General features: G+C 35.5%; 7 protein-coding genes and 1 long non-coding RNA gene across 13 annotated transcripts; 5 read left to right on the forward strand and 3 right to left on the reverse strand.

The window, feature by feature from the left end:
* Nucleotides 1-4193: 4193 nt before the first annotated feature.
* LOC140746183 (luciferin 4-monooxygenase-like) lies at nucleotides 4194-15953 on the reverse strand. Of its 5 annotated transcripts, XM_073078227.1 has the most exons (13): nucleotides 15854-15953; nucleotides 15106-15248; nucleotides 12771-12933; nucleotides 11355-11562; nucleotides 10029-10224; nucleotides 9282-9404; nucleotides 8478-8652; nucleotides 8043-8183; nucleotides 7525-7650; nucleotides 6701-6784; nucleotides 5647-5793; nucleotides 4905-5070; nucleotides 4194-4539 (listed from the first exon to the last, which is right to left on the reverse strand). In XM_073078227.1, the coding sequence occupies exons 3-13, from the start codon at nucleotides 12924-12926 to the stop codon at nucleotides 4412-4414; spliced, it is 1650 nt and encodes a 549-aa protein (XP_072934328.1). In that variant the 5' UTR covers nucleotides 12927-12933; nucleotides 15106-15248; nucleotides 15854-15953; the 3' UTR covers nucleotides 4194-4411. The 5 variants fall into 5 exon arrangements, with proteins under 5 accessions (XP_072934328.1, XP_072934330.1, XP_072934327.1 ...); XM_073078229.1 differs by lacking the exon at nucleotides 15106-15248 and having other exon boundaries at nucleotides 15854-15873; XM_073078226.1 differs by lacking the exon at nucleotides 15854-15953 and having other exon boundaries at nucleotides 15106-15448.
* A 2068-nt stretch (nucleotides 15954-18021) lies between these two features.
* LOC140746185 (fatty acid-binding protein-like) lies at nucleotides 18022-29225 on the forward strand. Its single transcript, XM_073078230.1, has 4 exons — nucleotides 18022-18205; nucleotides 27140-27309; nucleotides 28493-28603; nucleotides 29125-29225. Exons 1-4 carry the CDS (start codon nucleotides 18133-18135, stop codon nucleotides 29182-29184), a joined length of 414 nt encoding a protein of 137 aa, XP_072934331.1. The 5' UTR covers nucleotides 18022-18132; the 3' UTR covers nucleotides 29185-29225.
* Nucleotides 29226-31880: 2655 nt separating this feature from the next.
* LOC140746186 (uncharacterized) lies at nucleotides 31881-33352 on the reverse strand. Its single transcript, XR_012102754.1, has 2 exons — nucleotides 32975-33352; nucleotides 31881-32828 (listed from the first exon to the last, which is right to left on the reverse strand). It is a non-coding gene; the product is annotated as an uncharacterized LOC140746186 (long non-coding RNA).
* An 11093-nt stretch (nucleotides 33353-44445) lies between these two features.
* LOC140746473 (uncharacterized) lies at nucleotides 44446-57853 on the forward strand. Its single transcript, XM_073078626.1, has 11 exons — nucleotides 44446-45185; nucleotides 47773-47936; nucleotides 48794-48904; nucleotides 49258-49313; nucleotides 51870-51919; nucleotides 53683-53846; nucleotides 54252-54362; nucleotides 54689-54701; nucleotides 56798-56961; nucleotides 57290-57406; nucleotides 57710-57853. Exons 1-11 carry the CDS (start codon nucleotides 45116-45118, stop codon nucleotides 57761-57763), a joined length of 1074 nt encoding a protein of 357 aa, XP_072934727.1. The 5' UTR covers nucleotides 44446-45115; the 3' UTR covers nucleotides 57764-57853.
* A 562-nt stretch (nucleotides 57854-58415) lies between these two features.
* On the reverse strand, nucleotides 58416-60480 carry LOC140746187 (uncharacterized). The gene has a single exon (XM_073078231.1). It carries the CDS (start codon nucleotides 60408-60410, stop codon nucleotides 58440-58442), a length of 1971 nt encoding a protein of 656 aa, XP_072934332.1. The 5' UTR covers nucleotides 60411-60480; the 3' UTR covers nucleotides 58416-58439.
* Nucleotides 60481-60726: 246 nt separating this feature from the next.
* On the forward strand, nucleotides 60727-76058 carry kz (putative ATP-dependent RNA helicase kurz). Its single transcript, XM_073078232.1, has 19 exons — nucleotides 60727-60892; nucleotides 61783-61965; nucleotides 62279-62453; nucleotides 62865-63335; nucleotides 63963-64178; nucleotides 64832-65073; nucleotides 66322-66468; nucleotides 66853-66999; nucleotides 67614-67779; nucleotides 68101-68320; nucleotides 68796-69024; nucleotides 69623-69748; nucleotides 70411-70551; nucleotides 71556-71711; nucleotides 72098-72293; nucleotides 72803-73027; nucleotides 74064-74205; nucleotides 74986-75188; nucleotides 75924-76058. Exons 1-19 carry the CDS (start codon nucleotides 60818-60820, stop codon nucleotides 75998-76000), a joined length of 3537 nt encoding a protein of 1178 aa, XP_072934333.1. The 5' UTR covers nucleotides 60727-60817; the 3' UTR covers nucleotides 76001-76058.
* A 4961-nt stretch (nucleotides 76059-81019) lies between these two features.
* Nucleotides 81020-99135, forward strand: LOC140746190 (apyrase-like). 2 transcript variants are annotated; one of them, XM_073078233.1, is made up of 11 exons: nucleotides 81020-81215; nucleotides 84217-84439; nucleotides 85274-85471; nucleotides 89457-89587; nucleotides 91497-91647; nucleotides 95582-95708; nucleotides 96376-96533; nucleotides 97043-97124; nucleotides 97512-97670; nucleotides 98166-98314; nucleotides 98917-99135. In XM_073078233.1, exons 1-11 carry the CDS (start codon nucleotides 81085-81087, stop codon nucleotides 99040-99042), a joined length of 1635 nt encoding a protein of 544 aa, XP_072934334.1. In that variant the 5' UTR covers nucleotides 81020-81084; the 3' UTR covers nucleotides 99043-99135. The 2 variants fall into 2 exon arrangements, with proteins under 2 accessions (XP_072934334.1, XP_072934335.1); XM_073078234.1 differs by lacking the exon at nucleotides 81020-81215 and adding an exon at nucleotides 82245-82485.
* Nucleotides 99136-101443: 2308 nt separating this feature from the next.
* LOC140746192 (apyrase-like) lies at nucleotides 101444-111820 on the forward strand. Its single transcript, XM_073078238.1, has 11 exons — nucleotides 101444-101587; nucleotides 104863-105085; nucleotides 105747-105944; nucleotides 106549-106679; nucleotides 107220-107343; nucleotides 107712-107838; nucleotides 108295-108452; nucleotides 109544-109625; nucleotides 109917-110069; nucleotides 110693-110847; nucleotides 111292-111820. The coding sequence occupies exons 1-11, from the start codon at nucleotides 101466-101468 to the stop codon at nucleotides 111415-111417; spliced, it is 1599 nt and encodes a 532-aa protein (XP_072934339.1). The 5' UTR covers nucleotides 101444-101465; the 3' UTR covers nucleotides 111418-111820.
* The last annotated feature ends 7329 nt before the right edge of the window (nucleotides 111821-119149 follow it).

Consider the following 119149-nt stretch of genomic DNA (forward strand, 5'->3'; position numbering starts at 1 on the left):
TTGAATTAAGTTATCTGAATTTACTTATTTTAACATGATTCCAACACATCTGCATTTAACTAACGTAAAAAAGACAATGATGCTTTTTGATGGATATTTCATATCCTCCAAATTGTACGTTTATAATCATTATACAATTAAATTATGTATATTATTATTATTATTAAGTATAAAATTATAAATGTTTTAATTAATTTCATCTTATGTTGTGGTTAAAGGTAGTTAGTACCAAAATGTACCCCTTGGCAGCATAAGCAAATTAAAAATATTGCATTTCCGTCAAGGTAGTCAATACTCACAAAAAATATATAACTACCTATGTATTAAATGTACCTATACATAACATACATAACTTGTATAGGCATTTTTTTTAATATGTGAGTATTAATAATTTCTTTTATGGTGACATCGATGGCCTATTTTACCACGATCAGCGATCGATCGAAGACTGAACCTTGATCGCTCGATGACTGAGTTTACCACGATTGACGATCGATCAATGATTGAACCATGATCAATTGATCAATTGAATTTTGGTAACTTCCCGCTACTCGCCAAGAGATGGCGCCACGAGTATTCTGAATCACGCTATCGAAGTTTTCTAATCATCTTGCATATATACAAGCTCCGAACTGGGGGGCTACCACCATCTTTTAAAAACCATCGTAGTTCAGGAAAGTTTTATTTTAGTATTGCATCAACATTATTTTGTTTCCTACCACGACCTCCTCAAAACAGTTTTGTTTTATTCCTACCGAGTGATGTAAAAGAATGAGTAATTTATTTATTCCTTATCCAAGAGGAAACGAGACATCGAAACTAGTGTTATCTCTTTCGCACCACGGTCTTGATTGTGTTCCATCATCCGCAATGGAACAAACTTAAACCCTTATTCCATCGATATACTTAAGTATAAAATGTCATTGCCTTATTCATTTTTCGATTATCAATTGTATAAAACCAACTGAAACTGTCATATTTTGCTTAAAAAGTTAAATTTCTTGCAAAGAAAAAAAAATAATGTATAATTGCGACCGACATAATACAAAACTGCTTATTGTAATATTATAAAAACAATGTTACTTTAACGAGCTCGTGGTACGAAATTTCAATGTATAATTAAAATAATATTGTTTTAAGAGATGGTAGTAACCCCCCTGATACTGCCCTAGCACGATCGCTCCCCGAGCATGACCACTTAGCCAGGCGGGAGAACTTTTAGCCTTACCTAACCTTAGCCAAAAAAAAATATTGCGATCGAATATCCATCGATCGTTGTGTGGGGCATACTTAAACGCCGTCTACGATATTTACCAGATAAACGTAATATTCGAGAAAGACGTATCGTATAGTATCTATTAAGATTATCAGTAGGTATATTCATTTGAACGATTGCGGAAAAGATTTGAGAATACGCAAGACTGACTTTATCCCGACATAATCTGACGTGCACGTGGTTTTTGCAACATAATTTAGATATAAAATATAATATAATAAATCTACAATCTACATATTAATGTACCCACATTGTTAAGGGTAATTGCGAATTGAGCGTTATGACACAAAAATAATTTTGTTCTTATGAAGACATTTCGGTATCTTTGTATAATATAGATAGGTTAAAAGAAAAACATATTTTTAAACAAGCTTTCATTTCAATGCTTGAAAAAGAAGAAAATAAACTTCAAATTTAATCGAACCCATAAATTGTTTACATTGCTTAATTTTACATTGCATACGTTTGCATGCATTTTAATTACAAAACTACATTACAAAAAGAATAACTTTAAGATTTAGATCCGTAACAACTGCTGTATTTTATAATTTTGTGTATGATCCTTAAATAAATAAAAAATGTGAGCCGTCACGGGACGCCTTGCAGATGTGAAACATCGACATTATTTTGTAAAAGTAATATGCAGAAAAGAACATATTGTGATAGGAACTAAATATGTCATAATGATAAAATAAAATATTACGATTTTTTTCCAGATAACGATGACTATTTATTGAATTCGATTGCGCATGGCGACGCGTCGCCACACCGTACACACTACTGCATATAGACTGTATATATATACCATCGTATATATATACAGTCGCCACGGCATTCGTCGCCACGCCAGAAATCGATTTTACGTGCGGCTATAGATGTTTCACATCAATAAATGATACAAAAGTTTGTCGAGACTTTACCTGTGAATAAAGCGAAAATCCCCGAAAAATTACGGTTTCTTGTATGGCGACCCATATTAATTTTCATAATTTTTATTTTTAGTATTCATTAGGCAATAGTTATACCTTATCTGTTAAAAAGTTTCAAGTGTATCTGTACTACTGGTATCGTATCCAAATTATTTCAAACAAACCACGTGCGCATCAGATTATGCCTTGATAACGTCGACCTTGTCTCTTAAAATTCAAGAGACAAGGTCAAATACGTACCCGTAATTTTACATAATCCTTGAGTGGTGGTACTGCCACATATTCTGCATCATGACAACACTTAGGAACTGCTATATTTTAACACAATTGCTATTTTTCTGACACATCGTCTCAAATAGTATATAGCTATATTTTAGTCTGAGGAGTGGTAGGTAAGGGAGAGTTTATATAAGACTCCAACGAAGTAGTCAGTGTAGCAGTATATAGGTAAGTGAACTTCAGGTAGGAATCCAGTTCTAAGTGGTATTGATTACATGTCCATAAGCAATCCGCGTGGCGGATCGGTCAACCTCGGTCGACACACAGTGGGTTCCGGGTTTGATCTCCGGCCAAACAGATATTTAACTTTATATTTAGAGACCTGGGTCTAGAGATGTTGATGTTGTCTGATTGCGTAAAGAAAAACATACGTAAAATCCTAATGTGGAGTACGACTGTAAAAAAGCATTATTTATAAGAGTGGTCATAATCGGCCACTTCCTTCCAGGTGCATTGTCGACTCGTTTATTACTTTTACAAAACTATAAAAATAAATTTTAAGAACTTTAGACTATTTAGCTCTAACCAATTCAAGGCCACTATGCCGTCGGCGTTCTTAAAAGATAAAATGTATATACATACATAATCTAAATGTATACATAATATTTATCTAATATAACATATATGTAGGATTCAGGTGTGCTGATTTGTGATAAAGCCAATCTTTTATTGATAATGTTGCTCGATTGACAAATTCTTTAACAATTGAAGTATCTATCAGTGTTTAATTCGGAAATCGTCGTCAACTATTACATCAACCCAGTGGCGGACGAAGATCGTCGGAGCCCCGGGGCGGATGTGTAAGATGAGGGCCCCAGTTTAAAAAGTTGATTGAGTTTGATTTTACAAAATTGTAAATGTGTCATAGACTTATTCCGATGATTTGATTACACCATCTTTTTTCACAGATTGTTTGGCTCTGACGATCTTTTATTACTTCTCTGTGAACATTTCCACTACTGTTTTTTAGTTCGGTTAGCAACTGTGTTTGGAGACCCTCAAAACTGGTCTCCCGGGGTGGACCTCCCCTTCCAAATTAGCCTTTTTTTCTCGAAGGGAAATCTTCAAAAGGTACTCGGTGCCGTGGGAGCGACACGGGGTTATATGGGACTTTTATCGCACTAAAACCCCCCCGGTGACCGTCCTCGGCGCTGCGTAGCGGACTCCGGAATCTCCAAAGGAACGCGATCGGAGTCCTCTCAGCGCACTGCCCCGTCGGGTGCTAGAGCATCAACCCACTGCTGGGGTTGGTTTTATTTCCAAACATAAATCAAATGGACACGTAGAATCAGATACATTATACATACGTGTTAATATTGTTAACATATGTAGTAGATCACCGTCAGTTTGGTGACTTTCTTATTATTTTAATACGTAAACGAAACTTCGAAAAAAAAGGTTTTGGATTCTAAAATTGATCATAGACCAGTAGAGCAAAAAGCCAAAATTAAAATTCATTATGTGTCGTTAAAATGTACTGTTATTTAACAAAAATCAAATGTTAAAAATGTGAAATTTAAATACATAGGTAATCCAAAAAAGCATTAGTAGCACGGAATAAACAAATGTACAATCCATGTAATGAAGCCTTTGCCACCCATGGACATCTACAATCTATAATCCATCCCAGTTTGTATTGGAGTACCTACTACTTGAGCTCGGCGTGAGGCAATCGTACTTCCGAGGACTTAGTAAAAAACACAAGTAAATTACAATACTAATTTATTTAAAGAATATTATTATAATTGCTACATATCACATTAATATCATATTTAAAAATCGATAATACATAATTGATTCTTATTACTGTAAGGGAACGCCCTAGCGTAACCACAGTTTCACAAAACGTAGCATATATGCTTCTCTTCTTCTCATGCCGCGCCTAATAAACTTTTATTTCAAAAATATTATTCGGCGTCTTTGTAAATCATTCTCTCGCCATCTCAATAACCATTGACGACAGTTTTGATCTGTTTACTTTGAAGGATGGTGTCATAGGCAACTTGTCCAGGAATAAAACGCCTCCTCGAAGTTGTTTCGAATCCGATAATGTATCTGTAAAGAAAGATAGATAAAGATATCAAGTAAGAAAATAAGTAGCAGACGAGCATGGAGTCCACTTAACGGTAAAGGGCTACAGCCGCTCATGAACATCTATAATCAATCCCAGATAAAGATTCCTGCCTGATGTCGACCATAAATGCATCGCTACCCCCGAGGACTAAGCTGGAATGTCTCTGGAAAAGTATGTCTCCCTTACCACACTCTTCAAACCAGAACACAGCAACGCTTAACACTGCTGTTATGAGGCAAATATAGGTGTGGCGGTGGTGCCGCCGGAGTCCATAAATAAAGGGTTATACCACTTTCTAAAGGTAGCTACAGTCGTCTTTGATCGCCTCGTATTTTAACTAACGTACCTTTAACTAAGTCTTTGATCTCCTGCGCTGTTACGTTAGAGCCTTCCTGACGTACGACGCAAGCCACCGGTAGATCGCCTCTTTCGGGATCCTTTATTCCCGTAACTGCCACATCGAATACACCTGGATGCTTGATTATGAGCCGTTCTATTTCGACTGGGGATATCTGGAGAATATTAACTTTGATCAGAGCAAGTCAATGTCTCCTCAACACAAATTATAAAGTTTACTATCAGGCGTTATTATGAGGATGATCATAATATGAAAAACTTTTCTATGCGTGTTGCAGGATGATCTTGGTGGTGCTAGATTGTCAAATCTACTAGTAAGTATTTTTTTTTACCAACTATATTATGAATCTCTATTAATAATGTTAAAAATTATTCCTTATATTGCAAAGACGAGTAAGATAAATTGTACTTTTTAAGATAATAATTCCTCCCAGTTTTATCATATAAACGCTTTAAACGCTTTCTACACTCACAGCCCCACACTAGGATTCCCTGTGTCGTGGATGCCATGGACACACACAAAGACAATACACAAACACCCAGACCCAGAACAGGTATCTAAATTCATCATTCAAATATCTGACTGGCCGGGGATCGAACCCGAAACCCTTTGCGCATCAGACCGGTATGGTTGCCGCTCCGCCACGCGCGTCTTCCGGTATAAGACTACACTTTAGGAAATAATTAATTTAATAGATTAGCATTTTTACCACCTATCTTATTGAACTAACCTGATGATTCATGTACTTCATCAACATTTTCAAGCGTTCCACGAAGAAGAAATTCCATCTATCATCCCTGTAGACCACGTCACCAGTCTTTAGCCACCCGTCTTTGGTTTTCACCTCTTCTGTCATCTTAGGATTATTATAATAGCCCTAAAATCATAAAAAACATAACAATCCTTAGTATTCTAATATATTTGTTGAACGGTAACAGTAATCAACAGTTTTATTGTTAAGCTTATGATAAGTCGGTTTGCTGATCCCTTTATAACTTGTTTTCGATGGAAAATACTATCTTTATTAGATTTATTATATGACAAATATTTGCCGAAGAATCATAGCAATGTGATTAGTACTTTCTTCTATCGGGAAAACCTGAGCGTAGCTGCTTATTTAACAAATACAACGTCGTAACTAGTTATTAGAGATATGATTATACCCTTACGCTTTTTGTCCACCAACCATCGATACCGAGCCGATACCGATAATTAATGACGGCGCCGAAGTAGCGTACATACATTTACTATAGCAGCTTGTCCACCGAACGTCCGTCACCCGAGCACCGTCATCCCATAGTAAATGTTTGTGTACGCTACTTCGGCGCCGTGATTAATTATCGGTATCGGCTCGGTGACGGTGCAGTGGACAAACAGCCTTAGTCGGAAGTGGATGGTAAGGCTGAAATTCATAGTGCTATTACTGCTACGAGGCAAGAATGTGAGTTATGCAACATAAAATTATAACCGTGGCAGTCTGTCTCGGGTGGTACTTTTGACAAAAGCTAAAATATTAGGTACATTTTGATATTATTTATATTGCATTTCCGCTAAGAAGATTATTTACATTTAACTTGTGCCTACGGACTACACTTGTTAGAGACAGGAAAAATTATAAACAGTACGACATTTTTTTGTATTTGCCGCCGTTTTGTCTTAGACTATTTTTTATACATTTTTTTGCCGAGATTCGTATTGGGGCGGCAAATTTGGCATCCATTGTGGGTTACTAGATGCCACGATACGCCAATAATATAAAATATTTATAAATCAGAAAATATTACCATAAAAACACCACGACCTTTCACCCTCAGTTCCCCGGGAACATTCGGTACGTTTATGTCTTCTTGAGTTTCGGGATTGACGATCTGAAATATAATTTATGGATTGGATTGCGGGAAAACTGTGTCTAAGGCCTCTGACGATGTTAAAACTGCAATGACAACGATCACTGAGGACCACTTAATGTGGGTGGATGGTGGAAGTAAGATACCGCGCAAAAAAAACCACTGGCTTTAGCTAACAAATTTAACGACATTAAGTTTTAAATCTTGTAGTCATAAAGAGCAAAGTTGTATATGTAGTCCTATGTATTATCACCAACCCATTATTGTCCCACTGCTGGGCATGGGTCTCCTTTCAGAATAAGAAGGATTATTCCAAAGTTTACCGTGTTGGCCTAGTGTAGTGGTAGACTTCACTTACCTTTGAGATTTTTTTATATCAATTTCTCAGGTGTGCAGGTTTCCACGCGATGTTTTCCTTCACCGTTTAAGCAAGTGATTTCTAATACGCATATAATTTTGACAAATCAGAGGTGCGTGCTTGGGGTTTGAACCTCGGTCCCCTCGATCGAGAGGCCGAGTTTCTTAACCACTAGGCTAGCACTACTTTTTTGTACTCTTACGTTACGGAGTATATGCTAACTAAACCAGCACGCAACAACTTCAAAGCGAACTAGAAGTGTGGCGCGGACTATACCTCGCAAGAAAAGCCACTGCCTTTACTTTAGTTAACAAATTTAACGACATTAATATTAAAGTCTTGTAGTCATAAAGATCATCGTAGTGTATGTAATCTTATTTATTTTATATAGTTAATTTGTTACCCTGTATTGTGTGGATCCGATTGGAGAGCCTATAGACCCAGGCACCATGTTGACACAATTCAGAATCATTCCTGTAGTTTCGCTTAAACCATAAGCTACATTTGGGTGTGTGTTCGGAGAAATTGCCTGAAAATTTGAAGGTATTGTTAAATGTTATAGAGACCCTTTGTGGTCCGACTTCGGTGGCACCATCGCTACACCTATTTCTGCCTAATAACAGGAGTAGCAAGTGCTGCTGTGTTCTGATTTGAAGAATGTGGAAAGGGAGACTACTTATTCTAGGCGTTCCAGCTTAGTCCTTAGGGGTAGCGGCGCATCTGTGGTAGGAGACTATCTTATCTGTGATTGATTATAGAAGTCCGAGCACGGCAGTTACCACTTACCATCAGGTGGACTGTACGCTCGTTTACTAAACCTACGAGTATCTATAAATATAAATATTATTTATTTATCAACATTTCCAATTTTTTTAATTTTTTGACATGACTGCCAATTTCGTTAGATTCTAGGAGACCAACCTTTATGTCGTCCAGAAGACTTGGTGGTACAAAACTGCCGCCAATAATTAACCGCTCGAAGCAAGTAAGATCACATTTTTCAAGAGCATCTGGTTTGTAAAATTGCATGTAAAAATTTGGGCTCGACAAAGAATATGAAGGCTGAAACCAAATAACATGTGAGGTTATTATTTATCAATTAGTTACCAAATTGAACAATGCACGCAGTACTGTATAGGTACGAGTACAACACGAAAGGTTTTAGCGTTATTTGAAAAATAGGTTAGGACAATATAAAAAGCAAAAAAAATGTGTAATAAGTATAATAATAAATACTGGACAGTGTCCTCCTAAAAACATTTTTTTACAACTACGCACCCTATCATGTTGTAATTTCACAAATATCTTACTTTCTTTCCATAAATAAAGAACAAAACCATTACATTAAAGTCTAACCTTATACTTATTGACCACTTCATAAAAATGTTCCCGTGTTATTGGTGCTGAAGTCTGTAGCCGTGTGAACCTTAGTATAGGGCTGAAGATGTACATCGCCGTCGCAGAAAGCCATTGGATTGGTGACACCATGAAGTGCATTTTGAATGGCGTAGGGAAGTTGTTGTGGTTGGACCTGCATGATACAATAAAATAGAAATAAATACCAGCTACGAAATCAAAATCAAATTATTTTTGTCAAAGTAGATCCTTTAGCAGAATTATTTTTGAAACTTAATAAATCCTTTACTACTTCGCAAGGTGTTCCATTGTGCGGCGAGTGAAGAAACTCGAGCAGAACCAAGAGAAGAAGCTGGAGTGGAAATATAGGCGGAAGCCGATATAGGAGCGGTAGCAGAAGTTTGAGCAGGAGAGGAAGCCGAAGAAAGAGCGACAGTGGGAGCAGAATAGAATGTAGAAACAGGAGCCAAACCAAGTGAAGAAATAGTAGTTGGAATATAGGTGGAAGTGGATAGAGGAGCGGGAGTATAAGTTTGACTAGAAGGACGATGGGAGCAGAACATAGTGCAGAAACAAGGTCAGAACAGAGTGAAGAAGAAGGAATGCGAACATAAGCAAAAGCGAGTATAAGAGCGGAAGCAGAAGTTTGAGCCGGAGAGAGAGGTACAGCGGGAGGAAAATAGATTGTATAAACAAGAGAAGAACCGTATGAAAGAGCAGGAGTGATAACAAAGGCGGAGGCGTGGAAAGATTCGGGAACTAAAATTATTTAAAAACTATTACCTACTAGTTACGTATACTCACCAAATATATGGCAAGTTTGCAAACCAGTTACAATGAGTTGTAACAGCTGATTTTGGTAAACCACTTGTGCCACTTGTTGCTATCAGCAGCGCAATCGTGGTCTCTGTATCGAAATCACTTGCCCTGAAGGAAAAACCGTGGGAAAATTGGGTAATTCGCACTTAATCAGAAACAAATCGCTTTTCTCTAAAATTGTTTGGCGAAATGAGAATGTTTAACCTATACGACTTTAAGCTATAGGTCATCTTGGTAGAAAGTACAAATTTTTGAGCATATGTTATTGATTTTTAACGGTACTCTTAACTTAACTCGGTAAGAAACTTAACAGAATTTTCTATACACCTCTAAATTAAGTCTAAAGTAGCTCTAGTAGTAAAGTAGTAATTAACCTCTAAAGTAGCAAAGGACCATAAGGTACACTTGATAGTACCGAAGTGGTCACTGACGCCTAAGGACATTTGTAACAAATTCTATAAAGATCAGTAGTTGAGAGGCTCCCTGAATCTGATCACAGAGGCATTGCCACTTGTGAAGACCGCATTTATTTTTATACACACTAATACGGTCGTCAACCTATTACTATCTCAAGGCGGGGCACGGCTCTCCTCTCTTTATTAGAGTTTAGTATAAAGTCCATTGTATTGGTTTAATTGAGTGATTCGGTAGACAATAAGCAGGTAGTTACTATGTTCCAGAATGACTCTTAAGTTCTTTACTACCAATATTTACTCCTTATGAAATACTCACTTGAAGTCTGCAACAGATACATCGTTTCCACTTTTTAAGAGATTAGAGAATGTCAGAAAATCATCGGATTGGTCATAAGTAATTATTAGAGCTTCGTGATTTATATTTCTTACCGCCTGTTGGACATCCTTTGCTTTTTCATTCTGACAAAATATAATTTTGGGCAAGATATTTTTGAAAGTGTCTGACAGTTCGGCTGAAAACAAAATCATTGAATAAATTAAGTAAAACAACTTTTTCTCGTAGCCTCTCGCTAGAATTTGTTCTGCGTTATGAATGCCATGGACACACAAAGAAACACACTAGCGTAGCGAAAAAATTCTAAGTCTATGCACAGACCCAACAGAACATAATCATCATTTAAATATGTCGGGATTGAAGTTGTCAGATAATTATGACAATCGCTCAGGCACGTGAGTTATCATACGATTAATAAACACGTAATAACATACTATTAATATAATTATACGAATATATTTGAATAACATACAAGAAGCAAACGAGTATGCACTTAATGATAAGAGGCTACTGCCGCTTATGAACACTGAACACCTATAGATAATCAAACCCAGACAGCATTAGAGTTCTACTTGAGATAATTAACAGATGCGTTACTACCTTGACGAAAGTCTGAAATGCCTCGTATGTTGCCTTACGTTAGGTAAGGCATCAAACTAAAATATATTTAATTACATCCACTCATATAGACCGTGTCGTATTCGCATTGTGGTCGATAAAAAGTTTTTCACCTGATGGTAAGTGGCTACTGCCGCCCATGAACATCAGTAGTCAACCTCGGATAGGATTAGATATTCCTACCTGAGGTTGGCCACAGATGCGCCGCTACCCCTGAGGACTAAGCTGGAACGCCTCGGAAAAGTATGTCTCCCTTACCACACCCTTTAAAACGGAACACAGCAGCTAACACTGCTGTTATTAGGCAGAAATAGGTGTGGCTGTGGTGCTGCCGCAGTCAAACCACAAAGGGTTCTACCACCTTCCAAAAGTATTCTCCTATAACCGTTACATCACCTTCGTACGCTTGCCAAACCAAAACAAATTCAAAAGTGTGGATAGAGCGTTTGACTTGGTTAGTTTAGGTTTGCAAGCGTTTGTAATGTAGCCTTTGATCAAACCAAACATTCGTAGAGGTTTGGAGTTTGCGGCAAATGTCAATCATGCAGTCGTGCTGACACTGGCCGCACCTGACACAATCTAATTTTGTCTGACACGTTCAATGCGGGGTTTAACGCTTGACACAGTATTTTAACCATGTCAGGATTTGACTAGTTTTAGAATAGTATTAGTCTAAACCTAAACCCTTACCAACTCCTAAAGTCATATCGACACCAGCGGTAATCGCTCCAATGAATAGTGTAGCGTATATTGGTACGCATTGGTGGATGTGGTTTGGAGCCATTATGACTATGACGTCACCGATATCAATACCAATCTTCCGGAATGCGTTGGCACATTGCACCGATCTCTTATGTCCCGATGCAAAAGTTTCTGTTTCTCCAGTCGCGCCATCTATCTGAAATATCAATGCAAGTGAAATGAAAGCTAAAACAAGTATGGTTCAACGGGGCGATACCATAAGTTATTGCTTTTCCATTTAATTACTTTTTTATGTGTACGTTTAATTTTCATTGCTTTATTCAAAAATATTTATATAAGTCACCGAGAAAATATTAGCAACCCACACATCATATCTGTTATCTTCAAGTACACAACCCTTAGTATCGATATTTGGAATACGGCTTCTTTACAGATACAGTACGGGACTGATTAGATATATACATATTTATTTATTGCGACATCATAGTAATAAAAATTGCGTATCCAAGGCTATATGTTATCTGCAATACGTTACCTAAAATATGTAATATGCGTATGTTTACCTAAAACAAATGATCATAAGTGTTTATATCTCGCGATATTATATAATTATATTACTTTATCCACAAAAAGCCTTATTACATCAAAAATATTAAGTTAAGCTATGTGATCTTCATTTATATATTTCGGTTGAATGTTTGCACCGACTACTGTATTTTTTAATATTTTATATTTTTCATTTTTAGTAAACTTTAGATTCCGTAAAGTAGCAGTTCACCTGGTGGTAGGTAGTCAATGCCAATGCAATTTCATTTGTTTATTAGGGATACCTTTTGAAGATTTCCTCTTGTTAACGAAAAAAAAAATCAATGAAGATGACTATCGCAGTAAGCGTTGTAGTTAGGGGCTGACACATTCTGAGAGGAGACCCGTGCCCAGCAGTGGAAGAATAATGGGTTGATGATGATAATGATGATGATGAGAGGCAGCTACCAGGATGGCAACGTTCAGGGGGGCGTATTTTACTGACACATAAGAGCAATAACCTAAGTATGTTATTTATATTACAAAGGTCTGGTATGCGAAAAAAATAGTCTTCGCTCTAGTATGATGACCTTTTTATCATAGTATATGACCTTTTGAGTGTATATTGTTTGAAATAAGTCGCTAAATAAAATTTAAACATTGCCAGAGGAGTTCCGTACCCTTAGTATAAGTTATGAACAGTTTTATAAAAATGACTACTTTTGTATTTGATTATGTATTTGCCCATACATTTCCAATCAGCGCCCCTAGCGGACTGATAGGAACTGTAAATATGTAAACAAATACAAAAAGTTAAAACTCATACTAAGGGTACAGGACAAAACTACGCTGATTACATTCGATCTTAAGATTACTTACCTGAAGAATAAAATCCGGTGCATCCTTAAAACTTTGCAGGATGATTTTGCCTAAGTGGAACCTGTCAGTTGGTCTGCCACTTTCAGCAACCACACGAGAAGCGATCTCATTCAAGTACCAATGTACTGCATCGCTGGCGTATTCTTGCATCGGCATATTGGTTCTGGAAGTAAGAAATTTATTAAGCGATTAAAGTTTTTTATATTTACTTTACATTGAACTTGTGAGGTCTGTAACGTGGTAGCCAAAACAAAAAAAATCTATACAATTTTTATGAACACTGCTTTAGGCAGAGGCACTGACGATTAGACACCGTCAGACAAATAATATAGGCCAATTGCTATTATTTTGTCTGACACTTTGGAACACACACAAGGAATCGGTTACACTTGAAATGAAAACCCGTAATAATTTACATTTTTAAACCAAATATAAATAACGAATACAAATATTAATTATTTATATAGCAGACTATTCCAAAAATACAAATTATCTCTATAAGGTAAGTGTATAAAACAGTAAACAATAGTTATTGTTTATGTAAGTACCTTTTACCTCTTCTTCTACGTTTTTTCTTTTTCGCAAATCCTCTTTCGGTGCGTCACATCAAAGTTATATCGAGCTCGTTTTGCTATAATTATCTACAACTATTATCACGTATCATATACACCGAGGCCCGTATTATACTGATAGCAAAGAAACATGTGTAATCTAGGAATCTATAATACGAATAACGTATCTACAGGGCTGTTACACATTTGCTTTCTTATTGAGGACGTTAGGAAAGTAACTATTTATAATTAATGTGCATGTTTGCCGTGTGGTGGCGTTCAAGACCTATTCTAATAATTTAATACCAGCACCATCATAATTACAAGAGTACGTTACGTATAATATGTTAAAGTTTACTTCAGACGAGCAACAGACTTTATTTCTACACTAATATTATAAAGAGGAAAACTTTGTTTGTTTGTTTGGTTGTAATGAATAGGCTCAGAAACTACTGAATCGATTTTAAAAATTCTTTCACCATTCGAAAGCTACATTATCCACGAAACATAGGCTATATTTTATATGAAGTATATTTGATAAATAGATTTTGAGGCGGTACAAAGTTTGCCGGGTCAGCCAGTGTACTATAAAAATAACCCTAGAGTCCTTGTACGACGCGATTAAGATAGGCCGAGTATTGAACCCTCTGCGAGCCAGACTGATACATAAGATCAGTGTGTAGCGTGGATCACGTTATTTTAAGCCAGGTTTTAAAGTCGGTTGAGTGGTTATATAAGCATGTAGATTCCGGCAGAGTAACATCGCATCTGTGATCACCTTCTGGTAGAAGTTGCTCTACATTTTTTTTTTTATAATATAGGAGTAGCAGATGAGCATTCAGTCCACCTGATGGTAAGTGGCTACTGCCGCCCATGGACATTTGTAATCAACCCCAGATAGGATTAGATATTCTTATCTGAGGTCGGCCACAGATGCGCCGCTACCCCTGAGGACTAAGCTGGAACGCCTCCGAAAAGTCTGTCTCCCTTACCACACCCTTCAAACCGGAACACAGCAGCGCCTAACACTGCTGTTATTAGGTAGAAATAGGTGTGGCGGTGGTGCCGCCGGAGTCGAACCGTAAAGGGTTCTACCACCTTTAAAATATATGGATGGTCCATCGCGGCTTTGACGATAAAAATACTTAAATACGTTAATGCACATTGTATAAGAGAATACTATATTGACTGCCACAGGACGCGCCTATCAAGTTTTACGTCTGTAGATATTAATAAACTTCAATTAGCCCTAGAACGCACCATGAGCGGAGGTCGTCTGCATCTGGACTGTGGACCGGCCGGTGTCTTTTTTTTTTTTATAATATAAGAGTAGCAGACGAGCATGCAGTCCACCTGATGGTAAATGGCTACTGCCGCCCATGGACATCTGTAATCAACCCCAGATAGGATTAGATATTCCTACCTGAGGTCAGCCACAGATGCGCCGCTACCCCTGAGGACTAAGCTGGAACGCCTCGGAAAAGTCTGTCTCCCTTACCACACCCTTCAAACCGGAACACAGCAGCGCTTAATACTGCTGTTATTAGGTAGAAATAGGTGTGGCGGTGGTGCCGCCGGAGTCGAACCACAAAGGGTTCTACCACCTTCAAACCTATATATACGTTTTAAGTATATAGTAAAACCAGTAAAACATAGAGGGATTTTGCAATAAACGATAATATAAGTTCTTCATACTACTTATTTCCTGAATGTTTTATTTAGTTTGCTAACGTGGTCCGCAGGAAAACTGAGTTATTTATCTTTATTAAATTATTTAAACGTACCTCAATTCGGTCACAGATTTGCTATTTCTTAGTACTGAGTTGGACGATGTTATGTAGGTGTTTCTTCCAGTCCACACTTACATCACCGTTATCTGTAGTGGTACCCCTTGAATCAAACCTGACAGATTCTGACGCTTTAAATCCTATGCATCAAAGACTTGGAATGTGATTTTATTATGACTTAAGAATGTACTCGTGCAAAATCAAATGGACATACCATCAAGCTTGCCACTTTTATAACAAAAGATTACGCGTAAAAATTATCTCTAGCACGAACGATTTGCAGTGAACTGTATATTACCGAGGTGTCCACACAATAAATAATGATAGTTAATTATGTTGTATTGAATAGTACAAGCGTTGGGAGTCAGAAGTCAGTATGTATAATATGAGGACCGCACTTTTTTAATAGGTATAAGTTCAAAATGGTAAAAAAGATAATGTCAGTCCTTTTTAATGTTCCCGTCTCCCCGACTCTCCCCTCCCTAAGTTGTAAAGGAAAAATATTGAATATATAATATTATTAAAATAAAAACATTTAATAGATACAGATAAGAGACCCAGATTCTCCATTTTTAGGCTATGCTGAACTGATATCAGTTAATAAAGTGTGGTCCTCAGATTGTTCATAGTCACTTCTATCCTACCCTCGGTCTATAACATCATAATGACTTTATTTTTCTTCAACTTATCTACTTATACTTATATGCAAGTATCTGAAGTATGTATTAAAATAAATAACTATCACCATCGGAAAGTTTCCAGCCTCTTCATTTGATAAAATATATTTAATCTTTCGATAATACGAATATTATCAGTCATGATGACATTAGAAAAAATTCGTGAGCCATACAAGATAATATAGATATATAAAAATAAAAAATGAAAGAAAATAGAACTTTTGGTATTTAAAATTATCTATTTAAAAAAAATATCGTATTTAAAAAAATCTCTATTTTTTATTTACGTAAGCAAATTGGGGGAAGTTGCGCTTACTTTTGTTAATGGGGGTTCCATTACCCCCAAAGGGGTTACAAAAATACTGCTTATGTAATATTTTATTGACACCTTAAAATAAAAATCTCCAATCAAAATCTGCACGGCCGTTCTACAGTAATACATAAGTACGCTTACCTTGCATTTTTATTGTTTATATAAAAGATAACATTAATTATCTATACTAGAAATTTCCGAGTATGCTGAGATAAAATACTGAATAGTCATGAGAAACAATTTTAAGCATGTGCAAATTGTGAGTTGTGACGGTTTTTGAGGTATCTTCTCAGGTTTTCCCTGATATTCAATGCCCGCAGACAATAAGGATGGGATTGGATTGCCGGGGACGAAATTTGAATTTGCCGCTCTTTAGAAATAAGTCGGCAAAAAAGGTTCTCTAAAATAAATTCTCCGTTACTGATCTGTTGCCCCTTAAAGTGTGCCTTCCAATAAAAGTCGGCAAAAAAAAAGTATATAATACGAAAAAGTGTTAGGCATGTACCATGTTCTATTTTACCTGTAGTTAAATACTTTCGCGGCTAGTGCAACTTTCCGACGCGATTTACTGACCGGGACCGGTCCGTGTCTGTATAGAAAATATTATTTTGTCTATCACGTGGTGCCTAACATGTTCAATATCGGTAGATAATTAGACGGAGTCTTATGACTTCTTCACGAAAAGTTACAATTTTATGCCAGTTAGAAGTTATCATGATAAATCCGATTAATTGCTAGTGAATAAATGTTAGGAGCTTCGTTAAAAAAACATGTAGAGGAATACAATCCCATTGTATGAAAAATGGGAAATTTGCAATGCATTATTCTGATATTTCTCCTTGAGCCACTTGTGAATAATGTATAACACAAGCCTGACCTACTCCTGTAGAAATTGATAACCCACACTACATGCGTATTTCAGATTTCAGAGAGGTTTGAACCCACAAAACATAATCTCTAACAACGGCTTGCTTCTTATCTTGGGGGTTTGAACTCCCCTCTCTTTGGCTACAATCATCACCACGACATTGCTTAATACTTTATATAATTAAACTCTCTATGTCAAAAAGCACGGAGTGCGTTGCCAAAGTTGTAATATATCGCTGTTTCGCAAGAATAATGGCACAACTCAAAATTCATTTTTCTGTAAAAGATACAATTTAATCCCAAATATTTCTGTGGTTACTGTGGTTATATAAACCGTACCGTTACTGTGGTTATATAAATAACTACTTATAATTGTATTTATCATTATTTTAATTATCATTTACATAAAAGATTTCGAAACAAAAACATTGTTTAATTTTAAACTGGCTCTCCTGGAAAATTACCTTTTTTATTTGTGCCATTATTCTTGCAAAGCAGCGATATGTATTTCGGGTAGACTCTACTATGTATTTAACCCTCATAAAATAATATGGTAAATTTGCCAATAATACGACGGAGCTAACGAGTAAGCGCCAGGCGTTTTGTAAAACGAAATAATGTACAGTAATTGAATTATTTACATAAATGTTGAGAGTTTTTAAGTTATTCAAAAATATGAGAATGGGATTTGATAGAATCACTTAATTTAACTTTATGTTTTTTGGAAAAGCTTAATTGAATATATCTTAGTACGTAGGTACCTATAACACATCCTTAGTAATCATTGCACAAAATTACTTGAAATGAGTTATAAAACAAATAATACAAAACGATATTTAACTACTTACTACATATTTAAAAGATCATCAAGTATTGTTTTTTTAATCTGACGATACTTTTAAATCTTCGCTTTTGATCTTGTTTATATTTCCCTCCTACATACCTTTCAACAAGTTAAGCAAATATTATTGTTCTATCCTTTTCATTCTCATACAGAATGAGGGCAACAGCTGACATTTTAAGGTATAAATAAAGAAATAATGTAGTGTATAATGAAATAATGTGTAGTGGAATACACACAACACACTAACAGCATTAAATGTTTACACGCCTTGACCTTCTGACGTGTTTACCGTTGACGAACAAGAGAAAAATAAAAACAAAACAATGGACTCATTTCTCGGTAAAAAATATAAATTAAAAGCGTCTGACAATTTCGAGGAATACCTGAAATTTATCGGTGAGTTTTCTTGCAATTCTTTGCGTATTTATAAAAAAAATTAAAACTTTACTCTTGTTTTTATATTCAAAATATAATATTATGTAACTATGTCAAGAAAAAAATATGTAATGAAAAATATTACTAGTTACCTATATAGGTACTTATTAAACTTGCTTTACATTTAAGGTTTTGTGACAAAAATGTTAAATATTTGCATGCCTTTACTACAACTTTACTACTACGAAAATTATAAATATTCAAACAAAAAACAAGCTACATAACTTATACATACTGATAACCTTAAAGAAAGTACTTGTAGTTTCGTAATTTTAACTTAATTATTTCAAATTAAATATTTTATTTTACAAAGTGCTTTCGTTAACAAAGCATATTATTTTTGTGTTTATCTTTTCTAAATTTTAATCAAAATTGAGAAAGGTCTTCGATTCAAATATTTTCGATAATTGCATTCGAGCAGCGTGGTAGAGTATGGACGAGGCCTCTGCCAGTTTTGGAGAGACACGTGCCCAAAAATAGGATTAAAAGGGTTGCATCCAAATAGAGGTTGTAGAGCTACCGTGGTTTGATCAAGGAGGTACTTCTACAACTTTTTCATGTGTGATACAGTTCTTGCTTTTGGTGGAAGGGTGTGGATATCGTCTGACTGACGCTTAAGGTGACCATTACCCCCTAAAAGTGGCAATGCATCTGTGATCGGCTTTAGAACCCGTTCTATCGAAGTCTATGAAGGTCTATGAATAGCAATGACCACTTACTATCAGGTGGACTGCAAGCTTGTTTGCTACTCCAATCTTATAAAAAACCCGAAGGGAAAGTTGTTCGAGACTTAAGTACGGAAATTTTATTAACTGCGAACATAATAAGATGGTAATTAAATTCACATTATCTAGTTAACTATTTTAAAACACTGGGTGTAAATTAAAGATTAGAAATTATCTTAATTTCTATCAAAATTTATCCCAGACCCCCTTTGCATTGATGGGAACCTTTTTCTTCGCCAAATTTCAGAAAATAGACAACCCTTTTTTAAGGGTTCAACCCTACACTACACCTCTGTTTTATATACCCCTTAACAAACTTAGTTAGAAAGAAAGAAATAAAGAAAGTTTTATTTAAAGAACAATTTAATACACATAAATAAATTGGAGACAAAAAAAAATTGCTAATATCAACATTTTTTATTCCAAACTTGGCGGCATATTTCAACATAAAAATGTGTATCTGACGATATTCTCGAGTTGCAAGCGCTCAAACAGACATACAATCACTGTTAATCATAGTAAAAACTAATGAAAACGATAACAGAAACATGCAATTAAGTACGCCATTTATTCCGCCACATAAAATGACGTTTCTAGAGATCACAACAGGATCCAAGTTGAATTGCCACAAAAAGTTGGAATATAGCCGTTTACTGTTGTAAAACTAGGTGTTATGGTACCTAATTGAGGGTTTTAAAGATCTTTATTTTTTTACTAGCTTTCACTCGTGGCTTCGCTTGCATACAGAGATTTTTAACTACCTACTTTTTTCGGGTAAATGGCATCCTATGTCTTTTTCTGAACCCCTGACGTGTGTGCAAAATTATATGACAATCGGTTATATAATTAAGGCGAGAAATAGTAGCAAACAAACAAACTAACAAACTCACATTTTCATTTAAATATTAGTCAGGATTTAGGATTTAAGATGTATACAAAACAAAAATAATTAGCTATTTTGTAATATTTAACAAGAGCTTTTGCCCGCGGCTTCGCCCGCGTTTAAAAGAAAATAATATGACATACTAACATACATAAAACTGAGAAAATTCGTAACTTCATTGGAATGGCAGTGGCGCCATCTGGCGAAAATTGATCCTTCGTGGGCTCACAACAACTTTGCCAAACTTAACTTTGCTAAAGATCATCACTTGATCAAATGCATAGTTGACGATTTAATTCTTACTAATATCGATTAAAATAATCGATTTTTTTGGTCCAAAAGATCGATTCTCCGATTAATCGATCTTAGATCGCCATCCCTACTTCTCGTGGGATTTCCGGGATAAAAACTATCCTATGTCCTTTCTCGGGTCTCAGACTAACTTTGTACAAAATGTCATTAAAATCGGTTCAGTGGTTTAGGCGTGAAGAAGAGACAACCAGACAGACAGACAGAGTTACTTTCGGATTTATAATATTAGTAAGGATAAGGATTAGTAAGGATAAGGATTCCCTGAATTTAGTGGACGTACAACCAAGTGTCTAGGTTTAGGCGTTAAGTGATTAACCTATATGAATATTTATATTGTAACAAAAACTTACATTGCTCTATGTACCTTTTTCCATAATAAGTAGATTTATGTTATAAAAACACCTAGTTACAAAGTAAAACCAGTTACCATACAAAAAGAGTAGGTAATTAGTTTTTTATAACAATAGAACAAGTTAAGCGGTTACCGACCATGGATATTAGCAATAAGTCAGTGAAGATTGCCAAGTTTTTGTACTTCTGTTATTCTGATTATATTATTTTTTATTGAATTCATATTACAGTGCAAAGGGAATTAATAGCCCTGAATATAGGTATTTCATAGCTGTTAGTTCTTAAACTAAACTGAGCTGAGACTCTAATTTATTAGTATTTATCTATGACTGAAACCAAGAATTTGGTCTAGGCATGGGTCTATCAACAGCTAGGTCTAACAGCAGTGTTGTACTCGAGGCCTCTGATAACACGCCCTATGCTAAAGAGAGAGAATGCAAAATAAATCGTCCCCTAAATTTTTCAACGTGAAAAAAGGTGTTTGATATTGTTTGGATTTCTCATTTATGCTAAAGATAGGACCCACTCAGAGTCTTACGCTTTATATGAGATCTTGTGGTTTGAAACTGTATGCTTTCGCGATCCCAGATACCGATCGACCCATTGGTAAATCAAATTATCCATTCAGAGGCAAATGTTTATAAATCAGTGAACATTTGTTATAAAGTGAAACAAATCGATTTAATAAAAAGCCATTTACCCTATGGGTGAAGGTCAGTCTCTTTGTGAAGTTATTTATATAATAGAGTAAACAACACCCAATGAAAACACGGGAAAAAAAGTCTATGGGATGCATGATTGGATGAACAGATGGATGAGTGGATTGATAGATAGGTTGATGGATAAACGCATCGAATATATAGAGAGATAGATAGATGCATTGCATGCCTGTACCCTTACCATGGGTTTTTATGTTTTGACAAATATGACTGTTTTGGCATTTGTTTACGTATTTGTCCATACAATTTCCAATCAGCGCCCCTAGCGGATTGTGTACTATAGTGTCAGTAACGTAACATTAAATGTCTAAATTGACAAAATGGCGCTTTATGTTTTGTCTCTGTTTTTTGCGAATATTTGAGGTAGACAAAAGACTTGAGCACTTACTTATAACAATAAGTAATGACGTTTACTCAGTCTACTGAAGCAAACGGAACAGAACGGATTGAGTAAACGTAACGTAAAATTGTGGGATGTTTTGAAAACTCATGGTAAGGGTACTGTTTAATCCACCATTCACCTTTTTGTAGTAGAGTATTTTCCTTATTTATCACGCGTACCTACTATGTATAATTATGTAGTACGTCGTTTAATCTTTAATCTTTAACAATATCAACTCGTGCACATATTGACGGCAAAATACATTGCAGTAACAAAATTATAACTTGTTATGAATAATAAATACTCAGTACTTAGAAATTTATATTTTATTACCGACACTTGTTGCTTAACTAGTTTTATGTAGTAAACAATGAGTAAAAGCCTTGATTCATGATTAATTTTAGATATATTTTTTTTTATAATATAAGAGTAGCAGACGAGCATGCAGTCCACCTGATGGTAAGTGGCTACTGCCGCCCATGGACATCTGTAATCAACCCCAGATAGGATTAGATATTCCTACCTGAGGTCGGCCACAGATGCGCCGTTACCCCTGAGGACTAAGTTGGAACGCCTCGGAAAAGTATGTCTCCCTTACCACACCCTTCAAACTGGAACACAACAGCGCCTAACGCTGCTGTTATTAGGTAGAAATAGGTGTGGCGGTGGTGCCGCCAGAGTCGAACTACAAAGGGTTCTACCACCTTCAAAATACCTTTATACAGACAATTAGAGAATTATTATAAGAAAAAATTGACTGCTTAAAAATATAGCTTATCACTGTGCTGTTACTTCTATAATTAAGACAAATTTGTGAGATCTCATATGCTAAAATCAATCAAGCCGTTTCAAATGCAGGAGAACCCAAATAATTCGCCAAGTACGAGTCGAACTCGCACATGGAGGCTTCCGTGCCACAATTCATTATTTTTTACTTGTTTTTATTCATTTTAATATTTTCAACAATACTAAGTTATATGAAACAACAATAGATGGCGTTGAGGTGATGATGAATGATACGTAAACAACGTATAATAAAATTTAAATAATTATATTAAAATATGTTTTATGGTTCTTATTTGTATTTATTATAATAGCAGTTACAGTAGTAAATGGATTGAAAAAATTTCAACCACCTTCATAGTACGGTTTAACAGTTAGATCGAAAAATGCCGAAAAAATCTGGTTTGTTGTATGGAGACATTCTTTAATATTTAACTTTATTTTATTTTTAGTATTTGTTGTTATAGCGGCCACGGTTATGCATCCTCTGTAAAAATTTCATGTGTCTATCTATTACGGTTCCGGAGATATAGCCCTGTGACAGACGGACAGACAGAGAAGTCTTAGTAATAGGGTTCCGTTTTTACCCTTTGGGTAAGGAACCCTAACAATGGGGCCTATATGCACGAAAAACATTACATCCGTAGTCGCCTAAAAAAATGATAGTCTCTCGTAAAAACTTATGAAGTATAGCAAATATTAACGATTTTCGCAACATTATTTTTGAAGGTGGTAGAACCCTTTGTGGTTCGACTCCGGCGGCACCACCGCCACACTTATTTCTACCTAATAACAGCAGTGCTAGGCGCTGCTGTGTTCCGGTTTGAAGGGTGTGGTAAGAGAGACACACTTTTTCGAGGCGTTCCAGCTTAGTCCTCAGGGGTAGCGGCGCATCTGTGGCCGACCTCAGGTAGGAATATCTAATCCTATCTGGGGTTGATTACAGATGTCCATGGGCGGCAGTAGCTACTTACCATCAGGTGGACTGCATGCTCGTCTGCTACTCTTATATTATAAAAAAAAAAAATAGTAGATACCAGAATTACATACTGCAAACTATAAATATACATTTCTATGCTACAATTAATCGTTATATATTGTATAATTATAAATGACTTTATATTAACTTACCTTAATAAAGGCGATAATAGGAAACAAACATTATCGTAATACATTTTATCGTTCATCGATCTTTTCCATTCATTTTTTTCATTATTTTTGCATTAAGTATTCTGATATTTAAATGTTATTGGAGACGGGTTCAAAATGTTAATTCTGATATAAAATTGGTTAAGGAAAGACTATACCATATCTGCACCGCCTTGACATTATATTTTCAAATTTGATGAATAAATTGTAATTCTTTGGATGACATTCGATAACCAATTTTAAAACTGAGTTTTTTATGACACGAAACAGGAAATTAATGCTAGAAGGCCATTTTTATAAATAGGCAACACCAAATATAGCGCTGACTCGTTATTTTAGATTTTTGTGCTATTTTTTATATAATGAGATATATCCTGACTGGCTTACATATAAGCCGGTCACCTTGGTCCTAAAATTGACAACTTTAGGTAGAGACCATGTTTCCTGTACCTACTTCAGGCAAGCAGTGATAGCCTATTGGTTAAGAAACTCAGCCTCTCGATCGAGTGAACTGAGGTTCAAATCCCAGGCACGCACTTCTGATTTTTCGAAGTTATGTGCGTATTAGAAATTAATTATCACTTGCTAAACGGTGAAAGAAAACATCGTGTGGAAACCTGCTTACCTAAGAGATTTATAAAAAAAAACTCAAAGGTATGTAAAGTCTACCAATACGCACTTGGCCAGCGCGGTGGACTATGGCCTAATCCTTCTCATTATGAGAGGAGATCCGTGCCCAGCAGTGGGACAGTAATGGGTTGTTGATGTAATGATGACTTCAGGCAGATTGTATATCGTTTGCCACTTCAATTTTATAAAATATATCTCAGTAATATTAACTTTATTATCTTATACACCGGCTACATAAGTTTCAATTTAACAATTTGGTTTTATGTTACTCAACTTGCAACATACTAACTTACCTTCTAATTATCAAATCGATTTGTAATTTAAATTTACTGTAATTAACATTCTATTATACAAACATTTCAAAACATTAAATTTATTTAAGTGCGTGACTTCATTCAAGTCTATTAACTTGTAACGTTAACAAATTCTTAAATCCATCATATATCAGCTCGAATGTACCAAATATTATATTGTCATCTATACTGCATATACGTATATACAAAGTTTTATATCGATATATTAGATAGACCTGCCTAAGTTAAAATTTTCTTAAAATTAAGATTTGTTTACGGAGGGTTTTGTTTTACCCTGTGAGTACGGAATCCTAAAAATCAACCTAATAACTTGCGATGAACTTTCTCTAAGGCGCTCGAACAATTTCACCTCGAAAATCGTGAATCCTGAGAATGTTGATAAGGACAATGTTACAAAATTATTAAAATCGTGTATTGTCATCGGTTTTTGATAATTCTTCAAAATTTTGAATTAAACTGAACGTTCAAAGTGAATAGAAATCGGGTTCAAAAATTCCGTTACATAGTTACATACATACATACAACCCAAGTTAATAAAAGCGTGTTAATGTAAAGCATGCAATAAACCTATATTCCCTAAATTCCTAATTACCGGGCTATCAAATTTGTTAAATACGTACTTTTAGTAAAAATATGCATTCCGTTAGAAGAAGATGTACTTAACAAGCAGATATTAACTACAAATTAACTACTACATAATAGAAAATTAAATTATTTCATTAAATAAAGAATAAAGGAGTATTCATCACCATTCCCTCTGCTGGGCACGGATCTCCTCTCAAAACGACACGCTATCCAAGTGCAGATTGGTATCACACCTTTGAAACATTAGGCTACACAACTGTTGTAAGGTAGAAATTGGTAAATTAGACCTCAGGAGTATCAACGCATATAGCTGTCTTCAGGTAGGACTAATCTTTTCTGGGGTTGTTTACAGATGTCCACGAATACAGTGGCCATTTACTGCATGCTCGCTACTTCCTTAGTATAAAATAAATAATTGAAAGACTAATTTACATTATTAAATATTTATGTCAAAAATAATGTATAAATTACCAAACTTCCTCACAATTAAAGAATCGGGTCCACGTCTGAGGACTTTGACCTTACAGCCGGCATTTGAGGTCAATTATAAAATAATGTGCATATTACGTACTAATGGAGCAATAATTGATTAATTAATTCTTAGAACGATTATCGTATCCATTGAAATATGCGTGGATTAAAAATTCTTTCCGCTTTTCCAGGAAGATTTTTTCTTTTGTTTATAATATGCCGCCCATGGACATGTGTAATCAACCCGAGATAGTTACATTCTTACCTGTCATCGGACAGATGCCGCTACCCTAGAGCACTAAGCTGAAATGCCTCGAAAAAGTATGGCTCCCTTACCACACTGTTGTTTCCAGGCAGAAATAGTTGAGCCAACGTTTAAAGATCTTTTACAATCTGTAAGGCTGACCGCTCATTGGCTTATATCGCTTGAGCAACTGGTAGCTTCAGCGATTAACGCTCGTCATTAATAATCAATCTACCTAATCTTTTGCCTACCACTGATCGACATTTAATCATTGTTTTCATTTGAAATTTCCACATCTCCCACATCTTTAATGCGCAAAAAAATTATAGAATGTTTTTTAGGGTTCCATACCCAAAGGGTGAAAACGGAACCCTATTACTAAGACTTCGCTGTCTGTCCGTCTTTCACAGGACTATATCTCCGGAACTGTAATAGATTGACACATGAATTTTTACAGAGGATGATTAACGGTGGCCGCTATAACAACAAACACTAAAAATAAAATAAAGTTGAATATTAAAGGGGGTCTCCATACAACAAACCGGCATTTTTCGCCATTTTTCGACTGTTAAACCGTACTAAGAACACGGTTGAAATTTTTACAATCCGATTACTACTATAACTGGTATTATAATAAATAAGAAAGTAATAAATAAGAACCATAAAACATATTGTAATACAGTTATTTTAATTTTTTATACGTTCTTTACGTATCACTCATCATCGCTCCAACGCCATCTATTGTTGTTTTATATAACTAAGTATTGTTGAAAAAATAAAATGAATAAAAATAATGAACATTTGGTGGTACGGAACCCTCCATGTGCAGTTCGACTCGTACCTGGCGAATTATTAATAATATCACGTGTTAACGGTTATGTGGTGATTGACGTAAAAGGTGCTCGACGATTATTTATTGTATCCACACGTAAACAATCATTCCACAGATTTATCGAAGTGAATCAAAAAAAATCCGCTCGTCACAAATAAACTGGATGCCCGAGCGCCAACGGATTAACCAACTTAAGATTGAGCATCTTAACTATCCAGCATAACTGTTTCCGTTACAATAATCGTATAAAAAATAAAAAAATCTTCATAATAAATGGGGGTCACCATACAAAAAACCGCTATTCTTCGGCTATTTTCGCTTTAATCTATAGAATCGTAATGGATAGCCATAATTCAATTTTTCACGATGTATTGCTTTTCTGAACACTTCACACTATGATACCAAATAAAAAACAAATTAAAATTTGGTGTTACGGATGCGAGTTCGATTCGTTCTTGGGCTTCCTCCTTGTGACTTACCTAAATAAGTTTAAAAAAACTACCTGTCTTTTTCAGAAATTGGCTATCTATCCCGCAAAACCGCTTTGGCGTTATCACCAACCAGTATTTTGATAAAGAATATAGATGGGTCTTATACGTTTACGATGAGCAATGGTTTTCGTAGCACCGTTAACACCTTCAGATTAGGCGAAGAGTTCACTGAGGAGAGAGCTGATGGTGTCTTGGTATGTGAATTCTTTTTTATAAAATATTGGTGTAATAAACTAGCACACTAAGCAATGATAGCCTGGTGGTTGTAACGCGGCCTCTTAGTCGAAGGGTCAGAGATTCAAATCTCAGGCACGCACTTCTGATTTTTCAAAGTTATGTGCATATTATAAAATAATTATCACTTGCTCTAACGATGAAGGAAAACATCGTGAGGAAACCTGCATATCCAAGATGTCTTCAAATAAAGTTTTCAAAGGAATGTGAGGTCTACCAATTCGCACTTAACTAGCGCGGAGGACTATGACCTAATCCTTCTCATTCTGAGAGGAGACTCGTGCGCCGCAGCGAGACAGTGAAGGGTTGATGATAATGAAACGAGCACGCATTCCACCAGATGGTAAGTGACTACTGCCACCCATAAACATCTGTCATTAATCCAGATGACTCTTAATTTTGCCTTCATGAGGTTTGCATACAGATGTGTTGCTACCCCTGAGGACTAAGTTGTAACGCCTCGGATAATTGGCACGACGACAGTAATAAAAAATCAAAGAATAAATGATTTAAGAAAACACATTATATTGAAAGGATTCTCAAAAATGACACAGTTTTAAAAAAACTTTAAGATTTATTATATTTTCAATTAAATAAAAGTTTAAAATACTGCAGTCGGCCATCCTGTCTATAAGGCTACAGGGGCACCGTACGTAGGTACGTACGTTACGTAGTAACTATTTATTAATCTGTGACCGTAGCGCAAATTACGTCATTTTTGGGTATGTCACTAAATTGCTTGAAATTTTGTATGGGATGTTCTAACGTCACCAACGGACGCCATGACACTCACGAGCGTTTTCGCGCTTAATTCAAAATGGCTATAAACAAATGCTATTATTTTCATTAATACTGAATTTATTACCGAAATAATACGACTTTTTGGAATCGGTAGACATGTACCTACGTTATAGAAGGGGTTTTCAAAATTTGTCATCATGCCTATTATGACTTCGGTATTAAACTATTCCGCTATACAACAGCGCTGAACACTGCTGTTATTAATCAGAAAAGAAGTGTGTCAGAAATGTAAAAAGTTGAACCATTCGAATGAATCGGAAATAAGTATAATTATAAATAAAAACTTTACTGTAATTTGTGAATGACATATTATAATGTACCAACATTTAAGCTTCATTTCAGGTTAAATCAATAATGACAATGGAAGGCAATAAACTAATTCAAGTTCAAATTGAGGATAACGGAAGGAAATCCACACACGTCAGAGAATATACAGAGAAAACGTTAACAGTGGTAAGAATTTACAACCTTTTACTTAACTTGCCTTGTTAAACTTAACTCCAACTGATCGCGCTGAAATTTTGCATACATGACATAATAATTCAGAATTTACATAAGATGTATTTATTTATTTATTCTGATGTAATATCAGAAAGTTGAATTTCATAAAATAACTAGCCGACCCGGCAAACGTCGTGTTGCCATATAAATAAAAAAATGTTAACGGTAACAACCCTTATCACTTAGAGGTATGAAAAATAGATAGTAGCCGATTCTCAGACCTACTGAATATGCATATAAAATTTGTATAAAATTGGTAAAGCCGTTTCGGAGGAGTACGGTAACTAACATTGTGACACGAGAATTTTATATATAAGATAAATGATACATATTATTAAATCTTAATGTATCTTACATTAAGATTTTGAATAAGCTCAAATGTATATTATAAAATGTGAAAGAATAATTTATAGATAAATATTTTCTTAGGAAATATATTATCAATTATATACATCAAAATATTTTTGTTGCAGACATCCACGGGTGAAGGATGGGAAGGGAAATCTATTAGAGTATATGTATTGGTTAAATAATTTACTGTAAATTCATTAAAATCCATAATATTAGTGGTAGAGCCCTTAGTTAGTTACTTACTTACTTAGTTCTACCTAATAACAACAGAGTTAAGTGCTGTTGTGTTCTGGTTTGAAGGGTGTAAGGGAGACATTCTTTCTCAGAGGGTAACGGCACATTATTGGCCGATCTCAGGTAGGAATTTGATCGTATCTGGGGTTGATTACAGATGACCAAGTTCGGTTGTAGCCACTTACCATCAGGTGGACTGCAAGCTCGTCTACTACTTTTATATTATAAAGAAAAGAAACAATACAAACCAAACACCATACCCAGAGGCTGACATAAGGGGCATCTGTTACGTCACATTTTGCCAATATACGTAGTCTGTCGACAATATAACGAAAAAAAATTATGTAGGTAATATGTATTACAACGAGATGTCGAAAAAACTTCAAACTTCGGTCGTCATACAAGGATTACGTCATACCGCGCATAAATAATAGTCGTCTTTGAAATAAGTCGCCAAAAAAAGGTAATCAAGGTCATTAAACTCCAGAGCGAAAAGTTTAAATCTTGCCATACGCTCTCACAACCTAGCTACCTTAGATGTGATTGAAAAACTGGTGCCTACGTCACTATTCCTCCATCGCACCACTTGCCGAAGGATGAAGTTCCATCCATACCAACTGGACTCGGGCCGTCCTCCACGGTGCGGTATGCACGGAAGTCCCGAGGTATTCCCGGAGCGCTACGACATGAGATTCTTCAAAAAAGGTGCAAAAAGAGCTCTCCTTCAAAGCCGGCGAAGCATTGGCGACTCCTCTGGTGCTGCAAATGTCCATAGGCGACGTTAACTACTTTCCATCAGATAGCACGTCTGCTTTATCGTCAGGTTCAAATATATAAAAAATAATGCCTTGGGGATTTCAGGGATAATCTTGCTGTTATAATATTATTTTTTTAAGACTTATAGCAATAAATTAAGATTAACCCTATACTTGGCAGAGAATTTTATCCTAAAAAAATTATACTTTTGCTACTTCCCTGCGTTTATTGGGTTACAAGGATATTAGGAAAAATAAAATAAAAAATCTCTGAATTTCAGTTTTCAGAATATAGTATGTGTCTTTAAGTGCACACTGCCAGGTTCACAAGAAAAAATATGTGTCTTTAAATGCACACCGCCAAGTACTCACTAAACTAAGAAATAATTAAAAAATATAAAAAATATCATACATTTTGAAAATACTAAAGATAAAAGTCTCGGAAGTTATGACATGTCAACAAGTTTTGAGATATTTTAGTTGAGTTGAGAGATTAGAAGACCTCCTCCCAAAAAAAGGCTGTTCTCACATAAAGCGACTTATAACTTTTTGAGTGGCAATAATTTTTGTTTACCGCTGTTCCCATGACGAAACAGCAACCAGGAATTGCAAACGAAGATGTCCAAGATCTGTGAAGACAATAGTAACGATGGCCTATCATATTTGTACGCTATAAAGCGACTTGTCTGTTTAGACCTTCATCTATGTTTTCGTTAGAATGTTGTATTAAATTTGAGCATGTGATTGGACTTTATTACACTTGTTTGAAGGATGTGGTAAGAAGATATACTTTTCCGGGGCATTCCAGCTTAGTCTTCAGGGCTAGTGGCGCATCTATGCCCGACCTCAAGTGGGAATTTGGTCTTATCTGGGATTGATATTGCAGATTTTCTGGAATCATCATTATTGGAGATGTTTACATTTTTGACAGAAGACGCTATTGATTGGACAGGACTTGAGTTCAGGGACGTCTTGATGAGCCCTAGACATCTGGAATTCATCTTTCTAAGATTTGCTGGATTCTACATCAGATTTAATTACGCAATTTAGATACCAAAGCTAGAATTTTTCGGCCTCCAGTCATCCGAAAAAAATATTGCAAGCTAAGGACTGGGAATTTAGTGGAAACGGGGAAATATTAATTTCATGAATTATAAAAAAAAAACTCTGTTTGAACTTTGTTCACGCTACCCCTACCTTGTGTGCAGAACCTTAGTATATAGTAGCAAAGTTGGCAGTGTGCATTTAAAGACACAATATTGACAAACAGTAATATTGTATGTCGTTGGCAGTGTGCATTTTAATGCACACATAACAAAAGTCATGAATTACTATATATTCAAAACATTATGTCCCAAAAAAATATCACTAAAACATTAAATAAAGCTTGCAGAAAGTAAGATTATATAAATTTTGTACATATAACTTAATTTCATTCAGATAACATAAGATACTTAGAGAGCGTTGTGCAGGCGCTGACCGACGGCTCGCTATTTTGTTTACCACTGACAATGTGTGAACGAGACAGATATAGATTTCATTTTCTGACATAAAGAAACGTTTGCTAAGTCGCTTTGAGTTATTATTAATAAGATACTATGTTGCATTTTCGAAAAAAAAATATCTGATTTGAATGTGCATTTAAGTGCACAATGTCAAGTATAGGGTTAAGAGAAGATCTCCTTCTTCCATTTGAATTTGTATCGTGTACCTACGGTTTTTGAGTCAAAATTGTGATAGATGTGTTTAGAAAGGTATATGAGTGCAGTGAATGATTAATTTATTTAGAAGTATAAAAATAAATACAATGTTTTGGCCAATTTACAAAAAGTGGTGATTTCACGTACGGTTGTACGGTGGGTGTTGTGGGTTAAGTGAGACGACCGGAGTTCAAATCAAGACTGTATTTGTTACACACAATAATCGATTATATAGGGAATAATATGAGTCATATATTAACACTCACTTATACTACTACACCATCCATCCAAAAGAAAAAAAAAAAATGATTACATAATATTATGAAAGTGACATTTTTTTTTTTTATATTTTCCATGTTTTCATGTTTAGGTAAAACTAAATCCACTAAATTAAAAATACATAAGATACATTTATTGAAATGAGATTAATAAGACAGTAAGTAAATAAATCAATTTTTTTTTTCAATATTAACCATAAAATCCTGGTCCTGTATTTTTTATTGTACATACAACTTTGTACGATTTTTATGTACTAAGTCCACCTTTCCATTTTTTAATATCTCCACATTTGGCGGTTTATCCTTAATTACTTTAAAGGGACCTGAGAATAATGAACACAATTTGTTACCAGTTTCATTTTTAACCAACACCATATCATTAGGGTGGTATGTAATTGCATTAGTATATTTATCATACCTTAATTTTCTATCCTGTTTACATTTTAATAAATTATTTCTCGCTTCCTTTTGAGTCATTTGTATACGATATTTAAGTTCACAAGGGTAGTCATCAAGGTTATACAATGGTTCTAGATGTGCAGTTAAATTACTAGGTAGCGAACATTTCTTTCCAAATACTAATTCATACGGGGTAAACTTAGTTTCTGAGTGAACCGTAGTGTTAAAAGCAAATGACCAGAATGGGAGCCAACTGCTCCATGTCTCTGGGTGATTATCAGTTTGGATTCTAAGAAATGAATTTAAGTTTTTATGAGACACTTCCAATGCACCTATTGATTGGTGATGATGTGCTGTAGAGTTTAACTGTTTTATTTGTAATAAACTACATACCTCTTTAAACGTAGCTGCGATAAACTCCTTGCCTCTGTCTGTAGCTATTTCTCTCGGTACTCCATACCTAAGGATGAAATTGTTAACAAAACTTTTCGCTACTTCCTCTGCTTTTTTAGTCACCAAGGGATACGCTTCAACATACTTAGTCAATTCACACTGAATAGTTAAAATGTATGAGAAACCATTGTTATCAACTTCAAGTGGACCTACCAAGTCGAGATATATCTTTTCAAATGCCGTATTAGCAGTTGTTGTTATATTCATGGGTTCCTTTATTGGTAAGGAATGTTTTTGACGTTGACATTTGTCACAACGTTTTACATAATTTCTAACTTCATTATCTAATCCAGGCCAATAATAATATCTTTTAATATTATTGATCATCCTTCTCATGCCAGCATGGCCACTGCTAGGCAGGAGATGGAAATCGTTCAAAATTACCTTCCTGTCGTCTTTGTTATAAATCGTTTTTACATTATTTATTATACAAACGCGTGGGCCTGACCTATTTTTCATACTCTTTATTTCTTTAATTAATTTCTTAATAAATTCTTCATTGCCGTCTTTCTTTATTATGCATACTTCATTTACTTTTTATATTAGCACAATATTTATCTAGTTCATTCACAAATTCGCGTCGCGTCATTTGTGAGTCTGAGCTAAGATACTTTATATAAATTATATTTTTCTTTGCATCATAACAAAAAGTTTTATTTTCATTACATATGTGTCCTAGCTTCCTCAATTTTCTTAAATCATTGGCGTTTACCATACACATTTCTACAGATTCTACCGGTTTGACATGAGCACTCACTACCTTTGGTTGCGCAGGCCTCAAGCAAGTGTGTGCCATATTCAACGGGAAAGGATCTGGAATATTAATTTTCCTGTATTGGGCTCGTGTTAATACATTAATGTCGTAACACATATCCTTCAGTTCTTTTGAAGTTAAACAGATTCTAGATAACGCATCTGCAGCTGCATTATCCGCACCTTTAACATACTCTACATCAAAATTATACTCTTCCAGTATTAACCGAAATTTCATTAGCCTGCTTGATGGATCTTTCATCCCAAATAAATAAATCAATGGTTTATGGTCCGTTCTTATTTTGAAATACTGACCATATAAGTAAGGGCGAAAATGCTTAACAGCCCAAACTATAGCTAATAGTTCTTTCTCTATGACTGGGTAATTTGATTCGGCTTTGTTCAGAGTTCTACTAGTGAAAGCTACGGGACGGTTATTTTTATTTGACAAAATAGCTCCTATTGCCTTATTTGAAGCATCTGTTTGTAATATAAAGTAATTTTCCTGTGAAAAATCTGGGTAATCTAAAATAGGAGGTGAAATAATACGTTGTTTGAGAGTTTCAAAAGCATCTTGACATTTTTTATCCCAAGTAAAGTTAATATTTTTCTTACAAAGATTATTCAGGGGATATGCAATTTCGGAAAAATTTGGTATAAACTTCCTGTAATAATTTGTGAATGCAACGAATCTTTTTACTTCGTCTACATTCTGGGGACAAGGGTAATTTTTTATAGTGACAACTTTCTCTGGATCGGGTAATATACCTTCATTTGATATTAAATGGCCTAAATACAGAATTTCCTTCTTCAGAAAAGTACATTTAGAAGGATTTAACTTTAACTTTACTTTTTGTAACCTTTCAAATACATCCTGTAAATTCCTATTATGACATTCCAAATTACGTCCAAAAACTATCAAATCATCCATGTAAATTAAGCATTTTTCATTATTCAAACCTGACATTGCCAAATTCATTAGTCTGGAGAATGAACTAGGGCTGGTTTTTAAACCCATAGGCATTCGACACATTTGATATTGACCTGAACAAAAAGCTGTATATTTTCTACTCGTTTTATCTAATTCAACATTATAGTAACCCTGATGTAAGTCTAAATGTGAAAAATAGACACTTCCAGACAATGATTCTAATATTTCCGTTATGTCAGGAAGCGGATATTTATCGTCTTCTATGCAATTATTCAGCTTTCGGTAATCCACCACTAAACGCCACTTTTTCTGCTTAGTTGAATCACATTTTTTAGGCACTAACAATACGGGACTCGACCAGTTGCTTCTACTTGGTTCAATAATACCTTCCTTTAACATTTCACTTAGTTGTCGCTTAATTTCATCTTTATGAATTTTAGGTAATCTGTAAGGTTTTGCAAAAACTGGACTAACATTCGGCTTCAGTGAAATATTATGTGTATAAATATCCGTAACAGTTAATGTATCACCCGGCAAGTAAAAAATGTTGGCATATTTGGCACAAATCCTTTTTATACTTTCGGACTCTTCAGTATTGAGATTGGTTAGTTTTATTAAAGAAAATAAAGTTTTTACTCTATCGGAACTATTATCTGATTTATCAAAAGAGCAAATACTATATTCACTGAGGTCGTGTACCACAGGACTAATATTCGACAGAGTAATATTTTCATCTGTGGTATTCAAAATTTTTACTGGAACCATACCATTTACCGGACTTGCAATAGAACTGGCAAGGTAAACACCATCTTGTAATTCTTCTGAACAAATAACACAGTCTGTTTTAAATTTAGTTTGAATAAAATGCACCGACTCACTGCGAGATGGTATATAAAAATCATTATATGTGCAAGTACTGTTTATAGGTAGACTTACATTCTGATTCAATCCAAAATTTAAAGACAATATATTTTTATTAAAATCTAAATGAGCCCTAAATTGTCTTAAAAAATCACGTCCTAAAATTCCATTCGACAAAATTGGTAACGAGTCGAACACAAAGAATTTATGATTAATAACTTGTCCTTTTAAGAGTAATGGAATGTAAACGTATCCGATAGTTTGTACTTTGCCTCCAAGTCCATTTATAGTGACGCTATCGTTATGAAATGGGAGGTTCAGATGACACACATGTTTATAAGTTATAGCCGATAATGAGGCACCTGTATCGACTAAGAATGAATAAGTTTTACTATACGAGGCTATAGATATATGAACATAACAATTGCTGTTACTAGCTAGAATAGAATGATATTGGTTATTCACGAAAAAACTGGTCTAATTTTGGTTCTAGTTCTGATGTAGTTTCCTGTTCATTAATAACATTAACGTAATTTTTATTCATAAATCTATTGCCTCGGTATGGTCTATTGTACGTACCTCGAGGGTAAGTTCCGCGCTGATCTTGGCCTCGCGATGCAGGCGGCGTAGGCGGGAGCCAACCGCGCTGCGATCTGCCCCGGAACGAGTGTCCTCTATGTGAAGACGTTTGGCGATGAGGTCTTCCACGGTTACACCGAAAACTATTATTAAAATGCTTAGTTGAATAATTTCGTTTATACATACCCATTACTTCACCCGAAGTAGAGGGGGACGAGGTTTCCTCATCTTTGGCTGCTTGAATCGCATCTTTTAGCGAGCCAAAATTTCTAGCCGCTATTAAAGTACTGAGCCTACGATTTCGTAAGCCATCGGAAAACTGTTTAATTGCTTGTTTTTCATTAATGGGCTTTAAAACATTGTAACTCTCTGATTTACCGTCGGCTTGCGCAATCGTGAGGTTCACAAACAACTCCGTAATTTCTTCTCCGAAATCTGAAATAGACATGTCATTTTGTTTGATATTATGTAATTTTTTTTGAATAGCTGTCGCGCCTTTAGTTGGCAATAATTGTTTTTTCATGTCAATAACTAACGTTTCAACATTGGAATAGTCATCTTGAAGACGTAACTTAGCAGATTGTGATAGTCTGCTTTTTAATACAAATTTTGTTAAGTTCTTTTTACAATCGGACGATTTAAGTAAGGAATCGTAGTACTGAATACTATCTATTAACTGTTTTATACTCATTTCGTCGTTAGTCATAACAGGCATCAAGGTCAAAGCCGTTTTTAAATCAAAGGTATCCATTTTGGTACAACTTTTGCTTTCAACACTACCGGAACACAGATATAAAATATCGTTATATAATAAATCAAACTTCCTACAAGAATTCTCATAAATTAATATGTCCTCACTCTTAATTTTTCCCTCACTTTTCTCTTTTTTAAAATTTACTAACCAACTCGAATATTCATTAAAAATAACGTTAGCTTCATTCAACTTAATTTGTAATATATTTCCTTGTCGTCTACTTGGTCCAATCTTAATTAAATATGATTTTACTTTCTTTAACTCTTCATATAATTGATTTAACAAAAGAGCCATAACTTACCACCAACATGTAGTTAATTAAAAGTAATTCGCACGTACATATTTTAAGAGTAAACATTTTAAGCGAGTAACCCAACTAAAACAAAATATCACTACCAATTGAAGTTACTATCATATAGCTAATTTACTTACTGTCCTTAGAGATATATTATTACGCGTCGCAACGTTATATATTTCGCACTACGCACTACGCACTACGCACTGCACGCACTCACACTCTCGCCTTGGAGAACACGGCCTGACCTGGCTGGTGGCCCTCGTCTGCTGCGGACATGGGAAGAACGGGCTGCCTGAACTGGCGGAATAAGGATCCCCGCAACGTATTCCGATTTATCTCCGTCGATATCCACCTTATGTGGCACCGCTTATACGCGCGATAAACACAATATATCGCACCCAATAGTATGACCAGCACAATCACACCTAGTAATATATTGATGGAGGAAAGATGCACTCTGAATTCGTGAAATTGCGAATTATTATCGCCGGCCGCCGCATTTTGCACAATTATGGTTTCCTCCTTTGACTGTTGTTTGCCCATTTTTTTTGAGATTTTAACACGTATTGTTGCTGGCGCGAATGAAAGTAATTTAACTTCATTATTACTGAGACAAAGAAACTAGGCACTCAATTAGACAAAGAAATTAGCCACGCAAGAATTCCACTCCAAAAATGGGAAGCGCATCGCGTTACGGAGCGTACTCTTTCGGCAGGGTCGCCATGTACGGTGGGTGTTGTGGGTTAAGTGAGACGACCGGAGTTCAAATCAAGACTGTATTTGTTACACACAATAATCGATTATATAGGGAATAATATGAGTCATATATTAACACTCACTTATACTACTACAGCAGTTTTTCAATTTATCTATTTAGCCATAATAAATAATAATAAGTTTTTTGTGTTGTTATTTTATCTAATAAAATATGATAACCACAATAGAAGGTACAATTATTATAATAATAAACATAGTACAATGCTTACATTAAGTTGAGCATAAGAAGATAATATCATAAATAAGTAATTATTATTCATCTTATTATTTCATTTACTTACCTGTTAGTTATGACTGTGAAATAAAAATATTCAATATTTTAATTTAGTATTATTACTTCAAATAGTTAACATTAAATCGTTATTTACGTTATCGTTGAAATTGTACCTAATATTAGAAAGAAGCAGTAGATATAGGTTCGACCGTCATCACTCCTATTTCTGGCATGAAGCAGTTCTAACGTTCCGGTGGAAGGATCTGGATGTTGCCTGATTTGCATACTGCGGCGACCATCTTAGACCTCGGGTGTGATAACATATCAGCAATCGGCCTCAGATCAGCATCAGCCTCTGTGGTCCACCGCTCCCTTAATTGGTGCGACTTCAACGGGTCCTGTGCCCTGAGTCGGTTTCCCGTCCTCTTCTTCAGTCGATTATGTTACCTTTTATTGGTGGACCTTCTTATTACAAAAAAAATAATTGGAGTTTACTCCTTAAGAGTTATAAGGCCCGGTACGGAAATTTTATGAGGAGTAAAATCAAGTGTAACACGAAAAGTTGAGGCGTAACGTAGAAAGAGACAAACATATATATCTGTAGGATTGAACGTGTAAAAGAATGAGATGGAATACATTACACAGCGTATCTCATTCTCGGGGTCTCCTCTTTACGCGATACTTCGTTGTCTCACTGTATAGTTCACTACCTCCAGTCTGAGAGTTGAATGTGTGCGTATGTTTGTACGTGTGTGTTGCGCGCCTGCGTATTACGAAGTTCTGCCACAACTTGTATACTGCTGCCGAGTACAGGGTATGCATGCTGTATAATAAATGCATATAGTAGCATCTATTGTATACATCTATATACAACGTACATAAACAGCAACCTAACCATCAAGTTTTAATGTTTTTATTATTATTATTATTTATATTATTTTGTAACATACTTTATGTAATACGCATTATTGAAGTAATATAAATAATCCGAATAATTACAGATATATGTTTGTTTCTCTTATCATTTTAGCAGATGCGTTCATTTACCCTTTTTTTCTATTCGATATATATCATAATTATCGTTCGTAAGGAGTAAACTCCAATCGTGCGTCGTAGCTGACACACACACACTTTTTTATTGTTATATTCTTGATTTCTATAATATGCAAAACATAAGAATATGTAAAAAAAAATCACCGATTCATGATAGCGTTCTCAAGGTATTTTTTCTAAATGTATATGCTCAAGGCAATCTTTGCTTTTAACCTTATACCTCTTTATTTTACGATTTTAAAAACAATAGTTACTCGTATATTTTCCGTATCTCAAAATTTGATCTTAAATTTACATAATTATAATTACTTGTACTAGTGTATTTTTTATTAAATCGTATAAGTGAATTAGCATACATGTAGTTCATCTAACAAACGCTTTCTACACTCACAGCCCCACACTAGGATTCCCTGTATCGTGGGTGCCATGGACACACACATAGACAAATACACAAACACCCAGACCCAGAAACAGAAATCTAAATTCATCATTCAGATATCTGTCTGGCCGGGGATCGAACCCGGGACCCTCTGCGCGTCAGACCGGTATGGTGACCGCTCCGCCACGCAAGTCGTCAAGCTCATTATTGCTTTTCGCATATATTTGTTTTTCTTTGTTTTTTGCTAAGTCTGAGAACTAAGTTGAAACGTCTCGTAGGTAAATTAAAAAGCAATCATAACCCTACGCCCTCAGGTGTAATTCTAAATTGAAAAGGGCAAATAATAATATTCAAATGTTAATGATACAATAATGACATCATTTTAGCGTATTATATAGCACAATATAACCATGAGATTATCCTATATTATATTGACAAAGATAACGCAATATGTATAATATACAAGTGGCAATTAAATTCTACAAATGTTAATGCTAACGAATATAATAAATACAAATGTGAGTTTGTTTGTTACACTTTCGCGCCTTAACTACATAACGGATCGTTATGAAATTTTGTACATACGTTGTAAGGGGTACAGAAAAGCTCATCTTTTCCATAAAAAGTGCCTGTCCTTTGGATCGATAAAATCCTCTGACTACGAGCCTGGCTGCGGGTAATAGAGTATATAACCTTATATGTAAAATTCTCGTGTCACAATGTTAGTTACCGTACGCCTTCGAAACGGCTTTACCGATTTTCACCAAATTTTATATGCTTATTCAGCAGGTCCGAGAATTGGCTACTATCTATTTTTCATACCCCTAAGTGATAAGGGTTGTTCACTCTTAACATTTTTTATTTATATGGCAACACAGCGTTTGCCGGGTCAGCTAGTTTAATTATAAATCTAGAACTGAAAACTGTATCGTTTGTCAACATTTGTCTAGAGAGGGACTTTGTACAGGAGGTCAAGAGGCTATAACCATTCTAATGAACGGGTTAACTTTTTAGGACTATCAAGACTTATTCAAACCGTGAGAGCAACGTAGGAGTTATATAGAAATAGAGTTGAAAGAATCGATATTTTTTTGCCTAATAATGATTAAATTGCATATTTTATTAACAAATTCCCGGAACCTTATTACACACCGCACGATAATAAATATATTATAATTAGGTATTATAGGCACACATTATCTATAACAAAACATCTTCATCATGCTGAGTAAAGTATTTCAAGAAACAGTTTTTAATTTTAAATTGGCACAAACAAAACATGATGTGAAAAATTGGTTGATCTAAAAAGTAGTACATTTTTTATTTCTTAAAAAAAAGGTGTGATAGAAAATATAATTTATTTTTCTCGTTGCTACATGCTCGATTGCTAACTTTATAAGTTAACTAGAGAATTATTAAAAAAAACCAACTGCTTAAAGTATAGCGGATGTCATTTTCATAATTAAGTCTTCAACGACAACCCATAATCCATCAACTCGTTTGGGCTGCAACGCGTGCCAAAGAATGCGGCATACATACCTACAGACATGCTCTAAAACATTACCTTGCACAGTCGGATAAAAAGAATTTGGGACTAATTGGCGCCTGCACCAGGCCCCTAGGCATCAAACCGGTCTGAGGACTTCTGTCAAACAGATCAACATAGGAAGTACCTAAGTATGTACTTATCAGGCTACGTTTAAAGGGCGATATATTTACCTACATGGCGACCTTACATCTTGAAAGTTTAAGTTGGCTTTAAATAAGCAAGAAAACTAGGTTTGAATGTCGTAGAATCCTTGCCATTCGACTAATAATGACAACACCGCCGGATCATTTTGGTGTAACAAGTGTTAAGCTGGTTTGTGGTTGTGGTTGGTCTTCATTGTGGTTGAAAACAGTTATCTAAGGGGTCGCATGCTTGATCGCTACTACATCACCATCATCATCAACCCATTAACTGTTCCACTGCTGGGCACGGGTCTCCCCTCTGAATGAGAAGGCCATAGTCCACGGCGCTGGCCAAGTGCGAATTGGTAGACTTCACATACCTTTGAAAAGATTTGTTATTTCTCAGGTATGCAGGTTTCCTCACGACGTTTTCCTGCACCGTTTAAGCAAGTGATAATTAATTTCTAATACGCACATAACTTTGAAAATTCCTTTGAATTTCACGCACCTTTGTGCGTGCCTGGGATTTGAACCTCGGACCCTTCGATGAAGAGGCCGAGTTTCTTAACCACTAGACTATCACTGCTTTGCTAATACATTTTCATTAAAAATACAGTGAACAATTAAGTGTCGCCATGCCATGCAGGTGAAAAGTCGGTGGTACACCGAAGCAGAAGTATCTACTATTCTGAAAAATCTTTTATGGTCTCTAAAGTATGGAATTGAAAATTCCGTAACCGAAATTATGGTTCCGGTATTTTTATACCAACAAACTTAAAGTTAACTACCTACTATTGTGGTGATAGCGTAGTAATTGTTAGTTACTGACTTACAGTAGCTGTAAGTAAAGCCATGAAACCATACTTCATAAAGTTGTTAAATAAACGTGGGCGAAACCCTTCAAATTAAGAAGACTTACCTAAGCTAAGCTACGTTTCAGGTAATACTTTTAGTTGCTGATGACAACATCGAAGCTAAGTATACTTTATTAACATTTAATTTCTAGCGTTTCTGTAAAATTATATAAAAAAGAACACTGTAGATGTCATAACTTAACTTTAACTACTTAACATAACTTTGTCCCTGTAGTTCCGGGACCAGAATAGGGCTACGGTATCCCCGGCCTGTCGTAAAAGGCGACTAAAAGGGGGCTTCTGGGGTTGCGGGTGGCATGAGTGGGAACTCGAACCGCCCGGCCAGCGGACCCGGTAAGGACGGCGGTATGTGTGGTCGCATACCGTCGTACGCACCAGACGTTATGGCGAACGCCAAGCTCTCCTGGGCGGAGCCCGACGGGGCAACGCGTTAAGAGGACTCCGGTTGCGTTCTTTTGGAGATCCCGAAGCCCTCTACTCAGCGCCGAGGACGGCCACCAGTGGGGTTTTAGTGCGGTAAGAATCCCACATAACCCTGCGTCGCTCCCACGGCACCGGGTACCTTCTGGACGTAAATAAAAAAAAAAAGATGTCATAACATAAATTATTTTTTATATCATAGGTATATCATAGCTTCGCATGTTATAATATCTTAAACATATCTGTTTGATTTGATAAGCAAAATTTACCAAAATTTCTTGAGTCAACATTGATAATGTTTTATTGACCTATTTTTATCATGTCACATGACACCATGGGAGTGTCCATTTCTTCGTTTTATGTCTCCGGCTCTAATCTGATACCAATGATATACAATTGCACCTGCATTTGGAAATTTTATATTTTTTATCAAAATTAAAATTTGTAATTACATGTAAGTTATTTTAAACGTAAACTCATGACAAGTCCCATCATCGTCATCAAGCCATTACTGTCCCACTGCTGGGCACGGGTCTCCTCTAAGAGTGAGAAGGATTAGGGTACAGTCCACCGCGCTGGCCAAATGCGTGTTGGTAGACTTCACACACCTTTGATTTTTTTAATAATCTCTTAGGTATGCAGGTTTCCTCACGAAGTTTTCCTTCAATGTTAAAGCAAATGATAATTAATTAATAATACGCACATAACTTTGAAAAATGAGAGGCGTGCCTGGGATTTGGACTTTGGACCCCTCGATCGAGACGCTGAGTTTCAACTACTGCTCATTAATACCGTACGTCCATGCAAACAAATACCATATTTCAAGTAGAATTGTTGATATTGTTACAAGAAAGTCTTTTATTCGCCGATTTTAGTGATGTTACAAAATAATTGATTCTAATACTAGGCTAAAACAAGCCGAAATGAACTTTGAGAACCTCTGTCTCAGTAGAACTTTTTGCTAGAGAACTTAGCTTATACTCTACCGCTTTCTAGATGTCATGTCAAAGTTACAGAAGCTATTATTATTAAGCCATAAAATATAATAAAAAGTAATATGCCATTTTTAAAATATGTTATTATATTTTATAAAAAGAATAAGAAGATAAACCTGTTGGGTATCTTACCGGATCTTGTTGCAATCCGGTACCAGTTGTAGATTATAAAGGCTATATGAGGCTGCTAGAACCAGAGTGGCCTAACTGCACTTTAGTGATTTTTCACCTATGTATTTTTATAATTTAAAAATGATGTATAGTCCGCGTAAAACTACTAGACCGCTCTGAATATACACATGAATCGTGTCACCATAGTGAATTGTATGACTACACCTCGCAACAACTTCAGAGCGGACTATACACTTTTACTTTTCTCCATATTGTAAATCATGTTTTTGTAGTTAAGCTACTCTGGTTCTAACAGCCTCAATACTGCTGGGTTTTACCTCTATAGATGTAGATAAATTAGGTAGCTCATATAGAATGCAATATTAGGGGTCCTTAAACATACAAAATAAAAAGATAAAGAATATTATGTCATTTTATTATTTTTAGGACATGCATGTCTTGTATTTCAACATTTCAGGATCAAGAAACCAAATGTGAAAAAGTTTATTTGTTTCAAATTTGTACAATTAGGTACTATGCTATTTAAATAATCTCTAAATAGTATATAATCGCAACTGACAGCTTTTCCTTTTTTATATTAACTATCCAAGGTTAAAATAAAGTAATGAGTATTCAACGGTAAACTTTAATTGTGTCTTCTTTCAACATACTTAATATACTCTATATCAAGTCGATCACAGATGCGTTGTAATTCCTAGGAATTTCTCATAATTATGTATTGTAGGTATTCCACTACCTTCATTAAAATTCAGCAAGGTTTACTGTTATAAGGCAGAACAGGTGTGGCGGCAGTTCCTTCGTAGAAGAGGTACAAAAATTAACGGTTTTTCGCTTTCTATATTCATATTCCCACTATTCTTTGAATTATATCAACATATATGCCCAAAAAATTGAACATATGCTGAAATAACACTTGATAACTATGAGCCGTTGTATAATAATTATGACCAAAAGTAAATAAAATGCCATCATGATAAAAATACGAGCTAGAGAACGGCGAAAATGGTTCAGTAGGGGTTTTTATTCACTCCTTAAACGAAACCAAGAAAAGACACATTTTAGAAGAAGCCTATGTATGAAAGTGCTTCCAAATAAATGAAACTATTTTAGTGAGTTTTTTCATAATGGAAAGTTGGATTATGGAAGCTTTTTAGACAAATTTTATGAGAATGTGTGTGGCCGTTAAGATATCCTTTAACGGCTACACTACGATTCTTTTTTTGACCTCATAAGAAACTCAGCTAAGTCCAGTGTAAGGAGTTATATATGTATTAAGTTGGAAAAAGCTAAAGGTTTCATGTTCATTAATTTGCTTGGCAATAACGGTTCATTCGTTCGATGTTGCAGCAAGTTTGTTTTAATAAATTAACTAAATAATCTTAGGTAATCTTCAAACCTGGCATTTCAAAGTACGTATTGGTACAGTTAAGCAGATATAAACGCAAAAAACTAAAAATAAGCCACAGGAAACCCTAATTGCGGATTTGCGAGTCGCTTATCAATATTTGCTATCACCGGCGAATATAAAGATTAACGTGTGGTATATTTATTGATTCGTGCCGCTCCTCCTAACAGTTTAGCAGCTTTTGTCCAGCACTCAAAATGGCGTACACAGGCAAGACCTACAAATTCGACAGGGAAGAGAACTTTGAAGAATTCGTCGATACCCTTGGTAAGCCATTTTGGAAAATTATTTTTTACAAGAAGCATTCATGTTACCGTCTGATTTGAAGGTTGTGGTAAATGGGGCGTTCTTATTTAGTCTTCAGAAGTAGTATCGCATTCCTGATCAAGTAAGGTAAGTGGCTTATTGTATTTATAGTTAGTTACAGGTGTCTATGGGCGATAGTAACCATTTTACATCAGATGGGCTTATCGCTTGGTAGGTTATATTACTTCTGATATAAAAAGTTAATCTTAACACGCCGACGAAACCAAGTAAGTGAAGAAACATATCTTCAAAATTTGAAAGTGAAGAAAGTTTCTGAGATAAGTTGGGGATGGTCAATTTTCTTCTATTTCCTTAACTAACTTTAAAATTATATTTACATATTATAATTAGGTTATGTTTGAGATCCTTCCAAGAAAGGCTGTGGATTAATATGTCACACAACAGTTTGTTTTTTTAATTGACCTATTTGCCCCTCCAGAGCCAAATATATTTAAGATTTGATTCTTTAAGTACGTGATACGTCTGTGGGTCATCTTGGGTTATAGAAATACATGTGTACGTAATTTTATCGCTCCAGTATATTGGGTGGAAATTGGCGTTGATGGATGGACAGACGGGCTCAAATGTGATATAAAATGAACCACATTTGCTTCGACTTACAGAACCCTAAAAACGTAGTCTTTATACTTACTCTATCTGCAGACCGTCTATTTATCAAGATAATAGTATTGAAGGAAATGGGATGGCATTTAATACGATAATAATGTATTACTTTTACCTGCGGCTTCGCTCCCATTCCGTGGTTTTTGTCTATTCTTGGGGACCGGTATTTTCTTCGGGTTAAATTGTAACCTATGTATTTTATAAAACCCTGACAAGGTGCGTATAAAATTTTTGCACTGTCAGGGCCTTATTAAGGAAAGCCAGGGCCCCTGGGCATATAAAAATTAGGTGTCCCTTTCGAAAGAAAAAATCTAATATAATATAAAAAAAAAACCATCATCATTATCATCATCATCAACCTATTACTGTCTAACTGCTGGGCACGGGTCTCCTCTCAGAATGAGAAGGATTAAGCCATAGTCCACCGCGCTGGCCAAGTGCGTATTGGTAGACTTCACATACCTTTAAGATTTTTTTTTAAATCTCTCAGGTATGCAGGTTTCCTCACAATCTTTTCCTTCACCGTTTAAGCAAGTGATAATTAATTTTTAATACGCACATTAATTTGAAAATCATAGGTGCATGCCTGATAGTTATTTATAAAAAAAAAGTTAAAAACAAAAGCCTAAATGCAGTTTATTTTAGATAGAATACACGATTTATTTAAATATGTATTTTGAGTTCATGATTTACATTTCAATTTAGAAATTTTGACCGTAATTCGTATAATGGCGTATCATGTAAGCCAATATGTTGTTATTTAAGTCTGGGGTCCTATGCGTGGGCCCCATATGCCTTTAGGGTAAAAACGATGTAGTCTACTGTAAAAATATACATTTATCTCGACTACTGAACCCCATCCTAGAGCGACACGCACTTGGCTGCTTTTTATTACATCATTATTATTCATAAAATTCGGTGCTAATAAAATACATTGAGGCACCTGTATCGGTCAAGTTTGACTTATATGGTGACCGATAAACTCCAATTTATTGCATGGATATCAGTTTTATCGCAGGGATTACTTGAAACTCGCACCATTTGGTCAGTGATAAAATGATTACCAAAACCGATATTAAATACCCAGATACCTACATTTCGGATAATAATTATGAAGTAAGTTATTACAGGAATTGTAGAATAATAGTGTTAGAATTACATACTCGGTTACCACCCTTTTTGACCCACTGCTGGTCACAGGATTATTCTCAAAACAAGATGGTAATCAGCACTCATGCACAGCACATGTTGAACAATATGCGCTCCGACTCCTGAAGAGATTTGTAAGCGAGGATTGTTCCGCTTTGAAGAGTTTGGTAAAGGAGTCATTCTTATCAGAGAGTTCGAACATAATCTTCACAGGCAGCAACGTATCACTGTGTAGGCAGATTCCTAGATACTCTTAACTGGTTTTAGTCTACCACCGGTTGATTACAGACGATCAGAGCGGTGTCAGCCACTTTATATCATGTGGAATACATGCTCGTTCGCTTCTTCAATTATACGGTTTTCTAGAAGGTGCGGAGTAGTACCCAATCCAATGTTTTTAAACTCAAAAGTCTACTCTACCTCTAACTCAAGACTCCAATTATAAGAACCAGGACTGCTAATGTTCTCTTACAAATACGGAAGCGCGCGTAAATCTTGCCTCTAGCGGTCTCTGGCCTTTTCGAAACGACCATAAATAACAAATGAACTCAAATAACTCATAAAATATATCACTTATGTAGAACATTTTATGACAGAATTAAGTATTCAGTAGTTGATTGTAATCAATTTGAGTATCGATTGACATAAATGTTTCCTTAGTAGCTACTGACCAAAAGTAGTATTTTTCAAAATAGCGGATGTTTTAGTATGTCAGGTTCAAACTGTCTGATGCTCTTTCTACTCTAAGCTTAACCAATTTTTCTTCTTCTTCCAGGACTTCCAGCTGACCGCGTAGCTGGTTTCAAGGCGTACAAGCCGAGCCACAAGCTGGTGAAAGATGGTGACAGCTACAGCCACATCGCGCTGTCTCCCACCGGCGACAAGGAGCTGAAGTTCCAGAGTGGTGTTGAATTTGTTGAGGATCTTGGTGATATCTCGGTAAATTTAGGAGGAAATAGTGGTTCGACAGAACCAGTTTCACACCTCTATCTTTCGCATATCAGTAGGTCATAGAACCTTTTGTGGTTCGACTCCGGCGGCGCCACCGCCACACCTATTTCTGTCTCATAACAGCAGTGTTAAACGCTACTGTGTTTTGGTTTATAGGGTGTGGTAAGGGAGGCATACTTTTCCGAGGCGTTCTGGCTTAGTCCTTAGGAGTAGCGGCGCATCTGTGGCCGACCTCAGGTAGGAATATCTAATCCTATCTGGAGTTGATTATAGATGTCCATGGGCGGCAGGAGCCACTTACCATCAGGTGCACTGCATTGCTCACCTACTCTTTTATTATAAAAGTGGTACTACTGATGTCCCTTATTAAAAATCTATCTATCTAATGTTTTGCCTATCAAAGATCGAAATTTTACAATAATCTAGTATTCAGCTGTATCTGTACCTGATCTCGAGTACGCAAAATATTGGATAGATTGATTATCAATAGCGGGTCTAAGCTGCTGTCATGGTTTGATGAATGTGATAAGATAGTACATTATGTAATTTCACTTGTAAATTATGTCATTATAATTAAGTTATAATACATATATCTATATTGCGGGGTGCGGGGGCGATTGGCATAGGTAGTAATTTCCATAATGCTTATTAGCATGGCAACTGAATAAATGTGTTAAGCAACCTTGTTTTAAAATTTTAAATTTTAAATGAGGTAGATTATAAAAACCATCAAAGCCAACGCCTCTGATTCTAATGTGGCCTTCCTTGCGACTGATCTGATCCTTGCGACAGTCGACCCAGATAGATTTTAACAAAATCAACATTTTCACAATAAATGATTACAGGCCAAGACCACCTTCACCGTGAATGGCAACACCGTCGTCCAGGTCCAGAAGTTCGATGACGGCCGCAGCTTGACTTACAAGAGGGAGTACTCTGAGGACAAGCTTGTTGTGGTAAGATATTGTTACCCTTATAACGGTCTAGGTGAAGTTTGAAGATGGTAGAACCCTTTGTGGTTCGACTCCGGCGGCACCACCTATTTCTGCTTGATAACATCAGTGTTAAACGCTGCTGTGTTATTGTTTGAAGGGTATGGTAAGGGAGACAGACATACTTTTCGGAGGCGTTCCAGCTTAGTCCTCAGCGGCGCATCTATGGTCGACCTCAGGTAGGAATATCTAATCCTATCTGGGGTCGGTTTCAAATGTCCATGGGCGGCAGTAGCCACTTACCATCAGGTGGATTGCATGCTCGTCTGCTACTCCTATGTTATGTAAAAAGTAATATATCCTTGTGTTTGTTTCAGACCATCACCAGCAGCTTCTGGGACGGCACAGCCACCAGATACTACGTCGCTGCTTAGTTTTACGTTAAAATCATATTTATTTTTATATGTAAACAATAAAGGTTTTTTATAAATCAGACTTCCATTTATAAACAAAATTACTCCGTAGGTGTCTATAATATTAATAACTCTTTACTAACACAAATGTTGTATCTACCAAGTTTGATTATAGATGGCGCTATTTTCAATCCACTCTGAGTCGTATAATATATTATGTAATATGATAAAACATTATTAAAGGCATATATATTTTGATGCTACTGAAAGTAATATGCAATTCGTTTTTTTCTAATTTTTAGATATCTTTATGGTTAGTATTGACGACGAGATAAGAGCCATTGTACAAAGTTGACTAATAAAATGATGTTTGCTCATTTTATTGTCCGTGGATATACATGAACATAAAATATCCAGATTGCAAAGTATCATTTAGCTTAAAGGAGATTAAAGAAATGTAATTTTGTATTACATGATATTGTTATCGCAATAAAGGTAGGTACCAAACACGATATTATGCTATCATATTTTATTATACCTAAGTGGTGCTAAAAGATAAAATAGTATAAAGTCCATGGGTGCAATTGAATATTTATAAATTCTACGATAATAATGAAATCAAATCGTGGTAGAAGCCTTTGCGGTTTGACTCCATAGACATCACCGTCACACCTTTTTCTACTTAATAACAAATATTATTGTGTTAAACGCTACTGCATACAGCGGCGTTCCAATTTAGTCATCAGGGGTGCAACTTATCGTCAGGTGTTGCAATTGCATTATTTTATAATGTAGGAGCAGCAGACGAGCAGTCAACCTTATGATCAGTGGCTACTGACGACCATGGACATCTGTAATCAACCCCAGATAAGGATTAGATTACTACCTGACTTCGGCCACACATTCGCCGCTACCTCTTAGGACTAAGCTGGAATGCCTCGGAAAAGTATGTTCCCGTTACCACGCCCTTCAAACCATAACACGGCAGCGCTCAACACTGCTGTTATTACTAAGTGTTAGAACTAAGCGTGGCGGTGGTGCCGCTGTAGTCGAATCACAAAGAGTTCTACCACCTTCACAAATGCATGTTCATTAGTCACTTCTATATTTTAAACACTATAAGTGTAATACCTATTTTACGAGACTTATCTTGTTTGGTCTGCAGTTGGACTTATAAATTTTATTGTTGGTACTGTAATATTATGGAAAACGATATTATTAAGTACTTCGATATAATTTTATAGCATTGTTGATACAGTAATATAGATACCAACTCCTTCTTATGAACAAAAATAAGTAAGCTTGATAAACTGATATTGAAATTGATATGGTATCGCTTGGTGTATTAGATAACTTATTTATAGTAAAGTTATGAAGTGGCGCGCCGTGCAATGCCACATTGTATCAAATATACTTAAAATTGCACTTTTTATAGAATATAATAATGTGGTTCATAAACATATATAGTACATTTTTTGCTCACGAGGGGGAAACCTTCAAAAGACCCGTTTAGTCGCCTTTTACGACAGGCAGGGGATACCATATCCCTATTCTAATCCCGGGACTACAACATACAACATAGTACATACCTACCTTACTTGAATAGATATTCTATTCTAGTAAGGTAGAAGTATTAGGTTTGTTGAATAACGTTGTTTTTTTGTTATTTAAAAATACTGATAGCGGTAGAATCCTTTATGGATCAAGTCAGCCACCACCACCACACCGATTAACAGTAGCTTTCAACACTGCTGTGTTCTGGTTTGAAAGGTGTGGTATGGGAGATAAACATATCCGAAGCGTTTTATTTTAGTCCTCAATGGTAGCAACGCATTTATAGGTCAACATCAGGTAGCTCTTATTTTATCTTGAGTTTACTTGAGTTTATTCATAGGCGACAGTGGCCACTTACCATCAGTCGGAGAGTTGTTACCATCAGGTTCGCTTTCTGCTTCAACCTAAAAAACAGCTCGTGAATTCTGAAAATTCTTCTCAAAAGGCATTAATGAAAAGTTTGCCCATGGCTGTTTTCTTCTACAGTAGATATTCTATGCTTTAAAATCAGCAGCAATCGGACCTTCGTTTCTCCAAAGCCACATATTAAGTGGTGATCATAACACATCTAAAGGAATCACACCTAACACACCTATTTCTACCTAATAACAGCAGTGTTAGGCGCTGCTGTGTTCCGGTTTGAAGGGTGTCTTAAGGGAGACAGACTTTTCCGAGGCGTTCCAGCTTAGTCCTCAGGGGTAGCGGCGCATCAGTTGCCGACCTCAGATAGGAATATCTAATCCTATCTGGGGTTGATTACAGATGTCCATGGGCGGCAGTAGCTACTTACGATCGGGTGGACTGCATGCCCGTCTGCTACTCCTATATTATAAAAAAAAAAAACTACAAATAGGCCACGAGTTTTACTTGTACCCAATATTAATGTACAAATGTCTTAGATAGGTGATTGAATCATGTAAAAATGAATCATTTTTAAAATGATAACATTTCTAACACAATCATCATTATTATGCTATAATTATTAAAAGGTTGTCATTATCATACGATATTCGTAATTCTAGTGGAAAATATTGCATCATCTTTCCATCAGAATTAGGCTGCGGTCGCACCTGTAACGCAACGGTATACAAATTAGCGAAAACAAACTCTTCTGCAACTACTAGGTAGTGCCCGCAACGATGAAGAGGTGGACGATAATTATTTAATAATAAGTTACATGCAAAATTATAAAATTATCTAATATAGTGGTTAAGAAGTGCCCTCTCGATCAAGGGGTCCGAGGTTCAAATCCCAGGCACGCACTTATGATTTTTCAAAGTTATGTGCGTACTAGAAATTGATTCTCTTGCTTAAACGGTTACGGAAGACATCGTTTAGAAACCTGCACACCTGATAGATCTAAAAAAAACTCAAAGGTATGTGAAGTTTACCAATACACACTTGGCCAGTGCGGTGGACTATGGCTTGATCCTTCTCACTCTGAATGGAGACCCGTGCCCAGCAGTGGGACAATAATGAGTTGATGGTGGTTATGACGATGATGACGTTACAGAAACTCAATATTTAACTGAAATAATGAAGGAGCGATTGAGTAGCTCAATATCATCCCTGAGCTAAAAGAGTTCGCATTGCTATCGTATAGCTTTCATCTCACCTGTGCGACCACTGTCTAATTCTAATTTTACCTTTTTTTTTTTTGTTTACTAGGGGGAAACCTTCAAAAGGTACCCGGTGTCGTGGGAGCGACGTAGGGTTATGTGGGATTCTTACCGCACTAAAACCCCCCCGGTGGCCGTCCTCGGCGCTGCGTAGAGGGCTCCGGGATCTCCAAAGGAACGCAACCGGAGCCCTCTTAGCGCGTTGCCCCGTCGGGCTCCGCCCAGATGAGCTTGGCGCTCGCCACACCGTCTGGTGCGTACGATGGTATGCGACCACACATACCGCCGTCCTTCCCGGGGCCGCTGGCTAGGCGGTTCGAGCTCCCACTCTTGCCACCCGCAACCCCTGAAGCCCCCTTTTAGTCGCCTCTTACGACAGGCAGGAGATACCGTAGTCCTATTCTACTCCCGAAACTACAGGGAGGAATTCTAATTTTACCTTATAAATGGCTCATCCTTCACATTATAAGTAATTTTCTGCGATGATAATGCACTTCAGCAAAGGCCTGAAGGTCGCTAGCTAGTGCATAGATAAATGCACTTCTAAATAATCTAACTCACTTCGAAATGCTACTTGAACACTATCTTTTATCGTTTATCTCTCGAGTTTGTTGAAATAAGTAGGTCTTAGCTCTAGGGAGGAGCAGTCAGTCTTCAAAGCCTAGTAAACAAGGTTTTAATTGTGTTCAGTTCTTTTGAAACGAAAATAAAATGGCTTTTTATGGAAAAGTGTTCAAGTTTCAAAGCTCTGAAAATCATGAGGATTTTCTCAATTCGCTTGGTAAGTGGATACTTACACTAAAGATACAGTATGGTAATAAAAAAAAACTGTCTTATTTCGTGTCTATGGACCATAGATTAATAAAATACATTAATCTATGCTTTGAACAGTAGACTCTCAAAAACCCATATGAGTCTTAAGATCTGTAAAACTGTACATATGTATTAGGTAATACCTATTAGAACTATTTATAAAACAATACCTTAAGAAGTGTTTAAAATATAAACTTAGATTTCGCTACGCGAGAATTCTAAAAGTAGGTATCTACAGCTATTTTACTACAATTTTTAATTAGCACTTTGTTAATATTATCTTCATCTCGTTTTTATCTTAGTGTTGGGACTACTTTTCTCAAAGTGCAGATAAACAGACCTTACATATCTTTGAGTAAAAATTACATACGCACCTACAAGGGTATTTATTAATATCTTTCAGGGTTGTCAGCTGAAAAAGCTGAATTTTTCAAGAAGTTCAAGCCTGACCAGAAGATAGAGATGAATGGAGACAAATACGTCTTCACGTTTAACACGCCAAGAGGAGACAAACCCTTGACCTTTACTTCTGGCGTGGAGTTCGAAGATAAGGCCCGCGATTTAACGGTTAGAATCATAGTAGTTTCACTTTCACTCTAGTACTCCCATTTTTTTAATATTGATGCAGTAAACGAGCATGTCATAATAAGTGGCTATCTGTGAAATCTGTATAAGATAATCAACACCATATAAGATTAAATTTCTATCTGAGGTCTGCCACAGATGCAGCGCTATGCTGCTGATGCTGCTCAGTCTCCTGAGGACTTAGCTGCTTCGATGACTTATCCCTTACCACACCCTTCAAATTAAACACAGCGACGTTTAACACTGATATTATTAAGCATAAATCTGGCGGTGGTGCCCTCGGATCAAACCTCACAAGGTTCTGCTATCTTCAATAGGTACTTGTTTATACTTACGAGTACTTAAGTACATAAACAACAGATTTTATAGGTATATTTTTATTTTCAGGTTAAAAATACGTTTACTGTGGATGGAAACAATGTCACCCATGTGATGAAGTTTGACTCTGGGCTCGTCGTTACCGCCAAGAAGGAGTTTTCTGGCATGAAAATGGTTGAGGTAAGAATATCAAAAATACCAATAGCCAAGGACACACACAGACATGAAACACATAAACAATCACACCTGAAATATTAATCACAGTTTTTCATTAAAGTAGTTAATAGCTCGAGGATAGAACCCAGATTCTTCAGCGCCAAGTCAAGATACTTAGTTCTTTGTCTCTGTAATTTGATAGATTTTCGAAATCCTTAATAATTATAATAATTTAAACCAAAATATTGAAATCACAGCATAATCTAATGGTATATGGAACTATCTAATCTAATCGCGGTAGGTGTTACTCACTAAACATATTCTTAGTAAACCAACATTTTTTTTTTCAGAAACTCACTAACAGCAAGTGGGATGGAGAGGCTACTGTAACTTATTCTACTTAAATTTATTATTAATACATTACAATATACATTTAATAAAAAATATGTTCACTTTTATTTTTAACCGGCTTCCCACTGACTGTTATCTATTCGTCGCGTATATTTTTTATTTTTTTGTTTATATTTTTCTTTTACATCAAAGTAGGTGATATTTTAATCGAATATTTTTTATTGTAAATAGTAGAATTACGATTTTGAACCCAATGGAAACAGTGAAAATAGAAACATAGACTTCATATTGATTCAAAATTGTTTATTATGAAGTGAATAGGTTACAAAAACATTAAAAATATATAATCTTATCTAATAATTTTAGACACAACTTAAGAGTACCTACTTAGTAGATACTCTACATAGATAATCAATACCTAATTATAATGTTAGTAACTTCTTTTCAACAAATGATTAATTATACATTTTGTATGGATTAAAGATAAGTGGCTTAATTAATTAGTATCTAGTTTACGACGTCTACGTAATGTAAAGAAATAATAATTGTAATATGCAATTGATGGTTTTTTTTACAATATTAAATCTGATGCAAGTTTATTGGATCAACAGAAAATATCCACTTATATTATTCGAAGAAATCTAGAAATGTTAAACCAAAATAACTGCAACTATATATACTCCATGTAGCGCATAGATTAGTAAAGATACTTCGTCGCCTTGAAATTGAATGAAGCTACAAAAGGCTTATTTGTAAGTTCTTTTTTTGAATTCTTGACAAACAAAAACATTTTTAGTGAAAAATTACGAATAAATAACTAATACTGCGTAATTTACATAATAAATAAATAATTATTTCAAATATTTTAGGTACATTTTAGCACGGAGACGTGGCAAAACTATTTTTACGCAACTATTTCAATTGTCAAAACTGGTTACATTTTCTTGTTAGGAGTGAATAATCTTTACTAACCTATGATGTAGCGATAGAAATATAGAAAATAGGTGTGGCTATGTTGATGCACTCGAACCACAAAGAGTCCTAGTTACTTAGTTCATCTAATCGTATTACTATTATTACCACATTCTGTTACTAAGTGCAATTATAGGTAAAGGTTTTAACCCTCCCTAGTTCGATTCCGGCAACACCAAACCTATTTGTATGTAGGTAATACTCGTAACAACAGTGTTAAGCGCTGCTATGTTCTGGTTTGAAGGATGCGGTAAGAGAGACATACTTTTTCATGGGTAGCGCCACATCGCCCTTAAATGGGAATCTGGTTTTGTCTGGGGTTGATTGCAGATGTTCATAAGCAGGAGCTACTTATAGTCATCATATATCAAGTATACTGCATGCTCATCTCCTTCTTCTATAAAAAAAACTTGGTGTTTGTTATTGATAAAATTGATTTACTTACAACTACCTGTAAATGGTAAATTTTAATTAAGACGCGTGCCCATTTATCATATTTTTCAATCATTTCTTTTTATCATATCGTGAGTACATAGGCGATTAGGTGCGGAATAAATAGGTGGGTTGATAGTGGCACGGAGTACTTTAATTGATTCTAGACTTATCGATACTGGTTCACTGATTTGTGGTTCGAGAAACGATAATGGCGTTCCTTGGAAAAGTTTACAAGCTTGAAAAGCAGGAAAATTACGAAGAGTTCGCAGAATCTTTTGGTAAATATTTGTTTCTCAAGCATGGTATTGATACGTGACTAGTTTATGGGAAACTTGTCGGTAACCCTAGTGGCTGAACGCTTCCGTGCTCCGAAGGGTAGATACACTAATGTCCATTATTAATATTGTATCTTGATTCTTGACCAATTGTGCCTACAAATGTTCCAAATTTGACGATATTTCGAGGCAATAACTCTGAAACGAACATTGTTAGACAAAAAATTGATTATGATTGACTATTAAAATCGGGTGCAAGATTTATTAATTGATTCACAAGGTTTCTTAATTGATATCACCGGATTTTTTTTGCCAGAAAGCACGTTTAAAGCTTAAAAATACGGTTGCACCTACTCCCTCTCATTTTTGTAACTTTTCCTCGCCTATTTTTATTCCTTCTCATAATCCTAGTGTTCTCTTTTGCAGGTCTTCCTGATGAAAAGAAAGGTTTCCTTCTCAACTACAAACCTAACCAGCGGTTCGATAAAGACGGAGATGGCTACGTTCAAACTCTCTACCTCAATGACGTGGAAAAGACTGTAAATTTTAAGTCTGGAGAAGAATTTGAAAGCACCCTGAGAACTGTTCCCGTAAGTTATCAATAGGACTATAAAAAGATATCAAATTATTCTGAACTTGTGGTCTAGCTCCTATACCACTTCTATAGGGATTAAAAAACTACTTTGACGGACAGATGAATGATTTCATAACCATATTTTACAAAAACAGTGTTGAAAACTGATGTAATTTAATCTGGTTAAAGAAATAAAAAGACTTATACTAGGCATTACAACTTAGTCCTCAGTTATTTCCTTAATCTGAAAAAGAAGACTAATCCTATTTTATACTTATGTCCTATGGTGAGCCGCATGGTTGTGTGATATTTGAAATTTAAGGAAAATTGATAATTTGTTTTAGATCAAGAACTTGTACACTGTTGACGGCAACACCATCACCCATGTGATGAAATTCGGTGAAAATGGCGAAGTAGTTAGTACTGTCAAGAAAGAATTCACTGGAGACAAAATGGAGGAGGTAAGGATCTATTGCACCTGCCTATTTATTCACATAAATTGCCCATTTTTTCGATTTCACGCATCAACCCACTAACCAATCGTAATGGGTCGTTGTAAACTCATTTCTGTCCCACTGGGCAAAGGCTTAGGCTATAGTCCACCGCGCTGACAAAGTGCGGATTGGTCATAGATTAGGGATTGGTAGACTTCACACACCTTCAAGATTTTTTTAAACTGAGGTAAGGCGGTTTCTACACGATGTTAGTCTTCACCGTTAGAGCGAATAATAATGATTTTCTAATACTTTTGTATTTTCTTTCAGTCCATCACAAACAATAAGTGGGACGGTACGGCCAAGCGTTACTACAGCGTATAAAATTTACGAAAATTATTATAAGTTATTATATTTAAGTACCTAACTACCTGTAAATTATCATGACAAATTAAAAACTGGTAGAGAGTTTAATGGCAGTTTTATTTTTTCCTTCGGTAGAATAAAACTAGTGTACCTGCTACTCTTTAGGTTAGATTACAAGTTTTATAAGTAAGTATATAAAACTATTATTTAATAAATCACAACAGACAAATCAAATGAATACTTAACTACATTTTAGGTTGTTCTAATTGCTTGATAAATTAATCTGCTTATTATCTTAATGTGTTTTATTATTATTATTATATAATGTGTATAAGTCTGCACCTGCCAAATTTGTAATAGCAATATATTGTTCTTGTAATCGACAAGAAATATTGAAAAAAATGTTCAATCAATCTTTACAGGCACTTATCCGATCTGGAATTCGTATGAGACTAAAAATGCAGAGAAGATATTTAATAACTTATTTTTCTCCTTCCTATTAACTGAATTTATCTTGATATAATAATTTCTTTATATTACTATTTCAATATTATTATGAAAACGTTTCGAACATAGCAGTAATTTTGGTATAAATAGTATGTATGGTATATACCTCATATATTTATGTATCAAAATCAATAAATTGGTAGAATATATCAAAATACAGAAATGATTATACATTACATTTATTATATTAAGGTACATAACAATTGGACAAATAAAGATCACAGAATACACATTTTGGCTTTTCTAAATACAATTCGTGTCTAACGGTAACGCCACAATTCCGGCAAAACAAATAATCATTTGCCTCAATTGGAGTAAAAGTTAATATACAAAAAATATTTAAATGGCCTTCTTTACACACAAATCCTTTTAATTTTTCATCACAACTCTGGCATGTATAATTAAGGCTATTCTTTTTGTTCTGAAATATATTTACTATGTCAGGAGCCAGTAATTCAGATAACTTCTTTTTAAATTTCTTACAGAATTCTTCTAAATGATGTCCGGCCATCAAAAAACATTCATAGCTAAATCGATCATCAACATTTTCTTTAATACAAGATTCATACAAATTATTCATTATTTTTACAGCATGTGAAGCGAGAATATTACTTTTAACTGTGGCAATACATATTTCTGGTAGTATACCTTTGGATCCATTCTGAATTATCCTTTCTAGATTATCATACAAAATTAATATATTTAAATACACTTTTGCATAATAACTATCGGTTTGGGCTTCTTTATATAATTTATCATAATCAAAAGCAGGTAATCCCCTTGATTTTAAGGCTTTACATTTTAACAATTCTATCATATCCCACATATCAGTCAATGATTTAGCGGGATTATTAACAATCGTTTGTAATTCTAGATCTTGGTTCATTTCTGCATAAAGAATGATTTCAAGTTTCAGTGGTTTTTTTCTGCATAAAATCGTCCGATCGAGCAATGCTATCGCTAAAAATGCATCATTGGTTGAAAAGGCACAACCATAGATTTCATATACAGCAGGAATGCCCTTAATTTCAACTAAATTCAAATGCACTTCTAATACATTGTTTTCAACAACATATTTAACAGAATACAGTTCACGATTCACCGTCGATACATGTATGCCATTTTTGCCCTTCAAAACAGATGTTATTCTCTGATCATTGACATTAGTAACATTCTGTAAAACTACTTTACAGTTTTTGTCAATCATTTGCAGTAACAAATGCCGGTGTTTATTACACGCTAATATTATATGATCATTATAAAATTCATAGATTATATATTGAGCTACCATCTTGTCTTTATAAGCCCATAGAATATGGGTATTTAAATGTTTTACGTTATTATTTTCTATTTGACATTCATAGGCTATTATTTGGCCTGTAACATTCACACATACGAGCATGAATCGATTTTCGTATGTAGGAATCCACTTCATAGTGATAATTTCTTCAGTATTTTCAGTTATATAGTGCTTGAGGTCGACATCCATTGATTTTTCTTTATACTTAAGTAACCAGAAAAGTATTAGACCATTTTTCTGTGAGGTGACAAAGTAGCATGATTTATTTTTGTTTAGCTCTGGTGCCCAACAAAGGGCACTACTTTCGAGAGCGTATACTGTTTTCTTCACCGGTATTAAATCTAATGGACTGTTGAGAAAACTGGGAGGGATTAGAGAGTGTAGGTCCATTTCACTTTTCAGTTTTAACGACAGATTTTCCAGTTTAACCCACTCGTGTCTTCTATGTGAATACAAGTCTATATTACCGGCACTGTTTAGAACTGCGATGACGCATTCGTTGTTGTAAATGAAGTCTATTGGGGACCAGTCGCAGTCGGTGATGATCGCAGCGTCCATCATCAGTTTATTATGAGGCCAGAGCGCCGGGTCCAAAATCATTTGGGTAAGATCTATATTTTTAACACGGCATTTCGTTACACTCTGTGATAACAACTCGCTCGCCGGACTACTCTTCGAAGGTTGGACCTTTGACTCATAGAGATCGACGTTTTTGTCTAAACATCTTAAATTGTAGGAATAATCGTATATATGCAACCCACTTTCGCATCGCACTGTGAGTGCGTTGTTGTGCCAAACCATATCAATGTCTTCGTATTTGATTAAATCAATTGTACGTCTTGAAATTTCCTGTAACATCTTGTGTGAATTTTATGCGTATTCATAGAAGTAAAAAAAATCACTTGCTTTGCTTGTTTCACTACAGGTTATATTTTACGAGGTTATAGGAAAAGATAGTAAACATAAAATTGTGAATTTGACACTGAATGACAGTGAGTGTCACTGATTTCATACTTCATAATGACAGTTGACAATAATATAGAATCACAGAGGAAAGCTTCAAAAACTGATTAATAATTTTATTCCTTGTTTTTTGTACATTTTTGTGTTCATTACTGTCATTGTCATATAAAATAAATGTCATAACAAAAGCACGTTTATGTGATAGGTACAACGAGTAAATCGTAATATTTTTTAGGAATTATTGGTATAATTACGATGTATTTGTTTTAAAATTGGAGTCAGTAAGGTTATATTATCTTAAAATGGGGAAGAGAAGATACAATGCGAAAGCGCGTCAAGTTGTTAAAACAAGTGTGGATAATTCGCAAACAAACGAGGTGCGTAAAATATATTTCTTTTTGGAAATGATTTATTACAATTTACGTAAAATTAAAATTGTATTAAGCTAAACTCTTTGTGATACGAGTTTAGAAGAACCGCCTTATGGGTCTCACGTAGTACTGCATTATAACAGCTGTGTTAAGCGCTAAGCTAAGGCATGTAACACACGAGCGATAGTTCTTGTCAAAAATCGTAGCCGACAGTCCCTCACGACAGGCGTCGACGATGTCATTGACATGTATGCATTGACTGTTTTATGCGGATTACCTCTTATAATGTAAATTCACCATTTGTTTCACCTGATAGTAGGTGATTACCGTGGCCCATAGACATCTGTAATCAACCCTTGACAAGATTATATACCGATACTGAGGTCTAAAAGCAGTGATAATCTAGTGGTTAAGAAACGAGGCCTCTCGATCTCGACCTTTGCTTTTCAAATTTATGTGCGTATTAGAAATTAATTATCACTTGCTTAAACGGTGAAGGAAAACATCGTGAGGAAACCTGCATACCTAAGAGATTTATAAAAAGAAAAAAATCTCAAAGGTATGTGTAGTCTACCAATACGCACTTGGCCAACGCGGTGGACTATGGCCTAATCCTTCTCATTCTGAGGGGAGACCCGTACCCAGCAGTGGGACAGTAATGGGTTGATGATGATGATGACTGAGGTCAACCACAGATCCATTACCTGAGAACTAAGTTGGAATGCCTCGTTTGTTGGATAGTTGAAAAAGCATTTCTCCTTTACTTCAACTTACAAACCAGAATACAGCAGCGCTTAAAAGGTGCTGTTATTAGGTGGAAGGTCTGGTGGTATAGGTGGTACCGCCAGAGCCAAATCACAAAGGATTTTACCAAATAACAATACATTTTTTTTCAGATAAAAGTAGAGTTTCAATCAAATGAATATGGCTCCACGGACACAAGCAACTTGCTTGCTCTGCCCTCAAAGAAAAGAGAAACAAAGGTCATTTCTGAGAAAAAGGAAAAAACCAGGTTCCTTTCTAAAGCACACAGGAAGCGGCTAGAGAAAATTGTTGATAAGAAGAAAAAGAAAGAATGTGTAAGTTACTCTTAATACTATAATTATACACATATTTGGTATATTCTGTTCTTAAATAAATCAGTAATCTCCTAACTTAGGCATTACCCTTCTCATTTTTTATTCAAAATTGTAAAGTACATTTTTATTGTTTGTACTCCTTATACTAGACATATTAGAATATGGAGGAGCATATATGTTTAGACCATAATATGGACCATAAAAATATTATTTATTAAATCAAAAGTAACAAAATAAAATAAATGTACTTAAAAGTTAAAAAAACAAACCTTATTTAATGTCAATTAAAAATCCTCTTAAATTGTCATTATAGAGGGCAGCACTGTTAGAATCCCTGTCAAAAGTACAGGCAACTCCTGATGAAGTGAAACAGTTTACAACCATTGCAACCCTGCAGACTATTGGGACGAGGAGACTAAATGAGTACAATCAGACAACTACACAGAATGCTGAACAAACTGAGCAGAAGAAATTTAGTAGTATTGCTGGTAAGGTATTTAGTATTATAATGAATGTACAAGCCTTTGTGGTTCGACACCGGAGTCACAACTGCTGTACCTATTTCTTCAACTTACTCCAACTTATTCCTCATTTGTAGCAACTCATTCGGTCAGAACTTTAGATAGGACTTCTATTTTATCCGAGGTTGATTATAGATGTCCATGAGTTGCATGCATGCCCTGTGCTACTTCTTCATTTAAAAAAAGAAAGGTTTAACTTGAGTTGGTTGTTTTCAAACCAGCCACGAGGCCTTTAGCAAGGTTTTATATTAGTTATTCAATGGTAGCTATCGAAATTGGTGGCTTAATCTCCTTTCTGCAATAACTAAGCCAATAATTTATGAATTATATTGTTCTATAACTTTTACTTGTGTATTATTCAAAGGTATTTATTTTTAGGAGCCAAAAAGCGATTGCGCCTTTTAAGAATGGAAAATTCTGACAATGTAAAGAAGAAGAAGTATGATCCTAATGTGGTAGGTCTTGAAGGATCTTCCGAAGAAGAATCATCAGAGTCATCTGGTGAAGATGAGGAACCGGAAGTAATAGAGAATGGGACTGACCTTACTAAAGAAGAAAATGTAGGTGATATTAAAACTGATGTTAAATCTAATTCAGGTGATGATAATAGCCAAGATACTGAACAAAGTAATAGTACAGTAGAAAAATCAGAGGTGGAATCAGTTAAAACGGAAAATATTAAAGAAAATGTAAAGAAGCCTGTATTAGAACATCCAACAATTCATGTGGAAGTGAAAAGGGACCCCAAGATTCAGGTAGCAAGATTGAAACTACCTATACTGGGTGAGGAACAGAGGATAATGGAGTTGATAAACGAAAATGAGTTTCTGATTGTTGCTGGCGAAACTGGTAAGTGTAGAGTGTTGTTGGATTTTTATATAGTTAAACTGAGTGATGGCTGAAGGTATACTTCATGAAAAGTACTGAATACAGCATATGGACCGTAAAAGTAGCAGAATAGTCCACTATGTGTGGTCTGCTATATTCTGGAGAATTGGGGAGTCTACTCTTGCAATTGTATAAAATACCTTTAGTATAAGATGGTTAAAATCAATCCTCTTTATACAGTACTTTGTTTATGATCAATAAGATAATTACTAAAAATAAAATTAGTTATGTGGCGGAACTGGTAGTGTTAGACCAGAGAAGCCCCGCCACTACTCCTACTTCTAATGAGAAGTAGTTTTTACGTTTCGGTGTAAGGGTGAGAAATATCACAGAATTACATATGTGCACAGTACAAATAAATAGATCCTTGTACTGTGATATGGGGCAACCATCTTAGTCCTTGAGAGTGGTAATGTACCTGTGATCAGCTTTAGGTAGGTAGGTAGAACTCCTGATCAAGCATGGATTAGTTGCTATCTCCTAGAAAAAAAAACATGAGATGTTAAAAATTGGTAGTTAACTTTAAGTAATTGTAACACAATATTAGTTAGGGCTACAAACTTTAAAATATGTCTAATTTCATTTCAGGTAGTGGCAAAACCACCCAAATACCTCAATTTCTATATGAAGCCGGTTACGCTGAGCGTCAAATGATAGCTATAACCGAACCGCGTAGGGTCGCCACTGTCGCGATGTCTCAGCGAGTGGCGTATGAACTCGGTTTGAGTGACAAGGTGGTGTCCTATCTGATGAGGTTTGAAGGTAATGTCACTAAGGACACGAAGGTTAAATTTATGACTGATGGTGAGTTATTTTAGTTTTTTACCACGCTTTTATTAGCTTGACCTGTATGTATGTATGTAACGGAATCTTTGAATTAAATTTTTACCCAGTTTGAACGGTCCGATTAATTTAAAATTTTGAACACTTATCAAGAATCGATGGCAATACACGATCCTAATAATTTTGTCCCATTCAGTAGGATCGTCAGGATTAACGATTTTCCTTATGCGATTTTAGCATGGTTTTTAGTTTTTAATTATAATTTAATTTTATGTATAAACATAGCACACTGTTAGATACTGTTACACTTTATATTAAGTAGTTAATGCTAGTTATTGCATATAGTATATCACAATTTACAGAAGTTTAATGTGTGAAGCCTATGTGTAATCAACCTGAACGGTTAACTCAATTCTGTCGTAGTTAATAGTAAGATGTCTTTGTAATCTTTCTTGTAGTACAATACAATTGTTTATAATACAATAAAATTGTTCATGAGTTTTAGTTGATTATGTATGAGATACTTTTGAGAACTATATAATTCTCAGTGTATGTGCCTTCCTAATCTTTTTAAAACACGTCTTTATATTGTTGTAAGAAGATAGATATATGGGTAGTTATCTTTGCTTATACTATTGTAGTTCAGAAACAAACTTACTACTGCTTATTTTCAGGTGTCCTTTTAAAAGAAATACAGTCAGATTTCCTCCTAAGCAAGTACTCAGTGGTTATAATCGATGAAGCTCACGAGAGAAGCGTGTACACTGATATTCTGCTAGGTCTGCTATCTAGGATAGTGCCTCTAAGACGGAAACGAGGTATTCCACTAAGGCTGATCATAATGTCGGCTACGTTGAGAGTGGAGGACTTTACTGAGAACACAAGGTTGTTTAAGGAACCACCGCCACTTATTAAGGTAATTAAAGATAAAAAAGATATAACTAATTATTTTATTATTATTTTTTATTTAAACCAATGTTACATGCATTTCAATGTGTTTGTACAGTGTAAACTCTATATAACGGCACTGAAGGGACTGTGCATTTTATGGCGTTATAGAGAGTCGTCGTTAAATGGAGAGAAGAAAAATCAGAATTAGAAAAAGAAAAAGTTTATTTCAGTCTAGTGTTAGTAGTTATGTACATAAAAAAGAATCTTATTTGAACGCTATTGCGTGTACTCTGTTATTTTTGTTTGACGTCTTTTGCTGCACCAGTAATTTTTTTGTATTTTTTTAATTATATTATTCATATCTTGTGATATTGAGGTATCTTGGTGACAAAGGAAGTAATTTTCCAATAATTTTGCTTAGAAAGTTTCGTATGCATGATGCCGACAGTCTAGTTTATTGCGGGCTAGGATAATAAAACGACAAAAGAACGTACACAGGTGCGCAGTTTTTACTAATTTTAGCAACTTAAAAGGTACTTTTTAACTGACTTCAAAAAGGAGGTGGTTATCAATTCGGCCTGTATCTTTTTTTTATTTTTTTATTACTCAATTGTGGTCGTTATTGAGAGTGGGTGTAATGCTATGTAGACTCGTATCATTGTATGAAATACAAGCTAAACCAACTAAGCCAATTGTTTTCGACGCTTTAGAGAGTTTGTCGTTAAATCGAGTGACGTTACATGGAGTTTACACTGTATTTATAACCAGTTACTTAAATATAGGTAAAGTCCGCGCTAAACTGCTAGTCCGCTCTGAAGTTGTTGCGTGCTGGTGTCAGTCAGAGAGCCAATGCGGTCGAACACAACTACAAGCATATACTCCGTAGCAACGTAAGGGCACACTATCGCAGCTATGTACCCGCGGGCGAGAGCGGGCAGCGGAGGGTGCCGGGGGGGTCCCGCGCTGTCTTCGTCCCGCTAATAGCTACAATTTGCTGTTGCGACGCGACTTTTCTATATTCAGAGCGGACTAGAAGTTTGGCGCGGACTGTACGTCAATGTAACATATGCACATTATCAAATTTATTTTTTTCACCTTTTTGAACACGCTAGTGATAAGTTTTCCAGGAACAGCTGTCAGCACCTTTCTTTGGCAACACGTGCCACAAGCTACAAGAGATGGGCCGAACTCGGAAAGAGGCTCTGTAATTTGACTGCAAAGAAAGAAAGTGTGAAATTCTTATACAATTTCCTATTTAACAATACTTTTACAGATAGAAGCGAGGCAGTTCCCAGTAACAATACATTTCAACAAACACACATACAGTGACTATTTGAAGGAAGCATATAAGAAGGCAGTCAAGATACACACCAGGCTACCAGAAGGAGGAATTCTGATTTTCGTCACTGGGCAACAAGAGGTACCTTTTATTTAATAACCTATTAGCTACTGATCTTGTTTGAATAATTATTCCTCATTGAAAATAAAATTCTCTAAATGAAAAATAAAGGAAAGTTCCTAATTTAATATGCTTTCGACTCGGTCATAATTTGACATTAGTATTACTGGTGTAGTGGGTATCTTTCTTGTACCCACACCAGTGCAGAGAAACTAAATCCGTCATATTTTGTTTGTCTGGACAGATATTCAATCCAAATTTCTCTGTTGTTAGTACATTTGGGGAAAAGCGTATATTTTTTTTAGTCTTAGGACCAAAAGAGCACAATCTTCATTTGAAGACATTTTATTAGTTGTATTAAACAAACTGATATCCAAAATTATAATATTATAATATTTTTTTCAGGTGCATTATTTAGTGCGTAAATTGAAAGCGGCTTTTCCGTACCGGAAAGATGTGGACTACTCCAAGATTATTACTAAGAAGACAGCTCCTGAAGTAGATCCAGCGCTGGACTCGGAGCCTGAGGATATCGAGTCTGATGATGATGAGGTATGGACTATAGGCCATTTATTTTAAGACTTTCTAAGTACATTGTAATATCATCATAATCTTCATTATCAACCCATTATTGTCCCATTGCTGGGCACGGGTCTCCTCTCAGAATGAGAAGGATTAGGCCATAGTCCACCGCGCTGGCCAAGTGCGTATTGTTAGACTTCACATACCTTTGAGAATTTTTTTACAAATCTCTAGGGTATACAGGTTTCCTCACGATGTTTTCCTTCACCGTTTAAGCAAGTGATAATTAATTTCTAATACGCACATAATTTTGATATCCATTAGGCTATCACTGCTATATTAGGCTATCACTGCATTGTAATGTGATAATATATCATTATATTTATTGGTCTTGTAGATACAATTTATTTAATGCAACCATAATCCATGAAACTGTATTCAAATTTGGCATGATATTTTTGACTCATGATTAGAAAAAAACTAATAAGGCATCAAAATATTTGAGTCTTTTATGGTTCAATATATTTCCCCTGAAAATTTGGTAAGGTGGGCAATTTTGCCCTCGCCGGCAAATTTGCCTGGGGCGGCAAATGTTTCTTTTTTCTACGCATATGTTTAAAATTAAATACTGAATTTGTTTTTAGGTGGAGAGAGAAATGAAACGAGCGCGCAAAGCAAGGAGGAAAGCTAAACAAAAGTCAAAGGTACTACCGAAAATCAATTTGGATGACTATGACATGCCCGAAGATGACGGTCAGGCGGATTTGGTTGGTAACGACGATGACAGTGAAGGCCATTTGAGTGATTCAGGTGTGTTTTATTTATTTACATAGCTCTAAAATAATGCTCTACTTCTGTATATTTTTTTGTGAAAGGTACAAAAGATTAAATTAATTAATTAATGGTAAAAAGAACAGTGACTCGCTCTATGCCATTGAAAACCACTACTGCTAATTTCAGACATTTTTTTTATATTATTGAAATTAGTAAAAGTCCACCAGATAATAAAAAATCACTGCCGCCCCTGGATATCTATAGTCCTAATAGGTGTTGTGGTTATGGTGCCTCCAGAGTAAAATCACAACAGATTCAACTGTTTCCAAATCTTTATATTGTTTTTTGGTATTTCAGACACCGAAATAGACTACCTATCGCCAGAGATAAAATCCTGTCGACAGCCCCTGTGGGTGCTACCCCTATACTCGATGCTAGGGTCTCGGGAACAAGCGCGGGTGTTCGCGCCGCCCCCTGTCGGCGCGCGGCTGTGTGTCGTCAGCACTGACGTAGCGGAGACCTCGCTCACCATCCCCGCTGCCAGATATGTTGTTGACAGCGGGAAGAAGAAGATGCGGTAATGACTGTTTTTTCTATATAATACTAGAATTAACCACGTTTTCGCCCGCGTTTAAAAAGAAATACATGACATATATGTAACTGAAAAATTGTACCTTGATTGGAATGACAGTGGCGCCATCTGTCGAAAATTGGTCGTACCAACTGAGAAACCTTTGTGGGCTCATACACAACAATTTTGCTGAAGATAATCATTGCATAGTTTACACTTACATACATATTTAAATTTTATTTATTTATGCCAAATACAGACGAATAGATGCTTGTGCACCTGTGTAAATGACTTACTTGTCTCGATGCTTCGCTATCGTTCGCGGGGTTTCAGTACGAATCAAATGATTATCTAGTCATTGTTCGCGAGTATTTTAATATTACGTTACGAGCGATCTATTGTTTTGTATTCAATTCGTACTTTTGTTTCATTACACATATACTATCACTTGTATCCTAATGGACTTACACATTGCCCGCAGGATATACGACCACGTGACGGGCGCGAGCACGTGGCGAGTAGTGTGGACGTCGCAGGCGAGCGCCGAGCAGCGCGCCGGCCGAGCGGGCAGGGTGTGCAGCGGACACGCGTACCGCCTGTACAGCAGCGCGGTGTTCCAGCACGACCTCGCGCCGCACCACCCGCCGGACCTCTGCCGGCGGCCCGTCGACGACCTCGTGCTGCAGATGAAGTGCATGGGCGTCGACAAGGTGACAGTGGCGGCCGTCTCGCTCTGACGGTAGCGGGGCGAGCGGGAGGTCGCTAGCGGCCCCGCACCGCCTGTACAGCAGCGCGGTGTTCCAGCACGACCTCGCGCCGCACCACCCGCCGGACCTCTGCCGGCGGCCCGTCGACGACCTCGTGCTGCAGATGAAGTGCATGGGCGTCGACAAGGTGACAGTGGCGGCCGTCTCGCTCTGACGGTAGCGGGGCGAGCGGGAGGTCGCTAGCGGCCCCGCACCGCCTGTACAGCAGCGCGGTGTTCCAGCACGACCTCGCGCCGCACCACCCGCCGGACCTCTGCCGGCGGCCCGTCGACGACCTCGTGCTGCAGATGAAGTGCATGGGCGTCGACAAGGTGACAGTGGCGGCCGTCTCGCTCTGACGGTAGCGGGGCGAGCGGGAGGTCGCTAGCGGCCCCGCACCGCCTGTACAGCAGCGCGGTGTTCCAGCACGACTTAAATATAGCACAGAACAAATTCTATTTATTTAGCATTAAACTTTCCTTTTGGTTTATTAAATAAATTGCTAAGGGAATACATGCTATTTATGTTACAACTTTTTAATATACTAATGAACTTCTTTCAGGTGGTGAACTTCCCGTATCCGACTGCGCCGGACAGAATGCAACTGCGTTTAGCGGAGAAGCGTCTAGAAGTTCTCGGTATTTTGGAGAAACCTGAACTTAAAAACTATAAAAAGGATGATGAAGAGGTACATTATTCGGTTTATACGTCATATAGCAGATGCTACATGCTAGATAGATATCTACAATAGTATATTATCTATCTTTGTATAATAAATGAGCATGCACCATGATAGTGCTACCCATGGACACCTGTAACTAACTCTATATAGAACTACGGCTCTGTGATTTGATCAGATTGTCACTCCTAATCACTAAGATAAATAATAAATCGCCCCATTTCTAAGTCAGCCAATATGTATACCTTTCCGATGAAACGCAGTACTTGTTTCACGCTAGAAATAAATTTAGATGTTACTTCCCCAGTTGAAATTTGCGAATTCTACCAGATTCCTCATATTTTTGAGGTGAAAACTTTTTTAGCGGCGATGTGTAATTAATGGAGGGGTAAAAAATAATAAACACGCGTCAGGACACGTGGCCTTATCGAAAATTCGTAAGACGGCAAAGCAAACTGCAAATGTCATGATGTCATCCAGTGTCAACATAGGAAAAAATTGTCAATGCGTGTCAGATTTTTTTAATTATTATATTTTATTATTCAGGTTAGGTTTCCAAAGTTTTCACCTCTGCCGGAGTTTAACCCGTTGATTTTTTCCTATAGATGTCATAATATACTTCCATGGCTTTCTACCACTCTTAAACTATGCATATTATAATTTTGTTGAAGGTATTGAAAGTGACACCCCTGGGCAAGGCGGTAGCGGCGTTTCCACTACTGCCGCGATACGGGAAGATGCTCGCGCTAAGTCATCAACAAAACTTGCTGCCGTACACTATAACGCTTGTATCTGCACTGTCTGTACCTGAGGTGGGTATCTACTGACTATAGGCTTGCATATACATGCATGTATTCATTTGTGTGTGTTTGCATGTAGTTTGGAAGCATGCGATTGTGTATTCATATACGAGCGTCTTTTTTTTTTTATAATATAAGAGTAGCAGACGAGCATGCAGTCCACCTGATGGTAAGTGGCTACTACCGCCCATGGACATCTTTAATCAACCCCAGATAGGATTTGATATTCCTACCTGAGGTCGGCCACAGATGCGCCGCTACCCCTGAGGACTAAGCTGGAACGCCTCGGAAATGTCTGTCTCCCTTACCACACCCTTCAAACCGGAACACAGCAGCGCCTAACACTGCTGTTATTAGGTAGAAATAGGTGTGGCGGTGGTGCCGCCGGAGTTGAACCACAAAGGGTTCTACCACCTTTAATTATATCGATTTTCGCTTCATCTTATATATAAAATTCTCGTGTCACAATGTTAGTTACCGTACTCCTCCGAAACGGCTGTACCGATTTTCACCAAATTTTATATGCATATTCAGTAGGTCTGAGAATCGGCTACTATCTATTTTTCATATCCCTAAGTGATATGGGTTGTTCACCCTTACTATTTTTTTATTTATATTTTATATTTATATTTACACGCCGTTTGCCGGGTCAGCTAGTAATAATCTAAATATGACTTATTTATAATTTCTTATTAAGTTTTAAACAATTTATATTAAATGCATTATTCTTAATTCACTACTTGCTTTTTGTTCACATACTTAATACATATTTCTATGTCCTTAATATGTGTCTAGTATGTGCGAATATAGTTATGAAATGAAAATTTGTATAATTATTCACCTCTCTTAGTTATATCAACGTTTATATCAATTTTTTGTTTAACAAATCTCAAAAATAAATCTACTATATGCTTGATAGTGGTAATCAAATTGTTTTTAAAATTACATAAAATCTGTTTTCCATTACTGTTAGTATTTTGAAGTTTGAAATTCAAGTTTTAGTTTTTGTTACCAAGGTCATGAAGGGAAAATCGGATTGTTGGCCGGCGACTGGCAACACTCTGTTGTTGGGCGATCCGGGAGTGTTGCTGCGCGCTGTGGGCGCCGCGGAGTACGCGTACGTGAACGGAGAGGAGGAGGTGTTCTGCGCTAAACACGGCTTGAGGGAGAAGGTATGTTGATGATGATGTATAGTTTTGTTAATTCCAATGTGTATTCCGTGACATCTTTGAGTATATGGAAATCGGAGGGTAGTGTTTTTTGAGGGTATGTACGTATCTCTCATTCTTTGGCACCTAAATCCCAAACGGATAGAAGGATTGTAACAAATGAGTGTCCTTGGATTCGTCTAAATTGGTGAAATGACATTACTTCCTTCTCAGTTATTTTTTTTTAAACTGTCAGGGTTTTCGTTTGTCAATCAATCAATCGTTGGTCAATCACCTGTGTAAATTTTATATACAATATCGACTTCTTAGTAATAATAAAATAAGTAATTAAAACAACGTAAAATAATTATAGGTCGTTACAAATATAAAGAGACACCTCATTCTTCCAGGCCGTAAAAGAAATCCGCAAACTTCGTAAGCAACTCACCTCGGAGATAATGCTTAGTGTCTCCGGTGTGGACGTGACCGTGGACCCGAACATGGGACCTCCGGACGACAACCAGGCCAGGCTGCTCAGGCAACTTCTACTGAGCGGGCTCGGAGACCAGGTCGGCAGGAAGATTGGCTTGGATGAGGTTAAACAAGGTACGTAGGTTTTTTTTAAATAATATAGCAGCAAGACAAGATTTTAATAATATAGTAGCAGACGAGCATGCAGTCCACCTGACAATATGTGACTATTGTTCAGGGACACCTATCATCAAACTATTTATTAGAAAGATTTTTAGAAAAAAGATTTTTAGTAAAATAATTTTGCTTTTCGTATTCTCCGTAGAAAACTCTTTAATTTGATATTCTCGGTGGAAATAATGATAATGGGGACATATAATAAATAATTAGTCGCCCATCGTAAGGCGTCCGCCATATTGAATTTAGAATAATGTCACTATAATTAGTCCAAATCATCATTTAGTTAGTCATCCAAACTAAATTTGTATGCAAAATTTCAGCTTAGTCACTTGCTGTTAACTGGTTTAAAATTCAGTTTCAAAATTTGATCCTCATGTACATATGTACTGATATAAAAATAAAAAAAAGTTTCTAATTATAACATTGCCTCCAACGAAAGTAAAATGATTTAAAAATCCTTCCAGGCGAAGACAAGCGTAAATACAAATACGCGTACCACTGCGGCGATCTCGACGAGCCGGTGCACTTGCATTCCGATAGCATCCTCCGGCGCTGCATCCCGGAGTGGGTGGTGTACCAGGAGCTGTACGAGACTGGCGGCGAGGAGCGCAGGAAGATGGTCATGAGGAATGTTACTGCGATAGAGCCGGAGTGGCTGCCACTGTTCGTGCCACAGGCTTGCCACTTGGGTCTGTTTATTATTATTATTTTTATAATACTGAGTTGGAACGCGTCGGATTAGTATGTCTCCCTTATCACATCCTTCAAAGTGGAACACAGCATTGCTTGGAACTGCCCATATTAGGCAGAAGTCGAACCACAGTGAGTTCAACCTTCATTTCTTTCCGTCAATCACACCACTCCTTCCATTATTTATCATTACGATGCTACTTATTCCTTACTCTTTTACCTATCCCTCTCACCTTCCCTCCTCCATTTGTACCAGCTTAACCGGAGTTTTATCCTATCCCCCTCACCCCAATTTGTACCGGCTTAATTGGATCTTTTCAAATATCCTCCTTACCCCAAATTTGCAATGGCTTAACTGGTTCTCTCCGAGTCGTTCCACTTGCACTCTGCGTAACGTCACCGCGATAGAGCCGGAGTGGCTGCCACTGTTCGTGCCACAGGCTTGCCACTTGGGTGTCTTTTTTGTGTTTTTTTAATATTGTCAGCAAACGAGTAATCCACTTGATGGTGTGACTGCTGCCGCTTACATACCTTTGTAGTATTCCGGAGTTGAACCGCAGAGAGTTCTACCACCTTCATTTACTTCCGTCAATTGACGTAGCAAACGTAGCACTTGTTGGTAAGTGACAAAAGCTTAAGTCGAAACGACCCGAGTTTTACCACCTTCCTATCCTTCCGTCATTTATCATCCTACTTATACCACTCTTAAGTACTAAGTACAGTACACTTAAGTTGCAAACAGTAATCCACTCGATGGTAAGTAGTAAGAGAAACATAGTAGCCCTTGACAATACTGTTATAAGACAGAAATAGGTGTGGCTGTGGTTTCTTCGGAGCAGAGCCACAGAGAGTTCTATCACCTTAATTTCATTCCATCAATCACATTTCCCGTGATTTATCATTAACATCCTACTTATTCCATACCGATACATATGTATGGCGGTGGTGCCTCCGGAGTCGAACCTCAAGGATTCTACCACCTTTAATACATTTGACGATATGTTCAATACATTATATACTTTATATTGTTTGCAGGTGACCCTCTATCGGAGCCAGAGCCCAGGTTCGACACAAAATCGGGTCGAGTGAAGTGCCACTTCAAGGGTACCTTCGGCAAGGCGTGCTGGGAGTTACCGACCGTCGAGATCGACTTCCCGGATAAGATTGAGAGATATAAGTAAGTTTTTTTACTAGTTTATTTATTTATTTATTCTAATGTTCCTGAAATACCTTAAACTAGTGTAACAAAGGGTAAACTTAATGCCTAATGGCATTCTCTGTCAGTCAACCCTGGGCGATGGCGATAACATATGGTAGCCATCTGAATTAGAACAGTAAACTGCATTCAAAATAAATGAAACAATATACTAAATACAAAAAAAAAAAATAGAAAATATAAAATAGTTTTTACAGGTCCACCGCTGAACCTAGGCCAATCTCAAAAAGAGGGGGTAAACTAGGCAGTTAAATCTTGCTGCTTATATTCCAAATTGAATTCTATCGCCCGTTATTAATAATCAATCTATCCAATGATTTGAAATTTTTTTCACACTAGATATTGCCAAATTTCGGTCCTTGGTACGTAACGCGGTAAAACGCGTTTATGTATAGAAAATACATTCGCAAAAAAGTATTTAGGATTATAGAAAATTTGTTATATTTTTAAAGTTTTATTAATTTTAAATATTTTTTTCACAGTGATTTTAAAATTGCATTAAATTAGAAAGTAAAGTACTGAATTGCACTAAAAAGTACTAAATTTAATTCATTGGATTAATAATAATATACCATATTTTAACATTAACAGTTATTATTATTACAATTTAAATTCGGAGGATTTCAGGATTTCATTCTGCGGAGAAACCCAGTTAACCAGTGTGCTACATGAGCTTGGTAGATGGCGTTGTGTAATTGACACAAAAGTCACAGGCATAGCTAATAAATAAACCTCTTCCAGATGGTTCGCTAAATTCCTTCTCGAGGGTGTGGTGTTTCCGAAGCTTCGTAAATACACACCGTCGCTTCTCTCCCCACCGTCCACCATGGTGAAGAGCTGGGCGAAGCTGCAACCCAGGACCGAAATATTGCTGAAGACGCTCGCTGCTAGACGAGTTGGTACTAGAGAACAGCTGAAGGCGGCTTGGGAAGAACAGTCGAGTTGTAAGTATGAAATATTTGCTCATTTTTTGTTTTAAGTCAAATACTTGCTCTATTTTTTTATTTCGTTAATAGTGTTTGAATCATAAAATGTTATCCGGTTTTGTAATGTCCTTTGTAAAGGCACACCTTGACGGAACTCCTTAACTTTACAAAAATAAACTTTACATCCTAATCTACTAATTGATCACAGTAAAGTAGTGGATAACGATATATTATTGGACAGATTATGATTGTTGAAGAATGTATTATATATTAGAAATCTCTTCTTAGCGTTTTAACATAAGTACCTACTAGAAGGATCAAGCCTTAAAAAGTTTAGTCCTACAACACATCTTGTCATGACCTCCGGTAGGCCTGTACTCTTATGAGGGATTCACTACAAACATTTGCTATTTCTCCATTAAAAACAATAAAATATTTTTGGTAGTATAAACAATAAGGTGAGATCTTTTATATTAGGAGTAGGTGACTGTATGCAGTCCACCTGATGTTAAGTGGCTACTGCCGCCCATGGACATCTGTAATCAACCCCACATACAATTAGATTCCTACCATAATTTGGCCACAGATGCGCCGCAACCCCTGAGGATTAAGCTGGAACGCCTCGGAAAAGTATGTTTCCCTATAAATGTTTATTTATTTAGGAAACAAACAATTCTTATAATATACCTATCAAAGGATATTACAGTTTCAATAATATACTCATAATTCTTAATATATATTTTCTATTTTCAGATTTACTGGATGAGTACTTGAAATGGCTGCCTGAATCAGCTCATAACGAAGTCACTTTGTATTGGCCGCCACTATAGTTGAATTTGATTTTTTTATTCATATTGTATATATTGTAAATAAATATTTTTATTACTTTCTTGTACTGTTATTAGAACCTATTTCATAATTGGCCAAGTCATTATCATTAACCCATTATTGTCCCACTGGTGGGCACCGCGGTCATCTGCGACCACGGCTTCCTGGCCGAAACTTCACATGCCTTTGATAACTTTATTTAAGATTTCTCAGGTATGCCGGTTTCCTCACAATGTTTCCATTCACCGTTTAAGCAAGTGATAATTCATTATTAAATTATAATAAGCACATAACTTTAAAAAATCAGTGGTGCGTGCCTGGGATTTAAAACCTCAGACCACTCGATCAAGAGGCCAAGTTTTTTACCACTAGGCTGTCACTGCTTTTTACTAAAAACTTTTAAAATATAAATAACGTTTGTGTAAAGGTACACTAATTTTTTTTTAATATTTAACAAACCAGTATAGTTGTAGATAAAAGTAATCAAGGTCAATTACCTTTTAACAACTAGATATTTCCGACAGAACTACTTCAATGACCGTGAAAGGATTTAATAATTTGGTATAATGTATTATTATTAATATACTAGTAATATAGTAGCCGATTCTCAGACCTACTGAATATGCAAATAAAATTTGGTGAAAGTCGGTAAAGCCGTTTCGGAGGAGTACGGTAACTAATATTGTGACACGAGAATTTTATATATAAGTTATAATGCATTTGTATATCATTTGACATACTTTTCCGAGGCGTTCGAGCTTACTCCTCAGGGGAAGCGACGGATCTGTGGGCGTCCTCAGGTAGGCATATCTAATCCTATCTTGCGTTGATTACAGATGTCCATGGGAGACATTAGTCACTTACCATCAGGTTGATTGCATGCTCGTCTGCTACTCCTATATTATAAAAAAAGTACAGATTTTGCACATGCCTCTCAGGAGAAAATTAAACACTTAAATTACGTACTTATATGGGCTTAAAAGGCAATTAAAATATATAGACAGCATAATTTGTTTAAAAAACAGAAGGCAGCACGTCACATTGCGTAAGAAAACTCATGAATTTGTAATTATTTGTTTATAAGTCATCGTACATACAATATTACATAATGATTATTTTATGAAGGATAAATATAAGACGCCGGTGTCAGAGTTCAGTATTGTTTGATAAAATATCAGTCTAAGTGGTTTATTTTACACGTTTTCCATTCATAGCTTTACTTGGGGATTCCAATGATATAGACACAAAGACGAATTCACAAACACAAAGACTAAACTCGAAATTTAAATTAATTTTAAAGTAATAATAATAAAATTAATTTTAAAGTTAAAATTAATTTCAATTTGAAATTTAAATTAATTTTAACGTATTGTATAACCCTTCATAGTTCGACTCCGGGAGACAGCAACGCCACACTTTTTTCTGTCTTACAACAATAAATAAAACAATACTTAGTGCTTAACTCTGTTGTCTTGATGTTAATGGTTTGAAGGATAAGGGTAAGGGAGGTACCTACATGAGGCGTTTCTCGTTTTAGTCCTCAGAGGTTGATGTCATGTCCATGGGCGGCAGTGGCAACCTATAATCATGTGTACGTACTTCAATCTCGTTTACAACTTTCAAATAAATAATTGGCAAAAAAATATTATTTTTAGTATTTGTTATAGCGGCCACCGTTATGCATCCTCTGTAAAAAAATCAAGTGTCTAACTATTACGGTTCTGGAGATAGTGACAGACGGACAGACAGCGTAGTCTTAGTAATAGAGTTCCGTTTCTACCCTTTAAATAGATGTCTGTTTCGGAACCCTAAAAATAGATGTCTGTTTGGTCGGGAATAGAAGGCGGAACTTTATGCACCGGTATAGCAGTTAACAATTTCAATTGTTGGACATCACGCACTACAGTGATGAGAACCACGGCACTTAAACTAGTATTAGATAAAGGTTAAGACCACGAATGCCAGTTACATATCTTATCGTGGGATGATAAATAATCGCTTTAAAGATCACGTAGTGAATAAACCTTATCAGTACGTCAAACTGAGATGAAGTTAAAGATGATAATGATATGCTTATACACTATATTAGGAACTAGCTGTTACCCGCGGCTTTGTTCGCGACAGAGGTCGATAAAAATACAATTTGATAATCTTATATATAAAATTCTCGTGTCACAATGTTCATAAGGGCAGAGTCCGATAGGATCATCACTTAAAAGACTCTGCCACGTTCCTTTGGCGATTCCGGAGTCCTCCATATAGAGAACAGTCATTGGGAACGGCTTTCTTCTTGCACAGACGCATTCTAGATTCACAGCCCAACATGGACACATAGCCATATACCCGGAACTGCCGACTCTGGCCGGGGAATAAACCCGGAACCCTTTGCACATCAGACCGGCTTGGCGAAATGACCATCTTTCACTTCGCCAAGCGGGCTGTCAATGATTATGTGTATCGTACCTTTAAACTTAGTAATCATTCTGAATCATACTCTTTTTAGAAAAAGATAATATTGGGAATTGTTATGACTTTATGACTAATGGCTATCGTATTGTCTTTAAATGTCATGACTAAAATCGATGGCGTATATTCGTATTTAACTCATTTATGTAGTTACGAAATCGCACAGAATTGCAAATGTCAAATATCCTTTATATCACGGCGTGCGTAAATTGACGTTTTACGCACGCTTCGCGTGCGCAAAACCCCCATTTCCGACCCCGTAATATAAAATTTTATACAACACGCGGACGAAAAATGTTTTTCTGACTCGTGTGATTGCAGTCCTCGCCTGCGGCTCGGCCTGCAAACTCACACTTGTCAGAAAAAAATTTTTCGTCCTCGTATTGTAATGTACTATTGTTGCAATGAGAAATTGCGATCGTAATAAAAAGTGTCTCGAGGTACATTAACATGGGAACCGATCGTGCTTTATTATTTCACGCTGCGTCCAAATAAACGCGACATTAAACGCTTTTATGTTTTCTTTTATTTTTATATTGAAGTAGCCAACAGGCATAAAGTTAATCTTTTTTTATAATATAGGAATAGCAGACGAGCACGCAGTCCACCTAATGGTAAGTTGTTACTGCCGCTCATGGACATAAGCAATCAAGCCCAAATAGGATTAGATATTCCTACCTGAGGTCAACCACAGATGCGCCGCTACCCCTGAGGACTAAGCTGAAAAGCCTCGGAAAAATATGTCTCCCTCCTCCGCCGCCTACGCCTCTTCCTCGCACGCCCTAACCCCTCGCCTGTCAAGGTATTATGCTGTTCAGAACCGCCCGTGATTGTACACATTTATTTTAGATGACTTACTCAAACACATACTTAAATTTCAACTTTACAGAAGGAATTTTATTTTATCTCCTAAACTATTGAATTCATCTGGTAGATACTTTACTCCAATCGCCTGTCAATTTTTTTTTTCCATAATTATCAAGAAATAAACTAAATAATATTAAATTTTGTAACTTACGGAAGTAAGTTTTTTTATCTTATTTATTTGACATTTTAAAAAATAAAAGGTTTGATGACGTGCAGGGCAGAAGCCTGCCAGGTCATGGGTGTTGCCCTTGGCATGCTATGACTCAACACTGTACAAATTTCTAGCCTTACAGGAAGACCGTTAGTCGGAGGGTTCACTAGCTCTCCTACTAATAGTAAGAGCGTCTTCAGATTTAAAATGTTTTCTTACGAATATTATGTTAAATTCTCACTGATGATAAGTTATCCAGAGCATCATCATCATCATGATAGCCTTTTCGTATCGCTAAACATACGTCTCTCTGAAATAGAATAAATCCGTATGGATGAAAATCCTATTACTCCGTGCCTAGTTTAAGTTGCTTCTCCAATCAATCACTCAGTCCCAAAGAGTAAAATAATATATGGGAAGTCAGCCCTCTTTTGAACGCGGCGAGAGATGGATGTGTCGCAAGCGCACGAATTACAAGTACATTTCTATGAGTTCTAACCCCTGTGGTCGAATCCCAAGAAATAACACCGTCCAAAATGTCTACTTGTTCGGCATTACTACTAGTACTATTTAACTGGCATATGTCTGGCATAAAAGGGAAGCTCTCTTTCGAATTCGAATTCGACGCTTTGAAATATAAACTTTTCCTAATTGGAAAATATGACTCAATAATGAATACAAATTAATAAATTACGCACAATTCTTTTTATTATACAGCAGACCATGCATTCTTATCTTCGATCACTAATAAGAACCGAAGATTCTTATCCATATTTTTAAGTTCAGTCAGCATAACTATTTAGATTGCGATAACTGAGGATTCCGCAAAGCAATTACATCGTGTCGTAAAAAGCATTGTTCAAGATATCAGTATTCTATTCTGTAATTTCAAGTAACATGAACTGAACAGGAAGTTATAAGTATATTTTACTGAGATGCGACTATAAAACAGGTATAGACTATAGCTATATAGGTAGACTATAGGTAAGACTTCGAGAGCTGACCACTTTTAAATTTCTCACAGATAAATCCTAAACATAAATAACTTAACGATGAGCAGGCACTTTTTATTATATTTTAACGTAATTTCCATTTCTGTACTACTTAATTTCAACGTTAACAGTTTTTTCCTTAAGTAATTCCATCTACATTAGTTATCATAGAAATAATTTTGGGACTAAACCACGTCATATATATTGTGTAAGGGTCAAAACGAAACAGGTGTGATAGTGGTGCCTCTGTCATGGAAATATGAAAGCCCTTCCAATTTACTTTATTGACGTCACTAATATCACAATATACATAGATAATTATAATAAAAACTACAACATTTATTTTTGTGCTGACTCTACCGAAAGATCTCAAAAAAATCTAATAAAATCAGAAATTTTCATTTTTTCAGTATTAATTTAAGAGGACTAAATTAACAAAAGAGTAAACACAAAAACGTTTATTACACGCGCTCAATGTGACGCAACTTTAACCGCCGAACTGTTTACTCATCAATTCGTGATTTTATCACTCAGTCATTTCTATATTCACTTCTGTCAGTGCCTGTACGTACCTTGGACAATGAGGACCGTTCTAATATCGTAGTACTGAATGAAGTGTACAATTATGTTGAAAAATCTAATTCTTACGATCGTTACGTTTGAGTTCGTGTGTTGTTTCGCGCTACCGTTCGAGGGATTGTATAAGCTGAACATAATTCATTATAATGATTTTCACGCACGGTTTGTATTTTTATTGCAAGTTTTAGTGTATCCATTGTATTTTATGTTTCAAAAAGAGAATTTTATTTCTTAAATTCAATAAGTGCTCATTTCGAATTGAAACTTTGAGTAAATGAAAATTAAATTGATACGTTCATAATGTATATAATTAATATATATATTGGTATGGTATATTTCCAGTGCAAACGAAAAAAAGGTACAGTCACATCTGGATATAATGACATGAAAATATCAAATAAATAATTAATTTACATCAAGGTCTGTTATTTGAGACGGCATTGTATTGCCTTTAATTTAATTAGTGCCTCTACTTAGGTCGTTTAAAACAAAGAACTAAGGTAAACAAGATATCAGATACAAATCTTAATGACCTCTGTGTAAGAAGGGTCGCCATGTCGGTTTATTAAGTAGATGGTTTCAGGTTCAAGTTTGAAGATGTTTTTTCACAATGCATTTCTCATGCAATCTCAGGTAAGAGTTCTAACTGTATTTGTACAGATGTCCATGGGCGGCAGAAGCCACTTACCATCAGGTGGACTTCATGCTCGTTTACCACTTCAGTATCATAAAATAATATTTTCTACCAATTTGTGGGAAGGTATCGGTCTACCGGTACTTCCCCTAGGTAGTGCCACATAGGCTATGCATTTATGTCTTAGGTTATGCGTTTATGCTTAGTACTTTATCATTTGTAGATCTGTAAGTAGTGTAGAAAAGAGCTCCTCACACTTGAGAACAAAAAAATATATTTTATAAGTTGTTGTTTTAAAATGTAATTAAAATCTATAATTATATAAATTACAACTATTTTGCATCATAATTGTGCATAATTTGTATTTTATACTAAATAAATCATGTGCTAGGTACTTATTTATCAAAAAAGGCTTTAAATTATAAATGTATCGATTCGTTGACGAGCGATCCGGAATACAATTTATGAATAAATTGAATTTGTATTATCATTTAAAAATAGAATTCTCATGGGGCCGTGCGCTGTCTTCGCGATTAGCACGCACGTTTGTATTTATCCGCCGAATTGTACTCATCAATGTGTGGTTTTATCGCTTCACTTCGACTTATATCTGTTCTGTCAGTGACTGTACGTAGCTCGGACACATCGGACCGTTGTGTGACAGTGAATGTAGTGTACAATTATGTTAAAAAACCTTATCCTTGCATTCGTTACATTTGAAGTGGCATATTGTCGCGCGTTTCATCACGAGGGAGTGTATAAGCTGAACATTATTCATTATAATGATTTCCACGCACGGTTTGTATTGTTATGTTTTTAGTTTTTATATGAATTTTAACTTAACCAAGTATACAACAATACATCAATTTTACTATAGGAATGGGTGTACGTATAATATTTATTTTTATGATAAGGTGAAATAGTATTTCGACATCAACTTATTACTGTTCTATTGCTGAGTACGGGTCACCTTTCAGTAAGAGAGTTTAGAAATAGTCTACCAAGCTGGCCCAGTGCGAATTGGTGGTGAAGCCTCACACACCATTGAGAACTTTTTTTAAAGTTTCAAAGCATGTAAGTTTTCTAACAATGTCAGCGTTATTAATAAGTGACAAATAATTTCTTGGATTTGAATCTTGGCCTCCGATTGAGCGGACGAGTTTTAATTACTAGTCTATCACTGCTAGCTTAACAAAGCTTATATATTTGAGTATTATGACAATAGGTTATTAAGGTTTATGAGGTTACTATTTTGAAATCGGCGACGTATTGCATGCAATAATCATAATCACTTTATGTAAGTAGGTACTTGATAAGTTTATTGTTAAAATGGCACAGGTTAACAAGATACGCAGATATTATCGCAAGGTTATTTAAATGTCTGTCAATAAACTAGTTTTGCCAATTTTGACAGACATACAACGTGTCGTGTCAGATAGTCATAATTTTAAACTTTACAGGCACGGCACGTATTTCCGCAGTCGCGTTACGGAAGTAAATACGTTTTAACATTTTGTCATAGATTAGTAAAGACTTTACTTTGTAAGTAGTACTTTGCCGCCTTGAAATTGAATGAAGCCACAAGCGGCTTATTAGTAAGTTCTTTTTTTGAATTCTTGACAAATAAAAACATTTTTAGAGAAAAATTACGAATAAATAACTAGCACTGCGTAATTTACATAATAAATAAATAATTATTTCAAATATTTTAGGGACATTTTAGCACGGAGACGTGGCAAAACTTTTTTACGCAACTATTTAAATTTTCTAAACTGGGTACATTATCTTGTTAGGAGTGAGTAATCTTTACCTATCTATGCATTTTGTATAGAACGAAGATTTTTGTCTTACCAACGGCCAATGTCTACCACGTGTGTATGATAAGTTAGTTAGACTAACTAACGCTTATTAAAAATCAATCTATCTAATGTTTTCCTTCCAAAGATCGAGACAATTTCTAGTTTTCAGGAATTGTCAAATATCGAATTTTTGTAAACAGTAGATAGATTGATTATTAATAAAGGGCGTAAGAAATCCATAGATTTAGAATCGTTTCGCTACAACATTCTTTAGGTATGTCTGACGAAAACACTTTTTTGCAACAACCTTGTTGCAATGCAATTGAGTGCTGTAATTTATGTTTTTGTTGCCAGTGACGTGGGTTAAGTTACAAACCTTTATTATTGAAGCAGACAACGAACATGCATTCTTATTGATGGTCTATAAGGCACAGGGGGTCCAGGCCCAGAGGCCCTAAACAAGAGGGGCCCCGAATCGGGGCAATTCGGGGCCCGAATACCCAGTCCGTTATGTTTCTCTCATAATTTCCTTACTTATGTGCCTTAACTTAACGATTTAATAATAGATGGCGTTGAGTACGGATTTATGGTGCCGATTTTAGATATCACGTGGGCATTTTAAAAAAGCACTCTCATATTTTTTTCTCAATCACCCAAACAGAAGTACGAGTATAACTTCAACTTCAAATGCTGAATGTGGTCATTCCATCACATGGTCTTTTGATTTAAGGTTCGAAGAGACAGCAGTAGAGACACCGACATGCCGGTTCAACAACAACTCGTGTCTTGGCGGCTTCCCGCGCCTGTACCACGAGATTCAGGTCCTGAGGGAGGAGAAGCCGGACTCCTTGCTCCTGAACGCCGGAGACAGCTTCCAGGGAACTTACTGGTACACGTTGCTCAAGTGGAACGTCACTCAGGAGTTCATGAATCTGCTGCCTCATGATGCCCATGTAAGTTAATTCTAGTAATGTAGAGCCTGTCTTAATTATAGTGTCTCTGTCAAAAAGTGGGACAAAAAATCCCAAGACTTCCTAAGATGTAACATTTGCACCTGCAACATATTCTTAGTTTATTATTTTACTTATAATTATTACTTTGTGTGCTACGATTTCCTTTTCTGCTCTTTTCCATCAAGAATTTTACGTACCCATAGAAAAACTTCAAGGTGTTTGACCTTACAAGACAGTTTTTATCTCGTTCAATGAGGAAATTGTACGCTTCCCTCCATTCAGGATGAAGCAATCTTACAACTCCAATCATTTAAAGGGATATTTGTAGATAACGGGAATGATTGCTATATCATATGGAATCATTGTTCTGGTTATTTCAATTTTTTGCTTTTTCAGCACTATGTTTTTAACTGTTTTTAGGGATCATATTCTACTTTAAAGAAAAACATTTTTATATAATATAGGAGAAGCAGACGAGTATGCAGTCCACCTTATGATAAGTGGCCGCCCATGGACATCTGCAATCAACTCCAGATAGGATTAGTTTCCTACCTGGGGCCGGCACCAGCTAGAGCTCGGAAAAGTGTAAGGGAGACATCACAAACCAGAACACAGCAGCGCTTAACACTGCTGTTATTAGATAGAAATAGGTGTGGCCGTGGTGCCGCCGGAGTCGAATCACAAAGATCTCTACCACCTTCAGTTATGAGGCGACTAGCGACCCATCAAGGGCGTCTCATATCAGTATCATGATTCACGTGGACTGTATGCTCGTTTGCTACTTTTAAATATAACAAGCAAAGATTTTTAAGACCAAATTTTTTATCTTTACAGGCGATCGGAAACCACGAATTTGATGATGGTCCTGAGGGTCTGGCGCCGTATTTGTCAGCGCTAAAGGCTCCAGTCATAGCTGCCAACATGGACACTACCAACGAGCCTATTCTTCAAGGACTTTACAAACCACATGTGATAGTGGAGAGGCATGGAAGAAAGATCGGGCTGATTGGTCTCATTACGACTGATACAAAGGTTAGTTGTATTGGTAGTCATCATCATCATCATTATCAACCCGTTACTGCTGGGCACGGAACTGGGCACTCCTCCCAGAATAAGAAGGATTCAGCCATAGTCCACCGCGCTGGCCAAGTGCGAATTTCTAGACTACCATATCTGTAAAAATATTTTTTTCCATGATTTCTCAGGTATTCAGGTTTCCTCACGATGTTTTCCTTCACCGTTTAAGCAAGTGATAATTTATTTATAATACGCACATAACTTTGAAAAAATTAGAGGTGCGTGCCTGGGATTTGAACCTCGAACCCCTATATCAAGAGGCCGGGTTTCTTAACCACTAGGTTATCAATGCTTTTGTACTAGTAACTGAGAGTATGTTATCATTAAACGTAACCACTATAGTTCAAATCAAATCAAATCAAATCAAATTTATTTTGTAAAATGCTTCATATACATTTTGTCATCACTGACGTACAAAATTATTAATAAAATTACAGGATCAATTATTATTATTTCAATATAAAATTATACACACAAATATCATAATTAATAAATTAGAATACATTATAATTACAATGTCAAGACTTTTAGCCACTTATACAAAAATAAAATTTTAATTTAATAAAACTTAATAATACATACTGAATAATTTAATCATTTTATGTCAAGAAATTCTTGCACATTGTAAAAACATTTGTCAATTAGCCACAATCTTAGCCTATGTTTGAATTTTGTTAATGGCAAGTCTTTTATGTCCGTAGGAACAGCATTGAATATTCTTCCACACATAGCGACACAATTTCGGTGATAGAAAGCTGTTCTAGGTTTTCTAGGAAGTACTAGTCGGTCTGGATTTCTAGAGTTCCTAGGGTATATATCACTTGCCTTTACAAATAAATTTTGATTAGCTCTAGTAAAGCATGCTACTTCCAAGATATACATACAGGGTAAAGTAAGGAGCCCTAGTTTTTTAAAAAGTGGTCTACATGAGTCCCATGGCGCCTTTCCACAAATCGCTCTTATACATTTTTTTTGGCTAATGAATGCTCTGTTTATCTCAGAGGAATTTCCCCAGATAATAAGCCCATATCTTAAAATGGATGCTATGTAGCCGTGATAGGCTAAAAGCATCGTTTCTTGAGAGGAAGTTTTCCTCAGCCTATGAAATACATACGAGAATTTATTCAGTTTTCTACAGACGGAATCTATGTGCGGTATCCATGAACAGTATTTGTCTATCCTAATACCGAGAAATGTAGTTTCTGTCACTTCTTCTACGCATTGACCATTGTAGTTTATATTTAAATTTAAATTTCCACGTTTACTTTTTTTAGAGCAGAATTGTATAATTTTAGTTTTTGACAAATTTACTTCTAAATTATTATCCATAAGCCATTTAATTATTTTGTCAATAGATTTATTAATATTAATTACGAAATTATCCAAATTATTATTACATGTCAATACAACAGATATGTCATCAGCAAATAGTGTGCACGGAACGTTTGTCGTTTGAGGAAGGTCATTGATATATATTATAAATAAGAGGGGACCAAGAACGCTGCCTTGCGGTACACCAAATTCATTTTGTGTAATATAGCATGATCTAAATCTTTCATGATACATTTTTTTACGGAAACCATTAACTTCTACACATATTTCCCTATTGTGTAGGTATGTAATTAACCACTGTAAGGCTGGTCCTCTTATACCATAGTGTTCTAATTTTCCTAATAATAAGTCATGTGAAACAAAATCGAAAGCTTTTTTCATGTCAAAAAATATTCCTACCGTAGGTATTTTATCGTCTACATTTTTAATAATTTTACTTACAATGTTAAAGCAAGCTGATGTAGTAGATTTGCCTTTCTGAAAGCCGAATTGTTCAGTACATAATACGTTGTGTTTTGTTATAAAATCAGTAATTCGATTATGCATTGATATTTCAAATATTTTGGATAATACCGAGATTAGTGCTATAGGACGATAATTATCGATTGAAGATTTATCTCCTTTTTTGTATATTGGTTTAATTATAGATTTCTTAAGTAATTTTGGAAATGTTCCACTTGTAAATGAAAGATTAATTAAATGGGTCAGTACAGGTGCTAGCTCATTAGCACATGATTTTACCACCTTAGTTGAAATGTCGTCAAAACCTACAGCATTTGTATTCTTTAAATTCGAGATTATGTTTTTAACTTCATCAGTACTGCAGGGATTCAGAAAAATAGAATTATTTATGTGCATTATTTTCATCGTATGAGTATTTCTAATTGTATTAGCTTTATTGCTCCTGTAATATTTATTAAATTCATTAGCAATGTCATATTTATTTGTAATTTTATTTCCATCAATGATTATTTCTTTTATCGAGTCATTGTCAAGATTTGTCGTTTTTTCAGATTGCTGTTTTATTAATTTCCATGCTGCAGTACATTTATTTTTTGAATTTAATATTATTTTATCGTTATATAATTTTCGCGATTTATCTATGCAACATTTTAAAAGTTTACAATATTTTTTATATTTAATCCTATTATATTTTGATTTATTGACATAATATGCATATAAAAGCGATCTCTTGGTTTTGCAGCTAATCCTAAGGCCTCTACTTATCCATTTATTTGTCTTCTGATTTGTTATTTTCAGTCTTATTGTAGGAAAACATAGCTTATAAAACAGTGTTATGAGATCATGAAAGTTATTGAATGAAGAGTCAAGATTATTGTCCAAAAACACCTCTAAAAAGCTGATACTTTTTATGCAATTTTTAAACTTTTTGATGTTTTCGTCACATAAGTCTTTTTTATAAATATAGTGAAATGTTTTTGACTCAGGTTTATAAGTAGTGGGAATGGTTAACAGTTGCGCTGTATTATGGTCCGAAAGACCAAGGTGTAATAATTCACACTTAGCCTCCATAATATTACTTATTATATGATCTATACATGTATGTTGCCTAGTGGGTTCATTGTTGTGTAGTATAAATTTAAAGTTTTGTATCAAATTAATGAACTCTGATGTAATTTTATTAACATTAAGCGTATTTATATTAAAGTCCCCAGCAATAATAGTTGTGTAGTTAATAGTTTGATTGAGGATGACCATTGCCACATCCATTTCTAGCGAGAGGTGACCGTTTTAGTCCTCAGGAGACACTACGCTTCTATGATCAGCTACATACCTATATGGAGTTTTCCACTTACCATCATAAGTATTTAAACCGACTAATATAAAGGTTGTTAATTGGGTTGTAAATTATTTTATGACTAAAATACTATTAATAATTACGTTATATATTTTTTATTATTCATCGTATTTTTCATTTTATTTTGTTCGGAATTGTTTATTAAAATACATTTTCCTTGTAGGAAAAGGTAAGCAGTAAAACCATAAAACGATTACAATATTCATTGATATTATAACAACAGGTAGTCAATAAAAGACCGTTGAAAATATCTAGGTTTTTTGCAAAATGCACTATTTATTTTATGAGAAGGGGGATTCCCTTATAAAAGTCCGTACATTGCATAGAATAGCTTACTTTTAAAGGTGTCTTTATATATAGAAGTTGGCTATTCCGGTGTACATGGTAAGGTAAAGGTGAACCCTTTGCTTTTCGACTCTATAGGCGTCATAGGTACCTATATATAGGCGTCATGGTTGTCGTCAACCCATTATTGTCCCACTGTTTGGTACAGGTCTCTTCTCAGAATTAAAGGGGCTTAGGCCTTAATCCATTGAGCTGGCGTAATGCGAATTAGCAGACTTCACTCACCCTTGAAAAATTTTTTTTAGAACTCTCATGACTGGTGATGTCCTTGAGATGTTTTCCCTTACCATATTTACAAGTGATAATTACCTTATTTATAATACGCACATAATTTTGAAGTCAGAGGATTTGAATCTCGGTCCTCCGGAATGTCCAGACAAATTTTAACCAATAGGCTATCATATATTTTCCATCTCACTTAACATTCAATACTATGGTTTCCAGGTGCTATCAACTGCTGGCAACGTAACCTTCACCGATCCACGAGAGGCGACGGCACGGGAAGCTAAGGCGTTGACTGAAAAAGGAGTGGACATCATCATCGTACTATCGCATTGTGGACTTGAGATGGATAAGTGCGTTTCTTTATAACATAGGAGTACCAGAGGAGCATGCAGTCCTTCTGATAGTATGTGCCTACTGTTGCCTATGGACATCTGGACAACCCTAGATATAAGGTTAGATTCCTACCTGAGAAGCGCCGCTACCATATTTGTACTGTGCCGCTACCCCCGAAGAATAATCGTCTTACCACACTCTTCAAACCAGAACACAGCAGCTCTTAACACTACTCTTATTGGGCAGATGTAGGTGTGGCGGCTATGCCGCCCGAATCGAACAGCTGACTGCCGCCTAAGGACATATTTGACCAAATTTATATACAACAGGTTTTACCTGAAGCCGAACACAAATGCGCTACCACACTTGAGGGCGTTCTATAGTCATATGCAACTCAGTCCGCATCCACAGTTTCCTACCGAGAAAAATACTGCATGACAGAAATGTTACTTTTGTAGCCGAAATTAAATAGGATTATAACTCTGCTGGCAATATGTCCACATCTTTGTCTAGTAACATCAGTGTCAAATGATAAAAAATGTATCTAAACTGAAACGCGAGGAGTTATATCTAAACGGGAATGTCTTATACTAATATGTTTGCTAAACACATCACTACGGCGACTTTACACAGCTGTTATAACGCGGAAATAGGTCTGGGGGGCAGGTAATGCCGCTTGACGCGAAACAGAAAAAGTTCTGAGTATCCGTACCTTTATTTGTCTGTACCCATGTTTTGCAATGCGCCTAAAAGAGTTACCAGGGCCAGATTTGGTAGGGTAGGTTAGAAAAGTACCCCACCATTGAAATAAAAATGTCCAAATTTTGACGGGTTAGTATTATGTTTTTTAAACAGTGTTTACTATTTTATCAGAAAACCAACGTTTGAATTTTTGAAATTACAGCATTGTTTGTTGAAATAAAGTAATACTCTTTCGTTGCCCCCGAGCCCCTAAAATTCCAAATCCGGCCCTGCGTGTCAATCAGCCTACCAGATAGCTACAGGATTTTTGTTTGTTAAAAGTACGAGTTTTGTTAAAGGTAAGTGGTCATTGCAGCCCATTGACGTCTGTGACTAATTACGTATAGAACAGGGGTTCTGTCTGAAGCCGATCACAGGTGCGTTGTATGAGTATTAAGATAGTAGCTTTATGTGTAAGTCAACCGACATTCACACCCTACCACCAGCAACTACGTCACAATTACGCCACGCTAGAAAAAAGAAAGAAAGAAATAAGTTTATTACGTAGGTAATGCAATGTATACACATAACAAAGACAAGTTAATTAATAACAGAATAGTGAGATATGGATATGGGGAAGTGAAGTAACGAATAACAATACAATAATTAACTAAATAATTACAGTATATCCCTATGCTTCTGTCTATGTATACATTACATGCAGAATACAAGGCACTTACTTAGCATTGATGCTGTGGTGTGTTGCATCACGGCGCTGATATTCAATGAGACGAGCCCACAAAGTGACTCACGGATATGCGTACAGTGAAGAGAAGGAGTAATACCACAATATAAGGATCTATAATACGTGGTAATACGATACGTAAGGCGTAATACGTGAGCAGCTGAATTCCAATTATTTGTTGAAGCGGATAGATCGTCTTGTACCTGCCACTCGAAATATTTGGTATTACTCAAAATGAAATGTGGTTGAGAATAAATATATTACTAGTATTATTAATAAGATAACATGACTGTATGTCTGTAATAATGTGGCGTTATCTGTAATTAGTAATTATACGATCTTTCGTTTTGTCGCATCCAAGTTGTGAAAGCAAGTTATTAGTTTAAAGTCTACAACTGATCGGGTGTGTCATAGTAAAATAAATAAATATATTATAATAAGTGGACTGGTAGTACCCCCTGCCGTCGATGATAATAATATGATGTATGAATTGATTACAGAGAGATAGCCCGGGATTTTGGCGAAAACGTAGACATAATAGTTGGCGGACATTCCCACTCCCTGTTATGGAATGGCCCGTCCCCGAGCAATGAAACCGTCGAAGGACCCTACCCAGTATTCATTCAGACAACCGCTGATAAGAAACATAAGGTAATTTATCATGGTATGATTACGTAGAGACGTAGGTCATTTTTTCACGAAAGCTTATGGTTTGCACTTTGATAAGTAAAACAGAAAGATACTTCACCGCCTTAAAATTGAATGAAGCCACGAAAGGATGATTTTATCATTTATTGTTTGAATTCTTGACAAATAAAAAAAAAATTTAGAGAAAAATTAAATAAATAAGTATTTCAAACATTTTAAGGACATTATTAGACGGAGACGTGGCAACACTTTATTTAGGCACACAATTTTAATTCTCAACGCTGGTTAGACCTTCTTGTTAGGAGTGATCAATCTATGTTATCTCATCTAAGGGTTTGCATTAGCAGTTTAGAATGAGAACTCATGGAGCGTTTTCCTTATTTCGGCCAAAATACCGTTCAAGGATAACCGGTGTAGCGGAAATAACCGCAAACTACAACTCATTTAATTTATTTTCATATTTCTACGCTTGTTGTGATGTCGCTCTATGCGCATAAACGGAAAAAATCCGTGAATATGCTATTTTTATCACGCTTTTATTAGCTTGGGTTGTATGTATGTGTGTAACGGAATCTTTGAACCCTATTCTTACCTACTTTGAACAGTCCGATTAATTCAAAATTTTGAACAATTATCAAGAATCGATGACAATACACGACGTTAATAATTTTATCCCATTCTCCTCATCATGATCAGGAATCAAGATTAACGATTTTCCTTGTGCTATTTTAGCGTGGCTTTTAGTTTCTAAACTATAATTATTACTTAGGCCTTATATTGAATATATTATTATTACTCGACCGCAAGGAAGTGCAATATTTTTCCCGTGGATCTTTGTCTACTCTGACGTGAAGTAGGGCTCTAATTCTATACATATATATCAAGGGCGACAAAGGACGCTTAACGATAGTTCCTACTTACTGTTAGATAAACTGCATGCTCCATAATTTATTTTGGTGTGGTAAGGGAGATACTTTTCCGAGGCGTTCCAGCTTAGTCCTCGGTAGAGATGGGCAGAGGGTTTAAACCCAATGGGTGGATACGGGTTTAAACCGGGTATTTTGGGTGAAATAGGGTTTAAACCCAAATAAACACCCAAACAGCGGGTGTAAACTATTGTCATTCATATTTTTATTTTCTTCGTGTAATATCATTTTTAAAATAATATTGTAAACAATTCACTAAATATGCACTCTAAAAGCACATATTTCATTTAAGTACGCTGTAATAGTCCATTCGGATGTGTTACATTTGGGTTGCAATTTTCGAAGACCCAATTATATTTTATAGATGTCAATGATTAGTGTAAAGGGCTTAGTGTACAGTTAAATCCTAATTTGTGGAGTCCCAACTGTTGTCCCTCGGCCGCCATCTTGAAAAAAGGGGCACAAAGCGTTTTTACGCTCTACCAGGCAAACTATTTGTCGCACAGAAATTTAGTAAGAACAATTATGGTTTCAAATTGATTAATCTATAATTTTAGTTCTATAACTTTTTGTCGTTAAACCAAAAATAACAAAGATAATAACAAATAGATTAAACTTTGGGAAGACTTTTTTTAACTTTTTTCTACTTAATTTACAGAAAATGACATTGAAACATTTTGATAGAGGAGTTTTGCACGACTCATGATGCGAAGCATCAGAGAGTGCTTTACGATCGAAAAATTTTTTTCGCTTCATTTTGGCGGCTGTTTTTATTATTATAGCCTTGATAGTTCACGGAATCAAGATATTTTGCATACTATTGTCGAGATAATTTAATGGAGATTAATTCCATACTTTTTAAAAATTGATTTACTGCAATAGAATTGGAAAAAAACACCAAAATAGGTCAAAAAATTTTCCTGTCCGTCATGTGTGAAACCTGAAAACACTGTAACTTGTGAAAAAATCCATCATTTGAGTTAATTTTTTTTTTTTAATTCTAATCGACGATTGTAGGTCACTGAATGCGAATGATTAATTAATTCAGTGTCGTTTAATTGCAATTAATAAAAAACGAAAACTACAAGACTGTATATCTATAGATACTATGTACATTTATTCCACCAGGGGCGCTTGTGCAGTACCTTCTTCCTACTACAGCTGTTTTTTCGGCAATTAATTTTGAACGACTTAAGTTTTTTTTTTTATATTTCATAATTAAATGAGCATTATGAGTCGTGCACTTTTGGATTTTCTAAACTTTTTATAGTCCGGTCAATTTAGACATAAAAATAGTAATCAAATAACATAAAGCTAAATTTCCGTAGAGACCTTGGGTTTACCCTCACAAGTAAAGTTCCAAAAGATGTGTGTGTCGGCACTTATTCGGGGTCAAACGTCAAAATTTTCGGGTTTCTGGATTTTTCTCGAAAACAGTAAATTTTATCGAAAAGTACCTTAGACCAAAGTTGTAGCACTTAAAATTTTCTATAAAATAATGTTTATATATTTTTTCTTAAAGCTATAATTATTAAGATATTAAGATACGTAAGAATTACATTTTACATTATATGCCCATATTCCCACACCACCTGTGCAATAGTATACGAGTGGTATACTTATTTGTTTTAGTTGTGCGCTATTTGTTTCGTCAAACAAATAATAATTAAAAAGGTAATAAAAATAGATGAACCCCTAAAAATGTAATATTTAATAATGTAAAAACATTAGAAATACAGTAAAAATCTATAGTAAATCTATTAAATAAACATTTGAACTATTTTAAAAGCTTTGTGTAGATTTTATTAACTCATTTTATAAACACCCAAATAAATACCCAGTGGGAGGAAATAAACGGGTATTTATTGGGTTTAAACCCTGCACAGGGTTTAAACCGGGTTCTTTGCCCATCTCTAGTCCTCGGGCAGCGGCGTATCTGTGGCTGACCTCAGGTATTAATATCTAATCATATCTGGTGTGGATTACAGATGTGCATTGGCGGCGGTAGCCACTTATTATCAGGTAGACTGAGTGCTCGTCTGCTACTCCCATATTATATAAAAAAAATCTGTGGCCGACTTCGGGTAGGAATATCTAATCCTATCTGGTCTTGATTACACATGCCTATAGGCGGCGGTAGCTACTTACCATCAGGTGGACTGCACGCTCGTCTGCTACTCCTATATAACATAAAAAAAAATACTTCAATCTATGAATAAGATAATTTATAAATTTTCTTCAATTATCGTATTAACGAAGGTCCTTTTACACTGTTATTGTAAAATGATAAGCAACGTAAACAGGTCAAGTGCATTCGATTATGTGACCCAGTGTCAGGCGTAAAGTCAGGGTCAGTTAGTCGAATATATTAGTCAGGGTTAAGCTGTCAGTCAAGTCGTGTATACGTAGAGGTATATTACAATAATATCTTAAGATATTTTTATCTTAGAAACAGGTTTGTTGTACCCAGCCTAGTTGAAACTGAGTCACTTAATGAGGGTCGAGGTTCGAATCCCAGGCACGCGTCTCCAATTTTTTTTAAGTTATGTGCGTATTAGAAATTAATTAGGTATCACTTGCTTTAAAGATGGAAGCCTGACAGATCTTTAAAAAAAATGTTCCCAAAAGGTATGTAGAGTCTACCAAGCCGCTTGCCTAGCGTAGTGGACTGTGGCTTCGTCATCAACCCATTATTGTCCCGCTGTTGGGCAGGGATCTCCTCTAGTTGCGGGTGGCAAGAGTGGAGCTCGAAACGCCCGTTAGCGTCCCCGGGAAGGACGGCTGTATGTGTGGTCGCATACCGTTGTACACACCAGACGGTGCGGCGAGCGACAAGCAAAAAAAAAGGGGTCTCCTCTCTGAATGAGAAGGATTAGGGCATGAAGGATTGTGGCTTAATCCTCATCATTCTAAGTAGAGAATAATAGGCGATGGTGATGGTACCCTCCTGTCCAACACTACTGGCTCTAGAACCGTTAAAATTTCATTTTAATTTATTCCACTTTTTGCAGGTCCTCATAGTCCAAGCGTCTGCATTCACCAAATATATGGGAAATTTATCAGTTTATTTCGACTATAAGGGAGATTACGTTGAATGGGATGGTGGCCCACTGTTCTTAGATAGATCGGTACCTGAAGGTAACTATACGCAGTATTTTTCATAAAATTGAATTATTGAATGAGCATGCAGTTTATCTGAAGGTATTTCGTTAGGTACTGCCTCCGTTAATGTCATCAAATTTTAAATTCCATTAGGATTTCTGTTAATAACTAGGGAAAAATCCAATCAGTTAACTACAGCACACAATATGTTATGATATAAATGAAAGAGAAGGGAGTCACAGTATCATGAGGCATAATTTTACTTATACTCGACTACGACGAGTAAAAAGAGAGTTACGGTTTTGTCCGATATGTGTTTGGTTACATTATTATGTTCCCTCATTTCACCTTTTTTTAAATAATATAGGAGTATCAGACAAGCATGCAGTCCACCTGATGGTAAGTGGCTACTGCCGCCCATGGACATCTGTAATCAACTCCAGATAAGATTAGATATTCCTACCCGAGGTCGGCCACAGATGCGCCGCTACCCCTGAGGACTAAGCTGGAACGCCTCGAAAAGTATGTCTCCCTTACCACACCCTTCAAACCGGAACACAGCAGCGCCTAACACTGCTGTTATTAGGTAGAAATAGGTGTGGCGGTGGTGCCGCCGGGGTCGAACCACAAAGGGTTCTACCACCTTCAAAACCTACTCTACCTTCACCTACTTCATCTACTCTACTTATAATAATGATTACAGATGGAGACATAAAAGCCAGGTTAGCACCATACGCGAAGTTGGTACACGACGCAGAAAATGAACCCGTTGGTGAAACGAAGACATCATTATTTTTCGAGGATTGTGTTACTGGCGAGTGCGCTCTCGGGGATTTGTTAGTTGATTCGTCGGTCGAATACGTAAGATTACTTGTTCATCATTAATAGCTAGTTATAATTCATCTAATTATGGACCTTGTGTAAGAATGAAATGCACTTTGGCTATGTAAAACCTACGTTACTTAAGTTATAACAGTAGCTGTAACAGTTATTATAGTTACACTATAACAGTTGTAGTAGCTACGTTATTATAGTTAAGTTATAAACGTTACAACCGATTATTTATAACAGTTATTTTATAACAGTAAGTTATAACAGAATATTCTGATAAATAACAATAGCACGCTAAGCGTTAGTCTGTTCCGATTTTTAAAGTTAGTTAAAGTTAAGACACTTAAAGAAGACGTTTAATGTTGCTTCTTAAGGGAAGTTATGGGACGTAGTTCTTCTGTTAGGACTGTAATTCTAGTTGCACTTATTACAAATGTTATGGGTGTCAAGTATCATTACGTGGATTGCATGTATTTTGACCATTTTGGATTTAATTTTATTGGCAATTTGGAATTGATTGAATATTCGTTATGTTTCAGGGAAAACAAAAATTCAAGTCATCTCTCGACTATCTGGCGTTCATACAACGTGGGAATATCAAATCTTCGATACTGAGTGGAAGTAGGTATTGCATTGAAACTTGAACTGTAGGAGCGTCGATTGTTTTTGGATCTAAACTTAAAAATATAAACCACACTATTTCTTGATTACCTAGATGCATTTGAAAAAGACATTGAAATTTAATTAAAATATGCTGAATACAATAAAATCGGACCAATTATGATCTTATCGATTAACTTCAATTAACTTTACTATCATATGAGGTATCGTTTTATCGTGTATACGCTACATTTGTTCCCTTTTCAGTTAATTATTTTTAAACAGTAGGATTATTTTAATTATTACTTGTTGCTTTTTATCAAATAGATACTTTACGGAGTTGAAATTTAAATTTGCTAACTCAGCTGGTGATGGCGCTGTTTTCTTAAATTTAATCTTAAATTCCAGCAATAACAAAGGGTACGATATTTGAGCTGCTGCCCTTCTTCGATCGTGTACAAACCTTTGAGCTCCAAGGGAAGTACGTGTTGGAGGCATTGGAACATAGCGTGACCAGCGCGTGGGCCTACGGTCCTTTCAAAGGGCCCTATCTTCTACAGGTTTCTGGTTGGTGTTTCTATCCTTTTTTACTTACTGTTGAGGGTAAAATTTTTTGAGTGTGTGTATTGTATTATTTATTTTTGATTGGCACGCACACCCATACTGATTAACTGTTTTTAACATAATATTACGAATACACCCACACACACCCACAAACAAACACGCACGCAAACACACACACATTAAATACTATTTCATTATATACTACTTACCACTTCTGGAAACAGCTTTATTATGTAAATATTTCGTTATCTCATTTTAAGTGACCATTATTTAAGTTACCATTCTTTAACACCAGTGTCGTTAGATTTTTTATTAATTATGTGACAATATATTAAAAAATAGGGGTGTGTAATGTCAATGAAGCGAGTAACAAACTTTTAATTATTTTGTAATTATTTGTTAATGTATTGCTCTAGGTCTAGCTCTTGTCATTTTAGTTAATTGTGTTTATGCAGTCAAGTTTTTATTTTATAATATTTTCTTAATTCACAAATATAGGTCTGAAAGTGACATACGACTTGACGCAACCAGAAGGGCATCGTGTCACATCAGTTCATGTTGGGAAAAATGATACGCCTCTCGACCCCGAGAAGTCCTACCAAGTGATTGCACCAGCCTTCCTGGCGGACGGTGGAGATGGCTTTACGGTAATCTATATAGAAAATTTACGCACTGGTATCTATATGAGGTATTTTCGTCGATGAAATGGATCATAGATGTTAAAGTTTTCTTACTGCATCCCTGGACACATTGAAGGTGGTAGAATCCTTTGTGGTTCGACTCCGGCGGCACCACCGCCACACCTATTGCTGCCTAATAACAGCAGTGTTAGGCGCGTGTTAGGTAGGAATATCTAATCCTATGTGGGATTGATTACAGATATCCAAGGGCGGCAGTAAATTACCATTAGGTGGACTGCATGCTCGTCTGCTACTCCTATATTATAAAAAAAAATGTTTTACCCGAAACCAATCACGGATGCGTTTCTACTCTGGAGGAGTAAGATAGTTGCTTCAGCAGACATACTTTTCACTGAAACGTAAAACTACTTCATGGTAGAAGTAAGGGTGGCGTTGGTACTTCCCCGTTCGAACTACTAGTTCCATCACCTTTCAACTGTCCTTAGTGACTGATTCATCATCACAGAGTCTAAACTACTAAAGCTAGAAACATGAGTGAACAGCGGGTTCCTTTTACGATGTATTTATGATTGTTTTTATTACTTTATAAAAAAAAAATCTCTTTTCAGATGTTTAAAAACGGGAAACGAAATACTCAAGTTATTGGACGAGATCAGATAATGTTGGAAGAGTACATTAAAAAACATTCGCCATTAAATGTTACCACTGACGGAAGAATAGTTATAAAACAATAATGCATTTCAACAACTTGTTAATTAGTATTAATTAATAATAAATAATTTTCATTTTGCAAAATGATTTTTTAATAAAATATTTTAAAACATTCATTCAGGGAGTTCATAAATTGTGTATATCTTATATATAAAATTCTCGCGTCACAATGTTAGTTACCGTACTCCTCCGAAACGGATTTACCGATTTTTACCAAATTTTATATGCATATTCAGTAGGTCTAAGAATCGGCTACTTTTTGTTTTTTTTTTTTTAATATTTAACCTAACGATAAGGCAGACGGGCTACCTGATGGAAAGCAGTCACCGTCGCCTATGGACATTTGCAACATCAGAGGAGTCGCCAATGCATCGCCGGCTTTGAAGGAGAGCTCTTTTTACACCCCTCTTGAAGAGTCCCATATCATAGTCCTGAGGGAATACCTCAGGAGGAAGTTCATTCCAAATTTTGCACGTACGCGGTAAAAATGACCGTGCAAACCGAACCGTGGAGGACCGCCACGGGTCAAGCTGATGTGGATGGAACGTCATCCTTCGGCGGGTGGTGCGATGAAGGAAGGGCGATGTAGGCACCAGATCAAACAGTTACTCAGAACACACACCATTGTAAAGCCGGTAGAACACACAGAGGGAACCTATATCCCTCCGCAGGCTTAAGGGTTCTAACCGATCAGAGATCACTGGGTCATTGACGATTCGCACCGCGCGTTTCTGTACGGAGTCAAGTGGGTTAAGCTGATATTGAGGCGCCCCTGCCCAGAGATGCCAGCAGTACTCCATGTGGGGCCTCACTTGTGCTTTACTATCTATTTTTCATGCCCCTAAGTGATAAGGGTTGTTCACCCTTAATATTTTTTTATTTATATAGTAACATAACGTTTGCCTGGTCAGCTAGTAACACATAAAACCCAGAAAATATGTCTAATTGATTTATGTAGACGCCCGGTTGTGCATCCACTAAATTCAAGGATATACATTTAATTGACCAGGGATTGAACCCGGAACTCTTTACTTAGTAAGTAATATAGTATTATAGTGTTAGTTATGACTAAATAATACATGAATTTCTGTATTTCATTCCAACAAGCATTGGAATTATATTTCAAAAATCAGGCAAATATGTGATCTAGTCTGAAAAGTTTGATAATTAATACAATGGGTATTACGCACCATGTTGAGAAATCACAAATACCAATAATCACATCTTTATGATACATTTTGTAAAAAGTAAATGTGGTCTCTCTTCGAATCTTCTGTGGTGTGGTAAGGAATGCTCTTAAGAGACATTCCAGTTTAGCCCTGGGATAGCGGAGCATATGTGACCGACTCAGGTAGAAATCCTATCTTATCTGGGGTTGATTATAGTTTTCCATGGGAGACAGAAGCCACTTGCCATCAGGTGGACTGTATGCTCGTATGTTACCCCTATATTACAATAAAAATGCATGTTAGTTTAAATTTCGTAAAAAAGTGGCACCTACTTATAAGTGGGTCCAACTTAGAGAAACGATATTTAAAACAACCGGTTAATAATTAATAATAAACCTAATTGAGGGCTTATTCAAAGTAATACAAGTCAAATGGTTATTGCTTATGCATACCTTACGTTACCAACAATTACACATTATTTACTTAAATCATTAACACTATGATTTTTGACTTATTCGGTGAAAATTTCGGTTAAAATAATTTCATTTAAAAAAATTGATACAATTTGTACAAAGATGTAAGTAAAAGTAAAATATAATTTTTAATTACACGTTAAGGTTTTAAACTACGAATATTTTTATTAATATCTATTTTATAAAAAGAAAAAACACTAAAATATTTATTAATTGCATATAATAATTATTTCAGAGTTAATAAGATTTTTCTACATTACATAAAAAAAAGTAAACTATAAAATATTTATTTAGTAAGTAATAAATATACATGTAATACTTTTTGCATAGTACAATTAATACTAGGTACATTGAGTAGGTACATCTCTAGTTTCTAATAAGATCTAGAATAACTCTTAACAACTCTAATATTATTTACATACCTTAAACATCATAGAAGGAATATCATAACATAAAAAGCAACATAAATTGAGATACCTTACCTATAGTAAACATTTTAAAAATAAAAAAGAAGATTAAGAAATACGAATTAAATTTAACATTCAACATTCCACCTATCGAAATTATATTATGAATGGTACATTCATCTTAGTTAAAATGTTTCAAAGCGAAACTATTATTTACTTAGTTCCCCTAACACGTATATCAAATAATTCACTAATAGTACAATAATTGCTAAACATATAAGACATCGATGCATATGGTTCCTCTCAGTACGTACTCCATTAAGCGTTGAAGCAACCTCGAATTGTTAATTTCATTTTGAGTGCTGTGTTATTTAAACGTCGGGAAAGTGCGGCGAAAATGAAAATAATATTTTTTACTTTTATTTTAAAATTGACAATAAATTATGTTCATAATTTCGCGTTGCCAAATGAAGGGTTGTATCAATTGAATTTGATACATTACAATGATTTTCACGCGAGGTAAGTACATTTTATATTTTTTTTACTATCGTACAGTGACCTACCATCTTGTTTGTTTAGGTGTCTATAAAGTCAACAATTTAAAATAAATTTGCGGAATACATTCAATATTTTTGTCTTAATGCTATTATCCGGAGTATTCGTAGAAACCATAACAAATTCTTTTATAATTATTGACTTGATACACATAAGTGTGAACTCATTTACTTTAAACAATGTAATTATACCTTATGGTATAATTACATTGTTTAACCATAAGGTTTATACCATATATTTATTATTATTGGTTTATGGTATAACCATTGTTTATACCATAAGGTATAATTACATTGTTTAAAGTAAATGAGTTCAATTGCACAAGATCTTACTCACTCGCACGTGCCTATGCCTTGCTCTACTCTTGGGCACATGTCTCCTCAAATAGGGGTTTTGGCCATAGCTCACCGCGTTGTCCAAGTGCATTTTGGTAGACTATACAGTCCTTTATTTCTTTTTATATTTTTTTTTTTATAATATAAGAGTAGCAGAAGATCACGTAGTCCACCATGGTAAGTGGCTACTGCCGCCCATGGACATCTGTAATGAACCCCAGATAGGATTAGATACTCCTACCTGAGGTCGGCTACAGATGCGCCACTACCCCTGAGGACTAAGCTGGAACACCTCTGAAAAGTCTGTCTCCCTTACCACACCCTTCAAACCGGAACACAACAGCGCTTAACACTGCTGTTATTAGGTAGAAATAGGTGTGGCGGTGGTGCCGCCGGAGTCGAACCACAAAGGGTTCTACCACCTTCAATACATACATAAAACATAAAATATATACATAAAAGTATTATATACATAAAAGTTATGATTATATGTAATAGGTAATGTGTGAAATATGATTATATGACGTAATTTATTTCTAATACGTACTAGGTACTATATAGGTGTTAGAAATGCCTGAGATTTGAAAATTGAGGCCCCGATTGAGAGGCAAAATTAAAAAAAAAAAATTAAAGTAAGTTTAGTAAACTATAGAGTACCGTCATTTGACAATTTCTTCATACATAGTCATTGTCACATTTGATTTTCGGTTAGATAATTTGGATGGATTGATTATTAATATCGGGCGATAGGGAATCCCAATGTATAGGGTTATGATTGTAGAAAGCGTTAACTAATAGGTTTTTAATCGGTTTTTAAAAGATTTTCTCATTAACAGTAACGGTGGCAACAGTAGATAGTGGTAATACCATAATTGAAGTGTCAAGTCATTAGTTGATTGGGGGAAATTAGTGTGCATAGATTCGCTAGATAAGTGTTTGTTGGTCTTATTTATATAATTGGCTAAGTACGAATCGAACTTGCACACGTAGGGTTCCGTACCACCAAATTTCATGTTTTATTTTTAATATTTGTTATCTTATCAGGTATAGAAGTAAATGCGTTTTGAAAATTTGAATTGTCTACCTTCGCTTCATTAGATAAAACAAAAACGCCGAAAACGCCGGTTTTTTTGTTAAATTAAATAAGTGTTTCTATTACGGTTTAAGCAATAGTGCCGTGTGACAGACGGACAGACGGGGAGACAGCGGACGCTTAGTAATAGGTTTCCGTTCTCACCCTTGAGTACGGAACCCTAATAAATGAAAAACCAATATCTCTAACATGCCCGTTCATAACTTACCTATAAATTGAACCTATAAAATGTGTTACGTTACATTTTATTACTTTTACCTACTGCAATTCGTTCTGCCAATTAATAAACATGTTGCGTGAATAGAAATATTTTGTAAGTGATTTTTATGAATGTAACGAACTCTTCGAAAAATAAATAATATTTGGCACTCTTTATTAATTCATTAATCATTAACATAGGAATCAATAACATTTAAATAAAATGTTCTTAAAGGTGTGTGATGTCTACCAATTCGCACTCGGCCATTGCGGTGGACTATGACCTAAACTTTCTCGCTTCGAGAGAGGAATTGGTCGATAATGAAATAAAGGACATAGGCAGGAGTTTCTAGGAGGGCCAACTTTGTGACGATAAATGGTAGACATGTGTATGAATCCGTGTAAGACGATTTTTGAATCTCTAGAGAGGAGAGCTGCCACCTCTCCACCCCCTTTTTTTTTATAACATAGGAATAGCAGACGAGCATGCAGTCCACCTGATGGTAAGTGGCTACTGCCGCTCATGGACATCTGTAATCAACCCCAGATAGGATTAGATATTCCTACCTGAGGTTGGCCACAGATGCCCCGCTGCCCTGAGGACTAAGCTGGAACGCCTCGGAAAAGTATGTCTCCCTTACCACATCCTTCAAAACGGAACACAGCAGCGCTTAACACTGCCCTTATAGCAATATAGGTAGTAATTCGATTATACCTTCATTCTTGGAAAATAATCAATTTAATTTGTCAAGAGGTTGTCTAGAGGAGTAGCTACATACATATACATACATGAGTAGCTTACCTAGGTAGGCTTCAAAATTAAAGCCTTATTATACAAAATTACTCAAACTCTGTAGCGGCTTAGGGGGTCGGAATGGGCGGCCCGCCCCGGGCCTCCGCTGGGGGGCCTCCAAACACAGTTGCTAAATTTATATCAGTCAACGAAAAAAAATGTCACCGAATCACAGGCGAACTTTTTACACTGGGGGCCTCCGTTCACCTTTCCGCCCCGGGCCACAGTGTAAGGATTTACCCGGGCCTCCAACTATCTTAGTCCGCCACTGCGTCTTATAAGTTTGCTTTTCCTAAAATAGTTAAAATTAAAACATTGGAGTTATCTGACCTTCTTCAAAATTAAACTTGTTTCAATAATAAGGACGAATGATTGGTGTTTATCGAAGGCCCAAAAATGTATAATCAATTAGGGTCAAGTTCCATACTTACAGCCCTACAAGGTCTATTAATTTTACATAGATAATTTTGCAAGTAAATAATAAATTGATGCATTAATTAAAGAAAGTGAGATATTTTCTTTATTGTGTCGTCGTCAGCCCATTAATGTTCCACTGTTGGGCACCGGTCTCCTCTTAGGATGAGACCAAGAGATGACCAAGTATTGGTAAACTTATAATGCCAAAGGATTAGTTTTACATATTTTGGTCTGGCGTTTAGGCCAATTGTTTAGGGTTTTCTCTGAAATTAGACCTATGATAATTAGTAGGATGCAGACGAGCAAATGCAATGATCGACGACCACTATTGACTCGAACATAAGCTCATGAACTCATAGTCACTCGAGTGTTCCATCCCTAATGTTTAGATAATCTTTCACAGATTCGAGGAGACATCCCTAGAGACTCCAATCTGCCACAGCAATGACAGCAACTGCTTCGGAGGCTTCGCTCGTTTAGCATACGCCATCAAGGAGCTGAAGAGAGAGAAGCCGATCAGTTTGCTCCTGAACGCTGGAGACAGCTTCCAGGGCACCAGTTGGTACACGCTGCTTAAGTGGAATATTACGCAGGAGTTCATGAATCTTCTGCCACACGATGCTCATGTAAGTTAGTAATGCGCTTTTCAAAAACTGATAAATGGAGCACGCCACGCTTTTTTCACAATTATACTATTTACTGTTCCTTAATTGATTCCTAGATTGAAAATTATTTTCTACTTTTTAGTTGATTTTATGATAAAAGCGTGTTTTTTAGTTTTTTTAACTATACTTATTTATAATTTTAAAATGTTAAGTAAGTAGTGGTTGAAACTCGGCCTCTCAGTCAAGAGGTCCGCGGTTCCGGTATTTATGAAAGTTATGTGCATATTAGAAATTATTATCATTTCTTGTAACAATGAAGGAAACATCGTGAGCAAACTTGCTCACTTGAGAGTTCTTAAAAAAGTTCTCAAAGGTGTGTGAAGTCTACCAATTATAGATTTTTCCATCTATACCTGACGTAAGTGCCTCCTTTCACTTCTCAAATGAGGATATTAAGAGTCTCTATTTTAACTTTACTTAATTCATCTACAACCTGCGTGGCGGAGCGGTCACCATACTGGTTTGATGCGCAAAGGGTTCCGGGATCGATCCCCGGCCAGACAGATATCTGAATGATGAATTAAGATATCTGTTATGGGTCTAGGTGATACAGGGAATCCTAGGTTGGGAATGTGAGTTTATTTATTTATGTCTTGATTTTTTTTTGATATGAACATTTCAGGCCATAGGAAACCACGACTTCGATGATGGCCCCGAAGGCTTGGCTCCATACCTTAAGTCCCTGAACGCACCAGCCATTGCAGCGAATATGGATTCGAGTGATGAACCTTCTCTTGAAGGGTTGTATACCCCCTACATTATAATAGAGAAAATGGGCAGAAAAATTGGCATCATTGGTGTAACTACCACGACAACTGAGGTATGGTATACTTAGTGTAAAATTTTGTTTAAAATAAGGTAGTCCGCGTAAAACTGCTAGTCCGCTCTGAATATAGTAATGAAACGCGTCGCCATAGCAAATTGTATGACTACACCTGCTCGCAACAACTTCAGAGCGGACTAGTATTTTGGCGAGGACTATACGTAACTTCTTGTAAGTTACTCTATTTTCCCTTTAGAGATTGTCCCCTATTGTCCCTCTATTGATCCCTCTATGGTCCAAATAAGTTAAGTCGTTTTTTAAGATATGTTCGCTTTTAAGCCGATTAACTCTACTTATTATATGTGTGAAAATATTTATGTACTGAATTATTAAAATTTACATATTATGTTACAATGGATAAACTGAAAAACAGTTTCTTGTACGTGTGCCTTCGTTTATTTTAAAATTATATTTAATTTTCGTAAGAACGTTTAGTAATAGAGACCCGTATTTACCTTTTTGGTACACAGCCTTAAATTGAGAGAAAACTTTTGTTGCCAAAGGTGTAGGAATTATTTTATTAATCTGGCAAATGTGTTACCCACACTGTTCCCATTATGTAAAAGACCAGAGGGTTAATAATAATAATATATTGTTTCAGATACTAGCACCAGTTGGTAAAGTGGTGTTCACGGATCCATTTGAGGCTGCGGCACTTGAAGCTAAGAATCTTTACGAAATGGGCATCGACGTCATTATACTTCTCTCTCACTGTGGCTATGACGTTGATATGTAAGACAAATTATGCATACAAGTTTTTATCCTAAATTTCCTTAAGAAATCAATTATAAAAATGTTAAGTCCCATTTATGTCATTGAACTCATGGGCTTCATGGTTCTGGAATCTGAAACCAACGTTTTAAAATACGTTTTTTCGTTAGTCAGTATAGGTCTTATTTTGTATTTAGTCCTCCCATAATAGAGCAAAATTAAAAAAAAAAAACATTAAATATAATAAAAATCTATCTTGTATACCTTGCAGTAGCTTTAATTTACTGTGACGACTTTCTGCAATTCGTCAATAGATGGCGCTGCTATTATTTCTGAATTACGTTTTCTTAACACCTTGCATATTATAGGTAATCCGAATTGAATCTGTTAGAGTAAGACCGCTTCCCATGTATGATCACTTAGTCTGACGGGGAAATCCTTCTTTTAAAAAAATCAAAATTATCATCTACCATAATAACACATATTTCGTGAAAATTTAAACTTACTATCGTTTACAGTTTAAAACAAATATTTATATGAAACGCATTTATTTTTTTTCAGGCAAATTGCGCGGGAGTACGGCGAACATATCGATATTATAGTAGGGGGTCATTCGCATAGAGACGAGAGGTTCTCCATCCCCTATTTCACCAAAGTTAGAACCCTTGGAGATAGTAAACATGAGGTTAGTTTAATCATACGAGTATATTATTTTATTATTATATTCTCGCTTTAATCCGATTATTGTTACTAGTTGTTACCATGTCATAGGAGGCGACCTAGAGTTCAAAGAGTTATTATTCAAATTAGTAAACCTTTATGATTGGATTCTGGGACAAAGTAAGTCGTTGGGGGCAGAAAGAACTTTAGTCTAACCAGGGGTTGATTATAAATCTGCATGGGAGCAACTAATAGTATCTATCCATTTATCATAATGTTCGCTAGTTGCATTTTATTTATAAAAAAAAAAATATTTTTTTATATAATGAAAAATTATAAAATACTAAAAATTATAATATTAATAATATTTTTCTAATTTATAATTTTTTCCAGGTTGTAATAGTCCAAGCGTCGGCATTCACTAAAATTCTAGGAAATCTTACAGTTTATTTCGACTATCTTGGAAATATTGTGAAATGGGAAGGTGGACCAATAGTCCTAAATAGATCTGTGCCAGAAGGTAAAGAATATATATATTTTTTCCTTGTTTGATGTTGTTTATTTTTTCTCGAATTAAGTAAAAAATAAAAACTATTAATTTAATATAAGCTTCAATTATAAAATAATATTTAATTTAGTTTGACAGTATAAGATATAATATCATAATCAAATCCTTTTAATCTATATCTACAAATTATTTTCAAGGGTAAAATATTAATTGAAATAAATTATACAACTATGTTAATTTAATATAGGAAAAACGTTACAGTGACAAGGGACAACTGACTGACAACAATAATTATAACGATATTTATTTATTATATACATAAAAAAGTACTTGCTACCGTTTCGAACACTGATTTTTCCTACTTTTTCAGTGACTTACTTTTCTTATTTCTGAAATTCTAATAATAATGTATACCATTTTGTAACATGATAAAAAATAATCTTAATAATAAGTGACATTAACTTACAGATGAGGAAACCAAAGAAAAGTTGGCGCCGTATGCTAAGTTAGTGCACGAATCAGAAACAAAGTCCATCGGGTTCAATATGGTCACACTACGTCACAAAGATTGCGCTTATGGGGAATGTGGTCTTGGAGATCTACTCACTGATGCTATTAACGCATATGTAAGTTGTAAATGACACTAATGTAACTTTTGAAGGTGGTATCGATTGATTATCGATTCCCATGGGCGGCAGTACCACCCATTTAACATTAGGTCATATTTAATGTATTGGCCCTGATTTTGGATATTTATTTACATTTTTTAAGATCAACAGTTTCAGTCCACTAAGGGTTCTAAAATATCTCTTACGGGTTATTCAGAGAGTGTTACAATATCATATTTATTCTTTGAGGCTCTTCAACATACGTTTAATTAATGTGTGTGTATGATGGAGACACATACAAAAAATACTCAATATTTAATGACAAAATAAAATGGATTATACCCAGAAGCGATATTGCATAATCAGTACGTTACGAGGTCTTTAAAGCCTCACAGGCACGTGTCGTATCTATAAAAAGGGAGAATTGGCGTTGTATTTTTTGTGGTGTTTAAGTGTCAAGGCAAGTTATTGCTACATTTAATGTTTATTCGTACAATAACAATATGTAACTGTGTCAATCATGAGTCATCGAATAGGAAAAAGTGTAGCGAGAAGTTTTTTTTTAAGATAGATTTTATTTATACAATCTTTTTGAATTATATTCAGAAGGGTCACCAAAATAGTTATTTTTTAATATTCTATATGTTAGAAACTACATTAAATATCAGAGATTAAAAAAAATGGAAAACAATAAAATTGTCACCTTTGGCATGAAATTGAAATAAATAATACACGTACAATTTAAAATTACAAACATCTCCCATTATGATTTTAATGATAATTTATGTACTAAGATAGAACAATTAATTGTGATTGATTCACAGACAATATATAATACTCGTAGTGATCGCGGCTTCGCCCGCGTTTTAAAAAGATAACATGACAAACATTAACTGTAAAATTGTACCTTCATTGGAATGACAATGGCGCCATCTGTCGAAAATTGGTCGTACCAATTCAGAAACCATCCTGTGCTCATGCACTACAACTTTGCTAAACATCATTACATAATCAAATGCAAGTTGACGATTCTATAAGGGACGTAGAGACAAACATTCATTTCTCTATATGCATTATTATTCAATATTTCTTTATGCTATATATTTCAGGTTAAATCAACTGTAAAAACTGAGTATGATTGTATATCATTATTGCAACGTAGTAATATAAGAACGTCTCTACTTAAAGGAAGTAAGTTTAAACAAATTGTTATATAGATTTCAAAAATTCTTAACCACTTTCATATTATTCTTTATTTGATTCCACACTAAAATTAGCACCATTAAGAATTCTATTTTATTGATATATCATTAATCCTTAATCCTCAATAATTTAATCGATCCTCGATCCTTATTTCTCTAACTTCGATCTTTGTTCGTTGTTGTTGTCAATTTGTTCAAATCATATTTACTACTATTTATGTTGACGGCAAAGTTCAACATAATTTTAAGCATTTTTATATCCTAATTTATTGAATTCCAGGTATTAATCAAGGTTCCCTAATTGAACTGTTCCCGTACAGAGATTTCCTTGAAACCTTTGAAATAAAAGGTAAATATGTACTTGACGCCCTGGAAATGAGTGTGAGCGACGCTACATCACCGTTTGATGCACCCTGGTTGCTGCAAGTTTCTGGTAAGGAGAAAATTATTTTTGAATAGATTGTTTAAATACAATATTGAAATGGTAAACGTGCATGCAGTCCACCTGATGATAAATGGCTACTGCCGCCCATAGACATCTGTAATCAACCCCAGATAGGATACGAAATCCTATCTGAGGTCGGCCGCTGATGCGCCGCTACCTCTGAGGACTAAGTATGTCTCCTCAAACCGGAACACAGGAGAGCTGAACACTGATGTTGTTATAAATTAGAAATAGGGGTGGCGGTGGTGCCTCTAGAGCCAAACTACAAAGGGTCCTAGCACCTCATTCTGAAGCGCAATAGCTTCTGGACTTGGTCATTTAAAGTGTAAATGCCCGTATCTAAATGTAAATTTACAAATTACTAGCTGACCCGGCAAACGTTGTGCTGCCATGTAAATAAAAAAATGTTAAGGGTGAACATCCCTTATCACTTAGGGGTATAAAAATAGATAATGGCCGATTTTCAGACCTACTGAATATGCATATAAAATTTGGTGAAAATCGGTAAAGCCGGTACGGAGGAGTACGGTAACTAACATTGTGACAGGAGAATTTTGTACATACGAGATTAGCAATGAACTTCACCTCATCACTTAATTTTCTGTCTCTAGGTCTTCGCGTATTGTATAATGTATCCCAGCCTGAGGGTCAGCGAGTGGTGTCAGTGTACATAGGGGATGGCGCCTCGAGATCCACTTTGGATTTAGAAAAGTACTACCAGATCACAGCACCAGCTTATTTGGCGAACGGTGGAGATGGCTATGAGGTATTGAATGATTACATAATTCTAGTTAATAAGTAGATGCTCTTCATTGTAATTTAAAGGCACTTAAGTGTTCAATTGAAATTTAAGAAATTGGTTTCAAATGACATTCACGTCCAAAACGAGCATGCAGTATATCTGAAATACTGCTATTATGAGGCAAAATTACACATTTAATATTACAAAGGGAGGAACTTGCAGAAGAATTTGTAAGAGAGTCACGATTTTTAGTAGACTCTTAGCTTGAAAAGTCAAGTCAGATTACGCAATGCCCGTTATAAAAAACCAATCTATCCAACTTTGCCTACCAAAGATCGAATAATAATTTGCAGTAGTCAAAATTGATAATTGATGATCTTTGATAGGCAATCATTGGATTGATTAATTATTTCAATAACAGGGGCAAGGATTCTCTCACGCAAGCACTCTTATTTTGGTAATTTTCAGGTATTACCGACACAAAGAAGAAACCTTCGAGTATTGGACAGTGATCAAGATGCTCTCTTGTTGTATATTAAGCAACACACTCCCTTACATATTGTACCAGATGGAAGAATTACTATAACTCATTAAATTATTAGAAATTAATATAGATTACTTGTCTGGACGTAATTTTACAATAGGCGTTATTTTCTATATGAAGAATCTTGAAGGACTTTGTAAAGTTTTCGAAATATAGATAAATAAATAATTAGGTTGGACTGAAGAATATTTAAGGCAATATTTTTTTTTAAGATACAGATATGATAGATATGATATGATAGATAAAGATATTAAAGATAAAGATAATTTATTTGCTTTGAACAGTGAGAAAAGTTGTTACATATAATATTAATAGTCTCTTATTCAGCCTTTTCAAGCATGCAAATTGAATTAAATGAAATGAAATTACATTATATAAAATTAAATTAAACCAAATTAAATTAACTATACAACCTACATTAAATTAAATGGTTTGAAATTTTAATTATTTAGATTAAATTATTAAACATTATACAAATACATACATTAATTACAATTAATTTAAATGTCAACATCATCATTCAAAAATTATATTGATGATTAAGTATGCAAATAAATTAAGCATATTATAGGTAAGTATATTAATCTGTAAAATAATATAATAGGTCAATTATTAAATTAATAACAAAATGATAATTGTAATTATTTGGTATTGCCTACTTTTTATATAAAGTCTCATTTTTGTATGAAAAATTGCAAAGTAAAGAAAAATAATTTCTGCTGATATTACTAAAAAAGAAACAAAGTGATAAGTTTTCAGGAGATGACTATTCCCATCATTACCATTCCCGCTATTATCATCGTCTTAATTAACGTCATCACTGTAATCAACATCAACAACATATTAATGGCCATGTATGTTGTCATGATCTCCACCATGAATTCCATCATCTGTGTCAATATCGTGATCAACTACATGATCATTATTAATATATCAACTTAATTACTCCCCCTTACATAATCTTATCTTCTGAGGGGACTGGAGATCAGTAGTGGAGTCTTCATAAATCCAGGATCATTTGTAGAATTTTGCGTTCGAATCCCAGGCACCTCCGACTTTGCACATTATGTGCGTATTTGAATTTAATAGTGAATAGCTATTACCTAAACGATAAAGTAAAACGTCCCAAGGAACCCTGTACAACAACATTTCCAAAAAAGTAAACTTTGAAAGATAAATGTTAAATTTTAACTTGCATTAAACTCTTTTTGAAACAATAAGCCTACCTAACAACACAATCTCTTTGTGGTTACAGATAATGCGAGTAACTTCACAATAGAAGCTATTGTGCGAATTGCCGAATTCGGGTCACTTTGATCCGAATGTATCTTCTATGTTACTCAGTTAATTATTCCCTTTCAGTTTAAATTTGTCAATGACTAACAGATAGCTTTAGGAAGCGTAGATTTGAGTAGTGATGCCCTACCATGCTTACATCGCTTACATTACTTATTAATATTCTCTATTTTTTCTAAAAAAAACAACCTTTGACGATATCCTACTGCTGGACATGGGTCCATAGTCTTCTTTGCCCTATTCCCTATAATTATTTGCATATTCTTGCTGCCCGCAACCCCGGATTTCCCCTTTTAGTCGCCTCTTACGGCAGGCAGGGGTTACCATAGCTCTATTCTAGAAGTGCGGAGTACCTAGCGGACTTCACACACCTTTGATAATATATTTTCTAACTAACCGAAACTAAATTCTAATACACCTTCGGAAAAGCACAGGTCGAAGACCTCCAGCCAAATTTGTTAAAGAAATCAAAATTTACAATTGAAAAATTGACCAGCTGAAAGTATTACATTAGTAGTATAAAATAGTAAAAACGGTGAAAATTCTCAATAGCCTGTACAAAGTTGACCCGCAATAAATTATTCATTTGCACGCCGCCGTTGCGTTTGGCTCTAACTACAAATTGGTTTAAACTTTCCGGGAAATTGCAAAGAACTTAGCGCTTTTATGCACACATTATTTTGAATTCCCAATGCTGTTTGCTGCAGTATTAAACGAGCTTTGAAATGCAATCATATTTTACTACAAGTTTTGCTAACTTGCTATATAAATACTTACATTAACATATTATAACATAAAAAGCAATGATAGCCTAATGGTTAAGAGATTCGGCCTCTCGATCGAGGGGTCCGAGGTTCAAATCCCACGCGCGCACCTCTGATTTTGCAAAGTTATGTGCGTATTAGAAATTAATTATCACTTGCTAAACGGTGAACGAAAAACATCGTGAGGAAACCTGCATACCTGAGAGATCTATAAAAAAAATCTCAAATGTATGTGAAGTCTACCAATACGCACTTGGCCAGCGCGGTGGACTATGGCCCAGCTGTGGGACAGTAATGGGTTAATGATGATTAACATATTAGCCAATTAATAACTGACTGATTTGCGTGGAATACTTATGTAATTTAGGTAATGTAATAATGTTTTATGATGATCAGATGATGACGTCGCATGCTGACTACAGGGAAGTGTTTTTGGAAAGAATTTAAACTATTAACAAAATCACTATTTACATTCATTTGGTGGAAAAAGTAATGCTGAAGGTGTTCATTTACTAGGCAAGATTTATTGGCAAATACTGACAAAGATTTTCTTGCTATGGTAGGACCGTAAGGCGGAGATACATACGTGCTTCATCTATCTATCAGCCCTTCGAAGATTATTCACGGAAATACACTTTCTTTAAGCTTTAATTTGGTGAGGATGTTCGACTGTGCGTACTGTAATGGGCAAAACTTTTTCTTCTAATTAGTGGTCTTATTAGAACCAGTAAAAAGCTAAGAAGAGCCTCCTAGAAATTGTCAACTCTTAAGTATATCAAATGTAAGTATATCAAAAACATGGTGAAATAACATAATCATTATAAAAACTAAAAACCAGACTACTTCAAAATGCCCATGTCACTCCCACAATTCAGATGAATCCAGCGACACCTGTGGTGGTAAAATCCGCCAAGACGTTCTGGCTGTAGAGCGTGCCAAAGAATGAGATATTAATATATACAATATATATTTGAAAAACCTTACCCTCTGCAGTACAGTAACAACAAGTGTAATTAAAATGTAAATACACTACATTTACAATCATAAGCAAATTAAGTAGGTTGTATTCATAAATGAAGCTTTCTAAACCACAAGGTCGGTTAAAAATACATACATAATTGACCACGCAAAAACTGATTATACCTTGAAATAGTTCCAGTAATAGGGCCAACCGTGAAGGTATTTAAGGCTATAGTAGTAATCTAAAATGTTATCAAGTCTTTTTATAAATCGTCAACCCGTTATTGTTCTATTACTGGGCACGTGTCTCCTACGAATGAGAGGGGTTAAGGCCATATGCGTTGGCCAAGGATGAGTTAGTAGTTCTCACACCTTTGAGAACTCTTTAGGGTTCCATACCTAAAGTACAACGGAACCCTAGTACTAAGCCTCCGTTATCTGTCCGTCTTTCACAGGGCTCTATCTCTGGATCCGTAATAGATAAACATTTCAATTTTTCACAGAACATAATATTATATATAATGTAGCTACTATAATAAAAAATACCGAAAATAAATAATCTTAAAAGTAAAGGGGGTCACCATCCAAGAAATGAATTAAACTGTAAAAGGTTGACAGTTCAAATTTTCGCAATGCATTCACTTCTATAGCTACTATGATAGGAAGTACTAAAAATAAAAAAACATATTGTGGTACAGAACCCTTCGTGTGCGAGTTCGAGGCACACTTGACCAATTATTTTAGATTACACAGATTTCCAAACAAAGTTTTCCTTCACCGCTCAACCAATTAATTTCTAATACATACATAATTTTGTATGAGGAAATCTTGAAGTGGAGTGGAAATTTTGCAATAACTATGGTAGCCATTGTTACGTAAATTTTGGCATTACACGCCAATATTTTTGAATTCCATAACCGAGTCTAATTTTTGAAAATGCCTCGTTTGTGTTAGAAATACATTGTTCTCCTGTTTTAATTAAAGAAAAATTTAAGGAATTCTCCATGCATACGATTTCTTGGTAATTATATTATGTGCGTGAATTTCGTTTCATGATTTTGCGTATCTTAGGGAAATGCTGGTCAATCTCAGATTTTTAAATTTAATACAAGTTTTATAAGAGAAAATACAGTTCACTTCATAGTAAATAGTAGCCATGGAAATCTGTAATCAACGCTAAATATGTTTGTATTCCTGCATAAATGTGGCTATAAAGGTGTTGTTTTCCCTGACGACTAAGTTTGAATGTTTTGGGTAAGACTCTTATCGAGTACAGTAGAGTTAAACACTGCAGATAATGCAAAAGTAGAGCCAGACCACGAAGAGTTCTGTTACAAGGCATCTTTAAACAAATAGATGAGAACTACTTTTTTCTAATGACCCACAATAATTAGTTGATTCAATATTTATGACAGTTTTTCTCAACGTGTATAAATCGCTCTCTTGTGAACGATAGATGATTATAGGGTCTATGGCCAGAAGAAAGAGAGGATTTGCTTTTTCGCCAACTTTTTGTCGAAATATGTATTATTACTATTATTACTTCCTCATGTCTGGGGACGTTAAAAATTCAAGTAGGCGATAAAAGAAGTAAGTTTGAGAACTAACAGTTAATAGAATAACATGTTTCCAATATATTACGTGCCATGTCGAATGCACTGCTTTGTTATTGCATTGCCTCCATCCTTGAGCTTGTACATTCCAAATCGTAATAAACCTATTGCAATACTGTTAATTAATAATAATTAATTAAGCACCAGCTGTGCCTGTTACTCTGTTCGCATAGATTCAGAATATAACGGAAATTTTACAACGCCATCTATCGAGCTCACGGAGGACGACTGTAATCGGCAATTCGCCGCAACATTCGGTCATGTAATGTTAGAAAGGTTTTGAAGGTGGTAGAACCCTTTGTGGTTCGACTCCGGCGGCACCACCGCCACACTTATTTCTACCTAATAACAGCAGTGTTAGGCGCTGCTGTGTTCCGGTTTGAAGGGTGGGTAAGGGAGACAGACTTTTCCGAGGCGTTCCAGCTTAGTCCTCAGGGGTAGCGGCGCATCTGTGGCCGACCGCAGGTAGGAATATCTAATCCTATCTGAGGTTGATTACAGATGTCCATGGGCGGCGGTAGCCACTTACCATCAGGTGGACTGCATGCTCGTCTGCTACTCTTATATTATAAAAAACAAAAAAAAAGTAAACATACTTTTGAATTGTAATCATTTTGATAAAGTCGATCGGTTTAAATAAAACCAACCCAAAATGTAAATCAAGATAATATGGAATATGTTAACTTTGTTAAATTATTTAATTCAATTTAGTACCTTTGATTTGATGCGATATCAAACAAACAGACAAAGAGATGGACAACCATTCTAAAGGTGATAATAAATTCTCGATTGTTAGGTACTTATTCTTAGTTCTTTTTTTGCAAAAATATTTGATGGACAGACAACAGAAACTTTCTTATTATATGTAGAAATTTTGTCTTCAGTATTATGGATACAAATGTACAGTTTAAGGTAATAATTGCAGTTGTCGGTCGGCCTTTGTATTTAAAGCCTTTAGTTATCTTTGTACTTATTTTTATGACCTTTTGTGTTGATTTTTTACCTGCAAGCCTTTGAAATTTAAAAATGTTTATTATCTTTGTAACATACTGCGTTAAAACTTTACCCGAATGAAATTATACGGAAAAGGTCCTTAATTTATTGTGATAATTGATGTGTTTATGTGCTACTTGTATGATTTATTGTACATTTATTAGTAATTATATTCCTTCTTTTATAATTATTAACGTTTATAAAAGAAAAAAGGTAAACACTTTGTACTCAATATTTTACTTAGTAATAATAATAAAAATAACTGCAAATTAATAATTGTCATAAATATATTTAACTTCTTAAATAAGTGATTAAAATTAAATTACTTAAATTTACTTTAATTTAATGGTTCAAATAAAGTAATAAAACTGAAAGCATTGATGTCGAAAGCATAGTTTGATGAATTTATTCTTTCTCAAAGAGATAGGTTCTCCTTTATGTTGATTTAAAGAGTGCGTTTGGATTTGGATATTTGAAGCATTATAACTAATTCTACTTTGGATTTAACTCCTATTTTTAGTCTTTTATAATCTGCTTCACGACATAGCTGTGTTGTACCTATATGTGGTATGAAAGAAAGTTAGATACCAACAAAATTTAAATAGAACCAAAAATATCTTATTCAGCCTTTGCAGAATTTTTGAACGTCAATATTCTACCAGCACTTCACAAGGTTATGGAGAAGGAGCGGCGTCAAAACATCTTCGAAATAAAAAGAATAATATGTTTCATCAAAAATAACAAACCTACGAAAAAGGGACATGTAGAACTGAAGTTACTTTAGACCACACAATTTTATTTTTAAAAACAGCTGCTTTTAACCGTGTTTGTTCAATTGAACAATATCCTCTGCAAGTTGAGGATAAGTAGATAGCAAACCAAAAAGAAAGATGTAGAGTCCATCGACCATGACAATAAGTATTGAGGAAAATAATCAAAAAAGAGGTCGCAGCTGCCAAGAACCTTTTAATGAAGAGGTTATTCACCAATATATGTACACATATGCGAATAGTAAGAACAGACAAATCGGTTTTACCTTCATGATTTAATTGAACAATAATTAGATCCGCATAAGTAAAGGTCTGTAGTATAAAATATTTGTCGTCTAATTATGATTTTATTGTCTTTATTTAGCCTAGTCAACACATTCAAAACCGAGAAAATAGGAGTAAAGCTAATAAAATTATAGCTCATTCGAGTTCGACAAATATTGCATTTTTTTAAATTAAAATCCTTAAGATACATCTTTCTATACGTAATTCTTAATCGAAAGAGCTACCTCTCATATTTAACTTCATCTCTCTTTTTGACGTTTTTAAACTTGCTGACTAGTTTATTTTAGCCATAAGCACATTTGTAACACCAAAGGAGTAGCCAATGAATCGTTGGCTTTGAAAAAGAGTTTTCTTTGCATCTTTTGTAAAAAACTCAATGTCATTGTGCTTAGGGAATAACTTCGGGAGTAAATTCTATCTTCATCTTGCACATCCGTGCAAAAGCAGTCATGCAAACCGAACCGTGAAGAAACATGTGGGCATTTGAAAACGTGATGTGGGTAAATTTCATTTTTAAATTTCGGTGGTCCAAAATATTGAAAATATGAAACAGAGCTTTAATTGAAATATAAAGATTAAAGTAAGTTTTTAAATCTTGTAATCTTTACATATGGGTGTACGTGTGGAACCGCGGGTCAGGTTGTGTATGAAGTATTTTCCTTATATTACGAATACGTTCGATTATGTGTTTACAGAACTAAATACTAAGATACTTTGATAATGATAGTTGCAATATTTTTCAGTAATCATAATGAAGTATTATTTTAAGGCTAGGTAAATGTTCCGTGCGTTCTTGCAAGGTTTTATATTATTACTAAGAAAACATAGCTATTTTCAGAGTTAAAAGTACATTATTAGCAGTAGAGTATGGTAAAGTATAATGCGTTTCTACAAATTACTTTAGCATTTAGATCGTATGCTGATTGAAATATTTCTACAACATTTGCAGAAATATGATTGTGAAAGAAACCTAAAAGAGTATTAAAACATTTTTTTATATAATACACAAATACTTCTGGGTCATAGAGGTAAAATTTACACACCAAAACAAATGCACAAACTACCACACACACACAAAACAAGAAAATATATACATTTAAT

Source organism: Epargyreus clarus, unplaced genomic scaffold (assembly GCF_041222505.1).
Source record: "Epargyreus clarus isolate Ecla_fem2 unplaced genomic scaffold, WU_Ecla_fem_2.2 ptg000012l, whole genome shotgun sequence".
Classification (NCBI taxonomy): Eukaryota; Metazoa; Arthropoda; class Insecta; order Lepidoptera; family Hesperiidae; genus Epargyreus; species Epargyreus clarus.

Coding starts and splice junctions, on each gene's coding strand:
- LOC140746183 (XM_073078227.1), bottom strand. CDS start 12,926: ATGCCGATGCAAGAATACGCCAGCGATGCAGTACATTGGTACTTGAAT. Junction 10,225..11,354: donor CGATATGACTTTAGGAGTTG/GTAAGGGTTTAG, acceptor TTTTGTTTTCAG/CCGAACTGTCAGACACTTTC. Junction 8,184..8,477: donor AAGTGGTCAATAAGTATAAG/GTTAGACTTTAA, acceptor ATTTGGTTTCAG/CCTTCATATTCTTTGTCGAG.
- LOC140746185 (XM_073078230.1), top strand. CDS start 18,133: ATGGACTCATTTCTCGGTAAAAAATATAAATTAAAAGCGTCTGACAAT. Junction 27,310..28,492: donor AGAGAGCTGATGGTGTCTTG/GTATGTGAATTC, acceptor GCTTCATTTCAG/GTTAAATCAATAATGACAAT. Junction 28,604..29,124: donor CAGAGAAAACGTTAACAGTG/GTAAGAATTTAC, acceptor TTTTTGTTGCAG/ACATCCACGGGTGAAGGATG.
- LOC140746473 (XM_073078626.1), top strand. CDS start 45,116: ATGGCGTACACAGGCAAGACCTACAAATTCGACAGGGAAGAGAACTTT. Junction 45,186..47,772: donor AGAATTCGTCGATACCCTTG/GTAAGCCATTTT, acceptor TTCTTCTTCCAG/GACTTCCAGCTGACCGCGTA. Junction 49,314..51,869: donor AGATACTACGTCGCTGCTTA/GTTTTACGTTAA, acceptor TCGTAATTCTAG/TGGAAAATATTGCATCATCT.
- LOC140746187 (XM_073078231.1), bottom strand. CDS start 60,410: ATGTTACAGGAAATTTCAAGACGTACAATTGATTTAATCAAATACGAA.
- kz (XM_073078232.1), top strand. CDS start 60,818: ATGGGGAAGAGAAGATACAATGCGAAAGCGCGTCAAGTTGTTAAAACA. Junction 67,780..68,100: donor AGGCCATTTGAGTGATTCAG/GTGTGTTTTATT, acceptor TTGGTATTTCAG/ACACCGAAATAGACTACCTA. Junction 69,025..69,622: donor AGTGCATGGGCGTCGACAAG/GTGACAGTGGCG, acceptor AACTTCTTTCAG/GTGGTGAACTTCCCGTATCC.
- LOC140746190 (XM_073078233.1), top strand. CDS start 81,085: ATGAAGTGTACAATTATGTTGAAAAATCTAATTCTTACGATCGTTACG. Junction 85,472..89,456: donor TCATTACGACTGATACAAAG/GTTAGTTGTATT, acceptor TATGGTTTCCAG/GTGCTATCAACTGCTGGCAA. Junction 91,648..95,581: donor CCGCTGATAAGAAACATAAG/GTAATTTATCAT, acceptor CACTTTTTGCAG/GTCCTCATAGTCCAAGCGTC.
- LOC140746192 (XM_073078238.1), top strand. CDS start 101,466: ATGAAAATAATATTTTTTACTTTTATTTTAAAATTGACAATAAATTAT. Junction 101,588..104,862: donor TACAATGATTTTCACGCGAG/GTAAGTACATTT, acceptor AATCTTTCACAG/ATTCGAGGAGACATCCCTAG. Junction 109,626..109,916: donor AACGTCTCTACTTAAAGGAA/GTAAGTTTAAAC, acceptor ATTGAATTCCAG/GTATTAATCAAGGTTCCCTA.